Below are 130559 nucleotides of genomic sequence, written 5' to 3'. Positions count from 1 at the left end.
TTTACAACTCCATTGTTTGACTTATTCAGCTTTTAATGGAGACATGCAGTAACAGTTACTGTGGCAACTGGAGGTATTTTAGACTAATTCTGAACAAATGGTAAACATTGGGCCATGTTTCAAGCTTATGCTGGAATCTAACAAAGAATTCACTGTTGATGCATCTTCAAATTCTCATCAGCTCAGCTATTCAGAGTTTTCAAGCTGACTTAGTTTTGTGATATCCTTGTCTCAAATGTCACAACAATGCATCAGTATTTGAACACTTAAGAGCAGATGAATCTGTCAACATATTGGCCCTTAACCCCATCTGAGTTTGAGCAAGCCTTTGTGGAAATTCCTGTATTTTTCACCACATTATTTTTATATATATATTTTTTTCCCCCAATGGCCTCATTGGTCTTGTAACACTTCTGGTATCCTGATTCTGACCTCTCAGATCTGCTTGGCCTCTTGGGAGACACACCCCTCCCCTTTACTCAGACTGCTTTGATGGGGGAGAAGGGTTTCCCGTTGAAGTCTGACGATCTGAAACATGCTTAACAAGGAGTTTGTTCAGACAGTAGGAACCCACCTGGGGAAACCACTCCCACATAGCAGCCAGATCAAAGCCTGAGGGTAGTGATGAACACTGCTCTTTTGGTTCTGCAAGCCCAATAAAGCTTCATCTCTTGCTGATTCTTGTGGAAACTTTGACTTGAATGTTTGGGTGAGCTAAGTTGCTTGGACTTTGTTTTGAACTGGTTATTTTGAACAAGTCAAACAGTTGCCTCATGCCATCAGAGGGAAGCTGAAGTGCGCTGTACACTGTATACAGACATGCTGACGACCAAAGAGTCTGCTTGCGAGCGGGTTTGTGGCTCTGCAGGAACACAAGTGGCCAAGCACTTTTCCCAGAGAAGCCGCTTTTGTTTGGGTATGGAGGAAATGAGATGGGGGGTGGGGTGGAGGGGGCGCACTTAAGGAAATGGCCTTGCACTGTGATGTCCAGGCCACGGTCTGTGACATGTAGGGACTTGATGGTGTACACATTTCACACAAAGTCACTGTGTGTTTGTTTGTGTTGAGTCAGGTTCAGCTTCATAATCACCTGCCTCTGCAGCCAGGATGTTTTCAGATCAGTTCTTTCACTTGCTGCCAGAAACAGAAGAAATTCAGTCAGTTAACCAATTACAAAATGAAGAAATCTAATTTCTGTTGTTTAATATTGTGCGAAGGCTTGAGGCTTCTGGGCCTAAACACTCTCTTCCCACATTGCAGATGACAGCGTGGTTAAAAAATGTCCTGAGAGTTAAGTGTTTGAAATGTGTGAATCATTATGCGCTAATTTGCTTCAACCTTATAATTAAAATCCACCCAGATCTACACAGCAACAACATCAAATCCTACTATCGTCCGTTTGAACTTTCTTTTTTCTATGTGCATCATTGTCCCAGACTGAAAACCATAGTGTTTGGGTTAGCATTGCTGGGTTTGGGGGCATTGACTGTTTATGTATCACAGTCTCTGATCTGGTGTCCATCCTGCTCCCCCATTGTCCATCCCAGTTCAGCTGCAGGGAAGGCCATTTTTGGCCACTTCAATGGGAGGAAGTGGGCACCATCTTATACCAGGCACGGAACAAGAGTCTCCGGAAAAGCAGTCCTGCTTTTCTGAAAGCTCAAATACACACAACAGCAATAAACAAAAAGCACTAAAATGTTCAGACGTCTGAAGGTTGAGTGGATAACCAACCTTTTCACCAAACACACTGTGCATGAGGAGATTTAACATTGAGCTAGGATTGTGTTAAAGAAATAGTTTGGCAGGAAATGTATTTATTCATTTTCTTGCTGAGAGTTGAGGTGATTTCAGACAGGAGGAGGTTTCTGCTACCACAACAATAATGTTCTGTATTCTTATGATATGAGGCAGCAGTGCACAACACTGCCACCACAGATCCTGCCTGCCACAGATCCGACCAATAACCTGTTCCATACAGGAACTGACTTGATTAATGTAGGTTTAGATAAAGTTTTTCTTTAACTAGCATCATAAAAATTGCTTGTTTACCTGGACCAAATAATCAAACTTTGAAGTTGAATTGTTCCAAGACTGAAGCTCCTCTCATGAGAAGACTGATACTATTCTTGATACTGCTCTAACAAAATCCATCTAACAGCTTCCCACTAATTTACATGTTATAAATTAACACCACTGTTCTGTAGAAAGTGTGAAAACGACATGTTGTGGGGTTTTTTCTGGAGGGGGTTATGTGCTGCACCATCCTTTCTCCAAGCAAAATAACTGCCTGGAGTCTCTGGTGGTTGTCCGGCAACTGCTCCCAAGGATTAAAACAACGAGATATACCATGTTCATTAGTGAGCTTTAGGGGTGCTGGTAGGCGGATTTTGTTGTTGGACAGAACTAAGGTAGCTGTTTCCCCTTGTTTCCAGTCTTTATCCAAAGATAAGCTATTACACTCACAGGCTGTTAGCAACATCTTAATATTTACAAGAATGGGACTGGCATTGATCTTCTCATGTAACTCTTGGCAAGAAAGCAAATCAGTGTATCTCCAAAAATCTCAAACTATTCCTTATAGGGACTGTAATAAAGTTAACAATGTAAACATAAAAAAAATATTTACATAAATACATGATTCCTTAAAACTGAGGTGAGTTTTGAGTGATAAACTTGAGCCAGATGTGATTGATTGTTCTTCGTTGACTTTCGGGTGTTTTGATTGGGCCTTAAATGGGTCCCTGTGTTTGCACCAGATGTCACAGGGTTAACAACAGGCCAGCCATTAAACACTATGACCCAAGACAGACAGGGAGAGAGAGAGAGAGAGAGAGAGAGAGAGAGAGAGAGAGAGAGAGAGAGAGAGAGAGAGAGAGAGATGGCAAAGTGCAGGAGAAAAAGAGGTCAGCTCAAAAATGAGGGAAATTATTTATATCAGCCATCCCCTCCCTCTTTCAGGGGCTACATTAAAATCCAATCAATTATACCTCAACAAAAACCACAGCTTGTTAAACTTTGCCTGTGTGTGTGTATGTGTGTGTGTGTGTGTGTGTGTGTGTGTGTGTCCATTTGTGCACACACATGAGGAAAGTGAGGCGCAGTCCAGGGCAGTTATATTAAGATTGGCAGCAGGAAAGGTTTTTTTTAATGAAGACCTACACTGGCATTTCCCGTTATGCTTTGACTGAAGTTCTAAGTGCCCCCTTTACCTTCTCATCACAGAGTGTCCATTGTACGTTCCCCATGATTATGAAAGTGAGGAATTCACTCTGACATCTGAGCACAATCATCCCCCAAACTGCACCAATCACAGTAGCCTCTTAAATCAAGCTTTTCTTGCAGCACACTGATAAGTTCCCACAGTCCTCGTTAAAAAAAAGACAAGTTATGAGATTGATAGTCTAAGAAAACACGTATTTATGTTTCCCTTTCTCGAATATTGAACATTGTTGAAATAGTGTTAGTTCGGGGAATAGCTTCCTGGTACCTGAAACAAAATATTTCAGATTAATCTGCTTTTGGCGTGACAGGAGACAATAAAGTATTTTAATGGTTTCATCTTTTCATAAATTCAGGGCATAAACTACTTATATATATATAAATATCTGAAAATGCAGGTGTGTGTGTGTGTGTGTGTGTGTGTGTGTGTGTGTGTGTGTGTGTGTGTGTGTTGTGTGCATCAAAAATAAATCTCTGTGTTTATGATCCCAGCCTGAACAGCTGGTTAGAAAAATGATAAAAAGGGTCGAGCACAACAGCTGTGGAGGAACAGGACCACAAATAGAGCCAGGGAGCTCTTCACAAGGTCCAAAAAAGGAGAGAGCAACGTGAGCGAAAAAATAATAACAATCACTGCCTCCATGAACTTCTGCAGGATGTGTCTTTCATGCCTTGCTCTTTTCATCCTCATCTCCATCCTTCTTTTGTGTCAGTCTTCTCCTCTCACCAGTGTGAAAATACACAGGAAACTTTTACCACAATGGGACTTTTCACACATCTTTTGCTCATTAGGGATTTGAATGTTCACTGGAGGCGTAGTCCTCGGGGGAACTGGCTGCGTTTTTACCACATATAAACAAGCACTTTCACAAATCAGGCTCCTGACATGCACTTCACTCAGCTGGCTGGCAGTGATAGGGCCCAGGCAGGCCTACGCTCTGCAACTTTGAAACTCTTACACGGAAGGCCTGCCATCGTGGTTTGATGAATGAACGGACATCAGGCTATTGGCCTCTGCTCAGGCTCTGATGTATGGAGTGCTTGGCTCTGGGAAGCTGACGAGAGGCAGCAAAGCTGTTTTGTGTTTACAGGCTGAGGTTTGAGTGTGGCTGTGAGGTTTGGGGAAGGCTTTTGGTGGTTTTGGGCATCGGAGTGACAGGGTTAAGACTGCTGTCAGCCATTATGCTTCTCTCTAATTCCTTTTCGATATTGAAATGAGAAGCAGATCTCTACTATGTCCACGGCAGCCTGCAGGGTGATGGGACAGACAGACACATGGTGAACACCTCACTCCTGTTTGAGCCCATTACTCTGATGCTGACTCCTCTTTCCTTTCTATCTCTGATTCAATCTTCTTTCTGGCTTTCGTTTTGAACGTCTAGCTTGGATATTTCTCCCACTGTCACACATTGGTATAAAGAATGAAAGACTATAATGGCCTTATATGTTTTTGTCTGTGCGTAATAGATTTAACTGAAGCTAAGGGTTACAGATGACACTATGAAGGAAGACTAGATGAATAGGAGTGCTCGTGTCCCTCACCAGGAGCTCCAGGCGCACAGGGCTCAACTCCAGATGCTGGCTGGGCCGCCACATCCTGGCCGTAATCCCCCTGCAGTGCAGCGTTCGCTTGTGTGCATGTGATCGGCGACGGGGGTGGACATGAATGGGAACCACCTGGGACAGCAAAAAAATGGCTTGAGGTAATGTTCCATCACATGTTGCTCTGGTGATTTTGATCAATGATTTTGTGCCGCAGGGTCATTTTTAAAGGACATGATATTTACAGTGTATCGCCATTCAGATCTCTTTCCATTAAAGCGAGTCTTCATTCCGCTTGCATGTTTATCTACATTATTTATTCGTCATCTTGTTTGAGTTCTGTGGAGTCGTGTTTGCATCCAATAAACTCTGCAGTGTTTGGTTATCCCTCAGTGGTCACGCTCTTGTAAAACTCCACATTTCTTGTTTGCAAATGGAACATCACTTTGTGAATGTTAAATCAGCCTGTTTGCCATCGATGCAACTTAAAAGTTTCTAAATCGTGTTAAACCGTGAACTTGAGTCCCAGTGACAGTATGTCAACACTGAGGGTTTCATGCACAGCCACAGGCTAGCAAGGCAACACCTACAAGTAATGTAGCCAGTGAGCCTATTGCTGCAGGCTTCTCCAAAACATTCCAGCAGTGCTGATGGTCTATTTTTCATTGAGTGTGACAGGACAATGGGGGTGAAAGTTAGCCACCTTATCTGTGAACTCTGCATCAGCAGCATGGAAAGGCAGCCTGTTGTGAAGCACACATTGGGATTGCTGAGATAGGATTACTAGATTAGAGCTGCAGCCCCTAGGGAACACAGTGAGACGGACACCGTCTCATGCAGCCTATGGACAGATGCTGTCATTCACTAATCCATGCTGGACACTTACTGTCCCCTAGGGCAAGACATTTCTTCAGCTTTTACCCATCTTCTGCATGATCCCGATGACCTGGCTCATATTAATGAACATGGCGTGTGTATGCAGGAGTGCTGAAAGGGAGGGGGTGAAAAGAAACCTGTAAGACTCGGGGAAAGCAGAACTCGCCCTTTGTTTGAGTTAGTGCAGCGTGCAGAGATGATAGACAAAGTCAATGGGCTGTATGAGCCACAGCCGGTCATGGTCAACAGCTAGGCATGAAGGCATTGACAGATTCGTTGAGGTCATAGAAAGAGACAGAGAGAGGAAGAAATTAAAGAGGGAGCTCTGAAAGGCAGCAAGAGAAAGACGGTGTTAAAAACAAGATTTTAAAGCGGCTGTAATTAACGCTTTTTCAGCGATGTTGATGTGTGACTGTTGATTGGTTCACCACTTGAGTCAAGACTAAATATCTCAACTATTGCATTGAGGTTGACTTTTGAGTTTTTAGTGCTGATTAGCAAATATTGGCATGCTAACAAGGTGAACCAACACACTGAACATGGTAAATGTATATACCTGCCTAACATCAACATGTTGACATTATCATTGTGGGCATGTTAGCATCCTGATGTTGGCATTTAAAGTACAGCCTCATAGAGCCGCCAGCATGGCTGCGGACTCTCGCTTCATAACGATGTTTCGGTTCACTCTCTCTGCTCTCGTCAGTGTTGTTTCCAGCCACAGTCGGCATCTGTTTTCAGTGAAAATACTCTAAAAAGCCCACTGTAGGCTACGCTACCTGCACAGCACCAAATGGCAGACTGACACAGGGAGCAACACGTTGATTGATATCATGCAGCATTTAGCAGCTGAGGAGTTGGATATTTCCCTCAGGAGTTGGTACTGAGTAAAGAATGCAGATCTAAAGGGAGAAGAAATAAGATTTATTTGCCAGGTGGCCAGAAACCCAACTCCATATCAATGCTAATGTATTTCTGTGGGGGCTGGATGTAGAAATAAGGAACTGTTTGTTAACAAGTTCACCGTATAAACAGCTTGTTTCTGCTATCCTTGAGTGACAAAAAAAAAAACAACAATAAAAAACAATCTGGTTAAATAAATATTTCTCATACCTGTTTAACACAAAGTCTCTCAGTATATTCTCTCTTTTTATTTTTTATTTTATTTTTTTTGCATGTTTGACATTCGTGCAGTTCTCAGGTTTCACTGATATTCATGGGCTGGTGTGAGAGATGCTTTGTCAACATGAAGAACGCCTTGACTGCTACATTTCCCGACAGGGACGCACTCTTTCTGCCAAACACACACCTGCATGAGCATATCCCTGAGAAATACAAAAGATCACCTCATCACAAGCTCGCAGAATATTAGCAATGACAAAACGCTGGCTCGAAAACCCGAGACAAAGGCCAATTGAACAAGCAGCTGCCAACCTCGTGTCCTTTGGATTTTTAACATGTCCACTGCTCCCTCGTGTTCACACACTCCTTCACAAGCTCCTTCCACTCCTCATGAACACTTCTCTCAGCTTCACCCACACAGACCCCAATCCTCCTGAAAGATAATTGTGCATGAATAAGCAATTAAGTGAAAGATGAGTGAGGTTAGGAGAGCAGGAATGCAAGGGAGTAGGAAATGCAAGAGGGAGCCTCAGAGCAGGCGGTCGACTGCCGAAGGTAAAGATGTGCTTGACAATGGGTTTGAGAGGGACCCTCTGAATGCAGATTTGCACGAAAATAGATTGTGCCTGTCAGACCCCCCGCTGTGAAGCAGGGCTCGACTACAAAAGAGACAGCAGTCATTAGCAATAACTCTCTCAATCTTTCTTTCGCTGTTTTCCTCAAACTTTTTTCTTCCACACCCCCATCCACCCTCCTCATTCTTCTTACGTCACCGCCACCCTGTTTCCCTCTCGCAGTCGCCTACCCTTTCCCATCACCTAATCTCTTCATCTGTTTATCCTGTTTGTGAAAATGTGTACGGAGAACTTGGCCTTGTCTAAAATGCTTTAGGAGAAGTTGAAAGAAGCCATACTGTGTGAATGCACTCTCCAAAAAAACAAATGCAGGAAACGCACTTGTAATGGAATAGTGAACAAATAAAAGTCTGGATGTTGTTTTGACCATGAACACACAAACAGTGCAAAACTCTACATCTGAGCAGTATAGGCTTTGTCAAAACTTCACGTCAAGTCATTTTTCAGCCTACAGCTTGTCTAACAGGGCTTTACAATCTACACAACCTCTTGAATCAGCAGTAGTTATGATAGAAGCAAGGGAGAAAGTGAGGTGATGTAGTATAAAAGCGCTACAGGATCACACACAGGACTTTCACCCTGGGGACTGATGTTTGTGTCCCCTGTGAACCCAAAAGTCAGCGTTGGCTTATTTTAACCAATGTCATGTATGAAATGTAAGTTGACTTATGGAAGTAACTGAGCTTAACTGTCATACTTATTTTAACCTGAACTATGATGTTTTTCCTAAACTTAACCAAGCAGTTTTGGTGCCTAAATTTCACTATTGTAACCAGGTATTTGTGATAGTGGATATTCGATCATTTAGGTATGAGGATGTTTCCAGCCACCTTACGAAAGTCCAATATTCCCTCTCTTTTAGCTCTGGTTTTGGTCTCTGTTAACCACTGAGGGAAATATCTAGCTCTTTAGATAGGCTAAATATAGTGTGTAACATAATATCAAGTGAAAATTAACAAAACCAATTCACACAAAGTATTAAAGATTATTAAAGTGAAGAAATTATTATTGCTTTTTTTTTCTATCAGAAGGTATAAGACGGCTGTTTCTCAGACACACACACACACACACACACACACACACACACACACACACACAAAAACATCTGTGGTTCCCAGTCTGGCTTCCCTGTGAATGAGGACTGCAGCACAGAGGTTGGCAGCAGTCTGCAGGGCTACGGATGCTTATCAAAAGGCTTACAAATCCCCCCTGATGCTCCTGATATGGAGGACAATGGGTATGCGTGCGTAGTGGGAGCTTTCTTTAAAGCCTCATTGAAACTGACTTCACTACTCTGCTCTTTAATGAGGTCAGAGTTGCTTGCAGGCCATATTTCATCACTGAATACAGACCATGCAGTCATAATAAAGCTCAGGAGGGGGACCTGTACCAGTCAACGATATCTTTTTCCTATAAGCAAACATGCCGGACATACTGTACCGGGTCGTGTCAATACTTCAAGCACTGGGCATGACATCAGAAAAATTACTTTCACTTATGAGCTCCATCAAAGAAAATCATCATGATGTGATAATCTAAACATCCCCCCTTTTATAAATTCCACCCTTTCTTCTCTCTGGTTCTGGCTTTGTATTGAACCTGGGGTCACTTGGCCTGGTGGGAGCAGCTGTGAGGCCACCAGAGTTGCAGGTGAGCCTCCCAGCAGCTTTGTGCTGCTTCCAAAGGATGTGATGAACTGAGACTGAATAAGGCTCAAACAACAATGAAACAGCAAGGCATCTGCAGCTGATGTTGTTGTTCAGAGTTTCAGGACAAACATTGTACTGATTATAAAAAAAATAAAAACAACCCCTTTGCATCTTTATTTGATCAGATAGTTCAAAACGATCTGAGTAAGAGAAACTGGCATCAGGTTGAGATCATGAACGTAGTCTCTGGTGTTGTTCGTTATTCAGAATGTGTTTTCAGTTACCTTTGGGGGACTGGATGTTGGGTTTAACCTGTTTGTTGGTTTTGGGTGGAAGCAGAAGACAACAGATGTGGTTTACTGACTGTCTGCAGATCTGGTTTCATATTTAGGTAACTGGGGCGGGGCACTGCAGGGAGCACAAGGAGGTGCCCTTGTAATGTGGTTTCATGTGGTTTTTGTGTATTGTGCATTATGTTTATTATACATTTACTCTACATAATGTGGTTTAAAGGTTGGTATCATTTTATAACCGCACTTTACAGGAATGATATGATTGAGGATCTTGCCATATAAAGACAGATAAAACATAAATTACAGTTTAATGCTGAACGTTGAACAGGATGTCTGTTACAGAAGAATCAGTGCAGGCAGTTTCAAAATGAACAGTTTCTTCAGTGTGTATGTACTCTACTGGACTCTATTGCATTTTTCTTACACGATAGCCATTTTCCTGAAGGGTTTGTCATGATAATAATAATAATAATACCATACATAGTGAACACAAAATGATAAGGTACAGACTTACATGCCAGATAGAAAAAAAACTGAGGCAACCTACTGTTTAATGCTGTTTTTATTCTGTAGGTCTGTTATTATGTATTGTGTGTGGCATCTTAACAGGTTGGATTGCCTTTTAAAAACCTTTGGGATTTTACGTGAATTGTACAATTTCTTAGGATTGCATACTATGTATGGAAGAGTTCACACATCAGACGCTTTGTATAATAAAATGATAATAATACCACAGAACTCTGTGTTTAAGTGTACATGCCATGTTATAGACATTCGCACACCATATGAAAACCTGCATGAAGTAACACGTTTATGTTCAACAATGTAAAAATGTTGTACTCTATATTATATGTTACGTGCCGTAAGAAGGAAATTCCGCGCGTTTCTTCCTCTTTGCCGAAACTCGCCGGGCTGCTACTGTTTGCCGAGCGCCTGAGGCAGCGCCATGTCAATACGCACAAGTGTTAGGACCAGCCTTGGAGGCGTAGCTCTTCCGAGTATCCGCAAGTGCAGAGCGAGGCACGGGCTCAGATTGATTTAGGGAGGGTAGCGCTCACAAGTTTCCCTGCTGAGGAGAAGAATTTATCCTTCAGCGCCAAAACTTAAACGAAATAAGTGTGCTCCTCAGAAGAAGAGGCTCCAGCGAGGGAGGAGGAATCGAAAACAGGTACGCTGCGTAAATGAGCTAATATGGGACAGGAGAGGGGAGTGAACAGGTAGTTTGTCGCCTTTACACTTAACACTTAAAGCCCCAAAGATGCCCAGTCAGCGGGGAGGTCTGTCTAGCACATGTGAAATCATTATTTAAAGGACATTTAGCAACTTTATTAACTGTTATTACCACAGATAGCAAACCGGGATAAAATCATACTCTCAGCATTGTTGATGACACACAGTCAAAACGTTTCTCTAGAAGTATTTCAGTTACATTTAAATGATTGTTTTAAACGTATCCATCTCTTCAGTGTCTATGCGCGGTTTATTTGCCTCCCCGTTTAAACACGGTCACACATAGTCACGCTACTGTATACCAAGCTGGCATCTGATAAGAGAAGTTTGTTTCCAGTCTGATAGAAATCAACAATGACAACAATGACTTTGTATGTGTTCGCCGTCAGCAGCAGCCTGAGCTCTTTCACCGGATTCGCTACTTTTGTGCGTAATGACGCACAAGGCGACACTTTTACCGGTAATCTACGCGAAAAGCCGTCTGAAAAAGTAAAGGTTTTTATCTCAAAGTAAAGCATGTGAATACAGGCTGACAGGAGAAACTTCTGACAGACAAGCTGCACCTGCGCTATTCTTCTTGGCAGCATTAGCACATGAAAATGGTCTTCAATCGCTTTTATATTGTGTGTATTGAGTAACAAAAGACGTTTTCAGCTAATTTGTAACTGGATGCTGGCGTGGTGAAAAGGGGCGAAAGGGACTGAGAGAGAGAGAGAGAGAGAGAGAGAGAGAGAGAGAGAGAGAGAGAGAGAGAGATGGGCTTCATGTGCTGTTATCTGATGATGTGGGTGTTAAAAGGTTAATTAGCTTGAAGCTTGTGGGGCTACCTGGCACCTCCAGGTATTTTCCATTGAATATAAAGGAATTAGACAGAGACCATTGTGAGGCTTATCTCACTTTAGAAAAGCCCTCCATTAGAGTGAACTGCACTCTGCACTGTCTCAAAATAACTGAAAGAAAAATGTCAGGTTTCTGACATTTCTTGAAGCTGCTTTTATCACATGGACAAAGTATTTAGATCCATTACTTAGCAGAGGTCACAGTACCAAAAGGCAAGATGTTCTGTTATTGTTAAAGAGACCAGGTGGGAATGTCTGTTTTTGGCTCAAACATTGAATTAAATAACTGCAAAAATCCAACTGAAGCAAACATCATATGTACAAGTCTTTATAATATTTCTAAAGTGCAGCTCAGCTGAATAATATGCAGCACCGTCTACAACAACATAGTACACCCACCTGCATTTTTTACATTTCATTATTATTTCTGGTTGCAGCTGGCCACGGTGGAGCTTCTTTTATCTACTTTGCATTGGCCGTTATTGAGTATCTTACTCTTAATTTATGGTACTTTACAAGCTGATCATATGTTTTTTATGTGTAAATGTGAAGCTGCAGAGTAACCAGTAACTGTAGCAGTCAGATAAATGTTGTGGATTAAATAGTACAGTATTTGCCCCTGAAATGTGCCGGAATAGAAGCATAACATTGAATGAAATGGAAATACAAAAGTAAACTGATGGCAGATAACAAAGCAGACCTAACACACACTTGACAGCTGCACATCTTAATAGGTTCCAGGTGTCCTTGTATATACTTATTTTCACTTTTCCCTTTCTTTCATCATCCTCTGTGACTTTGTGCCAATTATCCCGAGTGCGGCACAAGTCTCCCACACAGACAGATGTCTGACACGGTCACATTTCACTGCTCTTCGGCGTGCTGTGTCACCCAGTGGTCAGTGACCCTCGTCTTAACCTTGGTCGGACCATTTTGCAGGCGTCAAGCCTCCTGCTGATCTCTGCACACAATTCACTCTGTGGGCGTGCAAGTCGGTCCGGGGCAACAGCAGGGTTAAGCCACTCGTGTTCTGGTTTTGATCTGTTACCTTTCACCTCTGATCTTTCACACTGTGGCAGGCTGCCAGTTAGGGGAGCTGAGTTAGACATCACAGCAAATGTGCAGCGTGAAAATTTCACTTGCATTCAGGCTCAAAAGAATGAACGACTGCTCTACACTGCTGCCTCTGTGATTTTACACAGGGCTGCAGTCACCTTAGTCGTAGTGTTAATGTGCCCCGTATTTGAAATTGTGTGCATGTTTTCCTGTGTTATAAGATTCAGATGTTGTGAAATTATGTATTCGAGGTTATGAGCGGCCTGTTCTTTGATCATCTGGGTGGTGACAGCTCCTCTCTCACTCTCTCCTTCAGGAGCAGAGGAGAAACTTTTTTTTTTCTTTCTTTTTTTTTTTTTTAACTATAACAAGCATGTTGAGGGAACACATTCTCTAAAGTGGCATCAGGTTTCCCACCCTGACCAATGCTTTATCTTGGAATGCCCGGAACGCTCCGGAAATACACCCTGTTTGGATTTCTGGATCCCACTTCCTTATGTCTAATCTGCGCTCCATGCAAGTGGAGCTAATGTAAACATTTATTGTAGTGCTCCCTGACTGCACATCAATCACAGAGAAGTCTACGTTTGTGACAGAGCAACAAAGAGCTGCTATTAATTCATGAAAGCAGGGTTTTAACAAGTTAACCACATTAAGATTCTTCAGGATCTGGTGGCATACCACAAGTGGCTTTATGTTTTATTAGCTCATGCAGTTTGGGTCCACATGGGTAAAATAAGCCATGCTTTATTTAACATGAAATTGCTTCTTAAATATGATACCAGAAGGTTAAGTGAAAAAAACTGGCAGCATTTAGCTGTTGGATCTTTATTCAGATGCATGTATGCTGCAAAAAATGATGAACTGATGTCTTGTTTTTTACAGGATCTATTCCAGTCAGAGGTGGTGTGTGTTACTCCCAGCACTGGAAAATGAGTCTGAGCACTAGTGAGCTGGAGGACCTGTTCGAGTGGCTTGGGGACCCCAACGTCTCCGAAACCATCAGCAACATATCAAGTGTAGATACAATGTCGTGTGCCACGGCGTTCAACCGTAACGCACTGCTCTACTCCATGTGTGTCCTCTACACTTTCATCTTCATCGTCGGCCTGGCTGCTAACGCTCTGGTCCTCTGGGTAAACGTCCGTGCTCAAAGAGACTCTGCCCCTCGCCATGAGACACACATGTACATCGCCCACCTGGCGGTCGCAGACCTGTGCGTGTGCGCCACCCTGCCTGTGTGGGTGAGCTCGCTGGCCCAGCATGGCCACTGGCCCTTCGGTGAGGTGGCGTGCAAACTCACCCACCTTCTGTTCTCCGTCAACTTGTTCAGCAGCATCTTCTTTCTGGCCTGCATGAGCGTGGACCGCTACCTAAGCGTGACGAAGCACGGAGACAATGGGGGAGGGATGCGCAGAAAATTAATCCGCCGTGGAGCTTGTGTAGGGGTGTGGCTTCTGGCTCTGGTTGCCTCCCTGCCAGACACCTACTTCCTGCATACTGTGAAGGCAACACATGGGGACACAATGCTGTGCAGGCCTGTGTACCCAGAGGAAAACCCCAGGGAGTGGATGGTGGGCGTGCAGCTGAGCTTCATCCTACTGGGCTTTGTTCTCCCTTTCCCAGTCATTGCAGTATTCTACGCCCTGCTGGCCAGCGCTTTCACCCGCTCCTCTTCTTCTTCTTCATCGTCTTCCACAGTGGAGCAGGAGCGCCGTGTGAGCCGCAGGGTAATCCTGGCCTACATCGTGGTGTTTCTGGGCTGCTGGGGGCCCTACCACGGCGTCCTCCTGGTTGATGCTCTGTCTCAGCTGGGCCTGGTGCCTCTGACCTGTGGCCTGGAGAACGTGATCTACGTGGCCTTACACCTCACCCAGTGTCTGTCCTTGCTCCACTGCTGTTTCAACCCCATCCTCTACAACTTCATCAACAGAAACTACCGCTATGACCTCATGAAGGCCTTCATCTTTAAATACTCCACGAGGACGGGCTTGGCACGCCTCATTGAGGCATCCAACATGTCCGAGGCCGAGTACTCTGCTGTAGCTGTGGACAACCCACCACAGATCTGAAACTTACAAAACTCAATTAGCATTTCTTGAACACTGTTTCTAAATATAAATGGCTATAATGCAACATAAACGTATGTTACAGCTGATTTGTCCTTATCAGAATGTGCCCGCTATCAGATATAAAAAAACAATCCAGCGTTCTTTTTTCAGAAAACTGCTTGAGTCGTGTAGAGAAGCTTGAAGACAGGCTAATATCAACTTCGATGGACTGATTTAAAAGCACTTAGAAAGCAGTTTTATTGTAACAGCTGGTACTGAAACCATATCAAAATTGTCACTCATTTGAAAAGCAAAAAAAGTGACCATAAATGTGTAAAACCATCGCCTGTGCTGTGTATATAGCAGTGTGTGTGTGTGTGTGTGTGTGTGTGTGTGTGTGTGTGTGTGTGTAGTGTGCATAATCTGACGGGCATTGATAGTATCAGCAGAGTAATGTTAATCTTTTTGTATCAAGTTGTATTTATACTATCCTGTACATTTGAACTGTCTCGCCTCTTTCATGTTGTGATTCAAAGTCTTCACACACTGATGTCCGCTCAGTGCTCCACGTCATGCAACGCTGCCTCGTGGTGTTAGTCGAGCCACTGACTGGCTCAGTGTTTTAGTCCTGCTGCCTCATTGTTAATCATAACCTCATGTCACACCAGCTGAATCCTGCAGACAAATAATGTGAGTCATTTTTGAGTTCTTCCATGCCGCTAAGGTTTGTAAATTATCTAAAAAGTTTGTATTCTGGGTTTTATAGTTTTGGTAGTACACTTTTTTTGGTGAGACTGATACTCTCATGTCTGTCCACTAAATATGAAGCCACAGCCAGCTTCTGATAAGCTTTAACTCAACTTAGTATAAAGACTGGAAACAGTGAGCCTGGCTCTGTCTGAAGGCAAAACCAAATCCACCTATCAGCACCTCCAAAGCTCACTAATTAACACCACATACCTTGTTTGTTTAATCTGTACATAACCCAAAGAGTAAAAAATGAATTGTTGTGGTTTTATGGGTGATTATGTGCTAATCTATTTCTTGGCTGGGTGCAGTGATTTGCCATCCTCTTCCAGTATTTGTGCTAATCTAAGCTAAGTTAAGATAGGATAATCACATGCTGGCTTTAGCTTCATATTTAGCATACAGAGATGAGACCTTCCCTCTGCAAGAAAGCGAATAAGCTTACTTCCCAATATGTCAAACCGTTCCTGTAAAGACAGCTGAAATGTTGATCTTACAAATGATTTACATCATCCACATTTGAAATGATAAACTTCTCAGTTTTCTTTTGGTTCAGACTCTTTCTAAATATTGTCTGGAGGCTTCAGCTGGGACTACTGAGCTTGAAGAGCAGACAGATGTCGCTCCTGTCTCTTCTACAAAGTACAGTATTATGTAATACACTGTACTGTCACTATATTTTGTCACTATATCAGTGCTCATGGTGGAAAGGATGCACATGTGTTGTTGATCCTGCTGTGTCAGCACACAGGCCGCAGACAGCTCAAACTTCAATGACCAAACTACATGAATGAAGTTTTACTACTTTCATGTATGCAGCAGCTGTGGTGTGCAACAACCAAGTGTTTATTAGAGACCGAATAACAAGAGCTGTGTGTGGGTGTGTGTGTCTGTGCCACAGCTTTACACCAAAAGATGACGTTTTAAGTGTCACAAACGTTGAGTTATACAGTTTACTCACTGTCTGTCGTAGGAAACAACGTGTTCTTCTGATATGTTGACACAGAGCACATTGTGTCATGTGATTGGTTACACATGTATGCTTTTACACTGAAAGAATTTCATGTTGTGATTAGAAAAGAGTGGAGACACGAACATGTGTCCACAAGAACAGAGGCATTCCTTTGGTATTGTAATGTGTAACACGTGTTCTGTTATATATTAAATGCAGAGAAAATGTTTTGCCTCAGTGATTTCTTTGGTTCTTGTCAAAATAATCTCGCAACTTAATATCCCCCATGCCTCGAGATGACTCGAATAATGGGTTTTAACCCAAGTTCTGATGGAACACGTTTCAGAAATGCTTTCAGTGCTCCATTTGAAGCATTGAATTCATCAGTTTGTGTGGTTTATGCCAGCTGCCATGCGTTGTACTCGAGGCAAACCATGGCTCTGTTGTGAAACACGGTCTAGGCCTGACAGAGAATACACATTCTTCAATTAAAACTGTCTTTCAGACAGCAGAAGGAGAAAAGGATGTTATTCCTGCAGACTAAAAGACACAGTGTGACTTTTTCTTTTTTCTTAATTTTACAAATTTCAATAAGCCCCCAACAACTCAGGAGACTATGCAGGTGCAGGGTAATACTAGTGTGCCTTTGCCGTCTCTTGCAGCTCCAACTGTGCTCTCGTCGACAGCAGCTCATCAGCGTTTTGCTCCTTTAACCCCGGTGCTTGATCTGCACTCCTCTGGGAGGGACAACACCCTCCCACTGTTGTCCTCAGGACACATGACAACCCTCCAGCCTGCCTCCTTGCAATCAGCTGCCATTTGCGAGTGCTTCAGCCTCCTCAGGCAGCCTCTCCTGCCTCCTCTCATGGGATGATGAGCTCAGTGTGGAAGACCATCTTGGTGGCCAAAGACCACACCACTTTCTGGGCGGAGGGATGTGGTGATCTCCTTGGGGGATCTTGCTGCCAAGGTTAACCATCATTTTTTGCCTGAGGAGAGGAGCGTTTTTCCAGCTCCCTCCAGTGCTCCCTCCTGGAGTCACTGTCTTTTGTCTCCTCACAGTGAAAGAAATACCAACAATAACACTGAGTTCCTTTTCCGGTTTTCCTTGTTTGTATTCCTCATCTGAAAATAATTTTGCCAACGGATTTCCAGTATCTTGGCCTCCTTTTTCAGTATCAGGTCACGTCACCAGCTGTAGTGCCTTTGAGACAGTGCAGTCTAGCTGGCAGGATGTGTTGTGTGAAGGTTTGTATTAGACAGGGAGGGGCAGCTATGGTGCAGGCAGGCTGGGGTGTTGTAAGTCAGTCTGATGAGGAAGCTGTGAAGGGATTTCCAAAGGTCAAACCAAATGAGTGATCTGCTGCTGATAACCCCCTCCCAGCTTCCTTCTTCTGTGTGATAGTGCCTTGATGTTCCAGTGGCTCTGGTGTGTGGTGGTCACCTCTGCCACAACCATGACCTCCCTCTGCTTTCTTGTGTGAATGATTTGCCCCTCAGAAGACTCGTTCGACTGACCTCAACCCTGTCGATGTCTTCCTGATGTTGCAGCCTGCTGATGGCTTGCTCCAGGTCAGTGAACTTGCACTGACTAAGTCACTAAACAAAGTGCAGTGTGACAAGTTTGTAGCAACTGGAATGCAGAATGTGTTTTTTTGTTTGTTTTTTTTTTGACAAAGTGAGAGCCGGATTAACCCCCAAGCAGGCCCAGGGGCAAAAAGCTGTGAGCCCCCAATGAGCCCCACATGTTACCAAACTTATTTTCTCCATCATGCATTTGGTTGTGTGTGCGTGTCAATGTCTGACTGCAGCTAATCTCGCATACTACTGGGCCCATCAGCCTTAGATTTTTGTGCACATTTATGACTGTTTGCTCAAGGACCCCTTGTGGCTGCAGTGATTTACAGTTTTTGAGTGCTCTGTTTTATACCACCATTGACTGCTGACTCCTCACTCTTAACCGCTCGGTAGCAGCCACAAGTAATCAACAACTTCTTCAGTTTGGAATCCTGTTTCCACTGGAGACTGCATACGTGCCGGTCATGTTTGTGTTGGCAGATTCTTATGTTGGGATTTTCTCTTTGGAATTGACATTTACACTGCTGGTGTTTTTTTATCTGCATATTGTCTTTCCTTCATTCCGTTCCTCTCCTGCACATATGTTGGACACAGCCTTCCCTGCACTCACTGTTCTCCACCCATATGTCCCCAGACACACCTGGTGGAGGTCTTCTGCTTATGATTATCAGCTGATAAAATGAAAATGTAAGAATATGTATATGTGCAATATGTCAGCATAATACCAATTGAAATATTAAAGTTATCAAAAGTAGATTTGGAGAGTGAAGCCAAAAGTTACAGTCTTAAGAGAGTACTCCACTGATTTAGCGTTGCACTCCTAGATAAGATGAATGATACCATCTTTCTTAAACACATTCCTCTTCCTCTTGTCAAAACCTGCTGCCTATGTTACCCACAATTCAACTTGACCACCAAATGTTTGGTCAGAAGTGTTTCATGCTAGTCACTGCTAATGTAGCCTTGAGCTGCTATTCTCATCTAATGATGAAGAGTGGACTCCAGAGGTCTGCTGAGCTCACCTCTTTAAAACTGACACTGCTTTAAGTGACATCACTTGAGGCAGTTTATCAGCTTTTATGCAGCTCCCTCTGGACAACCCCTTTTTCATATATATAGGAGTTCTCCCCAAGACCTCTAAACAGACTGTGAAATGTAAATTCAGAGGGGGCCCCTCTCATTCCAGTTTATATATGAATCAATACAACAGATTATCACAAAATAATTGCCTCACAATGAACGTTGCTTGCTTTGCCCAGTTACTAATTCTCCACTGGACAGAAATGCTGTAATTCAGTTTTTCATCATGCTGTTGTCTGAAAACATCCCCTGTGCTGTACGCACAAACACAAAATGATATTGATCTACTTCGCTGACTCTGGGTTCGATGGCCAGCGAGGGTATTTCCCAAAATACCACACACACGCAGAGATGCATGTTTACATTGAAGTAAGTTTATAAGTTTATTACAAATCCAGATGATGTGCTGTATTCCAGACCAAATCCCATTATTCCAAACTCTCCCACTCATACAGTGGATGTTTAGGTGCTGCAGTCATGTCTGAATACACTCAGGGTGAACAGAGTGTAACACACACTTCTGTTCTTCCACCAATGAATGGCCTGTGTTTTACTTGGCATGCACATATGCTGTGAAGTGTTTTGCTTCCTTTTACAGTTTGCCAGTTATGATTCTCCTCTGTTCCCATGATAAGCTGCTTATACAGGACGCGTCAAACACACTGGTGAGCCAGTCTTCTGCACAAACCCAAACACCATACTGAGTGTAAAATGTGAATCTGGTTACACAGGAGTAAACCCTGAAAGGCTCCTCTCATAACACTTTACTACTAAAGTATAGTCTTGCTGTTCACAGGTTTCTGTTGTCACTGTCTGGAACAGATTCAGCAATGTAAATCTGTCCTCTCCAAACCAAAGATTTACAGCAAAAAGCTGAAAAAACCTCAAAACTGGATAATGAAATCATCCCAAGTCCAGCTCAGTCCTGGCTGCTTTTCTTATGGTGGGTTCACGTATGAGTTACAGTACAGTCTTAATGGGGCTATCTGTTTTAATTTGATATAAAAGAAGAGGAAGTGGGCCAGAGATGAAGTCGATTAAGGGAGTGTTGCTTTACAGCACAATGGTATCTGTACCTTATGCTGAGGAAAGATTAATGAATGATGAAACATGGAGGAGGTGCAGAGGTGCAGAGTACTTTGGAACAACTGGGTTGTTTTATGTCCGTCGTGGAGCAGCGCATTTTGAAAATGCACACTGCACACGTGTGGAGCTGTAAATGTAAGTTACCTTATTTCTGGCCCATTTCCAAGTATTTAGAAAAAGTTCAACTCCCAATCAAGTCCATGCTTGCTGCGTTCAGCCTGGCAGGAATTCCACATGAGGACTTATGAAGAATAAAGGTTCTTGAATCATTAATGAAGTAGAAGGGGAAGCAGCAGCTGCTCGTGCTCACACAGAGATTTTGGTGTGGATATAAAAAAAGTCACAGGATAGGGTAAGTTTGGCACTCCATGACTCCACTGCTGTCAGGAGAGGAGGACAAGTGCTATGGCCAGATGTTGGCCAGATGTTCAGTCTGAGGGGAAAGGAAAAATTAGAGTTAAAAGACCAACCTGAAGTTGGATCAAACAACACCAATGGCACACGTCAACTTACAAAGTCACGGCTTATTTAACCTTCTGAGCAGAGGCCTGATAACGTTGAGTTGAGGGCAGATTCTTTGTGTGCACTGGAATATATCAGCAGAAACTGAGGGCTAACCAAAACTGGAATTTATGTTGCTGTGTTCAGGACTAATGATGATACTGTAAGGGTCTTTGAGAGCCAATGGCCCATACACACTATATTTTCTCTTTCAGACAAGGCGAAACAGACCGAAAAGTCCTGCAGCTGAGAGACCCAGAGAAGGATTTTAAGGGTCGGGTCGACCAAACTGCACAAAAACGTATTTTCTCACTTACCTTTATTGGTATCTTGGCATGCAGACTTGTGGTTTTATTTGACCTGGTTTTGAGAAATCTGATTTCCGCCTCCACCCTGATACAATAGGAGTGCATCACAGTGTGGATACAGTGGGTTCTGTGGATTATCCAGAGTAAACGAGGACACTGTTTCTGGAATAAAGTGTTTAATTTTTAACTGTCATTTTTCATTGCTGCCAGCATCACAATCAAAATTCCTCATGCGTCTTGGGTGTGGAGGCAGAAACCTCACAGACAGCCAAAACCAGGCCAAAGAAAATCCAAACTCGTTGCATGGCTAAACACCTCTTGAGGGAAGTGAGAAAATATGATTAAAAAAAAAAAACAAAAAAACTTTGATTGTATGACCCTGACTCATTGTTTTATACAAATAGGAAGGTGACGGTGAAAACACCACACTAGTGCACAGTCTGTATTTGGAGGTTTTTTTTTACTGAAAAACAAAGCAACATGACCCCTTTCATATACATACACATAAAAATATTGATTAATGCAGCTTTAAAGATAGCAAGGCAATGATTCCTAAAGTAAAGAGGAGGAATTTCTCTTATAAATAGTAATGCGAGGCTAAAAAACATGAAATGTCTATGGTTCTTAAACTCCCAGTCAGATTGCTTGGCTAAAATATCCATTGCAGCCTCTTACTGTTATTTATGGTCCAAACACAGATTAGACACAGGGTGCTCCAAAATAAACTTCACATGTGCCATGAATAATTGGTTGTGATGTTCTCTCCAGTTACCTACCACACCATGCCTGATAATGCTCCACCCCTCATAAACCATCCTGTAGCTTATTGTTAGTGTGAAGGCTCTAATCTCTTCCAGATCCCCAAATGTAACTGTATAGGCCGGTCACACATGGTTGTGAAGGCTTGATGTTTGGGGAGCTGATTTATACCACACTGCGTGCCCGAGCTATGGATCTGGTGTTTAGACAGCACCTAATTCATCCACCATCCCGTCGGCTTTAGGAGCTCAGCTCTAAGTTCACCCACCGCTCCATCAGCTCAGCAGCACGCTCGTGTCAGAGCCGAAGATGAAACTTCAGAGACGTGTCAGAGAAGAGGAGGCAGCTGCTTTATGGCTTATGGAGGCACACACATCCATACAAATCATTTGCCTGTCTTATACCAATATCTGTCGTACATTTTCTAAGCACCTGGTAATGTGTTTGAAGTTAGGAGGCGGATGATTACAACATGAAAGTATCATATTCAGCCATTGTTTATTTAACTCATCTGTCTGCTTATCTTTCCAGTATTAAGTATTTTATGTCTCTGGTGTGTAGATAATGAGACTGGATTATGAGACATCACATCACAACACAAAGAACTTTTGTTACACCCAAAGAGCAACAATATTCTGAGTTGGTGCACAGTTTGGTTAATGTTTGTCATAGTTTTCCAGCCTGTCACCTCATCCCTTTTTTTCCAGATGGATAATGAATGAGTTAACTATGGCAGTTTGAGACTGCCTGCAGGTAATGGAAGCGTATTTTGACTCCTGGGAGAACATGGAGGTGCAGACACACTTTTTTTTCTCAACTGACAGTGTGTGTTGACAGTGACAGCTAAAATCAAAAAGTAGAATTTATGTGCTTCTCTGAAGAGACAAGAGAGAGAGAGAGAGAGAAAGAGAAAAACAACCTTTGGCTGTATGTGATGTTTTTGTCTGTGATGGTGTTTGAGCACCATCACAGACATCACAATGTCCTCCTTCGGTTCCTGTCTGGGGTCAGACTCTGGCATTCCACTGAAAAAACACAGTTGTTTATTCAGAGGAAAACAGGGCGTCCCAGTCAAGTCAGCATGACATCACTGCAGCAGAACCCATTTTATAAGCTTCATAAACTTGCAGTTGCCTCCTCTGTCTTTCTTCTTTGCAAGACATGCCACATTCATGAGATTCTTTATGAAAAATAAGTTTTATGAGACTTATAACACCATTAAAAACTTACTTTTCAGGAGTCTAATATTCAGTAGATTATATTGGCTTTGAAAAGTATATAAAACTAAGGCCTATGTCATTTTTTTCCACAACGCTGGAGCGTGAAATTCTACAACTAAGGTGGAAAAATGGAAACCCCCAGAACTAGACACAGCAGCCTTTGCTTTCACAAATTAATGCAACGCACACACAATAGCAATTCTGTTTTTCTGCATTCTGATATTCTCACTACAGTCACGTTGCGTTTCTCACCCAAGTTGAAATATACTACTTGAACACATGCCAATACTTACTTATTCACCGCAGAATACAAAAGTAACACAGGGTATACGCTATGTTGCCAAAGATGTAATTAATCTTATTTCAGTTTTGCCTGGAAATTATTAAATGTCAGTAGAAAACCTGAATTCTACACAATACTCCATGTAAAGCTATATCCCCAAGCCTGTCTTCTCCCAGCAAAACCGTGAGGGAAACAAAGAAAATGAGATGGCATGAATTAATAATTGTAATTTGGCTGTATATGCGCTCAGATTCTTGGCCTGCTGATTCCATTACAGGGTCATGGAGGTGAGCGTACACTATTCTTGTATAATGCTTTGTGAAAGCCATTGACAGCTTGTCAGTTCACACAAAAAGAATAAAGATCCAGAATCAAACCCTGGTCTCTCCTGCCAACGGTCACGGTACATTTATACACTATTAAATTGGTCTCACAATTAAGTTCTGAAAGGAAACATAATTGCTGCCTGGATTGTGTTCCCTGGCAATATTTCTTTCTAGCGCAAGAAGCACTTATGTCAGGTAACAGAAGCACTTTCATCAAGGTTAGGGAAAGATTTTGGTAAGTAAAGATGGCCAAACACATCATGTCTCATCCTTCAAGTCACATTTTAATTTTTCTGCATGTAATGAGACCATGATCTTTCCCTAACCTCAATCAAGAACAGCGAGTGGCTAAAGAACAATTAAAAAGCTGAGTCATGCTTAGGTTGCTATGAACAGATATTGCATCATTATTACTTGTCAAATAGGTTAATTAACAATCTTTCCTTATTATGTCAATAGAAAACGTAATCTGGGTATTAAATTGACTTCACACCTTATTTACTGTTCCAAAATTAGCTCTAAACCACCACACATTTCTTTATCTTTACCATCAGCAATTCACATCGCTCATCACAGATACCCTATTGTACATAGAGAGTGTTAGGTCAACAATTATTGTCACTCATGATGAGTCAGTATTTATGTCTGTCTGTCATTAAAAGAAAAGAAAAACATATCTGTCTCTTTCCCTTTCTGCTGCTGTCTTTTTGGAGAACAGGGCAGATCTGCACGGTATCAGTTTACAGGGAGTTTCTGTCACCGTGACACACACACACACGCACACACACACACACACACACACACACACACACACACACACACACACAGCTCACACCCAGAGGTGAAAACGAACGTCTGTATGTCATTCAACAGTCACCTCGGAGTGTCTTGGCTTTAACAAGAGGTACTCGTCATCCTTCATAACACCCCGGTTACTCCCCCCGCAGGACTGAAACTTCCACTGCTTCCCTGGAACTCACTCAACTCTTCTTCTATTATGCTGTTTTGGTTGCAGGCTCAGTCTAGCTCAAGCCAACTCCGTTGCGCGTCACAGACCCAGCTATGATAAGAAGGAATTCATTATGAGCATGCACACACGCACTCATACAAACAAGATGAACCACGTTTGACTGTTTCCAGTGTAAACCAACAGTGATTTTCATACTGAGAGTTCTGTATCTCGTTGTGACTGAGGTTTGCTGAAGTTGGCCTCCATGGAATAACCTCAATACCTAACTGATTGCCTTCTCCGTGATCCCTCTGTGTGTATAAAAAAAGAAAGTTTCCCCACCACTGTTTTCCTTAGCTTGGTTTCACAGGGCTCAATAAACTTTTGTGTGGCTTGACAAATGAGTTTGTAAAACAGCTCCTGAGAAATAAAACAAAATTGCAGGGAGATGAATGGGGGAGGAAGTTGTAGTTTCCGGGTGTGGATGAGGGTGGCTTGGGTGGGGAAGCTTAGAGCTGACACGCCCAGTGTCTGTGTATATGTGTGACACCAAATCTCAGCATTCACTCGCACAATTGACCGAATGAAAACATGCCAACGATTGTATTTCCCCTCTGGCCTTTGGTTATGAATAGATGATTTTCAGAAGCTGAACTCAGGGTTTGTCCTCGTTCTGTCCCCTTTTCACCCCTGCAGAGGTTTTGAGTCACCCCCATGTATCTGTGACCTGTATTAGCTTCATGTCTTCATTGTTGTCACAGCTGCAGCTTTTGCATAGTTGTAAAACAAGGATTTGGAAAGAGAGAGCTGTAGGAGAAACCCTGAAATAGCTAATGTTGCAATTAGCACCAGTCTAGACCATTTATCTGAAGAACAAGTTCTTTATTTGTCTTATGCACAATTACAGCGAATCAGCTGTAATGAAGGTGCAGTGGATCAACAGAACTCAAGTTTTATTGTGGCTGCCGATATAGTAAGAAAAAATCACTGGCGTCAGCAGCTGAGTACAGGAATGGAGATTTGCTTGACATGGAAAAAACAACCCTGCAGCAGTGTTTCATTTTCTGAATGTCATGTCAGTGAACAAAATGTATAATCTTGATAATTTGCAGTATTGTCCAATTAAGTTACCCTAGTAACAGGGAAGATCAAAGGACCGTAATTTGGGGCTTGGCGCCAAAAAATGCCAGAAAGATGACAGGAAAGACGGAGTGAGCAATGGATGGAATGTAAGTGTTTTGTGACTGATTTTCTAATTTGTGGAAACCCCCTTAATGAAAATGAAGACCCTTTGAAAAAGACAAAAAAAAACATGAAAGGAGGAAAAATTACTGAGGAGCATAATTTACTGTGGCGCACATTAATTTTAAGGGTTTTTTGATTGCTTGTCACGACAACTTTCGCTGGAGTTTGTGTGAAATGCAAACAGCCAAATACAGAGTTAATCTAATCTGATTTTGAGTGAAATGTCTCAGCAAATATATAATATATTTCCATTAAATTTGGTATATGCATTCATCTCCACCTCAGGATGAATTCACTTTGGTCATCTCTCTGCTTTTCATCCAGTGCCATTATCCATTTCTGATCAAAAACCTGCAAAACTGCTGTCATTCCCACCAGCTCCAGCTGCAACCCACATTGTGTTAAACGCTAATTAGCCAGTGTTAGCATGCTAACACACTAAATTGTTATGTTATGCATGTTAGCTTGCTGATGTTAGCATTCAGCTCAAAGCACTGCTGTGCCTATGTATCCTCACAGCATTGCAAGCACGGCTGTAGACTCCTCTTGTTTTAACACTAATCTTGAGGGGTTTACAGGAAAATATGTACAAGTTACCAAATATTCAGGGCAGGGCTGCACACAAGAAGACGAGGGATATCAGTAATACAATGAAATCAAGACGTATGTTACAGCACTACGGCCAACCTGTATAAAACAAAGGCTCATTGTTAAGCTTTAGGACAGACTGGTTTTGTCAGGAATCGCATTTTTGCCCTCGACCCATCGTACATTTCACCATTTGAAAAGGTTTTTAGTCTGGTCTGTAAACTCATACCTGTCTGTGTTGTAGATTGATGGATGAACATTTTCATTGAGGTCGATATGTCACAAGTAAAGGCTGCAACCCGAACTGGGCTTTCCATCCTGGCCTTACACTTGGTATATGGTTGGTAATTCTATAGGGGAAGTGGGGGGTTTGAACAAACATGCGTAGGTGTGTGTTTCACCACTCTCTGCTACAGTATTAAATAGCTTTCCTTCACATACCTGTCACCTTGTAATCAATAATGCTTGAATAACACCCGAAACACAACAGCCATCAGTAAGCTGTCACTCAAGCACAACCAAACTTATCCACACATGCAAACTCACTCAAAAGCACCAATGACTGTCAAGTAGCTCAGAGTCAGACAGCAATCACGTGAACAGCTCTAGAGCTTCCAGGCATCATCCATCACCTCGGCCCACCAGCGGGGGTCCGTGGCTGGGACACACACAGGCAGCGAACCTGATCCACACCAGGCCACAGACTGGACACACACACACAGAGCTACCTCTGAGGCTGGACGAATACAAACACACATAAAACACAGGTCATGTACAGGCACACACAGGTGCCCTTTCACATCGCTCCAAGCTTTGTAAACATTTCACCTCCCTCTCTGTCATTAAACTGAGGAATTATTTTCAGTCCTTAATCCACATTCTTAATTAAATCCTCGAACATTTTTCCACTACTTTCCACCCCTTCTCACCAGATTCTTCCCCTCCTCCTGCTTCTCCCGCTATGTGGATTATGTTTGCAATACTGTGTATAAATAGCGCTGAGTAGGTGGCCTTGTAATGGAAACACAGATATACAGATATCAAAGGCTCAGCCCCCTTCTTTCAAATTCTGCACACATTAATCAAGACTTGTGTTCCACAGATGTGTCTGAGAAAATGTGCACGCTGCTGTAAATGTGCAGTACGCGTCCTGTCTGGAAATGCGTGCATGCATGTCATGCCAGCAGGTGAGAACATATGGCAGCACAGTTTACACATTCTCACAAGGGCAGTCTCAGTAAAAGCTTCAGGTGGGCTTAAAAGCGTTTAAATGAATAGCTCAATCAGCTCGCGGATTTATGCAGCATCCAACTCAGTACAGAGGTAAAGATATTGGTGACATACAGTCCTAAGTAACATTATCAGCTTTGCTCTTCCATTAGCATCAGTCAAGAGACGCTTAGTGTACATTTAGCCGTTCTTCCGTGATCCTATTCCCATGACCTGCTTCTTCTCAAATGGCAGAGAACATGGCCTTATCTTGTGGAGAGGACAACCTTATTTACTCCCAACATCACCATAAAAAGTTTCAGTGACAGTATTAGTCACAAGGAAAAACAATTCAACACAAGAGCTAGGAACAAAATGTCAGGAGATCCAAATGACCAAGCCATGTGACCAGACTGGTAAGTACAACAATCTGGCAAAGAGAACCTGATATTTATACTGTGGCTGGTGATTAGTGGATTGGCTGCAGCTGTGATGGCTGATGGGTACAAGGATCAGGTGTAAGTGAATCATGGTTGAGGAGGAACCACCCAGTCCACACACACACATACACACACACACACACACATACACACAGGGCTAACCACAAGGAGAGGACTCACAAGGCACAAAGGAAAAGAGAAAAACACAGAGAGACACAAGAAGGAAGGGGGAGGCAGAGGCATCCTAAGACTAACATTTGGTGTAAAATGATGGATGGGGGTATGATCTTGTATCTAAGTGTGTGCCTGTTGTGGTGTCAGCATGATGAAGGTGAGATAAAGGGCTTGACGGTTCGGGTTCAGGAATGAGGCGCCGCTGTTGCCTTAAGCATTACCTCATTTCTTTCACCGGCAGGGAGTCAGCAAGGCCCTGACATAGCCGCCATGTGCCGCCTGAAGAAAAGGCACTCCTCTCTGCACACTGAGTATCATTTACAAATGAGAAACAATCACATAAATGTCACCATTGGTGCTGTGTACACTTTTGCCTGATTACATCATGTTTTATGATTTAGTTACTGTGTAGTCTTCCAGCATGAGTCAGTCGAGCCAGGGAGTGACACTTGCAGCTATAAATGTCTTAACTTGAATGCTGTGGTGATGAAAGTGGTGTCATAGAGCTGTGGTGTGGACACAATACTGACTTGTAAAGCAGAAGCAGAAGTGTGCACATAAGTCGAAGTGGCCTCTGGAGTGGGATAAAGTCCAAACTTCAGAGGTAAAAGGACACCGGTACAGTCCATTGAGAGTCACAGCATTGCTCACACACACGTAGGTCTCACAGAGGATTTCATGTGTCAGAGGTATATTTGTTGATTTGTGACGTGATAGTAGCTTGACATTTTAAAATCTGCATTAACTGACTTTCTGGCAACTTTAGGGCATTGGAAACAGCTGTGATATGGCACACTTGTTAGCAAACATAATGAGCAGACAGAGAGCTCATGTGAAGTTCATGCTCCGTTTAGCTCTGTTTTGGTCTTCACCAACTCCTGAGGGAAATATATTTAGCTTAGGCTCTTAGCAGCCAGTCACTAACCTCTCTCTTGTGCAGGTATAGTAAACAGCCACCTGCTGCATCCGAAAACGACATTTTTAGGGCCCTGAGAGTAATCTGAAAGAGTAAGGTTATGGCGAAAAGGTGATAAAACAATAGGTGACAATTTGTCACTGTGTTATTATTTAAAAATATTAATTATAGCTGCTTTAAAGAGTACACGAAAGCCTTTACAAAGTAAAGAATCGTTGAGTTATCAAATCATTTTATTCATCCCCTCCACATGTTGCAGTGTGCAGCTAGCAGGAGAGCTGTGGGTCAGAGAGGGGGGATGTCCCTGTGTCCACCCTAACCTGCAAAAACATCTGGACATGATATCAAAAGACGCAGAAGGAAAACCACGAGTCCCACCCTTACAGCTCATGTCTCCATTGTCCTGATCTTTGCCATCACAAAATATGTCAAACCCTCGTCAAAGATTTCACACAACCTTGTTCGACTTAAGGTGATATCGATTATAGTCTACGTTTACCCATAAATCACTCAGGGAGCTTGGAGACAGCTTGGAGACAGCTCTAGACAGAATGATGAAAATTGGCCCCTGATGGCAACGAGTTGCTCTTTCCTATAAAAAAAAACAAAAAAAAAAACATTTCCAGCACAAAACATTGAGATGTTGCCAAGGCAATGACAGGAATCACTTCTTGTTTTTCTGGTGTTATTTGAAGATGCTGTGCACAAGTTCTTCTCATCCTTTGTCTGCAAGTAAAGCGATACTCCCACCGGTCACTACCATAATCACAGCTACAGTTTTCCTACTCCTTTATGCATTCATGGCTTTGTTGAACATTATATTCTGCCTTTGTATCACATAAAGGTTTCAACACAGATCTGAGCACACTGTAGAGACAAACCCACACACACACACACTCATTATTTTTACTTTCATTAAAAATTCAGGAAGCTGCCAAAAGTATGCAAAATTCTTATGAGTGAAAAGCTTTGAATGTCATAGTTACATAATTTTTGCCTGCCACAAGTGTCAGGAACAGTGCAGAGGAGCATTTTGCATGTTGAAAGAGAGAGATGCTCTTTCAGATTCCAGATTTAGTGTGGCTGAACTCTCCCTCACCTCAGAGGCAGGGCAGGGACACAGCAGAAAAAACAGAGAGCGGGCCAGGGGAAATTCCTGCCAGGGATCCATGAGTGTCTTAATACCACAGGAATGCACAAGTGGAATTGACGTGACTGTCATGACAACTAGAGATAAACGCAGGTCGTCCTAAACAGCATTATGGTTGTTCCTGGTGCAGTTACTGTTTGGTCTTATTTCTTCGTGAGTATCTGCGGACACATAGGCGCAATGTGTTTGTTTTCAGTTTTAGCACAATGTTACATGCAAATTGTAAACATATTTGTTTGTTTACAGCAATCATGTCTTCACCTCAGTCATCACGGCATGTGTGTGGTCTCTTAACGAGACTTGCATTATGTTGACATACGAAGAAACATCAAAACAAAATGAAAGTAATATCAATCTTATCATCCGATTTCTCGTAAAACAGCAAACAAGCATTTTTCTCAAAATAAAGGATTATTTCTTTAAAAACAAAATGCATTCCACGAGGAATACTCCAGTAATTTAAGCTCAAACACAATGAAATATTAGTACCTCTGTAATGGTTCTGCTCACAGAGACGTGGACTCAAAAGCAGGATTCAGAGCAGTCGAAAGCAATCAATTGTTTACTTGGTAAGAAATTCGAGGCAGAGTTTGGCGGCAGTCAGCGAGGACAAACAAAGCAGGCGATGGGCAGGCTGGTGCAACGGGAAACAGGCTGTGGTTAGGAACAAAGGCTCGACCACTAATGCTTAGTCCACACGTATACCGGGATTTGTCAAAACGTAGCTTTTTCTGTGCGCTTTGACTTTTTGTCCACACGCAAACACGGTTTTGGGTTACTGAAAACGGAGCTTTTGGAAAACTTCTTCCAGTGTTAAGATATTCAGAAACTCTGTTTGCAGAGTTGACATGCAGACAGGAAAAACAGAGTGTTTAACGCAGTTCTCTCCTTTGTTTACGATGGCCAAGGCCTCTACCTGAAGGTAACCTCTCGATAATGTCTTTTTTTCACGCTTCTGATTGGCTTTGGGGTTAGGGTTATGTCACCACCTGATGTTTTGGCATGCACTTGACAGCATTTCAGTTGTGTTGTCATATGAACAGCAGCTTGCTTTTTAAAAACAGTGCTTGCACAAACAGGATTTTTGTTTTGGATGAAGGAGGGAAAAAAAAAACCTGTTTTTAAAAAATACCCACATACATATCGACCAGGCACAAGGACTGGGCAGCACATTAGACAGCCTGAGAAAAGACTGGGGAAAGAAGGCTGGTATATTGTGCAGGAGAGCTAATGGGGGAATTGGGAACAGGTGTGCTGGGTGATGGGATCAGGTGACTGGGAATGCTGGAACACACTGAGGCCATCTACAGGGCAGGTGGGGAATAGTAGATATCTGAAATGACAGGGGAGGCTAAAAACAGGAAAAACAGAGGTAGACAACTGAGACTAGTAGCTGAGACAACTGCATTTTCTATTGCATTTACAATTTTACCACATGTCTGCTTTTATCTTTTTATTAAATCAAAGGAATATTTTTGGAAACATACTCATTTGCTTCCATGCAGAGAGCTAGAAAGTTAGTCAGAAACAAGCAACCAGCTTTCGAAGTGCTGGTTGACAGATTCTGAAAAGCAGCAGCTAACTGGTTTCCCCTGTTCCCTGTCTTTATGCTTAGCTAAGCCAACTAAGCTAATTAAATTAAACACATTGTTTTGCAGTTTTCTTTGCAGCTCACAATTTGAAATTTTAGTCAGATGAGCAACTGTAATAACACAAGCTGTCATAGCAACAGTAACACTTTATCTTAGTGTAATATGGTTACTTTAATGAGTTACTGACAGGACTGGTTATTTTACTCAAGGGAAATCCACCCTGATGAACCACAACCAGCTTTCGTTCTCCTGTGTTAGACCTTACATAACCCAGCGAGGGAACACCCTGTCACAGCCTGAAAAACAACATTGATTTGTTACATTGCTGAACTTCATCCCTGGGTGGATCTCCTCCAAACCTGCCAGTGTCTCTATTTTTCTCTCAGATTGTTTCTGCATTAGTGAGAAAAAAGATTTGTCAAGGCTCGTGTGGATTTGTGGTTCCCTTTGTGCGGCACAACTCCCTATCGTGCCTCCATTCCCGCAGATGGAGTGGCTCATGAAGTCTGCTGGCAGAGGGCCCATTGATCCTTGCTCCTCATCTGTGATCCATATTTTTTGCATTCTGTTCTTATCTCTGAGTGCCATCGGATGTTTCCTGGCAATGAAGATAAAACACAAGCACCTTCCTCTGTGGAGCTGTTCTCAAGCATTCTTTGCTCAGGCTTCAGGAAACCAGCAGGGGCCAGGTTAAACACTCTATTAATCTCTGAAATCTATTCAACTTTTTCACTTGCCTTTCATGACGGGGACCACGGATAACATCATAACTCCAGCAACATTTTTAATGCAATGCTGTGCATGCACACTAACAGAAATTAAAGCAGCTCGTGAATCTGTTTCTTTCCCCTCCCTCCTCTCTCATCCGAGGAGCAGAGCTGTACAGTATAGCAGGGTCCATTATTAGCTGCTATACATGCTGGCTATCTGCCAGGCCCCTCTGGTAAGCCACTCAAAGAGGCCAGTACTAGCCAAAGGCCTGAAGCGTTCCCATGCCAAACAAAAACACATCAGCAAAGTCAATATTAGCCTTTTATGCTGCCAACCAGCAGCAGGAAAAGAAGAGTAAAAGGAACGAAAATACCTCAGAGGATATCTAAGGGCTGAATGAAAACACTTAGATGGTAGGAATGTTGCCACAATGAAACCTGGAGTTTGGTGAAGTGCTCCCATAGGTCTGTGTGTCTCCGGGGGGCTGTAACCCATCACACTTCCGTCCATTCTCTGTGTGAGGTTAATTGGACAACACTTTATCAGGATGTGTGTGTAAGTCTTTAGAGTCACTCGCACTGGCCTTTTTTTTCTGTCTTAATGGAACGACCACTTTCCTCTGATAACAGCACTCACATGTTTCACTGCCAGGCCTGAAGACTCAGAAGGACAATAAAGTCAACAGCAGTCCAAGCTATGATGCTCTTACAGAGACAGGCATCATAAATTTGATGCTTAGTGCATTTTGAGAGTTGTTTCCTGACGTCTCAAAGAGTAACTCTGGTCTGCCTCTCTGCCTGCTGAATGCACAGAGAGAGCAATAGTGGTATGGATAAGTCTTTTTTGCTTGATAAACAGCAGGCAGAGCACAATAGCTCGGTGCGTCATGTCACATGCAAGCTGTGGCTTTGTTGCATTATGAAACACTGAGCCTCGAGGATTTTTGGATGTGCCTCACTGAATTTCGCCCTGTGTGGCTGTTAAACCACGGCCTCTCTTGCAAAAAGAGGTCTTGATCTCAGTGAGATTACCTGATCAAATAAAGGTTACAATAAACAAAGGTGAATGTGGGGAGAAAGCCGGCAGCATTGCATTTTGAAAATCTGGCATTTAGTGGTGATGACTGAAGTGCCTGAGCCTAAGATGCAGCAGAAATAACCTGACATTAAGTGACATTATCTGCCTGTCAAAGGAAAATACACCACCAAAAAACAACTGATTTTGGGGGGTTTGTTGGATATCTGCTGCAGTTTTACTCATAGTTTTGCAGTTCGGCTGCACTGCCAATACACCTGCACTCGCTCATCCAATCCACACTGGTATTTGGTTTGAATTAATAACTCCTCAAAGCCTAAACGTTAATCTTGTTTCCAGTCAGTCGGTTTGGGTCACTGACTGCTCTCCTCTCTGGAGAGTCATTCTGGTCAAATCCTGTCAGGAAACTATTTGACCTCAGAGACAGGAAGAGAGAATGCCATGTAGAGCTTGTGTGTATGTGTTGGTTCAACTTGGTCAACACATGCATATGTTTCAACTTATGTATCTGTATCTGTGTCATCCCGTTAACCTATGTTGCTGGAGTTGAAATCTCTAAATGAGTGTTCACTGAGGAAAAGGATTCTGCAGAATTTGTTGACACTCCTGGACTCTTTAGCACTCTCCACAGTGGGTCCAGCAGCTGTTGGAAACACCAGATGGGGTCAGGATTCACACTCCCATTTGGATCATGTGATAGTGACAGGCATATTTCTCTCTTTTTTTTGCATAACAGTTATTTTCTCCAAAGGCCATGAACACTCAGTGCCAAAGAGTTTCCTAAATGTTCTTTCTACAGCTGAGTCATACTCTGCAGCAGATGTTCATGTCGTATTCTTAGCACCACCAGCACATTAACCTCTGCAGAGAAGAGAATCCTTATGATTCACAGTACAGCCTGCATATATGGATACAGACCAGGGGGCTCTCTGAAGAGCGAGGACAAACGCTTTCTTGCTCTCAGATTTGTTGCCAGATTCCCTTTAACTTTGTAAGACTTTAGGACTGTGTCTGTATGTGTGAATTTCTCAATGCAAAAAAGCCTCAGAGAAATGAAATAAGATTTAGGCTGGTTGATACTAGTTAAAAGCACAAGATGGCACCGGATTACACCAGTTTGAAAAAAAAAAAAAAAAAAAAAAAACTTAATATATAAAATGTAAGACATAGAAAGAGAATCTCTGTTTGATCTCAGATTTTATTAGAACTGGATTTCCTGTCTTCATAAAGCAAACCCCTGCACTCTACGAGCTCATGTTGTGAGAACATATTGAACCCTGTGTTTTTTCAACAGTCTTCTTGCATCCAAAATCTTCAGATATTAAAGATTAAACCAGGTGGATTAGATTTTTTATGAAGTCGGGAGGTAAGCTTTGCTCCCATAAACCCTCTCAGTGGGCTGCCGGTATTAAATCTCCCCCAAAATATTCTAAATAAATCTGTTTTTTCATGACCACATGCTGTCATTTTGACATGTCAGTGGTGCTCCGATGGTCTGATTTCTGACCGTTTGAAGTGACACTTCATCCTCCATAAAGTGCTAAATTATGACTGGTGGAAGGGTCCACTTCTCCCCAGAGGGGTTTTCACAGGCAATTACTGTTATATGCAGGCCACTAGTGCTCTGAAGTGTGCTGTGGTCAGGGGACATAAAGTTGAGGTCAAGTTAAAGAATACACAATGTGAAATAAACAGATTTAATGCTGTTTGAATATTTGGAATGCAACTAATTATTCTGATGACACATGCAGCAAGACAGGGACCACTTCATTGATTTCAGGTTTTATTTTTATGTACTTGTAATGGCATGACATAATATACATGCAGAACCCCCAAAATCATTCAATGACAGGCCAAGCAGTACAAATAAAGACTTAAACTTTCGCTTTCCTTTTTCCAAAGTCTCAGTTTAATGTGGTTAATGATCACAAGCTTCAGGGCTATAATGAGCAGTAACAGGTACAATGGGTGACATTGAACATCTTCAACATAGGCCTTGAAATTAAATCTTTTATGGATATCCTGCAATCAAGCACTCACCCAATGAAAGTTTGCATGTCGAGCATCCAAACTGAAGGCACACAGGCGAACATGCTCCCTGTGGCCCCCCGCGGCAGGAAAACAAACTTGATTGGGAGCATTAACCTAGCAGGGAGAGGCAGCACCCTCCCCACCCTTCCCTTTCCACTCACAGACTCCGACCACGGTGACATAAAGTCCAGGAAGGGAGAGGCTGCAAGGACACATGTTCAACACTCTCCTTCCGACCATCACAAGAAAGAGGTTTATCGCTATCTGTTTGCTCAGGAGGCTAGAGTCAACTGCTGGAGGGAAGCAGGAGGAAGGTTTCAATCAAGATAATACATGAAAAGTCTGGATGCGTACCAAGTCTTTAATAGGCTAATCGACTGCAGCACTGGAAAAAGTTAAAAACAAAGCAGTGCTGCCTCCATTCCTGTTCCTGCCCTCTACTGCAGGTTGAAGGTCACATAGACCCAACTTACCCGAGGTTACAGCTCACATACTGCTGAATGCAAAATGTATACATCTTGAAGAACGCTTAGAGCGCACAGACATTCTTTCTTATATCTAATCAACACACCACTTCCCCTGCAGATTAGCAATTGTAATATAGGAGGTTGTTTTCCAGTATGTTGTTTTCAGTAGGTTCTTCATTGCAACTGCACTCACCATGGATTTAGTGGATAATTAATTCATGCCCTGTAAATGATGTACTTCAAAACACTGTTAAACAAGTTCAAGCATGTTTAATACACGCTGCTGTGTAGTTGGTAATTAGCCAACTGTAAAGGCTAAATCTAAACCTCCAGGGACACAATTGAAAGTGATGATGAAGCCACACACCAGCTCAGTGAAAAAGTGCAGATATCTTGTCAGAGCACGCTGAGATGAAAAAAAAAAGGGAGGAAATTTAAAGAAAATTTTAAATAAACAAACATTAATTAGCAGTTCAACCGCAGGGAAGGAATAAAAGTGGCAGCAGCTAACACATATGAAAATGAACACACACTCATTTAGCAGACCATGAATGGACCTGATTAGTCTTTTCAACAAAAGACATTTTTTTTAATTGTTTCACGGATGACTGAGATGCAGAAACGCATGTAACGAGAAATCTTTCAGCCTCAGGCCTGTTAGGACCACACCAAACAGGCCATGAAGCAGCATATACACTACATACACACACTTAAGGATTTGACCATCGAAATGAATTCTGATTGTCTTGCCATTAAATCTGGACGGACCCACTCTATAACTGTAAGACTTAAAACTCCAGTAATTGCTCTATTTATGTCATTTACACATAATGTGCAGTATATATATGAAAAAAGGATGACCACATGAGCCCTGCATGCGTTTTGAGAATATTCAAGGTTTCGTTTACCATTTATATTGTTTCTCATCGTACTTTTTCAAAATTTTTCCCCTACTGGACATATCAATGTCATCAGGAGACAATGTGAACATATGGGGCAGTACAGTACTGCTTATTCTGCAGAGCTGAAAAGAAGAACATGTCTACAATGAGCGATAGAGAACAGCTTGACAACATCCTGAAAATGACTGCAAGTCACATTCCTGAGTCTCCTGCACTAAGACAAGAAAAGGTGTCTTTAATGGGGACCTCCAGTGAACAGAAGCCTCAGGTTGACTGAAATGATGTGCTTGGAGTTGGAGCTGTTTACAGCAACAGTGAAGAATGTGTCTCAGAGGCAGCTGCAGGAAAAAGAATCAGTGCTCTTAAAGACAAAACACTAATGCATCCATCAGCCTGGTGCTGGAGTTTGACCTCTGTGGTAATAGATTATTTAACCTCTCCAAAATTTTCATTTTGCTCAGAATAATGTTTCAGTTATCTTAGTTAAGGAGCTAACTGGCATTTAATGAGTTGCAGTGAATCTTCCTTGGAGATTTCCATCAACCCTGCTCTCAGGAATCAGAGAGACACCATGAAGGACTCTTGTACAGACAGACTTATAAAATTCAGCCCCTTGCAGCTACAAAATGACTGTCAAAGCTCAAGGCTTTTTTACTACCTTCCTCAGAGACTCTTGAGGCCCCAGTTCTTTGTGACTCCAACTTACTCTGCCTCAACCCTGTTTAAAAATCGCATATATCATCTTCTTGTTGGCCAGAGCACACAGTGCCACCAGTGCTTCCATCACTGCCGCAGTAATGGGAAACGTGGGTAAAACTCATAAATGTCAGATTCTCTTTAGCCAATCTGGGTGTACTTTATGTATGACTGTGGGTCTTTGTGGGCTGAGCTTCGGCAGACTGCTGCAGAGGCAGCCATCTGCTTCTTATAAATCACAACAACTTACACCAGTCATCTGAAAAACATTCATAGCATTTCAGTGGACTGTCTCCAGGATGATGGAGGTGAAAAACAAATCAAGGAAGAATAACGAGCTCGTGTGCAGTAAAGATACTGCAAACTTTATCTCTGAAGAGCTATAATGACACCCAACTGTAGGAGATAAAATAGGATTATGCAGGTATTACGGGACATCTGGCACTCATTCAAACTCGCGTATTCCTTATCATCTAACCTTACACATCAAATGATTGAATTGGTATGACATCACAGTTGTGATTCAGGACTAAAGTGTTTCACACAGCTGGACTGAAGTTGATTCTTTACTGGAAACCTATTGGCTTGTTTTGTCTGTTTCACTTTTTCATTTTTCAGTTGATGTCAGGCAATGTGGGCCATTCAAGGCTCTTCTGATGGTAAGAGTCCTTCTGGTCATTTTCATTTCTCTAAGAGGTTTTCTTTCTTTTGAGGCATAGATTCATCACAGGTCTTTGGCAGACAATAGCAACCCTGCAGGCTAACCTGTTCTCCATCCAGCCAAGTGCTTGAATCAATAAAACCTATTTTTTCTACAGCCCAGACAACTTAATATCATTAAATGCCTGTGTCCTTACAGCACCAAGTGTGAAAAATAGTTTCCTCTGTGTGGCCGTTAAACTATCTATCTGTGTCATACTGACATACAACTTACATTTAAGTGATGGCAAAGCAGAATGACAGAGGCAGATGGAGGGTGGTGGCTGACAAAAAATAAGTCTGTGAAATCTCTGACAGACATTTAGACATGAAATCAGCGGCCAAATACAGACAGAAAACAGAAGCACGGATCATTATGTATAATTTGAATAGCAAAGGGATCCAAAAGGTTTGGCAATTTTATGCCATTTACACCATTTAGTGAACTGTGCCCCACATTACTTAACTACATGTGCTATTAAACACAAAACACTGATTACAAAATTGTTTCCCATATTACCCAACAGAGAATCACATCAGTGGCCAAAAATCTGTTTTTTTTAGGTTGTGTTCACGGAATACTGTTCTGGCTTCCCAGAAAATGCCTTTGCCATTCTTATTTTTCATAGTAGAGAAACATTACCAGAACTGCACAAATATATTGCAGCTAATTATTGTTTGCAGAGGACAAAAAGGCTATGGTGTGTGTGTGTGTGTGTGTGTGTGTGTGTGTGTGTGTGTGTGTGTGTGTGTGAGAGAGAGAGAGAGAGAGAGAGACACACACACACACACACACACACACACACACACACACACACACATAGATAGATAGATAGATAGATAGATAGATAGATAGATACTTTATTCATCCCCAAGGGAAATTCACAGAGCAACCTTTATTAGTATTATTATTACTTACTTTATCTTATTGCTTTAAGTGTAATGTACTTTAATTTATGTTTTATTTTTTATATTCTTATATTTTGAAAAGAAAGCTTACTGTCAATAAACTTCCTTGTTAAAATAAGTAAGAGTAAGTAAAATAAAAATAACTAAAATAAAACAAAAGAGGTGAAACACAATAAAATAAAGTATATAAGTGCAATGTTGTCATCAACACCCAGAGGTCAGATTAAACCCTCTGTGTAGAACTAAGACGAGAGTTAATTATCCATATGAGATTTGCGCCATCTGGTGTCATAAAATTGGCACTGTTTTATTTTGAAGGCGGAAGACCGAGGACAGAACACGAACGTGTAGTCGAATCAAATTACCCACTGACATATCGGGTGAGACCTGAAGTGAGGGCATTACGCTTTCAAAATAAAACTAAATTCGAACCTTTTTTTATGATAATTTTGGGATTGTATACTAGCAAAAAGGTAATATTCCCATGTCAGAATTTGTGCTATATTTAACTGACGTTACATTCTGGTCATTAGATATTAGGGGACGGTTTGTGGCTACGTATGCTTCTTATTTTGAAGAGTGCTAACGGAAGTTATATTTTTTGTTGAAGTAAACTTGGCGTTGTCATCCCGGCTGCATGCAGACAGTGATAGCAGTAACAGCATGGCTTACAGTGCGAAGATCGGCCCGTCCATCCTAAGCAGCGACCTGTCCTGTCTGGGCAGCGAGTGTGTGCGCATGATGGAGTGTGGGGCAGATTATCTGCACCTCGACGTTATGGACGGGTCAGTTTATTAGCTACGGAGATAAGCTAGCATGCTAACGGCTAGCAAGCCGATTGGAAGTTCAGTGCGTGAGAGCTAAAGTTGGCTAATATCAACAAGCTAAGCTAGCTTGCAGAAGTTAAGCCGGTGCAGAAACTGTTAATGTTACTAAATTTATTTGGTTTAAGAGTGTCAGAGAGTGGGCGTTCAAAACCTCAGAGTGTTAGACGTTATACTTTCTTCCAAGTCCAAACAACTTCCTCCTGATAGTTTAATTTTGTTTATCATTCTCTACACTTACAGCAAGACGTTGCTTAATAGCTGTTAATGCAAGAGGAAAGAGTGTCATCACAGCCTGAAGTTAACTGTCTGTTTGCGTTTCCCCCTGAAGGCACTTTGTCCCTAACATCACATTCGGCCATCCCATGGTAGAGTGCCTAAGGAAGTCACTAGGCCAAGACCCATTCTTTGGTGAGAGAAAACCCCACACATATGCTAGACTTATAAACCATCTCAATTACCCCATTGAATGGAGTCATAGAGGCCTGTGCTGCATGCTGGATTGCAGCATTGTGACACTGTTAATGTTGCAGACATGCACATGATGGTGTCTCGGCCGGAGCAGTGGGTGAAGCCCATGGCTGCAGCAGGAGCCAACCAGTACACATTCCACTTAGAGGCCACCACCAACCCCGGAAACCTCATCAAGGAGATCAGGGAGAGTGGCATGAAGGTGAGAAATCAAAGCAAGAGTCAGAAAAGCATTAGGATTTTAGTGTGAACACAGCAGAGTGGCACTGATGAATAGAATGAGTCTTTAAATTTATTAAAGAAAACACATGCAGGTTAGACTTGTCTAAAGAGTAGTATTTGTACCAATTAATTGCAAAATATAAAATATTGACTGCAGCAACAAACACCAGTGCTGCGGTGTCTATTTTATCATCTTCATACTAACACTGTGAGTTTTGCAGGTGGGTTTGGCCATAAAGCCTGGCACTACTGTTGAAGAGCTGGCACCCTGGGCTAACCAGATCGACATGGCTCTGGTCATGACTGTTGAACCAGGCTTTGGAGGACAGAAATTCATGGAGGACATGATGCCCAAGGTAGGGACAAACCAGAGGTAGAGGAAAATGTAACAGGAGCCTCACACATAACTATGACAACACAAATTAGTCTTCAAAGCCTACTGTACAGTAAGGTGCATGCTCCATTCATTGCATCTTCAACAGTTGTTGTCAGGGGAGGCCGTAGACAAAATAACTATAGTTTCTTGCATGCTTCTGCTGAATGGTAAGAATACAGGCCAAGATTAGACAAGTGCAAGGTAAAGTTTCACTGTCATGTGAAGTTCCATGCGAGTCTCTGCTAAAGCACAGAATTGCACAAACTTATATAACATAAGTACGAAATAAAGATGAGTTTCAGTTTCAGTGTTCTCCTCTCTTAAATGTTCACAGCTGAGATAAAAGCTCTTGCTCGCCAAAGCACAGTGGTTTTGGTGAGCATTCAGATTTGGTTCAGAGGAAGTTTTCTGATTGACTCTGCAGTGCTGTGTCTCTGTGCGCAGTCCTAATACCTTCTGAAAATTGTGTTGCAGCAATGGAGTTGTGCTGGTTTCGAGCTCTTTCTTTCATTTCTGTGCGTGTGACCCAGGTGAGCTCGTTGAGGAATCAGTTCCCTTCATTAGACATTGAAGTAGACGGAGGGGTCGGCCCGGACACCATTCACAAGTGTGCAGAGGTGAGGAAAACAAACACACATGTCAGTCTTAACAGAATAAGCACATAAAATTCAAATCAGATTTTGGGAGTGTTTATGCTTGTGTTTGCTTCAGGCAGGAGCCAACATGATCGTGTCAGGCAGCGCTGTGATTGGCAGCGACGACCCTCGTTCCGTCATTGCTCTCCTGCGCACCGCGGTGGCCGAAGCAATCCAGAAACGTTCGCTGGACCGCTGATACGTCCGCTTTGTTGATGCTCTACCTTCTCGTCCCAGCAACGCAACAGCAGCCAGTGGAACAGACTTTTCTGTTGTAGAGGTCGGGGTCACGGTCGGAGCAGAGGGCTTCTGTGGAGGCGTGAACAGACGGCCAAATCCAAATCACTTTTGATGTGAGTGACGCTGCACAGTGCCTCCGCAAAACTTTTCCGGACTTCATCCTGTCCTGCCACAATCTCCTCTCTGAACAGATAACGCAAAGACAGTCTCGTCTCAGCACGGGGACAACCATTTCACGACTGGAGCTGGCGTGTAACTGATTTCACATCTCTAAACATTCCTGACTATTCTTTGATTTACACTGTAAGCTTGAAGTATGAATTCATTCTGGAAATAAAATGGCCCAAGGAGCACTGTGTTTAGTATATCTTCACTTTGCAAGTCATTTTTCGGCTTCTACCCAAAATCATGTTTCATAGCTCATAAAATAGTTTGGGCTCTTCATGCTGCTGAGAACAAATAATGTAGAATTTCATGAGATTTGACCTTGAGTGAGGTCCATGTTGTCAAATAGGACATGGGTGTTGACAGGCCTATTAAATGTATTCATACGGCCATGATTCTCACGCCGGCATCATGTCCAAAAAAAAAAACAAAACATAATGGGTTGGAACAGGAGCAACTAAAGACTGAGAAAGTTATGGAATGCTCCAAAAACACCTGTTTGGATCATTCCACAGGTAAACAGGTTCATTGGTAACAGGTGATAGCATCATGATTGGGTATGAAAGGAGCATCCTGGAAAGGCTCAGGCCCTCACAAGGAAGGATGGGGGACAGCTGATGTTGTGGTACATGTACTTTCCAGTCAGATCTCTTGTAATGATGTCTTCTTTTTTTCTTTTTGTGTAATCAGCACTTTTAATCTTAAGTATATTTTGCTCTTTCTTCTTCAGTGCTTTTATTTAAGCTTTTGAATAGTGAACTCCAATAACTTAAAATACCTCAGCGGTCTTACTGGCTTTTACTACTTTTTGGTTTTTCGTACACTAGATGGCGAGATTGGACAAAAATGCCTTCTAGTTAAGGGGATTTCTAGTCGAATCCCAATTAAATTGGAAGCATATATTATTAATTTGTAAGCATGGCCACATATTTTACACAGCTCTGTATTAGAAACACAGTGCTGTAATCTCTGATGCATTCAACATCAATACTGTGAGCAGTGCTAACTGTAGCATGGCCCTCTGCTGGGAAAATGGTTTTGTCTTAAAACTTAAACATACAGACCAAGCTGTTTCAAGAAACTCTTACCTTCCAGTCAGTGTAAATCAGCACAGGCTGTGTTGTTGTTAGTCAGATGAATCATGTGCAGAGGTGGTGCCACTGACCATTTAGTCGGAAAAAGGAGAGAGTTTGTGAGTGCGATTCATTTTCAGGAATCAATACATAACATTGGATTTGTTGAGCCAGACTGAAGTGGAGAACCTTATTCCTGAGGACACCCAGCAAGACTAAAGACATGTCGAGAGTATCTCTTATCTTTTTGTCTGCTGAAAGAATTCCTCCTGTCAATGAGAATCACCCATGACATACTTCAAACTGCAAGCAGCTCGCTCTCAATAATGCAGCACATGTCTTGGAGGCAATTCACAGACCCGTTAAAATATTGATGCCTAAAATCTGTATTTTCATTTCAACATCACATGTAAAGGCAGATAACGTCATCGCTTCTGCTCATCAGGTCATAGTGCGTGTGCGCGTAGAGGTTCGTGCGGAGCGTGTGCGTGTGACCAGAGTTTGTGTGTAATACATGTGTTTGCACATCACGAGGTAATCTCCTGTGACAGATTTGTGTTCTAATGGATGATGACAGGCATTTTGTGTGACTGTGTCACTGCTGCCTCGCAAAGACAGGGACACAATTCAGTGTGAGGGAGTAGTCAGCACCTACACACGCTCCACACTCCTTAAGCCACGTCGCAGTCTCATAACCAGTTAATTGACAGTTCCTCTCCCCAGATTATTTTGCTCTGTTTACGCACCGTTTGTGGATGGAATCATAAATTTGGTGAGAAATATGAGACAGCAGCAGTGGTGGAGTTAGTGTATAGAGAGGCGTGTATCTCATGCTGGGCCTTGACTTATACATCAAAGTCACCCATGAGAGACTTCCCACATTGGTACCATGACAACCACATCCACAGGTACTGTCATTTGCAGGTTGAAAGCGGTAATAGGTGGAGGGGATGGCGGGGACAGAGTAGGGCGATCAAATGTATGTCAGTGCCCAGCGTTTCCTCCTGGTCATATGTGCGAATCACCTCTTTCACAGCACCACATGAATGGTGTCTACACAAGAACACGCGCACACACAGGGAAGAGGTATAAAGGTGGAGAGAGAGCGAGCAGATATTTAAATTCCCAAAAAGATTTTACACTAAAAATGAGTCAGACAGCCATCATGTATAGCTTTTGATCTTCATAGCACTGCCGTGAGGGAATGTGTGCAGACTTCAACAGAGTACCACAGGCTGCGCACCCAGACAGTGAAGGCGGTCAGATCACCAAAAAGCAGCCCCCCCCCCCCCTTCCTTTCGCAAAGGCCTTGATGGACCGCAGGGGCTAATACTCGCCCACAGGAGCACACATCACCACTACAGGGAGCGGCTACACCAAGTATGAGTAGGTTTAAAATCCACATGTAGACATTTCACACCAGGGTCTCGAGCATTCTGATAGCAGTGTCTTTACTGTATTCACCATGGTGAGAGATGATTCACTGAATGTGGAACCCTTGTATATTATATGCTGTCAAATATTCAAAGGGCTCATCCAAAGATACTGTTTGAAGTAGCTGTTCGTCCCAGGGGAACAGGGTTTTTACATCCCCCCCATCACCACCACCACTACCAGCGCCACCACCAGCCCCTTCTTTTTTCTTCTCTTGCACTTTGAGCTGCCATTTATTTTGTTCCATCTTTTCCCTGTTGCATTCTCTTTGCTTCCATGACTCACCCTTCCCCCCTTTCTGGGATCATTATATAGTGGAATTTTTACTGTATCTTTCTGCTTCCCTCCTTGTCTTCAGCACTAAAGGCACATTAGTGAACTCGCTTTGCCTGCTCCTTCTCATTCATAATTACTTGGCATCCCACAGGAGAACAAGATGCGCATCGCTGATTAGCTCACTGTTGTTACCACCTTTACTTATGCAGAAAGGCTTCATCTGATTAAGTGTGTATGGTCTTATTAACAATTAAAAAACAACTTGGTTGGAATAATAGTACAAAAGATCTCTTTGCCCTGCAGCAACATGGGCTACTGTACAGTATGTATCATACCTATGATACAGGGGGCTGCAGGTCGTGGGGCAGCCCTTTGCTGCTTGCAGCCCCCATTTATACTGTTGTGTAAAATGCCCGTAGGAAAATCAGGAATATACTCTTATTTGCCTGTATGGATCTATTTTTATGTAGCCACAACTCTGCTTAGCTGGTCTGCGATGAATTCCAAGAAATGAAAGTCAGTACTTCATCTTGTTTGCTGTACAATACATCAAAGCCAGATTTTTTCACCATGCTAACGACGTGGCTCTGGGGATGGCAGGTCGTTTGATCGGTCCACCACTTTGGTCCACACTGAAATATGTCCAGAACTCTTGGATTGTAATTAATATGTCGCACAGACATTAATGTTTCCCAGACCATGAATGTTACTCTGATGACTTCAACGCTCAAGTCTTTTCCTCTGGCACCAGGAAGCTGACATTTGTGGTTTTGACTGAAATGTCTCAACAGCTATTCGATGGATTGTCGTAAGATTTGGGGCAGACATTCATGTCGCCATAATGGCGGACTCTAATCACAGAGGTGAGCCCTAAATTTTTCAGCTATCAGGTCAAAATGGTTAATGGCCAAAACAAATGCCATTCCCATCAGCATCAGCTGCACTTTTGTGTTAATATGCAGATGTTGGCATGCAAACACATTAATCTGCTGAACTCAGTAAACATAGCTACTAAACATTATGCCTGCACTGTCACTGTGAGCATCTTAGCATATGGATTTTAGCTGCGATGATGACGCCGTGCCTAAGAACAACCTCACAAAGCGGCTAGCACGGTCATTAACTCTAAGGCTTGTTTAAAAATGTCTCAGGACTGGTATTTTCCCTGCATCCGCTCCTGTTCACTGAAGCTACATACACTAACATCCTCTGAAAAGTCCTACATGGGCTGACCAAACTCGAGATAGAAGTAGAAAAGGTCAAGAGAAAATGGCCTTGGCAATATTTTCCTACTAAATTATAAAATATCCCACCTATCAGGTATTTACATGTTCATTTAAATTCAGGATAAAACAAATAAAACAAGGAATGCCTGGAACAGTTAATTAGCTCAACATCTGAATCTCCAGGCTTTCACAGGGCCTCAGAGAATAGAGACTAAATGCAGCAGTCCCAGGGGAGCGCTGCCTAGTAGCAACCTTAGCATCAGTTTACTCCGTCTTAGGCAGAGCCAGTGGAAGTACACACAAGATTTTAGTGCTAATCAATTATGGATGAGATGAGAATATTCCAGTGTGCGTGTCATTTTGTGTGTTTGTAAATTTGTGCATGTTTTTAATCCATAATGAATGATGTGGGACCCTCAGTGTTTTTGTTGTTTGGATGTCAGTAGGTGTCTTGTGTGTTCTGTGCTGCCTGTGAATCATGTGATTCGCCTCTGGTTTCCACGACGATCGTGAGCAAACTCTTACCACGTTTCCAGTGAACAGTCTTAACTAACAGGCTCCTAATACATGTATTGATTCACTTTTTTTCCAAGCAGAATTTACACAGATGCCCAAGAGATTACTGACTGCTGCTGATACATCAATAACAAATTGCAGTGCTATTTTCAGCATTACAGGTGGTACATCTGTTCTCCCCCTCTTATAACTCACTTACATTTCCCTTTACTTAAACCACAGAGGCAAACCATTGCACGGCTCGAGACATGAACATTAGAGTCCCTGTATTAACAAGATTTCTTGCTGTTCTTATTGACTCACACTTAGATCACAGTGAGTCATACCACACAAAGCAATGTGGTATACAAAGGTGAGTGCAACAAGCTGTGCACATGCCTCAAAAGACCAGTCACACTCTGCAAGCTGTTAATTCTGTAGCCCCTTATGTCTTCCCCTCTAAAACAGAATCATGTCTGTCCTGCTTATACATAGTGGATGCTGAGCGCTGTGTGTTGGTAAGTCAGCATGTTGCACACAAGCAATATTCCCTTCTGATATTTGTTGTTTTCACCTTGTGAGTCTCTCTGTGTGTGTGTTTGTATCATCATGGCAAAATGTTCTCCTGGAGATACTTACTGAACTGGGAACTACTGCAGTAGTATAAAGAATAAAGTAGTAATGAATACTGAGTGCTCATATGTTGGAACATCAACATGTTGCCGGGTGTCACGGCTGGTGTGATCCAATCACATGATGGTTTCTAGTCACACCTGTTTGCTTTTCTCTATGGATTCTCCTCTGTCCTGTTATGCTGCATGCAAGCTCACCGCAATGAGAGCAGGAGAAGAAATGTCCCATCTTTGCATTCTCTTCAGCACTTCGTCTCTCACTGGTGATAAATCATAATCTATTTGCCTGAATGCTGCCCTGCTGCTCTGGATCGTTAAGTACTGTCTGTCCATGTGTGCCCTCTGGTGTCTGCATCCGCAGTGAGGACTATGGATTTCTGAACGTTGCTTACTTTTATGCAAAACAGATCTTTCCTCATAGGGTGTGTGCGAAAGTGGAAGAACAAAAATCAGGGGAAAAGTGGGGCAGGCAGATAGTGCTCAAAGGGGAGGATTCAGTGTTTTTGCATCCTCTGAAGTTGCGACAGAGCTGGCTGACAATAACATCAGCAATATCAGTGTGCCTGCTATCAGCGCCAGCAGCATCAATAGATCTTTGAGTGCGGGGGCTCTTTCACTCAAGACAGATTGTTTTGTCAAGAGTCGACCAAAAGCTCTTGCAGGGGAACCTGAATGCATCGCAGCACCCAGAACACGATCCAGTGACTCCAAAAGCACACACCAAACTTTGATTTTTCTTGCCGCGAATGCTCTTTTCCCTTTATGTCACCATGATTTATGGAATGGGTGGCAGCATTTGTTTTTGGCTTCATTGGGTATGTGTGCATTATTCTGAATTCATGCGAGGAGTCGGAGAGAAGTTTACAAATGGCAAGGACTGGTTTGCCGCTTGGGAGTTTGTGTGTATGTGTGTTTGTGTGTGTGTGTGTAAGAGAGGAAGGAAGTGTCAGCAAGTCCATCTGCATTGGATGAGTTATGAATGGTAAGATGTGATTTGCTGAGGCTGTCAAAAAGTGGCTGGTTAACTTGCAAGATTCCCTCTAAGCAGCATTTATCCTCTGACATGCTGACCCACTACTTCTCTCTCCCCAACTCACTCACACACACACACACACACACACACACACACACACACACACACACACACACACACACACAAACACACACACACACACACACACACACACAGACCCAACTGAACATGCAGAGTAAAGAAACCCTCACACTGTTGAGGGGCTCATAGGTCAAAAACCCACACCAACTCAACAAGGCCCTGCTGCCTGTAGGGCATTAACATTGCGTTTATGGTTAAAGCAGAACTCGATAGCTGGGAAGGGTGCTGGTAGTAGATGTGAGAAAACTGGATCGATAAGTTGTTTTAATAACCAACAGTGCCCCCAAGAATTATTGGCACCCTTAGTGAATATGAACAAAACAGGCTGTAACAAAATGTCTTTGCTGTTTATCCTCTTTGTGGTTCACCCAAAATGTTCACAAAAATCTTCTTAACTTCAATTGGAGCAAAATCATTGAAATAAAGACATGTTGTCATTGAATAAATATTTTTCTCCAGAACATGTGTGCAAAAATTATCGGCACCCCTTGAAAATCCTGATTAAAATCTACCTGAAGTGTATTTCCAGTCAGATTTTACATTTTTAAGTTCACTTGATAAGGAACTCTTGATTAGTTCCCTTAGACCTCAGAACGTAGTGGCAATGTGCAACAAAAAGGTGTTGAAGTGCACAAATCAGGAAAGGATGGATGTAAGAAAATCTCTGACCAGTTGAAAATTTAATTACTTCCACTATCAAGGTGATTTCACATAGTCAACACGTAGTTTTACTGCTGTGCCGGTGCTAAAAACTACGGTTTGAACCCATTATCATTCTGGTGTAGGGGCAAAAAACGCCTGCAAGAGGATGTGTGTTTACACTGACCCATGCACTGAGGAGGATGGTTCAACTGGCAGAGGAATCTCCAAGGATCACAGCTGGAGAATTGCAGAGTTTAGTGAGCGTTGGGGTCAGAGAGTCTCTAAAACTCAGACGCCAACTACGTCAGCCACAACTTGCTTGGGAGGGCTGCCGGAAAAAAACAGGCTCTGCTGTCAATCAACAACAAACTAAAGCCTGACAGTTTGCCAAACGTTACTGGGACTTTCAGTGCCACTGCGTTATGTGGTCAAGTAGAGCTTTTTGGCAACAAACATCAAAAGTGGGTTTGGTGCAGACAGAAAGACAGCCACACAGAAAAGCACCTTATATCCACCACGACGTCTTTGATGTTTGACGGTCTCTGCGGACACAGACACTGCCACACACTTCCAATGGGTCATAAATGATGATTGAGAAAATCCACACAGAAATGGTTCACTGACCACAGAATAAAGGTTTTGCCATGGCCATCACAGCCCTGAACCCCATCCAAGGTCTGTGGGATGAGCTGAAGAGGAGAGTCCACAGGCGTCGACCTCAGAATCTGAAGAGAATCTGTACGGAGGAATGGTCTCAGATTCTGTGCCATGTGTTCATCATCACGCATGAAAGGAGAAGACTCAGAGCTGTTAACTTGGCAAAGAGAGGCTGCACAAAATATTAAATGAAAGGGTGCCAATAATTGTGGCAAACATATTTTGAGAGAATATTTGCTGCAAGCTAAGAAATTGTTTCTTTCAATTATGTTACTTCAATTAAATCTGTGGATATTTTTGAGTGAAAGATCAGAAAGAGAAAGAATAAAAACATTTTTCACATGTCATTTTGTTCATTTTTACTAAAGGATGCCAAATAATGGTGCGCTGTATCTCCAAATACTACAAACTGCATATTGTTGAAAGGAAAACAGGAAGATGCACTGAATGTATTTTATTGCAATAAACCGACAATAGCAAAGTGCCTTTTTAATGGTCACGATGGCAACTATTTGATAGAATAACAAAGGAAAAAAAAAAAGAAAAGAAACAAACCATGGTCATAGAAAAATACATCACTGAAAATAAAGCATCACCACAAACTATTTTACACCTAAATTCTGGAGCCAGCACACAGCCAATACATGCAGCCCTCAAAAGGCAGCTGTAACACTATCAGAACATCTGGAGGAATCCTGGGAGGCAGCTATGGATGGTATTAATATTATTACTACAAAAAAACATTCAGAATTCAACTGTACAGCTCCAAAGATGGCAGCAGCCCTGTGACATCACAGGCCGCGGCCACACCCTGCACTCCCTGGCTCAAGTCTAGAAAGATGAAATCAATTATGCATGAATTAAGTCGAGGGTTATGATTTCCACACTGAAGCTGCAGCAGCTGTTCAGTGGCACCATTTACACAACCTGCGTCTCTGGGAATGTTCAAGATTTATAAAAGGCAATCAGTCAACCAACAAACAAGCTCCTGTAGTTTCGTTCATGAAAAACTGAAATCAGCTCCCCATTAGAGTTTACTGCCAATGGAAATGCAAGTCAATAAGATATGCAACCATTACTGTCAAATCGCATCAGACATTCCCAACAGCTCCATCAATTATTCCTGGTGATACTGGGGCCTGAAAACGCACAGAGGGGCTTTCCTGCAGTTTTGATGTATATACTTCTCACTCGCACTAGCAAGTCACATCAAATAGCAACAGGAGGCTGAAGACGGTTTATAATGGAGAAAGAGAGGTAGTCCACGTACTGTATATTGCAGTTTAATGAGGTAACATTTCAACCACCAGGGTCTTTGTTAGGAAGATATTGATGTGTGAGGAAAACAGGCCATATATACAGAGAACAAGACAACTCCACCATTTACAAACTCATCTTTCTCATGCACAATCACACTATTGCACATATTTCTATCAAAAATGGACATTATATACTCTGCATAAACTATTAGCCAGTGTTAGCATAGTTGCCAGATGAGTTTAAGTATATAATGGATAATCTTTTGGTTTATGGGAATTTCTGTATGTGCCATGGGCTGTAATTCTTCCAGTTGGAGATAACGTTTTCTGTTTTTCTCTGTTTGCCTGACAAAGATTTTGATGGCCAGAATGTTGCCTCGTTAACTACTTGGGAGCTTGCAATATTCAGTGTGTGTACTGCCTATCTATTCTACCGTGTGCTGCTTTTGCCTGGGACCTTGTATTCAGCTGAGGTTGGATGTGCACACTCTCCCAATTCTCTGCTCAAGATTCTTTATCCACATCAATATCACTTCGGTGAAAACACTTGTAAACAGAAGGCTGATAATGAGAGGATGGGCAGATAATCAATGGGCCTTTTTTTTTTGAAGATATCCAAGCTGGGTTTCCTCCGCAGGAACTTTCCCCTGGGACCAGGAACCTTTGGAGGAGCTCGATACACTTTTACCACATGGACTAGGGTCTAAATTAAGTTCTGGGGACATTATTTTACCCCCCCAAAAGTCTCTGCTCAGGGTGTAGTGCTTTCCAAAAGTACAGGAACTTTGGGGGTGCAGCTTACAGCGCTGATCATTTCTGACTGGCTGACGACTCGCAGCATTTTATTTCAGCCACCATTTTTAAAAATCTGCAGCCGCAAACCAGTTTGTTTTTGTTCATTGTGCTTTGACGTATCAACGTGGAGTTACCAATGGACGCATATGACGGATGCACTGACGGTCAACGTTGTCATACAGTCACATGCAAAACTGAGGTGTGACCATTGATTTTTCATGCATCAGTGGACCAATTTAAATAATCTTCACAGAACTTTAGATGGTGGTGGAAACGCATACAACCAAGGGCTGGAGGAACCTTTTAGTTCCCTGAAAAGCAGTAAAAGTTGTGGGCTTTAGTTGAAGCTGAATTTGTAACTCCCCTGAAGAAACAGCACCGGCCTTCAACCACCTGGAAAAGTGTGGTTTACTTGAAATGAAGTGGTTACCTTGAAAAACAACGAAGGAGGTGGAAATCTCAGAACTCGGTGGCTTGTGTCAGTATCAGCTACGTGCTTCTCTTTGACATAAATCTGTTTAATGAAGTGCTGCATAAAAGCAAAGCATTAAAAAGACAAATATGAGCAATAATATCAAACACAATCTCCACAACACCCATTCTTGAAACAGATTACTTCACAGGTTCAAAGGGCATCTGGAATTGGCAGTCAAATATTGGAAATGAAGAGGGACCGGGCTTTGTGTTGACTCCTGGCTCAGGAAGTTGGGGTTGGGGGGTTGGGATTGGGCACTGCTCTGTCACACAAACACAATGCTCAAAGAGTTCAACGTTTACAAAACATCAAAATTCCTCCTGCAGTATTGTCATGCAATATACATGTTGACACGATTGAGACAACAATGTCAAGTTTTTCAAGAGTTTTCATGTCCAGTCTGGCAGTGAAAGGGTTGGGACCAGGTCGGGTAGAGGATTTCACACCTCTCCTGGCAGTTGCATTCCAGGGAAGGTGACACAGATTTGCAACCCTTCTGCCTTGCGTCAGGGGAGCCGAGGATGACGCCTTCAGCTAGAATCCATGATTAAAAGACGTTTCAACAGTTCAGCTTCAGCTGTCTTTGATCAAACATCCTACCTAGGTGTTACATCACATTTCACTAAATAAACGCGACTCAAGCAAAAGCAGTAAGTGAATTCATTTTTGTGACTTGTCTGTTCAACTACTGTACATGTAAAGCCACAGTAATCTTCATTATAGGTATAGATATACAGTGTTTTGACACTGACCAAACTTGACAATCTGGTATGAAATGCTACAGACTGCAATGCGCAGGACAAATCTAGCATTTCTACATCTACCACATTGCCAACACACAGGCTATTGACATAATCTGCTTGGTGCAGTTGCCTGGCAACAGAAGCAGCACAGTTCTTAGAGAATTTCAAAGCAAAAAGAAAAATCTTACAAAGCTATGCAAAGTAGTATAAAACAATAAATAGAAAAATCTTTAAAATAAACACAAAAGTCAAACATTTGCCAAAACCCATCAATTTGTTTGCTTATAATGTGCAGATAACATGTTTAGAGTGTCTCACTACACATCTACACATAATCCTCAGTGTGGTTCAAATCAAAAGTCTCTTTTTTTTTTTTAAACTAATATGCCTCTTTTGAGCTTCTGATATCTTTTAAAGACAGGACGGGGTGGTCATACTGGGCCACATGAAGAAATGTGCAAGAATTTCATGTCAGTCAATAACCTCCACTGTGTAGCCTAATTTAAGCAGGACAATTCAACTGATTTAACATGAGTGTAAAAAGCGCCCACAAGGCCCATAAACCCACAGGAGAAGGTGAGCAGACATATTTACAATCTGCCTCAAAACTAATCAGCTGCCCCCCCCTCCCGCTTTTTAAACTTCAAACATAAGCCGCAGAGGACAGAGTGGACATAAGGAGGTCTTGGCACTGGAAAGAAAAAAAAAAAGTCAAAGTACATATATCTTCAGCAGGTGAGGACTGTTCATTTATTCTCCATTATTTCTGACGTTCCTCCCTCTTGTTCTCTTTGCCGCTGTCTCTTTTCAGAGAGGAGGATGAAGAGAAGAGCGGAGCAGTCTCTCACTAAGGCCAGAGTGTCTGGCAGTGTTTAAGTGGCGCACGAGGACCTGTTTCTATCTGCCAAGGCAAATTCATTGTGGAGGCAGGTGGGCCAACACACATACACACATCCTCACTTAGGACACAGACTTGTGTGTCCTTGCCTTTGTCTCTATGCAGGCTGGCAACCAAGTCATCAGCTACGGAGTCAGTGGGCGCAGAGAATCACTATGGCAACCAACATAGTGGGCCAGGCTGTGGCTGCTCTTGGATCAGTGCGTAGACTTTTTTGGCATCCACTCAGAGCCGGATTCGATCATAGAGTTCCTTCTCTTAAAGGTTCTTCCCGGATTGGCCGGTGATCTCTGTGTGCGCAGTTTTTTTTTTTCTCTTTTGAAAAATAGACAAATATTCAGATAATAAAAATCAAAATGCAGCTATGAGATTAAGTTTCACAGAAAACAGAAACGAGAGAGGCTCATGATACTCTCTTGCCCTTCATTTCGCATTCGTACGATTAATCGTGCTAACACGGCACATCCATTCTAGTCCACACACGCGCGCGCGCGCACACACACACACACACACACACACACACACACACACACACACACAGACCGAAAAAAAACACACTGTTGTTAACATAAAACAGGCAGCCACCAGGGTAGGAATTTTAAAACTGATCAACTGATTGACTAATTCAACACAGCAGTGAACGACAGTAAGGTCTGAAGGTGGAGTCCAGATCTGCTCCCTGGCATTGTGTTGGCTGGATCCACGATTCACGCGAGGCAGGCTGGGGGGGACCCTTGCTTAATCGACGGAGCCGGGGTGTAGGCTGAGCGCGGGTGGGTCCAGACAGGTGGGAGAGTAACTGAGGTGAGGCTCTTTAATCCACAGCAGGGGGGCGCCGTTCTTGCCTTCTTGGCTCTTGCTGTTGTTGCGGCTCTTGTAGCGCACTAGCAGCACGGCGATGAGGAGGATGCCGAAGATGGGGAAGGGGTAAAAGAAGACGAAGTAGAAGAGGGAGTCGTTGGAGCACACCACGGACTGGAGGGTGGACACTGTTGATGGAGGAGAGACAAATCAAAGAGTTTCACGGATGTAAAAAGGTCCAGGGGAAAACAACAGACTGAAATGGCCTTTTTAAGAAACTGGGTTTTCATGACTCTTGTAGCATCACTTCATTTATTTGCTGACACTGGTAAACGACTCTATTCCACACCTTGAGATCCGTTAATCACTCAGCTTTAATGCTGAACAGTGGGCAGCCATCTCTTGCTCTACTTTTAACTGGACTTGAAAGTAACTTTTGCAGGTTGAAAAGCCAGATGATCCAGGGGAGGGATGGCATGCACAGTATGTTCAGAGAGCTCCCTAATTGGCCTATGATATCCTCTTGTTACATGCACTGTAACACAGATGACATATTAGGAGTGGGCCAAATGACAATACATATGCAAAACATCCGAAGAAGCAGCAGTTAATTACATCCTGTGCTATCTTCAGTTGCCAGTATAATGTCAGAAGACAGCCTTTGTTACAAGTATAGTTCTGTCAAAGTGTTCATTGTTACCGACACTCAGAGACGCTCAGAGGATTTAGTTAATGGAGGACTCACCTTGCTGTAACACATTGACGATAGTGAACCCCGAGTTGTTGGTAGTCAGGCGGTACCAGGCGTTGCGGGGGTTGAGTAGCCACTCCTCGACGTGGCAGTAGTATCGGCCTGCGTCTGTTGGCCGTGCCCCTTGAATGGTCAGGCTGTACTGGTCCGAGGTCATCCTCTCGAACTGCAGGCGGGAATTTGGCCCCGCCTCCTCTCTGGGGCTGCAGTTTCCGTTTCCGAAAACGGCGTCGTGGCCGATGGAGAACACGCACTCGCGCTCTGTCTCCTCCTCGCCCGGCTGGTCGTCACTGTCCTCGTCTTCGGAGCGCTCCACATACCAGGACACGGAGAAGCGGGAGTCTCGGGACGACTGGGAAGGAATGCTACAGCCCAGTCGGATAGAGTCGGACTCTTCTACTGTCACGTTTGACTCCATTTCCTCCACCTGCAGTCGCACCTCTGTGGAGGTCCAAGAGGATAAGACAGAGAAACAGATGGGGGCAGAAAAAGCAGATATGTATCGAAATGAACAGTGTTTCTTTGACCACAGACCACATTTACTCAAATTTACATGAAGTGCAGCTATTCCAGAATCTATGCGAACTAGAGCCAAAACTGTGCTGGTTCAGGCTTCTGAAATGATTATTTGACAGTATTCTGAGTATCTCTGTGTTTCGGACTGTAAATAGTCAACTTGTCTTGACATTGGGGTCGGCATTCTTCAGTAGCGTAGCCTTAATTCAGACTTCAATGAACAAACCAGCGCATGATTCTGGAAACAGGGACACCAAACTTTCAAAATGTGCAAACATAAGACAAAAATAAATAAATCCCACTGTGCTGCCCACAGCTATCACCATTCTTTTAGCTTTCCAGCAAGGTTAGATCCTATCCCAAGGCAAGTGTGTCTGTCTGTCTGTCTGTCTGTATGGGTATGCTACAACCCTTCAGGGATGGTACAATGACCCAGTTCCACTGCAGTTAAAAAAAAAAATGGCAGTAAAGACCTGGCTTGCCTGCCTCCTCTCACACACAGTTTGGAACGGCCTTCTTGTTAAAGCAAAATGAGAAGCAGAAAGGACAGCAGGAGAGCAAGAAAAAAAAAAAAAAACGGCGAGTGCTGGCACACATCTCCCCTCATGTTTCCTCCCGACAAGCTGATTTCTGGATGACTGCCTAGGTGAATGCATTTTTTAGCACCTTAATGAATATCCATGATGTTTAGACAGCATATTCTATTCCTATTATGTAGATGTTTATGTAGCATTAAAAGTAAAAACCTATATAGTTATGAATAATATACTTTATACTTTTCCTGATTAAATGTTTAATAATAACCCAGGCCCCGGGTGAGCTTCCACACACAACCATATGTTAACTTTTTTAGACTCTAAGGTTAAACTAAGGCATGAAAGGGAGTCAATGCTGCACACAAAGAAAAGCCTATAGTGCGCAAACTCTGCATTTGTGTATGTGTTGTAGCTCCCCTAATTGTTTGAGCAGTGTCAGCTTCACTGTCTGCATAAAATACATGCGTTTTCCTCGCCCTCTTGGCTCACGACCAGAAGTTCTGTTCCTCGCGTTCTAGTTGCCATATGAGGGATTTCACTCTGCATTATAAACAGGACACCTGGCAGAAGAACACTGCTCTCACAGACGTCTGACAAAAAGTCACCTTCAGCTGGTGTGTCGAATCTGTTCATACAAAAAAAGGGTATGCCAAGGATGGGTGGGTTGTTTTCATTATTTATTTGAATTTGAGGGGCACTGAGTTTGATTGCAGATGAGGGGAAGCAAGTTTGTGGTAAGAGAATGTGGGCGAAGGTGAAAGTCAGTCAAGGGGAGGAAAAAAATACAAGGGGGAGTGTGCTTAAGATAACTGGGAGGTGAGATGTCATTGTTTGGGTGGCAGTAGGTACATTATGTCTCTGAGTGCTTTGGGCGTTTTTGAGTACAGGACAAGAGGTTTGGGTTCTTGGTCTGAGCCAGGCTCTGCCCTCCGGCACGGCACATGACAGCTGGCATGACTTCAACCCATTTTTTGCCTCCTGAGCTCTGCCCGGGGCAGGTGTAAGGTCATGAGAGTGAGACATCCTTGATGCCTTGGGCAGAGCATGTGGGAGTGAGGTGAGGGGGATTTGGAGGAGGGACTGGGTCAATATTGTTCAACTGGTCTAAAGCAGGACAGCATGTGGGCCCAAAGAGGCAGCTGCTGCTTCCCTGCAGTGGGAATAAATAGCATTTTGTTAAAGACAGCAGCACTTCTGACTGTTTGCTCACCTGGCTGTCTGACCAGAACCTGCGTGAACCCTGATGACTCCCGGGAGAGTCGATACCAGGCTCCATCTGGGTCGCTCAGCCACTCTTCCACCAGGCAGTAGTACGTCCCAGAATCACTGTTCTCTGCTCTGTTTAGCGTCAGCACATAGAGACGGGGTGACAGCCTCTCGGCCTGCACTCGCCGCCGCAGTCTCTCTTCGTCTGCGTAGGCGCCGTACTCAAAGGCCCCCGAGCGCTCAATTCTCAGCAGGAGCTCATCAGCCTCTGACCCGGTTGCGCGCCTCACGTACCACATCACGGCGTGCTGGGAGTCCTGGCTGGTCTGGGAGGAGATGGAGCAGTTGATCCTGACACGACTGTCCTCCACGTACACCTGAGACTGGTTGGTCTTTTGCACTCGCAACTTGCTCTCTGCAAAGAATTAGGCAAGAGGAGGGAAGGAGAAAAAGAAGACAGTCATTCCTTTGGGTGCAAGAAAACGCGAGCACTGGTGACAGGTACACAATGCAATTTCTGTTTCATGACAGACGACCAGTAGCTGAGTTTATTTCTGGTGGCAGCAGGGCAGGAAAAGATAGTGGTGTGTGGGTGGGTGGGTAAGGCAGGTGACAAAGAGGAAGAAGGAGGAAATGTCAGGCAAATCAAAGCTTAGGGGATGGGAGGTCTGCTGGTATCACGGGAGAAACGTAAGATAAGATGCAGAACAGTTGAAGAGACAAGGGTGAAGGAGAGGGGGGTGGATTGTGAAGCAGGGCCATGGATATAATTAGGTAAGACACAAGACAAAAGCAGAGCAGGGGGTCTGTCACTCTGCCAAAAAGGAAAGCAAAGAGAAAGAAGAAGGAATGCATTTATAAAGTCAAGCAAGGACGGGAAGAGAGCAGATAGGAGAGGGAGGAGATGATATAGAGGTGTGACTGAGATGTCAGGAAGGAGCTGAGGCTGCCCTGAGTGCTCTGACAGGATTGGTTACAGTGACATCGGTTGTGGGATAGGATTAGCTGCAGGTACATCAGGTGTGACCGCGACCAGGGCCCCGCTGTCAAATGCTTGGGGGGAGGATTAGCTCATTTTCCCAGCCATAAGACCTGCTGTATTTTACATTCAACATTATATGACAGGAATGAGACTGCTCTGCTACTTCAGGAGATCTTGAAACAGCTAAGATTAGTGTTAGATAACGAAGATTTGTCTCAAACAATCATAATCCTGGAGGTGTTTATCTGCACTCAGATAAATACCACCCAGTTTGAATGAAAGTCAAACGAATTCTCCATATATGTGAATTTATAAAGTGCAGTTTCAAGCCTCATTGACCAGAAATGGGAGACCCGGCGCAGACCATCTCTATCAGACACTTTACAATCTTTAACTTACACAATTACAATTTGATTGGTAGCACTTTCTAGTGTTGCTACACTGACAGCAAGCCAACACTTGTTTCTTGGCTGAGCTCAATTTGGGGAAACAAATTCCCTTAATTGATCTCTGCGGCAGACATGCACGTCATTTTGCCACCCCTTCCCATCAAAAGACAGTGGAAAATCTATTTTTGGATCAGAGGATCGATGTCTACCAGAACTGTCCAAATAACACAAACATCAGATGATTTGTGAATGCACACAGCAACAAACACATACAGTTTTTGGACGTACATTTGCAGAAGAAGCCTGTCAAATGCAGTTTTTAATGCAATTAACTGAGTTTTTGTAGTGCTTGGGTTTAGGCAGCCTTTAACATTTCGTCAAATGAAAAAAATTCAAACGGTATCCAGCCTTGCTGAGGTACAAACACTGCATTAACCAGGTTTTGATAACAAGTTGTCATCTGCCTTTCTTTTCCCTCTCTATGCCTCTCCTGCATTCTTAAACAACCCTCTGCATCTCCAATTCACGTACCCTCCTAGCTCACACTGAGTTTTACAATGACTGACTGACTGCCTAGGGTCACAGCCATCTGCCTAGACAACCTCAGCCTTATCCACAGATTGCTGTGCGTGCTCAAATGATCACTGTTTGTGATCATGCATATTTGCACTGCGTATACAGCATGCACACGTTCGGTTGCAAACGTCAAAAGATGCATGACTGCGAGGCAACGCCAGACCACCCTGTTGTGCAACAGCATTTTGAGCTAGCATCTCAAATTAGTCATCATCATTGCCTCGGTGCCCACTAGAGACTTGGTAGGAAGCCTGACAATTTCTCCATCCGGAGTTACTGCCGAGCCCTGCAGAATCCTGGCAATCATTTTTTTCTTTTTTTGTAGGAGAATTACCTCCGAACCTCCTGAAGTGGAACCATGCAGGATTGGATTGGCACAGGACAAAGCAATTCTCTGCCGTTCCCATTTGAAGTTTGATTCCGCAGCCAGGAGAAAAACTGGGGGCTGAAAGCCTGTTGCTGTACATCAGTGTTTACAGAAATGCCTTTTCAAAGCTAAAATAGGCTAATTATTCAGGCCCTATTAGGTAGCATCATGAGCTATTACAAGTTATTATAACTAAGCACTCACTCAAGCAGGGACAGAGGGCCTAATAAAATTAAAGCGCAATGGGCAAAAAGGCGGAAGAGAAATAAATGGACGGGAAATGCTATCTTTTTATGTCCCAAAACAACCTTAAAGTCTCCATTCCCTCCAGAATCCCATTGCTGTGAAATGTCTCAGCAAGAGAACAGCAACTTCACAGACCAGCCTGTCACATCCTTGGACACGTGTCCATTCCCACTGAGAGTGAGGTTTCTTCCTTCAGCTACAGTACAGCCATCCCACCACAGCTACATCAATGCATCTGCTGATGCAAGCAGCAGAAAATCAGCTAGAAAATTCTATATGATGTGTACACAGTCTGCACTGTTTATGCATTATGCTATTGATGAGGGTAGATCCAGTATGTTGTGGGAGGAGACCCAATTTAATCACACATCGTTAACAAGGCTGCTCATCATGTATGTGCATCCTGTCAACAGCCAGAGTAGTAGAGTGTTCCTGCGTGTCAGCATGGCTGTCAATACCTATTTTAGGTGTGATCGCATGTTTTTTGCTACTGTGTTTCTTTAATGAGCCTCAAGGGTGCATCTACAAAGTAAGACAAATCCATAATTGGAAACACTTGTTCTCACTGCTCTGCATTAGTTCATGTGCCAGTCAAACCTGGCGTCAGTGAGAAGGAAAGTGCAGGCTCATTTTATATGCACCAGCCTTTAACTGTTTTAGTTTATTTTCTGCACTGGAAAAAACAGGGGCATAAACTGCCTGTATAATCAGGCAGAAGATTAAAAACTCATAATTTTCAAGTTAACCTTAAGCATGAATGTTGACAGCCTCTCCTACATATCACCTGCCTCTGTGGTTTCCAGGGCAACCCTGTCTCCAGTAACAACGTGGTATGGCTGAGATACCTTTAAGGACCTCAATGATCTTATCTTCCAGGAAAAGAGTAGACTCAATTAAACAAGGCCAGAGCCTTTTGTTTATATCACCAGGCATGATTAAATTACATTTAATTAAAAGTCTGATTCTTGGCCTGGAAAGTGCGTGAGAATTTTTTTTATTGGGCAGAATAGAGATGTAATGAAATGAGCTGCATCCAGACAGAATGCCTCGCACCAAACAACTATCTCAGCTCCACTGGAGATACTTGTGTTTCCGCAGTTTGCTGGGCATGTAGCGTCATTACAGTGCACACAGACCCACAAAGAGCAGTCACTAATTGGCTCATTGAACCCTCGTCTCACCCCTTCCCATGTGTGCCCAATTTGTCTTGTTTAATAGCTACAAGAACTGCAGAGTTAAGACAAAGCTGTCTTTATTCCTGTTATTTATCAGTGGAGGTAAGTACACAAAGGCTACAAACAGCAGGCCAGGTTTGATAAGGAAGAAAGACAGCAGAGTGCACCCCAAACCCCAAAAGCCGCACTACACGACTGTGAAGCAGAGCAGATGAAAACAAGTTTGAGTCCTAGGGGAGGAGTAGTGCGCAGCTAAGGATGCCACTGTGGCATGTCAGCACACACCAACCACAGCGCACACACATGCTTGCAACTAACTTTTAGGATGACTTCAAAGGAGCTTGGAAACTGCTTGGCCGAGCGTTCAGAGGAAGAGAATGCAGGCCGAGATTGGTAAATCAAAGAGTGTTATCCTTTCTTCTTTGGCTAGAGAGGAAATTAAATTCATTTTCCATCTCTGTCTTATTCCGCTGCTCCAGGTGAAGTCTTTTAATGCAAGAGTGGCTCTAAACGTCAGGGTGGAAATGCCGGTTTCACCCCTCTCGTTTCCCCTTCATCGCAGACTTTGTTTTGACCAGTCATCACCTCTTCCCTCCCTTCTGCGTTTCTGTGATCTATGTCTCTCCTGATCACACTCTGCCTAATCACCTGACACTAACATGAATATTCAGCCGCCTCACCTGTGGGTTCATGAATATTAATGAGGCCTAAATGAAGTGCAAACAGCAGAGGTGCTGGTGGGGTCTCTGACTAACATTTTGGCTCTTTTTAAATATAGTCTAATATGTACTTAATGACCACTGAGCTGACAACCTATCCGCTGGGCCACAGATGTAATGTTTCCACTTAGCTGAAGGAGGCCAAGAGACAGGGAGAAAGAGACATAAAGAGATGAGAGCGATGAATCAAAGTAGAAAGGCAGATGCAGAAAGAGAGGGATGGGATTTATTTATTTTTTTTAAAGAAGACAGGATGAGAGAAAAGTAGGCGAGTTTAGGGATATATCACCAAACCAAAAAGATATTCTCGAGCACCTACCAAGAGAGAGCGGGGGAATGAGAGTGAGTGTGCAGAGGGAGGGGGAGAGCCTGGAAAAGATGAGAGAGATGTAAAAGACAGAAAGTGTGAACATGCTCCTGGGGGGATTTCAGAAAGCAGCAGGCAGTCTCTCAAGCTCCACTCCAGAGGACTTATAGTCTTAATGGCTGCCTGCTCCGCCTTTAGCGTTAGCGTTAGCACAGCCATGGGCTAATCCACGGCCAGGACCCCAAGCATGTCAGGACTGAGGGCTTCAGACACGCCCCGATCCCCTGCAGAGCAGCTCACTTTGGCTTTGCTGCTCCTTGCCAACCTCTGCCACTACACATAACACATACGAACACAAAAACATGCACGCATGCAATGCTGCGCACTCCAGCCCGTCTTTACTTCTGTCACAGGGGGCACAGATCAGAGCGGGCTGCTAGTCAGAGGCAATGAGGGATGGAGTTCCCCTGACTGAAAAGTGGCTCCTCTGCTGAACTGGGAGCCTAATTTCGATGCTAATGACTGCCATGTGTCTATGAACCCATTGTGTCAGAGGGATATTACCACTCCTCATTCCTCCCCTTTCCAATTCCCCCTACAATATCATTAAGACTGCGCTAATTATGGGGATCTGTGCAAGTAGTCTTAGCCTTGAACACACCCAGACAGAGACACACATAAATACACACACACACACACACACACACACACACACACACACACACACACACACACAGGAAACTTCCCCTCATACATATTCCTAGTCTCCACCATCAGTATGAACACAATGATGCACCGACTGCACTTTCCCTCTTCCTGCCTGCCTGTCTGAGAGAGTGACTGCTGGATGCTGGCTGGCCCAACGGGGAAATGGATGGAAGGGGTGGGGTGGGTGGGTGGGGGGGGTGAGACAGAGGTCAGGGTAAGGGAACTCTGGGAGATTAATGGCCTAAAAGAAGCTGGCACAGAGTGGAGAGCATAAAGACATATCAGATTGAAATGTGTGCCAGTGTGTGTGTGTGTGTGTGTGTGTGTGTGTGTGTGTGTGTGTGTGTGTGTGTGTGTTTGAAACGGGTCTGCCAATAAGCATAAAACACATTATGCTCATTAAACCACAGAGAACAGTGGTCATTCAGTTAGTGCAGGCTAGAGGCTGGTGTGTGTGAGCGAGCCTGTGCGTGCACGTGTGCGTGCGTGTGTATGTATATATTCAGGAGGCAGCACTGAGCTGAGCCTCTCCTGCTCTGCTCCCACTATTAGCCACTGATTTACATGGGGAGCAGCAGCACTGTAGCTAGCTCTGAGTTATGACTTCAATTACAGCAGCAGCAGAACACACAAGCGTGCGCACGCGCGCACACACACACACACACACACACACACACACACACACACACACACACACACACACACACACACACACACACACACACACACAGGTGCTTAAGAGAGATGGAAGGACACAACACAGAGAATCTCATTGTGTCTGCAGATTTGGCTGAAGAAGGAAATGAGGCCTAGATTGGATTTGACAGAAAAATGTGCACGTGCTCTTGCATGAGAGAGAGTATAAGGGTTCGCTCTTGTGAGGAAGAAGACACAGCGAAGGAGCCTGACCTTGAATGTCTGAAACAGGCGTGATTAATCAAAAGTCTTTTATGAAATTATTTTCTGTTTCAGTGCACCCCTCAAAGGCTCTTCATTTATCACCCATTATGACCCTGTGCGCTTGTGTGTGTGTGCAGCAAATGAAAAGGCAGAGAGTGCACTCTGATTATTTGTATATGCGCTGTATAAGATGTAGGAGAGGCAGGCTGTGTGTTGCAGACATACTTGCAGCCTGTACACAGAGTGCTGCCTCAGGTGAGCTAGTGGGCAAACTCAAACTATATCCACTGCAGCCGAATCCAGGGCACCGAAAAGATTTACAACCTTGACACCAACAATAATGCTGTGATAAAGCCGCCATTGTGTGCAAACAAGCACAGCTGCCACATTCTTATAATTTATGAAATACTGACAATGGCAAAGTAGCTATCTGAAAAAAATGTAAACATAATGGATAGAAATATGAGGTGGAGGAGAGGAGCAAGGAATTATAAAATATTGAAAAATCACAAGAGTGAGAAAGAAACTGGGGGCGTATGTGGAGGGAAACATGCAGCTAAGTGTGAGTGAAGGGGAAAGAAGACATTAAAAGAGACTTATGGGGAGAGAGAGTACAAAATGTAGAAAGACAGAGATGGAGTAGGAGTGAGAAAAGAGGGCATGAGTGTGATAGGCCGGGTCCTAATGAAGACAGACAGCTCCTATCCGTGCCCTGATAAGCAGGAATCTCCAATCACTGCAGCAACACCAGTGCTATCAATAACAGCTGGGTGGCAAGTACTCCACTGGCATAAAAGGAGAGCACATGCGGCATCTGCTAGTGCCAGCCCATATTAAATGGGAATATACCCTCAAGAACTATCAGATAGAGAGACGGAGAGAGTGTATGAGGCAGGACAAGATAAAGTAGGAGAAAGTAGGAGGCATACATCTTCTAACTCAAAGCGCAACCACGAGAGAGCGAAATAAGAGGATAAGAATAAGCAAAAAAGGCAGCCATTCCTTCGTCGTGACGCTTGATCATGTGAGTGAAAGGTAGCCAGGCGAGCGTAGGTGTGCGAAGGGAGATGAGGAGAAACTCTAAGTGGGACACCCCCCCCCCTCCCTCTCCTCCATCATTACCTTCATCATTGCAGCTCAGCCAATAACCAGACGGTCTTAATATCCCACTCCTCATGCCAGACACTCGCGCACACCAATGCGCACATGCACACACTCAAATGATGAGAAAAACGTATTGAACTCCCAAAACCATCATTAATCTAAACTCCGGTTCCATTAGGGAAAATTCTGCATAATTAGTTTTGCGTGTTTTCTCTGGGTGTGTGTTGGAGAGATGACGAGTGCGTGTGTGTGTAGTTTGAGTTATGAGTAGATGATATTAGATTGTGTCGTAGAGACTGAGGCTTCCCTGGTGTTCTGCCATGCTGAACATGTGTTTGCCATTATTGCATTTCAGAAAGAGACAAAGAGAAAACTCAATCAGGTGGAATCCGATATTACTGTATGTGCAACTGTATACTGTGTGTTTATGTTTTTGTGTGTGTTCGTGGAGATCCTCTCCTATGAGGGCTAATATCGAATCGTGTTCCACCATAAGATAATTACACTTTTGCTATGGGAGGTAACCCCCCCCAACCTCAAGTGTGTATCCATGTACCGCACGATTGTGTGTACATGAGTACGATGGGGTGTGTACTCCTGTGTGTGCAGTGCTTCTCTCCATGAAGCCTGTTGTGGATAATTCAAGCCAAGCCACTGCACAAGGTTGCCCTCACAAGGAACATAAAAATATTGTGTGAGTGTGAGTGTGAGTATGTGTGTGTGTGTGTGTGTGCAGATATGGCAGTGAACTCCTCTGATATGACCCATGGGACTTGGACACAAGCAGTGTGTCGCTAATGCAATCTGGAACAGGAACTAGGCCTGGGCTGGGCCACAGGCACGTTGCTCATTTGACGAAACGCCACGTTGACCGGCTGACTGCTTCTGTGCGGATTCAGTCCAGCTTTTATCTACAGTACATGCAACTTTTCGCTTCTGCTGATCTAAGATTCATGGATGTTGGATCAAGATCTCCATTTCTGATGCTAGTTTTCCCTCTCTGCTTTTGAAGTTCTACAATGATTTAATGAGGAGTGTCATTCCGCATTTGCAAGCCTTCTTATGCACACACGCACGTCTTTCTTCCCAATGCGAGATGGTGGTGTAATGCACGGCCAGAAAGCTGAGGGAAAGAGTTCTGCTGTTGTGTCGCTGGGTATTGGGGGTGAGGTCGGCTTGTGTATATATGCATAGTAAGCATATGAAAGCTCTCAGAGGCACATCACAAGAACCATGGCTGCAGGGGCGTTCATGCAAAAACTCGGCATGCACACGAGGATGTATGTGCAAACACAACGCCGGTGAGGCAGCTCATACATATTGAGCAGGTACCTATGGAAGCATGAGTTAAAGTCTCTCAATTATGAATCTGGTCAGATTCACACCTCATTACACACACCCCCCCCTTTATCCCACTTCTTTGAGAGAGGAACTGAAAATGCCAGCCGCTCATTTAGCCAGGAGTGGTTAACATTTAGGAAACCAGAGAGGGAAAAGCAGATGGGGAGGAGAGGCGTGAGGCAGAGAGAGACGTCCTACATTCTGACAAATGAATCATCAGTCTAAATGAAGGTCTGACTGCACAACCCCCCCAAAAAACCAAAAAAAGACAGAAGGTGGAGGAGACGCACACAGCACGACCAGGGACTGAGCCGGGCCTCGGCAGCCAATGAGAAAAAGGAATTACTCACTTGCCTTCCCCTGTGAGATAGTGCCCTTACACACCAAATGATCGCAGCGTTATGGTTACTGATTGGCTTTCAGTCTGCAACTGATCACATCGTCACGGTTACTGATGGCATTACCAAGGTAACTGATCACTGTGTCATGGAGACGCTGCTAGAAAACGGAGTGGGAGGAGGACCCAGTATTTGTCCCCCTGCAAAATGTCTGCGCATACGGCAGTTCAGATCTGTCCGGTTGAGGATAAACAGTGTGGCTGCACATGGGGGAGGCGCGGGGAGGGGGTGGTGGGGGGTAAACGAGCATTCAGGATGATAAGTTGATTTCCAAATAACTCCTGAAGGGCCGGGAGATGCTGTGTGTTCTGCGTGAATGGTTAAGGTCAGAGCACATTCAGTCAAGCAAGTGAAGCACTGCCACTGAGCTGCACTGCTTCTGTATGTGTGTGTGTGTGTGTGAGAGTGTGTTTACATCAGTTTGCATTCTTTTGTGTATCTGAATCAATAGCAGCAGGGAATGAGAGACTGTCTATACTGTACATGCGACTACATTCCACTGGTCTGCTTTAAAAGTGCTATTGATCACCGCAGTCTGCCTCTGAACTCAATACAGCATCTTAACTTCTCCTCATCTGAATACGGACGAGACCTGCAGGCAAGCAGCAGCACCGGCTCCACGCGTCTCACGCATTGCTCATGATCCCAAGTCCAACGTTACACACAAGCATTCTGCATTTCAGAAGTTGAAAACCTGCTTTGCGTTGCACCCACGCACCCTCCTCATATGCAATCCCATCACATCAGCCAAATCTGGAGCCAATTGGTACTCCAGGATCCACAATGCTTTGCTGGGCTGCTTTGAAAGCCAGGCGAGGGGGGTTTGTTTATCAGCAGGATGAGTATTCGCTTCAGGCACCTTCACCTGAAGTATCATACTGTAGAGGCACAGCAGATTGGGCTAAATTGGGCCAATGTGGGTTTTGTGTGCCTGTGTGTGTTTGTTGTTTGTGCTCAGCCACTAATTGGGCTGTGTCTGACTGGGTTTTTCTGTGTGTGTGTGGAGCACAGAGGGCCAATGAAGGCGGTGTAGACAGTTTAATGCCTCCGTTGAGGAAAAGGTTCAAGGACAGATCGCTCACTCTCTTTCTCACTCTCTCTGTCTCCATCCTTTGCTTCCCTGTCTTCTACCACTTTCACTCCGTTCTCTCTTCCTGTGGGATATTTAGCAATCCATTCACTGTGCTCTATTAGGACACTCCACCCTGCCCTGCACACACAGACACACACACACTTCCACACACACTCCAATTAGTGGCTAAACCAGAGACTAAGAGCAATTAGAGCAGGCAGAAATCCTCTAAGCTCTGCTGAATTCACTTGATGTGTGTGTGTGTGTGTGTGTGTGTGTGTTTGTGAGTGTGTGTGACTGTGTGTGTGAATCTGTGTTTATCCCTGTTTGTGTGCTGGTCTGTGTCCGTTCCAATTAGGTGTGTGTCTGCCTGGCAAGCAGCCATGCAGATTTACCTGGCTGTAGGACACTGATGCCAAGCAGGTTGGAAGTGCGGTTGGCGACTCTGGTCCAGCTGTTGTCGTAGTTCTTCCTCCACAGGACGGCGGTGCACTGGTACTTGCCCGCCTCGCGACGCCCTGCCCGGGTCACTGACAAGCGAAAGTTGGTGTTGGAGTGCGACCGGTCCACCGTGGTGCGGGTACCAAGCCCCAGCAGCTGCTCCCCCCACTGCAGCGTGCCCTCACGGGTGAAAGTCACCAGGTCTTTGAACTCTCCCTGATCCTCGTTGTCAGCTTCGGTGCCAGCCGGCATGAAGCTCCAGGTGACGGAGGTGGGCACGCGTGGGTTGTGACGAGGCTTGACCAGGCACAGGAGGTCAAAGGAGTCTCCAAATGTGATGGATGGCGTCCGCGATGAAGCTGACACCATGAAGGAGGACTCTAGATGGTGGAAGAAAAGGAGGAGAGGATGTTACTGACGTCAGATTGTCAGAGGGCCTTTAGAGTAGAGCTGATTGCATGTAATAGCACGCAGCATGGGTGTGTGATCAGGTCTGTTCTCTAAAAGCTTGAAGCTCAGCAAATGATGTGGGGGTTCATAATTGTTTTCCAGGAAGGAACTGTTCTTTTAAGCACGGCTACCGAGAGATGCAAAGCCCCCCGCTAGAACAAAATACAGCATTTACTTTAAGTGCACAGACTTCTTGGTAGAGCTGTTCTCCATCTCCACAAGCATTTTACTCCATCATTATGACCAAAAGCCTGTCATTTAGCTTCCGCATGTGAGCGTATATACTGTATGTACTACTCTGTGCTTGTGTCTAAGTACGAGTTGCTGTGTGCTTTACTGTGAGAGCGTGCTTTAAAATGAATGGGTGATGCAACAATGAAAACCCAGGGGGGAGATTTCCTCTAAGCGCCGATGTTCGATCTACGCCCAACTCCTTGCCAAGTCTAAAGTATCCTCATTAAGATAAAAACGTTCACATAACTCCATACATTATCGCCAAGATACATCTGCAATGGAAAGCTGGGGAGTCGGGAAAGAGTGAGAGAGAGAAAAATCCCTTTTTTTCCTCTGTGGCCCTTTAATAACCTGGCCCTGCTGTGCCTATTTCAGGGCAACGTGAATGATTGAGCTGGAATATGAGAAACACGGTCACGCACAGATAAAAAAAGAAAGAGGGAGGTGCAACGGAGAGATGTTCATGAAGTCTGATTTTTGCCAGATCACATAATTCATTTCCTTGAGACTTTGCAGATTTCTCCATTATGTTCTTGTCAACAGCCACATCACTTTCGACCGTCCCTCACCCTCTCTCTCCCTCCGACAGCCATCAACCCCGATGTCCTTCAGGGTGTGTAATCGATGGCTCTCTGTCCAGACTTGGATACTGCTGGGACAGCCGCCTGGGGCCATAATTCTCTAATAGACAATAACTCTTCCTTCTCACTCTATCTCTCATCTCCCTGCACCCCTCCTCCATCCAGCCATGTCCCTCACTGTCTGCCGGCCTCTGTGACAGAAAAGAGGATTTCACGGCGATCCATTTTTCCCATACAACTCCTGTCTCTTTGTCCGTGTGAATAAACATGAATGAGTATGTTTCGGTCACTGTACAGTGTGTGTGTTTGAGGGGGACACTGTGTCTATAGGATACTCGTACACACTTGCCACCACAGACACCCTGAGGGCCCCTTAAGCCAATCTGCTGGAGAGAAGAATCTCCACCAAGCACCTTTGTCCTCACTGTGGCAACAAAAACACAAGGCTGCCAGGGGACATCCCCCGCCCATCCCCTCCAGGTCTCATCAGCAAAGCACAGAGAGTCCATAAAGGAGGAGGCCACGGACTAAATTAAGGTACAGTGGCCATATATAATATCTTGAGCTTCACCCCGAAGACTGGTTCACTCAGAGAACATGCCAGCGTGAAGCCCAAGCTCAGAAGGAAACTGAAGCACAACTTTTCTTTTTTTATTCATGAGGTGCAAGAACCAAACAAGCAAGGCAAGAGAAGTAAACTAGAAGAAAGATGAAACACAGAAAAAAAAGTGCTCTATCCGCATGGTGGGTTTAGGTCCAATAAAACTGCAGTTGGAAGCTAAAGTGAGAAAAACGAGCTCCAAAACAAATCTGAGACGAGGTAAAACACACACATTGACCGTCACACAAGAGCGCACATTTAGAAAATCCTTTGATCAACAAGCATGGAGGAGAGGCAGAGGAGATGTCGAGGAGTGCAGCTGCAAGGAGACAAGCGGCTTCGGACTTCTTTTCCCTGATTTGCATAATGCGTCCCTTGTTCCTCAAACTAATGTTTCTGTTGTTGCCCGAACTTAACAAATGGCCACTTAAAAACTGACATCTCTTCTCTGCAGCACCACTGTGTGCTGCTGCAGGGAGCTAATCCGTTGGCTGTGTGTGTATGTGTGTGTGTATTGAGCACCGTACTCCTGGCCTGCCAGCTCCTCACTGCTCCGCTCCAGTGGCTTCCTCAGCCTGTACCGAGGATGTTCAGCTTAACTCAGCACTGACAGAGGAGACCCACAGACTGTGAAACACATTGCCACTGCATTTCCATTCTAATAATTCTGGCTAATCCATATGGCTGTGTGTGCGAGTGTGTGTGTGTGTGTGCGTCTATGATGGGTGTCACGGTAGCACCGCTCATGATGTGTGGCAGGTGGTGTCAGAGTGTGTGTGTGTGTGTCTTAATAGCTCATTTCCCTGAGCGGTGCATGAATAAACCATGGTCTACTATGTGGACTGCATGTTCTGCCCTCGCCATTCACGAGTCTTTAGCAAATCACAAACCGTACGGCGTGCTTAGATTTGGTGTGCATGTGAGCAGACACGCTGTCTTTTAAGAAGGTTTACATGCACGCAGGGACGGATTTTCAATGGGGGGGGGTAAATCTGATGTAGTTGAATCCGAACCTTGCATGGAAATAATATTACAGCAGGATAAACAATATCATCCATATGATCGAGGATATTTACACCTGCAACAAGCTCAGCTGCTGCTTGTCAAAACAAAACTAAAATGAAACAAATAACTGCGCAGAGCATTTGTTTTAATCTGTTTATCTCCATAGGTTGATCGAGGGTTAGCGGCTGCTCTGCGCGCACAAGAACACACTGAGATTCAGCTTCAGCAAAACAAGAAAACACAGGATTTACGGGATAAAAGCAGTCAGGCAGCGTAAGAACAAGAGCATGCTGCGTCCCTTTTTCTGTACAGCCAAGTTGGATTTGGACTATTTAAAATGAGGAAATGTGCAATTTTATTTCCTGCATCATTCAGTTATGTTCAGTAGCCTCTCTAAACTTTTAGCTGTCGCTTCATATACTGTATATATTTCACCTTCAAATTCACCATTCTTTCATACTTATGGCTAATGGTGTCAAGATACCTGAATTATAAACTTTTTTAGCATAACAAAAATAACTTTATTCATTAAATAATTAACATTATTATTACTATTCTTAAAACTTTCCCTACATTTTTTTTAAAGCTTCAGAAATTTCAATACAATATAATGTAGAATTAACAGAGATTGGATTGTTTTAAACATGAAAAAGTTTTGAATTTTCATAGTATTGATTATTCAAAAAGGTATAACATTTTAACTGTGTTTCACTCCAACCAGCAGGGGGCGCTGCAGCCGCCACAGCACCCACTCTTCCTGTGTCTTAACGACTTGACAGAATCAGAATATACACCATATTGGCGTTAGATGAGGCTGTAATAACTTACCAACAGTCTTGACGGTGAGTGTCTTGGTGGCTGACTTCTCTCCAATCTTCTCCCAGTTTAGCTCTGGTTCCGTCCCAGTCTGAAGCCACTCGGTGGCTGTGCAGCGGTACTGGCCCTCGTCCCCAGGTAAGGAATTATAGAGGGACAGGGAGAACGTGTCGCCCCGCACCTTCTCCACACGTACCTCCCCATAGCTAGAGCGCTCTCTGTAGGCCGGACTGTGCCATACAGCGCCGTCCCGATCCACGGAGGCCACCTCCTGAGCCGGTGCAGTCCCCTGCTTGTCTGTCCACTGCCAGACGACAGACAGGGGGCCCGTGGTGGAGTAAACCGAGCAGGTCAACTGGATCACGTCACCCTCTAGGACCTCGGAAGAGTTACTGGACAAGGCCACTGTGATGTTGCTCTCTGAGGTGAAGAGAAAACAGAGAGAGAGAGAGACCTGGAGGTGAGCACGAGTTGAGAAAAAGTTCCTCAAAAACTCCTCACACTGAATCCCAGAGACAACAGGAATCACATTTTCTGTGTTAACACATTCACAGAGTACAGGAGGCCAGGGGCATTAAAACAAATCGTTGAGCCTGTTCCCGGGAGTTTCACGCAGTCTTGTGCGAGTACTGCGCACGTGTGTTCGAATGCTTCTGTGTGTGTGTGTGAGAGGACGATAGCGCGGTTTGGTAACCGGCCTCGGGCACACTGGAATGACAGCCAGAAGAAGAGACCCTGGTGAGTTTGTGTGAGCGGGCTGTGATTCTCCCTCTGAACCCTGTGTGGCTTGTTGACCAAGTCCACACGGGAGCAGGAGAGAAGGCTCAGATCACAGGACTCAGCGGCACTTCAGAAGAAGAGGAGGATGAAAGTCTTTACTGGCTCTTCTTCTCTGTTTTTCTGCTTTATCTCGACTCTCATCACCTCAGCGTCCATCAAACATGGAGCTCTGGTTGACCCAAAAGCTCTCTCAGCTCTGCGGGGGCCGCGGCTGCTGTCTCATGGGGGTGTGACTTAAGGTTTTTTTTTCTCCCCTCAGGCCAAGCTCGGCTGCTTCCCTCTCAGCTCGCCAGCACTCCTAATAAGCGTGAGCTCTCTCTGAATATGGAATATCACACTCAAATGAACAAAGGGAAAACCCTTCATCCTTTTCCTCTTCCTTTCTGTCTTTCATTGTAACAGCTGCATATTTTTTTTTTCTCTCAGCCAAGAACATATTGTATTCTATCACTTTTTCACACTGAGACGTGAAGAGAGGATTGTTAGACAGTTATGCGAGTAGACACACACACACACACACACACACACACACACACACACACACACACACACACACACACACTCTGCTTCCGATGAAACTGTCTTGTTTCTGGACAACTTTGCCTTTCTCTAACTTTCCCTTTTCCTTCCTCTTTGAGTTTTACTTTTTATGTGTTTGCATTTTCCCCACCTGCTCCTTCTTTGTTTTTTAACTATGGAAAGCTCTTTATCTCTATTACAGTATATCACAGGGCAGGAATTATACCACAGCCAAAGTGCCACGGATGCCCTGAAGTGATGCGCCAGTGTGTCAAAGTTAGTTTGAGAGGCCGAGCTTGCAGTGATGAAAAAGGCTAATCAAGAATCATTACAGCTCAAAACATGCTAAACTGGATGAGCTACAAGGACAAATGCGCTTTGAAAAGGATGATGCTCTTGATGCCCAACAAGCAGCTTTCACAGACCACATTCTGACAGAGGCAGTGTTCTGCAGGAAAGTTTCGTGGTGAGCGAACTAAGAGCTAAGAAGCTGAAACCTCATTCAGAAGGAGAATTTGTGAAGGACAGCTTTGTTGCTGCTGTGGAGCTGCCAGGACCAGACAGAGTAAAACTGTTCCAATGTCAGTTCTTCTGGAATAATTCCAGAGAGATGAAGGAAATCCTGATGTGGAAACACAGCGATAGCCAGTGTCTGTGTGATCTGGCCTTCATGGTGGACATTACCAAATACCTCTCAGAGCTGAACCTCGAGCCAGCTTCTCAGCTCTCTGCTTTCAAGTATGAAAACATTTGCAACTGGACAGAGGAGACACTGAGCATTTTCCCGCTCTGCAAGAACAAAATCCTGCTATGACATCTGAATATGCTGCTGAGTGTGAAAACTCCTTCGGGCATTTTTGTGAGAGGTTTCAGGACATAAAAAGTAAACAAAAGGAACTGAACATATTTGCTGTTTGACGTGGAACCAGCTGATGTGCCTGACAACCTGCAACACGAAATCACTGAGCTGCACAGCAATGACCTACTGCTGTGAGCAGCTCTTTTCAAAACTGACAAAGACTCAGTTCCGCTCAAGACTGACTGACCCAAACCTGAAAAACCAGCCGTGAGTATCATCATCATCATCATCACCACTACTAGTTGACATCAGACGCCTCACTCAAGAGAAGCAGTTCAAGCCATCACAAACGTTAGTGTGATACACGTGTTCAATAATTTAGCACGGCCAGGGGCGCTGCCAGAGGCGGGGCCAGGGGGGGCCGCCGTGATACAATTGCTGACCGCTCCAAGTGAGCGGCAGCATGCAGTAAATGGCTGCTCTTTGTGTGCAAACATGATGTGCTTGATGGTGTTCTTAATGACTCCTGATAAAAATTGAAAGCTCAACGTTCTCATCACATGTTTTTTTTTTATCCAGAAACAGCTAATATTTCTCTGTCTAATATGATCTCCTCTTTCTGTCAGCCGCCGTGTGTCTGCAGCGTCAGTGACAAGAAGAAAGTAGCAGTCTGCCTTGAGAAGTTTCTCATCAGCGTGTTTGACGTTTAACACGTAAAAAAGTGTTTTCAGTCATTTTTCTGACTGCTCTTATGATCTCACGCTCAAATGCGAATAGTTGCAAGGGTGTTGGTTATAACAAGTCAAACATCAGGTTCCAATTTTAATGATTTCGACTTTAATTCAGTGACTCCTGATTGCTGATTGGAGACTGTTTTGTCTTCATAATAAGTAATGATCACTTATTGCTATTGTAACATTGGTTTTGGCTGCAACACCCCAATGAATGTTATCAGTTTGTATTTATCAAAAGCCAAAGTTGCCTTGCCCTAAAAAAGATCTTACTCCAGGCCTGATACCCCCTCTCTTCATTCCCTCTAACCTTGCATTTGTCCTTTACATCTGTATGATAGAGATTCAGTGTGGCATGTAAGCTCTCTCTCCCTTTCTCATTGCAAAGGTAAACTCATCCATCAACACTGATTTGTCAGAAGTGTTTACGTCTGTTTTTCCTTTGCTGTCACCTCTGCCTGCCTCTGACTCATCAACTTTAACCCCTGCCACACTCTATTACTGACTCGCACCCAATTCCCCCAATTAGAGTGATGAAGCACAACTTGAAATCGTGTGTGTGCGTGTGTGTGTGTGTGAGAGAGAGAGAGTAGGCATACGAGGACAGTTTGCGCATGAAATACATGTCCACCTGACCACGACTGCTGTGTTTCATGGAAGTTCTCCTTCAATAACCATGGCCATTATCCTGTGTAAACACTATAAACCTCCTTTATGGGGCATTAAGGTCCTTTGTTGGAAAAACAAAACCTCCCATACAGAGAGGTTCCCTGGAGACTGCTGCAGGCTTGAGGCCATTGTTTTTGGGCTGATTTAGCAGGGGGGTGCAGAGCGGTCAGAATAAGGGAGTATTGGCTGCGTGAGAGGAGATACTACTCTGTGGTTATTATGTTTTATTATGCTGGTAGCAGCTGTCGCCACACACTGCTCCGGCCCTAAGAGACATGGAGATACAGAGAGAAAAAGGGATGAAGCAAGTGACCCAAACCGGCGGAGGGGCGTTTTCCTGCTGCCACCGAGATGAAGAGAAATCTCGGTGACTGATGAGAGGATTGCGAGCGGGGTTTAAAACTGTAAATTTGCATCGCTGAGCTGCAAGCTTGACACAACCCCACCGGCCTGCCCTGCTTAACCCAGCTGAAGAGGTCTAGCCCCAGCAGAACACATTAATTCAGCCTGGGGAACCACTTAGAGGGCCCTGGAGAGCTGCACGCCTTTCTCTGCTTCTTTTCTTTCTTCACGCTTTAATTTCATGGCTGTTAGCTCAGCCTCCTTGACTCTGGACTCTTCTGCTCTCCATTATCCTACTATAGTGTTACCCCCCCCCCCGACCAGCTAAGCCAAGGAAATGGTAAGGACCATAATGCTGCATTACCAATCCTTAGCAATCCACTCAAACAGAAAATACATCAGGAATAAGAGTAGCATTGTCCTTTCCTCTCTTACTCACAGTTAACAATAGAGGCTGTGCAGCTATCTTTTATAGGCCACCTTGGACAGAGAGAGAGAGAGAGAGAGAGAGAGAGAGAGAGGGAGAGAGAGAGAGAGAGAGAGAGCGAGGGAGACAGGGAGGCTGGAGAGGAGCACAGCATGACATCCCATACTGCCTACATGAAGATAAAACTGTTATTATGAAAAGCTCATCATTCTTAGTGTAATTGACAACTAAGGACAACTAAGCCAGTGGCCTCATGAACAGATTATTACTCACTGAGCGGCTGGACTGTGATCTGGACATTGCGTGACCTCTTGCTGCGGTCGATGAAGTCTCCCGTGGGCGTCTTCTCCCGTTCCGTCACACGGCAGATGTATTTCCCAGCGTCTTCGGGGCGGAGGTGCTGCAGTTTGAGCAGGTGCACGTTGGCGCTCTCTTTTCGTACGGTCATGTGACCGGCTGCCTCGCGGGCGATATAATCGGGGCCCAGGACAGGCACGGCACTGGGGCCCACCACGGCCACCGGTGAGCTGCTGAAGACCCACGACACCGAGAAGAAACGCTCCGGCACATTCTGGGCCTCGATGGTGCAGCGAAGCTCCAGCGGCTCACCGGCCGTGAAGGACCGTCGCTCCGTGCTCACCTGGATGCTGAAGTCCCGATCTGAGTGAAAAAGATGGAGGGGAAACAGAGTGAAAAATACAGATTAATGGAAATTTTAGTAAGTGGCTCCAAAAATGTATGTATTGCAAGGGAAACACTCAGCGATAGAAATCCACATATAAGTATGATGCATGTACATATATGACACAAACAATAAAATCTCCCTGTTGTATGTTGCACATTTTTGTGACTTAGTAAGATGAGGATTTTATCCAATACTGGTAAAAGTACAAAACCCTTGAATATAGCACTAGATTTAAAAATAAAGCAGCAGAATGGAAAGAGCGTAGGAGTGGGGGAGCTCTCTTCAAGAAGGTGACATTTGTTAGGTTTCCAAACAACTTGTTTCTGATGTCTAAAACAAGACTGATGTCTAAATATGGGCTACAATTGAAATGCATGACACTGCTACGTTTTCTCAACATCCACAGTCTGGGATGCTGAACCTGCATGCTAAAAGACAGAGAGTGAGAGGATTGAGGGAGAGGGCGGCTGGAGGTGGGGTCTGCGGTGGTCAAGGATGGGTGGGGGCAATAAAAAAGCATCAGCTAGTGCCGAAGAGATAGAAAGAGAGAACAAATGCAAAGTCGAGAAGCTTGAGGTCACACAGTGCATCACTCCGGCAAAATGCTGATCTTTCAGAGAGCTCTGCTCTCTCTCCCCCCTTGGTTTCACCTCTGCAATAAAAAACACATCTAATTAAAATTCTCTTCAGCAGCCTGAAACACAGTCAGGCGCTCTCCTCCTCCTCCTCCTCCTCCTGCACGGTCTAAGACAGAACAGACAAAGTAAACACTGCTAGCGTTAGCCACATCATGCCACACATGCACATGTGCGGCTGTGTTTGAATGTGTGTGTACGGCTGAGTGTTCAGTTTTATTTGCTGTATTAATTTCCAGATGATGAGCACGGTATGTATCAGAGACGGCTGCTTTGCCTCTCAGTGAGGTGGCGGCCCCGAGCTGTAATTACAAAGACTTTAAACAGACTTCCTAAAAAAACACACTCGTGTGGAAAAGTTCAAAGCCTGCCATTGGTATAGAGCTCGTTATGCAGGGGAACATTATAGTGGGAGGGAAAAGGATACTGTTCACACATACAGTACAGTTTCTCACTCTGTATCTTTGCATTGTGGACTGTTTCCTTTGGATTGCATTTTTTATTATTTGACATTTTGCAGACTAAATGATAAATAATCACTAGAATATTCAGTGCTGAAAATAATCATTATTACAGCAGAAGGGCACACACACATACATACATACATACATACATACATACATACATACATGCATGCATGCAATGACATCGGGGTAAAGTGGAAGGCCCAAATATTCTAAAGGAGCAGCAAGACATTGCATTATGACATTTGACTGTGATTAACTGTGATGAAAGGGGAGCAATTCGAAAAGGGCATTGACCTGCTTTGGCAAGTATTTGTCACCACTCGGCACGGAGCTCTAGGACCGTGTTTCACAGGAAGAGCTCGGATGAGAGGATGCAGAGACACGGGATAGAAAACAGCCTCAGTCCAGCATATGTTAGTTGTTAGAGCTAATCAGAAAAAAAAATTAAAGAAGTATGAAGTAGCACAAGGAGGAAGGAGGAAGTGGGTGATGGAGAAAAACTGAGGAAGAGGAAAAAAAATGCAGTGATGAGACAGGACTGAAATGAGAGGTGACGTGAGAGGAAAGGAGGAGGTGGGAGAAAAGGGAAAGAGAGATGGTAAAAATCGAGAGTGGAAGGTGCATTAGGATTCTGTCCGTCGCTCTTCTCTCTGATGCTGAGGCTGTGGGTGATTAGCTAGTGATGGGGTTGTCTTGAGATCCACTCCATCTTTTATAATATGAGCCTAATGGAGGAACGGCACCCTCTCCTTTCCAAATTTCTCCCTCTCTCTCTCCCTCTCCCTGTTCCAAATATGCACATGGACAGGTGCAACATCAAATACACAAGTTTAGCCTGAAGGTATGCGAGATGCGCCCTCACCGCGCATTACCTAAGCACACAAGAGGAAATCAAAATGAATCCACACATATACACAAATTCGAGCACTCACAGACAGCGACACACACAACTCTGCTGTATTCTCTTTGTCACGCAACAACACCTCCATCCATTATAGATTACAGAGAAGACAGAGAGTGACGAAGGCTGCTGAGGGGGGAGCTCTTTGTGCCTTTTGTCTCCTCCCTGAAGTAGCAGGAACTCATCTGACAAACCTGCTTTACATCTGAGTTCTCACTCTCCTTCTCATCCACACAGCACTATCTAGGGCACCATCAACTTGTATTGGTCCAGAGTGGATCTGATGCTTAATGGAGGAACGGCAGAATGACTCCACTTTGAAATGATTTACTGGCGTGAGACACTCGCCACTGCGTGCTTCCTTGGTAATTGAGCTAATGTCAAAGCAGTTCATCACCCATCTCCGTGGCTCTTTCTTGGAAGCATACAAAGACGTTCTTTGTGGGTGCGGAATAAAGCACAGTGGGTGTGAAGGGGTCGAGTCGGGTGGGAGGTTATAAGTACATGTGAGGAGTTGTGAAGCCATCTTTGTTTCTGGTCCGTCCACTCCAGAGGTTGACAGCTTATTAGATCATTATCATACGAGGCCTACTCCTCCACCCACCCCCCCAAATGCACTCTTTGTTTCTCCCACATACTTCCATCATGCACCCCTTGTTACTTTCTCAACCCCCGTGTCTCCCTGCCACCCCCCCACCATTTCCTCTTCCTCCTCCGGCTGGTAACTCCCTTCCATTAGACAATCTCCTCCTTCAGAGCCACATTAAACCAGCATGGTTTCTCCCACTAATGCACACAAGAATAAACTGGTCCAACTGTTGACGAGAAGTGATTGAAAAAAAATATTTTTGGCCTCTGATCTCCGGGCCACCTGTTGCCTGGGAGATTGTGTAAGTGGAATCCATAGGCCTCCCATGTCAAACACCCACACTGTTTGGAGCTGGTTAAATTATTCTTGGACATGCTTGTAATGTTGCCCATCAAACAGACACAAATACAAAAGTGGGGAGTCTGTGGAGGTTTAGTTAAGCCCTTTTTAGCAAGCTAATGAGCTTAGTGGGAGATACCGATCAGTGATCAGAGGAAGCCGGCCCACATGCCCATGTGTGTGTCTGTCAAAAGGACAGGGGAGACCTAAGAGCAGGGCTCGACAGCTCAAGAATTTCACTCGCATCATCAAGTAAAAATAAGAGTGTGCGAATGTGAAAGATTATTCAAGTGCACCAGTGGGAATGACCACTTCCAGATGATTCAAAGGCAGAATATTCTGAAGATTGGTTCTTGTATTGGTACTTGAAGGAAACCACGGAGACAGAGACAGAGACGCACACACACAGCTGAACAGAGAGGTGAACCCAGGTGCAGCGCATGATACTCAAGCTGACGACAGCTATGCTCATGTAGAATAAAACCTTCACAGCTAAAAAGCCAATAAGAGTAATTTATCAAAACGCCTGTTCAACAAGCACAAACCAGCATGTTTTCTTTCACCTGTTGTGTTGGCAGATTATCCACCACCAGTATGTTTTAGCCATAGCACACTAATTGTTATGAACAAAATGAACCTATTTGGCCTAACTGGCCTTGTATATTAAAAATCTGGCACAGTCTTGTTGACTTTCTGGCTGGTGTGGCAGCCCCCAAACCAGCCCCACCTCCCTGTACCAGCAGTACTTTCCATGTTCAGACTGCATGGCATGGCTCAGTTTGGCTTGCCTTGCTATTTTTTTTAGTTTTCCATTGCCAAAAGTGGTGGACAATCCCTGGTATATTCTTTGGTATCGCCTCAGTCGAAGTTCCAAGCGGACTGAGAGTCATCACTTTGACAGAGCAACCAGAGAGGTCCCATCTGGGCTCTGATGTTGGATTTCCCAAACTCTCCTGTTTTGTTCACCACTCTTTTGTCTCGCTGCATTCAGCCTGTTCTGAACCAAAGTTTGTCTACTTCCTTTGACAAGCAAACGTTTGAAAAGGCTCGTACAATATTTTATTCAGAAAGCCGTGTTTCAACATTTCATTGTTTTAAAAAGCAGTGTCAATCTTTTAAAAACTGTTTTCAACGTGTCATATTTTCAAAAAAAAAATCAGTTTCAGTGTTTCAATGTTTCAAAAAGCCTAGTCAATATTTTAAAGCCTATGGCTTGTGTATAGATACTAAAGTCCTCCTCCTCCATAGTCCTTCAGTGGTTTTCACATCATAATTTCACATCACAAGGAGAACGAGCACACATACACACACCTGCACAGTAGAAATATGTATGGAATAAATTGTTTGGTAATACATGAACATTTTTCACTGTGCTGCTAAATTTCTTTGCATGCTCCTAATTTTTTCATTTAGGAGCACATGTGCCCTGAAGAGTAGACCAGCATCTTTAGCCTCTTCCCCCGCTCCCTCCTCTTTTCCACAGAATCTCTTCCCTTTACTCACCAGTGGGCTGAATGCGGAGCTGAGTCTTGTCGCTCTGCTTGCGCGTCATGGCAAACCAGCTGTCATCTGTGTCCTGAATCCACTCGGCAGCCTGGCAGTAGAGCAGGCCCTGGTCCACCGGCTGCAGCTTGTGAATGGTCAGCCTGTAGGCCGTGGCGCTGGTTTTATCCAGCCTGAGGTCCCCTGCGGCCATCCTCTGCCGGTACGGTCCCCCGGAGCGCAGAACAAAGTCCCTTGACAAAGTGACGAGCTCCTGAGGCGGAGCGGCCGCGTCCTCTGGAGACCGCAGGTACCAACCCACGGATAAGTGGGTGTGCTGCATTGTGGTCCGAGACACCTCGCAGGTGAGCTGTAGCGTGTCGCCTTCCACCTTGGACAGAGTCTGGGCTGGAGCTGTGACTGTCAATGAGTCAGCGATGACTGCAAAAACAAAGAAAAGAAGAGCAAATCAGCACTCAGAGTAAGGTCTTTCTATAAATGTGTTAGCTGGTCCCTTAAACACCACATGAACGCCCTACCTGTCTATAAGAAATACCATGTAGTGCTGTTATTGTCAAATCTGGACGACTTTCCGCGATATAACAGACTGCTTTTACTTCCGCCCACTATAATGGAAGCGAAAATAAACAGGCATTCTGCTGTAAGCGGATGAAAATGTGATTGACTCCCCAGCGTGAGGAAAAAGTGTTAATGTAACCAAGCTTTTGTTCTGAGGTGACTGCCCTCTATTTCCTCTTCCATACGTGACTTTGACATGTCATCGTGCGCTGATGGCATTTTCTCAATCTCATCCAGCCAGACACCTCCAGGGCCCCCTCCGGCACTCCTCTCAGATTGATATTATCCTATATGGTCTGCTATTGCAAACAAACAGCTCCCTACTGGGCATCTTACAGCCACACTCCCTCTCGCTCAATGTTTTTTGATCACACATACAAAATACACAAACAGCTTAAAGCTTAAAATTGCCATAATATATTCATCCCAGCCCTTCTACCTATAATCCAACTGAGAACAGAAGACGGACTTCAAGCCAGATGGTTGATAACAGCGGAGATGAGAGAAGGGGGCCAGTCAAGTGCTGGGAAGCAACAGAGACATCAAGATGTGATAATTTAAGAAAGCAGGCTGGAAAAACTCCACACATCGACAGAAATAAACACGTATAGCTTTTAAAAGGAGCTAAGGAGTATTTTTGGATATGTACCAGGGTGCCGCTGTATATGGGTATGTGAAGAGAGGAAATAAAAAAAAGAGGCTGACAGGAAGTACTAGACCTAAGATTCCAAAAACATCATGTATTGATCACAACCAAAAGGAGGAAAGGTCATGATTAAAAAGCAACTAGCTCCACTGTCCACAGGGATAGCTTTCAGCTGTGTTTGGATGTGCGTGGATGCTATCCTTTTGTCTGAGACTGTGAGCGTACGGATGGTGTAAAAACACACACAAACACGTGTACGCACACATATGCATACATACACCACGCCTGAGAAACAGAGCATATACAAAGATGTCACAATGCTCAATGTTCACAATGGACAGCAGTCAACCACTTAAGCTAGGCTGGGATGAAATGAATTGAGCGAATAAATGCCGAGAGAAGCTTTCTTGCACTGCCACGCGGTGACTGTGAGCCCCTCTTAGAAGCCTGAAAATGGAAGTGCTTTGTGAGGGTTTATGCTAGTGGAGTGCTTTGTCAAGATGTTTGGCTATTCAGGCTCTTAAGGGATTGTCATTGTGAAGACTACAAATCAGCATGTTTGAGGGTCTGCTCTTCTCCTCAAGTCACCTGCTATGATGAAACAAAGGTGCAGGAGAAAAGCTTCATTCCAGCAATCATCTGATGTATACAAGTACTACATGTGTGCACACACAGACACGCAGCGGTGGACGTAGGACTCAGATGGTTTACTTAAGTAAAAGTAGCAATATCACAGTGTAGAAATACTCTGTTACAAGCAAAAGAATTAGCATCAAAATATACTTAAAGCAGTACTTATTATGCAGAATGGCCCATTTCAGAATAATATATATTATATTAAATAATAATGTTGAGTATATTATATAATATAATTGGATTCTAATTATTGATGCATTAATGTGTGCATCACTTAATGCTGCAGCTGCTAAAGGTGGAGCTAAGTTTAAATGAGTTTATATACCCCCACACTGCTTCTCCTATAATCATACCTCATAATTAATGTTTTTTATATTTTGTATTACTCATCTGACTCTGCTTCGAGTTAATGTAGTGGACTAAAATGTATAATATTTACCTCTGAAATGTAGTGGAGTAGGTGTGCACAGTAGCATGGAATAGAAATATTCAAGAGTCCTTCACAATTGTACTGAAGTACTTGAGTAAAGTTACTTTCCCCCACTGCAGTCATGTGGCTCGGTGTGTGCGCTAATGTGTCTGTGTGTGAAAAGATGAGTAAAATTGAGAGATGGGGATTGCGAGAACAGAGAAACAGACACCACTAATGAAACAAACGGGGGGAACAAAGGCAGAGAGATCAGAGAAAAAAGATAGAGGAGGCGGAGAGAAGAGGCTTGACATGTGGTTACTGGAGTTTAACAAGACACTCAAAGAAAGAAACAACGATAAAACAGAAGTGGCAGGATAAGAAAGGGAGTAATCAGGTGGGTCAGACGCAGTGGCACTCTAATGAGATGAAGCATGCTGGAGATATATACAGCCAGTCCAGAGAAAAACAAACCGTTTCCTGCGATAGTTTAAAACAATATTGAAAATACTGACAAGGTCGGACTGAAATATGCCCTCTAATGCACTCCTCCATTACCTTGAGCGCTTGATAAACAGCCAAGCAGCAAGGGAGGCAAATGGTAGTCATGGGCAGCACTAAAACTATTCTGCTGATATATTTGTTTGCTGGTTGTATGATAAAATGGCTAACATGGGAATCTTAGCAGGCCTGTATTCGTGTTTATATTCAGATGCTTTATCTATTCCAGGTTTAGGATGAGCACTCTGCTCCTGCTAATGGCTGTATCAGTTCAACATGATCATTTACTAACTTTCAGTGGAATAATATTGTGTTATGAGTAATTAAAAATAAGCAGAATTGGTAAGTAAAGTGAAGTTCTGCAGTTTCTTTTCCTGATGTAGCATCAGTGGAATCAACCTCATGAGTCAGTTTGATCCGTTTTATATGTGATGTTGCACACAACTGCCATGCTGTGATATAAATCTATATCATAAGGTAACGCGAAGTGTTCCGTCTGAAAAAGACAAAGATCAAATCAAAGATCGTTTCATCACACAAGCAGCAGAAAAGTCTGACTCTGCTCCCTGAATCCCCCGGTGTTTCCAAGTCCTCTCCCTGAATGGAATGGAAACCTCACATAGACACACTGTTACCACAACAACACACCTACGCTACAACCTGCCATTGCCATAGCAACCCTCCTACATGATGCTGAAGGCCTCTGAGAACAGCCAGTAGTTACTATAACAACCGCAACCCAGTTCTGACGACGACTCCCGTCCCCTCTGTGGACCCACCCGGGGAACAATGTGACAACAGCAAGCTGATTCTCATCCCTCCGCCCGCTTCTCACAAAGGTATTTAAAACTTTGATTCATCTCAAGTCCTCTGGGCCAATCAGATCCCTACAAACTGGCAAGTCTGGGCACCAGAACCAATCAGACAGCACCAGCCAATCTCAGCAATTCCAAGGGTCGGGCTGAGGTTGTAAACACACCGAGATCCTCCAACAGCCCCACTGACCTCAATCTGGGAAGGATTAGGAACAGCAGGAGAAGGCGTTCTCTGGCACACACACGAACACGCACACACTTGTGTCACTTGTGAGGACATTGTATTGACTTACTCTGCTTTGACCCTAACTGCTGTGCGCCTAGTTTAAAAGAGCAAATCTGGGAAAATTCTGGCATTTTCTTGTAGTCAACAAATCGCACAAAAAGACCACAACAATGAATTTATTGAACTATTTAGTGGAGCCACAGCGCAGCGTAGCCACACACAGCAGTTAAAGATCTGCCGTCCTCAAACTGGTAAACACATCGATAAGCTGCAGCGTTACACTGGCTAACATGTTTTTTCATTTCAGTAACGATGGACACTGTAGTTTATTTCAAATCAACCTCACATACACGGTCCTGCTGCGGGAACGCCACAGAGCAATCCACGCTGAAAGTAGTCCCTACAAAAGCATTTGCTCCTGATTGAGTCGCTTTACAAAAAACAACTGTGCCCGGCTGTTTTTATGTCTTCCGCAAGAATGAACGGACTAATAGTTTTGTTCTTTTCACAGGATTTATTGAAAATAACATTTTTAATATTGTTAACATCCTTTAACCTGCACCCAATCCTAACCTCAACCAAAACAACAAGGTTTGGCTGCAAAAACAAACACTGGTGGGACCATCTTTACATGCTGACATCGAGGGTCGGTCACCACAGAGTTAACAGATCCCCCCCCACACACACACACTGAACTTGTGATGCTGTGTTAAAAGAAAGTGCAGCCACTTTGCCGAGCCAAAAGCTGTGCTGTTGCAACCTCCTCCTGGCCCATCCGTGTGTTACCATCGCATTACCAAAGAGTACACACAGATATTAAAATTTGTTCCTTGTGGCAAATGCTAGGTATTGTTCATATCTTTGGAAGTTCTACTGAACGCATTTCATTTCCCTCACAAACCCCCAAAAACTGCTGGAGAAAGTGTGTTGAATTCGATGGGAATGCCTCCTTTCAGTGTAATTTTAAAATATTCAAACATTAGGCACTGCCATTTCACCACTGCAAAAAAAAACTGTGCATGCACTGCACTGCCACTCAATGAGCCAGTCTTTATTACCATGAAATAAATAAACAATTTAAGGACTTCGTGAAGGATTTAAAGCAATTTTCCTCATTTGTATCTCCTTCGTAGAGACTGGAATCTAAAAGCACGCGTGATTAAGACGTTTTTCACTGATGAATCAGGTAATCTTCCACAGTTTGAGATGGAGGTTCTCGTGTGTGGATGTGAACATGCATGTGTTATTCCGCCTTTCTGACTGACACAGAAGCTGTCAATCCTTTATAAATCTTTAAAGCGACTCTCTTCCTGCTCTACCTCATCTGCAATTTTTGCTTTCATCTCGCGCCATTCCAGACCTTCCCTTACTCGCTCAGCCTTCTCAAGTGAACGACGGTTGTCATCCCTCAAGCTGGCCTTTTAAGTCCAGTCACACAGGGATAGAGGAGTGGGGGACGCGAGGACAGAAAAAGGAGGAAAACAGATTTCACAAAGACGGCACGAGGAGAAAAAGATAATTTCTGAAGTCTGATCTGCACATTTTGCATGCACCCAAACTTTTAACATCTCTCCGTGATGTGTGCGACAGCTACTGAAGCTGAAGAAGCAGAAAACAGAAAAAAAAGACACAAGAAATCAAATAGCTGTGTTTGCTTGTGCTCTCTGCTGTGGTCTTGTCATGGACTATGATGATGACAGGAAGAGCTGGAGAGGTTCACACTGCCCTCTGGATGTTACCACTGCTATAAATGTTCTGGCTCACATGACACAAATAAACACATGTATGCACCCACAGAGCTGTCATTTCGTTGTGTTTCTCTCTGCATTTACTTGTGCATGTGTGTGTTTATGTGCCTGTTTAAAGAGCAAATGTAAAGGCTCAGGCTTTTTCCATTGGTGGTAGTTTAACCTCAGTTAGGAAATGTCAAACTGTTGCCACTGGCTGCTGGTCAGTCAGATTTGAGTTAGATGTCAAGGGCAGGCAACGATGGCAGTCTCCATGATGGAGCTTTTCTCTGACATATATTGACATATGTTCTGCCCGCTGGCAAATACAACTACAAACGATACTGTGAGGCAGTCAATACAACTCACCCTACTAACTACACTACATGGCCAGAAGTTTGTGGACAACTGAGTAAAGCTTGTGTACATCCATACTGTGATTGTTATACAGCTTATTCCACAACTATGGGCGTTACTATGCAGCCATAACACCTTCTGCTCTGCTGGGAAGGCGTTCCACAAGATTTTGGAAACTGGCCGCAGGGATTTGCTCCACTTCAGCTACAAAGGCATTAGTGAGGTCAGGCAGCGGTGTTGGGTGATAAGGCCCGGCTTACAGTCGGCGTTACAATTCATTCAAAATGTCTTTGATGGGGTTGAGGTCAGGGCTCCGTGCAGGCCAGTCAGGTTCCACCACACCAAACTCGGAAACTCTGAGGCTTTGCTCAGACTGACTTGAGCCCTGCGTTAGAAAAAAAAAAAAAAGCGGCCCTCTCATTCACTCAAATGGAATTAGGGGTCTGGCCAAACACTGCAGGGTTGCACAGCAAAAAAAGGTAAACCAGGTTCAAGACAATGTCATCTGGGAAGGTAATGCATTGGCCAATCACATTCCCAGTGCATGAACGTGAACAGCGTATTTCTACTGTTTCTATCTGCTAAACAGATAAAATAGTTACCTTCTATGGTTGTTAAGTCACGTTAGTATTACAAATCCAAATCTGCATTTTGCTCTCTGATAAACCTCTAGGTGAATTAATTACTCTGGAATCTGTTAACTGGACTTCACCTTAAAAAACATGTCCCACTGACAAGGTGTATGGACAGGGTGTCCACATACTTTTGGCCACTTAATGATATTCACAACGCTACTGCGTAACGCTGCAATTGCTCGGCCACAGCTGAAGTGGTTACAGCTTTTCGGTGTGCAATAGCCTTAAGTGTCTGTGTTTGTGTGTGTCTTGCAAAGCAAATGGCCATTTGGCAAAGCCAGTAGGGTAATTATTGTTAATTACTCTGTGAAACTGAGAGCACTGCTGAGAGGGAAACAGAGCGAGTGGGCGATCTTCAGCTCCACTTCATGTGACTCCAGCCTCACCACTAAGCGGACGTCACTTGCTGACCCAGGATGCTGGCTGCAACACATGCAGGCGTATTGGGTCAGGAAGCAATAGAAAGAGAGATAAATACAGAAACTGTGCCTACACCTGTCTTTCTCATACTTATTATCCATTATCCTGCCCATTCACATCCTCCATTCCTTTGTTCTTCGCTGTGAGAGCTGTTGATGAGTCAGAATGCGGGATGAAGTGGTTCAACTGGGAAATTGAGTGAGAGGAGAGAGGAAGGTAAAGTAGGAGGAAGCAGAAAAAGTGAGGATGGAGACAAAGAGGAAAAGGAAGAAAAGAGCAAAGATGAAGAACAAAGAGACAGTGCTCTCATCCCAGGACCCACACATACACCAACACCACATGACTCTTGTGCAGGAAGTGCAAAAAACGACTGGAGATAGATGATTATTATTCTGTTTGTAGCCTATATATAGATAGTGTACTTGTCACTCTTACTTCAATACCCTAAATGAACGTGCACACACACAGTAACAAAAATCTCGCTGAACAACACAAAGCTATCACTTCCTCAGGAGACTTGAAAATCAAGCAGGTCTTCAAACAAAAAACTCTGAGCAACCACTAAAGCAAACTGTGACGAACTGAGGTCTACACATCATCCCCAGGAGCGTGTAGTGATAATAAGGACAGGATACAGAGTAAAAGAAGAAGAAAAGGGCAGAGTAAGGATCACGCCTTGCAGCCAGAAAAGAGACATGTGGGAGCCCTCTTTAACAGAGAAGAAAGGGGTGAGAGTGAAGTTGAAGGCTGCGTTGTGGGATCTGAGTCCACAGCAGGGGGCACATCTATTATACAACACATACACGATCACATGAGCTCAACACCTTATTGAGTGTAAGATGCAGAGCACCGCTCCTTCATCTGTCTACCTCTGTGTCTTTGCTTTATTGATGTGTTATGTAATACAGGCATAAACGATGTTAGGCATTGTATGGACCCAGGGTAACAATTATATATTCATTAAGACCTAATGACAAAATATTGGGTTTGTTAATGAGATCTTCTTTAATCCACATTGTACAATACCCAGAGATTTTACACTTGCATTTACGCAAATTTTGGGCTCCCTGCTGAGAAGCTGTGGCCTCTGCAGTTCACTACGAACCAGGTCCTGTGATGACGACGGCTTAGAAATCTACCAGTAATTTGTGCAGAGAAGAATTGGGGGAAAACAGCGAAAGCATTAAGGAACAAGGGCTAAGCACAAAAATACCATTACCACCACTGCACCTGCACTTTTAGGATCCTCATCCTCATAGCCATGGCATATAATATGGCATCCTCTCAAAAGTCTTAAAATAATGCGTTCTTGATGTCAGACAGAGGAACAAAAAGGCATTTTTCCAATTCTTGCAGGCACTTGTCTGCTAAAAGGTAACAAAACTTTTAAAAGTGGCGTCAGATGTGCACCAGATGGCTGCATATACGACATCTGCATGTCCCACACAGAAGGTCTGGCGGGGAAACTTCAGATTCAATTGCCAAATTCAATAAAAAGGTGGTGCACACTTCTGCATGAGGAGGACATCCAAAGCTCGACAGGTCTGCTGTGCCTGGTGACACTTGCTGAGCTGATGATTGTACGAATGCTTTTCAGAGGATGGCTTTAGCAAACAGTCAAAAAATGTATTATTGATGTACTATTTTATTCATTTATGAGATTCCAAATGAAAAAAGAAAGTTTTTGTAGAAAATGAAAGTGAAATTATCACAACAAAATCCAAATGTAATTGCTACACTTTTTAATTGTAGTCCATACGGCTCGACGTGATGCCGTGGGGTACGCCTATTTAATGAGGAAAACAATGAGAAACAAAGGCACATTCGTGTGTGGATGTCTGCGTGTGGATGGTATTGTGGACTCACATGCAATTATTTGTAACTAGCTGACAGCTGTCAGTCTGCAAAGCTGTCAAATAATTGACGTTGACACAGCTAAGGTCTTGGTCAGAGGCATAAATGATTTTCACAATGCAGAATACATTTTGGCACGACGAGTAAATGTTTCATTAACACATCGCATTCATCCATGTAACAAAAGCAACAGGATCCAAGACTTTTTCACGACCGCGTAATTACTGTGTCTGCAGAATGTAGGAACTTGATTACACAAATTCTTAGCTCATCAGCAATCAGAATAATCAATTAGTTTTGTTAAATATCGCTCAGATATTTCTCAAATGTTATTTTCTCTCTGCAGATGAATGCAGCCATGCAGGAGTCAAAATCATGAGTGTATTAGAGGGCTGAAGGAGATTGAATTTGGGCCCATACAGCATTTCAACCGTCTTTCTCCTCACATTTCCTGTTTGTGTTCGCTGTCATATGAAGGCAAAAAATAAAAGGTCAAAGATCATCTGTGAATATTACAGTCGTGCCAGAGATGTCACCCTTTGTACAGTAATAACAACTGGCTCAATCTCAGTAAAGGGAACGGCATCACGCTGCCAACAGGGAAAACCAGAGTTTTCTACATTTGCTGTAATCTGTATGCTAATTTGATGGAGCCAAAAAGAGGCCAGATGCAAAGTTTTCCTTCCTGAGCTCGTATGTGTAGAATAAATGGGCTCCTTATACATTATGAATGCATTAGCAACTGTTTATTACAAGGATCACAGACCACTGATGGAAAATAAACCCCAATATATCTCAAACTGCTTCATTTCCAGAAATTAAAACAAATTTGTCTATAATTAGCTATGCTTAAATGAGGCACCGTGCGTTGATCGTCTATCATGCTATCCTGTATGATCAAAGAGGCTTCCACACAGTCCTATCATAACACACCACATCCAATCTGCTGAAAATGTGAGGAGAGATGAAATAGAAATAGGGGAGGATAGAGGAAAGGGGTGACAGGATATGAGAGATCTTACAGATGCTGTTATGAGATTTTCGGTTAGAAGCTGTGAGGTCTCCTGCTAATGGAACATCAGTCTGAGTGGGTGTGGGTGTGTGAGCGTAAGTGTGTGTCCTGTGCTATAACATGAGGTCACAATGACTGAGAGAAAAAGGCCTCTTTATTTAATAAAGGGGTGTCTGAAGCATTCCTCCCTGTCTCCTTACACTGTCATTCTTCTTCAGGCCCTGTCCCATTTTTCTGCTCACAATTTCCTCCTCACTCGAGCTTCCATCCCCCCCATCGACGCCCCCTCTCTCCACCACATTATCTGGTGAGTTTCCTTTTCGTTTGACTAGTTGCTTGTCAGCACCCAATTATCACTTTTTCTGTGTTTCTTGGCCTGCTTCCTCCTCCAGCTCGCTGTCTTCCTGACTGTCTTAAGCACAGGCAGGCATGCTTTATCGAGCGCTGATCACTAACCAGCTTGTACTCTACATGTCAGTCAGACAATGACCCGATTGCACTTTTTTTTTTTCTGTAATCCTAAGGGGTCATAAAACCAATGAACGGAGTAACATCTGCTCTGCGTGAAAGGGAGAGAGAAACAGAGCTCAGCCCCTGTGGCTATTACAGCTCATTATACCTAAAGCTAGTATGGGAGGCACATCAAAACCTCTCTCAGTCTGTGTGTGTCTCTCACCCACCCAAACACACACAGATAGTCAAGCCTACGGGGACAGCTGCTCTCTGACACACTAAGAGCAGTATAAGTGACTGAGGTGCTCCCCTCTGCTTGCCCCGGACATTTCCTCCAGAGAGTACTCATATATATTAATATCACTGCACAAATTTACATCGGTAATTCCATCATAGCATTTTGATTATATCACTGCAGCATGTTTTGAAAGTGTTTTATGCAATCTTTTTTTAATATATATATATATATATATTTTTTTTTTTCATTCTGCTCTATTTCACGGGTGCCTTATTTTGCTAATCATTTCCTGGCAATATTCTGAATAAAACAAGCTGAACTTTCTCTGAGGATGCAGACAGAGACACGAGGAGAACGACTGGATCTCCCAGCCAATCTTATCTGTCATTTCAGCAATGAATGAACTGCATCGAACGACCATCTGGTTCATACAACATAGGCAGAAACTTGATAGGTTAAACACACCGACACATGAAATTAACAGGTTATTATGCTAAAAATTAGCATACAACATCTGGCACATGCACAATAACATGCCAACGTGCTACAGTTTAGCATATTAGGTTATTTCTTATGTCTGCTCAGGGCAATACTGTTATGTTGTGAGTAAGTTGACGTATAATGCGAAAGGTGTTGCTTATAGTGAGAAAATTTCAACCAATTCTGCACAACCCCTCAGCTCTATGAAGCATTTTAGCATCTTTCAGCTCACAGCTAATACAGAGATAAAAGAGAGTGAATATTGGAGGTAAATTAGACAACTGTGCGGCCAAAAAAACTAAGGGACATACAAAGTAAAGCACTGCTGATATAATATATGATATCAAAAGGAAATAAGAATACAAAAATTTATATGAATACGTCTAAGGACCTTTCAATCATCCAGGTTTTACCAGGTTGTGTTACTGGACTCATATCCATGTGGTTTTCTCACCGGACGTTTCAAACGGAGAGCGAGAGGAACAACAAAAGGAGAAAGATGGAGAAGAAATGAAAAAAAAGATGGCCAGCGAGTGAAGGAGTGGGCTTTGTTATTGTAGCAGGAGAATGGTGACGTGGCGTTTAAAGGCTGAATGTTGCGATAAGAGAGCGATCCGTAGTGAGAGGAAGCTTTCAAATATGAGACGCTGTTTACACAAAGGCAGAAGAGGAGGATTTAACACTAACTAAAATGCGCACAAACACACATGGGCGCACACACATATACACAACATGACACAACCTCTCACTGAGGCCCAGCCAGGAAATGAGCCTGAGTGAGTGTGTTGGGAAGATGGAGCGTAAGCGGGAGATTAGAAGGCAAGGCGTGAGAGGAGGGGTAGTCTGAAGAGAGGTGGGAGTATGAAAGACAAATCTTCCTAAGAGCATTTGAGAAGAGCTGTGTGCAAAGCTATCGTTGACTGAAATCCTTTACAGCATCAAAGATTTACTCATCGTGCCTAAACACATGAAATCACAGCAACCCCCCCCCCCCCCCCCGCACCGCCAAAATTCAGTATCACCCTCACTCTTTCTTTCCCTTCACTTCTCTTCTCATCTTCATCAGCTTCAGACACACTTTCTCCATCTTCTCATCTGTCATATACTTTCCTTGGCATTTTCCATCTGCTCTTGTATCTAAATAACATGAATTACAGCAAAACACCCTCAGCCCAAGAAGAGAGAAATACACACAGACGCCACCCCTGTGTGCGTCTGTTTGTCTTCTCCATCGCTGCCGTCCTGGAGGTTGTTAGCACATGTGCAGGGTTCTGCTCTGTCTGCCAACATCAGCACAAACACACACCCAGGAGTCATTACCACGTCTACACACACACACACACACACACACACACACACACACACGCAACTCTACAGATGCTGCCATGCAATAACTCGTCTACCTACAGGCACACATGAACGCACACAGGCGCATGAACACGCGATGTGCAATCACTCGCGTTCACACTCAAACTCACCTTCCCACTTGTACACTAAACAGCATTTATCAAGTATATTATGATTCTAATATTACTGGAGGTGCAAGTATTAAAACTCAAAAAGCTCCATCCCTGTGCTGCACTTACTGTCTCTCCCCCATCTTTTTTTTCGTCTTTTTTTCTCTCTTTCTCTCTCTCCCCTTACAGGAGCTCCCACCATCTCCCTTCATCCCTCCCTCCATCCGTCGCTCCAGCCCCAGATGGTAAAGCACTGTGACCAATTAAAGGCTTCCCTGAGGATAGAACCAGTTATAGCCCCAGCCATCTGACCATTTCTCTCTGTGTGTGTCTGTGTGCGTGTGTGTGCGTGCGGGCACGTAAACCTTACGAAACATATCACTGTGTTTTCATCAGTGAACAAAGCCTTGTGTTTGGGCCTGTTTCACACGCCTTCTCCCCTAAAAAGGTACATTGGCATATGCGTCCAGGAACACAGTCTTATCTAAAGCCTTTTGTATTGTGCATAAACACACAATGACAAGATCTAGCATATCACTTCGTTAGAGCACAGCACAAGGCAGGGATTGAGTGGAGCGGCGAGTGGAAGCTGGCCAGAGGTGCAGAGTATGAGCAGGTGTGCGTGTGTTGTGTTGGTGTATGAGAAACAGTCTCTTTGAGGGAGAGAGAGAGAGAGAAAAAAACAAGCGAGGCTGAGGGAGGTGGGCAGCACTCAATCACCAGGCACCCATCCAGCAGGGCAGCAGATGAGGGAGCAACTGTCTGTCTAAGCTGCCAGCACTGAGGGGAATTAGGCATATGCCAACCCCACCCCACCCCTCTCATTCTGTAACACACACACAGACATGCACACACACATCTCTCTACCCACATCCCAAGGTGGCCGCCCTGGCATGGCGGCACAGGTGGCAACATATGTCTGCTGTCTACCCCCCAGTGAACGGACAGGGAGGGACCGGTCAGGCCTCTGTCTGTTTGCATGTTGTCTTCACACTATGTCAGACATCCTTCTCAAAGCTTATACATATCTGCGCATGTGCATTATTCGATTACAGGTTTTAGATAGCTGCATGTCCCTGAGATGGAGCTTTAGGGTCATCAGTTTGCTTGCCTTGGTGCTGCTTGACCAAAATGAGTTCAGCCTCTGAGGCCTCTCCGCTTTCACTTTTCACTTGTACTCCAAAGAAGCCGGCGGGTGACTCTGCAGCCCACACGAGATTCATTACATGAGACGTTTTAACTAAACCTCGGTTTCCCATTGCAAATAACGAGGCAGTGATTAGCATGCTAATGAGTTGGGTGCGATGCTAATCTTTAAACTAGTACCAGCAGTCCCTACTCACAGGTCTATGCCACGACGGGACGAGGAGGTGGTGAAAAGCGCTGCTGCGCTCAACGACTGGCCTCTGTGGGATAAAAGGTATATCTGTTGAACCTCTGACCACACCCACGATTGTAGCTGGATGTGGTCTATCAGTGTGCTCCAAAACCCACCATGCACAGTGCTGGTTTGAGATGAAGTGGGTTTTAACTCCATTTCAATTTGGCACACAAAACTTGCGCAGCAGGTAAAAAAAAAAAAAAAAAAAAAAATCCAGTGTGTATAAATAGTGTGACGATGTGGCTAAATCCACACAAAAAAAAGGTACCTCAATGTTCCTGCCAACTCAAACAAGCTGTAAAGAGATGATATTCAAGTTTACAATAGGATTTTCATGATGTGCTGCTGATTATCAGTTGACAGATACTTAGCATCGCACTTGCTGCCTCATATGTCGCCTGCTCTTCACTTAATAGGGTTTCCCCGCCCTTGCAGCGATGTAACAATCAGCATGCTGGCACGGCCAAATGGAGTGCAGCCTATGTGCTTGTGACCATGGCCAGCTGCGTTGCACAAACAGCTACATCCCTGCCAACCACTAGTTGCCTGGGTGCAGTTGCTCCTTAACAATGCCAGTTGTCTACCTCTTCACACACGGGATACATCACTGAAGTGTGTGTGTCTTGAACAATTTGCCTCAAGTGAGGGCATGAGTTCCAATGTCTGTGCATGTACATACAGTATAATTGTGCGTGAATGGAATCTGATGCCTGTGTGTGTGTGTGTGTTTGTGTCCGTGTCAAAAGGCATTATCAGATGTATGGCTTGAACCAGGAAAAACCTCCTGCCCTCCCCACTCGCTCAGATAAGGCTTCAAAGCAGCCGCCAACATCAAACAATGCGGCAGCAGCCTGACTGTCCTGGACAACACTCACATGAGTCCTGGAGGCTATTATAGTGCAAGTTCCACTCTTTATGACACACATTTTAACGACATGAACACAAACACTCGTTAGCATATCCATTCACATCCATATTCATGCTGAATTCATATTCAAACTGTGGCTGTGTTCTGTTAATCTCACGGAGAAGAGGCAGCAGGCCCCTGAGGGTTAGCGCTTAGCTAAGCTAATCAAATCAACTAGAGGAACAGTGGCACATCTTTAGCCTATTATATAAACATTAATAAACATATATACACACACCAACACACATGCGCACAGGCACACACGTATTTGTTAACATATTAAAAACCTTTCTCATTAGCCTAGCTCAGTAGCGTGGGTGATGAGCTAAATGCAGAGCATCTCTGACATAATTTATATTTCCAGAACGGTAACAACTAAAATTTCCAAGGCAGTGTATGCTTGAAAGTGTGTCTTTAGGATACAAGAGCGTTTAGATTCATGTTTAATGGCTACAGCTTCTTAATTGGCAACATATTTGACTCAGAAAGCAATATTTTGAGTAAAAGCCAAGGCTAAAGCGCTACATAGCCTCATCCAGAGGTGAGAAGGGCCCACTTGGTTCCTAACGCGCAAGGCCAGATGTAAATGTGTAGTTGCATCATTAAAAAATGCGTCCCTTCTAAATTGAGTTTCTTATCGGATTTAATGCCCCAACTTTGAGTACAGCTTTTATGAGGATGACATAGATTTAATTTTTCCCACCTACATTTAAGTCAAAACACTCTACGATCGTCCCCAGTCTGCACATGTACAGCACATACAGTGCGCTACAGCTACAGCTGCTGGACCACAAAGCATCAAGGTGTCTGGTTTTCCCCTGCCATTCCATTCAGCAGTTGCATTGTCTACCATTGTGATCCGCTGGGTTGTTAAAGCCCTCTTCAGTGATGTTCAGTAGAAAGCATGTCTTCCGATGGGAGCACTACAGCAACGTCTCTCTCAGACTCAATTATGGGTGCGACATCTGTCCTGACTGACAGCTCGCCACAGTGTGCGACTGCAACAGTGTTTGTGTTTCTATGTGTGTGTATGCATGTGTCTATGCGTGGTGGGTCCGAGTGGCAGTAATGTTATTGTGCAAGAAGGCCTGTCCGCTAAAGTAGATGAGATGTGCAAGGAAATGGCAAGCCAGACATAGTGATAAAATCTCTTTCCATTTGGAGTCCTGCCTGGTCGGCAGCTTAGAGCCAGTGTGTGTTTGCACACACACACAAAATGCAGAGAGGGGAATGTATCTGTAAATGAAACCGAGAGGTGTTGGTAAGGCCAGAGAAAGGGGGTGCACAAGTGTCACTGCAAGTAGAGATGACGAAGATGAAATGCTCCAGTCACACACAGGCCGCTGCTCCTAATCAATACCAGCAGACATAGAGATGCAGCTTCTCTTGTCTATTTATCTACACTTTTTCTCCTCTACTTACCTTTTCCACTAGTACATCTCACTGCATCGTTCTTTGTCAACACAAGGCTTCACCCATATATTTGCCTTCTCTCAAAAAAATCCTCCTCTGTCTTTATTTAATCACTGGCTCCCACCGCAGTCTTATGCTATGTTCTTCAATCACCCCCATGCCTTTCTCCTGTGATGCAGCTCAACCCGGGGTGGGGCGGGGGGGGGATCTCCGTGTCATCCAGTGTAAATGATAGAATGTGAGATGACATCTCCACATTCGGTCTATCTCATTAAGTGAAGTGGAGGAGCGCAACTTGGCAGCATCGACTCCCTCATGAAAAGAAAGGCAAGGGGAGGGACGCAAATCAGACACACACACACACACACACACACACACACACACACACACACACACACACACACACACACACACACTCTTTTGCTGCTGAGCTCAGCAGAAGCATGATTCAGCCAGCTTACTCTGTATGTATGTTTAGCAGTGCACAGGCTCAGCTATGCTAAGAAAAAATCAACACTCCTGTTCTTTGCCCTCTTTAGGAACATTCATGCACACAAACACACACACGCGCGCACACACACACACACATACACAGACACAAACACACACAGGTTTGTGTATGCATTTTGACCTTGGGTTGGCATCGCTTCACTGATTCCTATCTTACAGCTGGGCCACCGTTTGATCACGTGAAAGGATTCCTTTTCTCCACTAAAATGGAAGATCATAAAATAGAAGCCATAAATGTGGTGAAAATGAAAAGTATGAGTGGAGGAATGGGGTATTTTACCATCGCTTGTTCTGAAAATGAATCGCCCAACAGTTTGCTTCATCCTTAATTGAAATTCCTAGGTCTCATCTCTAGCCTTTTCCCTTCTTTCTCTTTCTTTCTCAGTCTCCTCAATTTGTGCAGGCTAATTGCATTTAGAGCTTGTATGGTGGTTAGTAACTGTATTAACCTTAGGAATCACATCAGGCAGAGACTATTTAAAACGCACCCTTATAGAGCCAGCTGTATTGTGGGTAATGCCTCGGGGAGGTGTAACCAATCACATTGGAGTCGAGAGGAAGAGCTCATCATTTATTGGTCATACGTTCTATTCAGCATTGCCCAACTACCCATTTCCAATACTGATGCTTCTGTCCCCATTCCTCTCTTTTTCAATTTCCTCATCTCTGCCTCTTCGCACCATCCATCTCACCTCCTTTTCTTCAAAACCACTCACTGCCAAACTTCGTTTTTTTCCTAGTGTCACACATCTGAAGATGAACCTTTTCTTCCTTTCTCTTGTGTGGTGGCAGTGAATAATAGAAAGAAGCAAGACCGCTTCTGTTTGAAAATTCACCAAGGATTTCGTTCTTTGGCTCTATTACTATATTACTACAGTACTGGGGATGGGTGACTACTGCCAAATGCGGAGGCTAGAATCTGTATAACTGCCAGCATGGTGACTCCTATGTGCTTTCTAGGACAGTGAGGGTACATGGGAGCTTCATAAGTAAGAGCAGTGTGATACTTGTCTGAGCGAGGGCTTGTTGTTCTGCTAGCTATTGGACTCACTCACACACAGGCTGGTGCGTAGGATAAGGACAACCATGATGGCCATGTCAGGCTGTTGTCCTTTTCTTCTGCAATCTGATGTGTAGGAGGAAGTCAAACACACGCGCACACACACACACACACACACATATATATACTCGCGAACAAGCAGTTAGAAGCACACACTCAAATGCAGCACACTGAGCTTAGTCAATCTCTAACATCAGAGTATGGAGGAGTGCACAGAGAAACCACATGTGACCTTTGACCTCAAAGAACTGCATGACACCCAGATTTAACGCATGTCTTGTGTAACATTTAATCACCAACGGAGGAGCACAAACAACAACACCTACTCCTGGAAAAGACACACAATCGATGGGAAATAATAGCTTTAGAAAAAAAGAAATAAAGCTGTTTCAGTTGAACCATATTCATTAACCAAGAGGGACGCACACTCATGGATCACACACTCAGACAGACTGTGGTGCCACAGCAGCAGGTGAACGAATAACACTGCCATTATGCTATCTTACTTTTGTCAAAGGACAACAGCAAAACAGAATTCCTCCAAATGTTTTCTGTTGCCACAGTGCAGCTTGTGCCTTGGTGCTCTGGAACTCCGCTGTCATTCAAAAACACATGAAATAGAGGAAGCAAAGCCTCACTGGTGCATTTATGTGGCATTTGAGAGACATACTCGCTCATTATGATGAGCGCGTTGACTTTGGTTTACTCCTCTCGGCTCGTTAAAGCTTGTTAGTAAAGAAGTGTCAGTGACTACACAGACAACATGTGTTAGCAGTATTAATTTACTGGGAGTTTGTGGTGAGAGAATAAAACAAAAACAATGTTTTAAAATCTGTGTTAATGGATTTTTTGGCCACTTGGGGGCAACAGAAACAAACTGTAAACACACTGACATATCATCACTGTATGAAGTTGAAACGGTGAAAGTGTTAGCGAACAGCTCATTATTTCTAAATCCAGAATGATACAAAGATTAGCATTTATATGAAGTTGCGTTTCTGGCCACTTATTTTAAGCTCAGTTTTTGGTCTCCACAAACTCCTTTGGGAAATATCTTGCTCATTAACCGCTAAATGCTATGTTCACCAGCTAGTCACTAACTGTCTGCTGTTCGGTCCTGAGCAGGTAGCATACAGTCAGATTTTAGAGTTTTTTAACTGCCTGCAGCTGTTGGAAACAAGGTTGATGAGACCAGTGAGAACAATCGAAAACAGTTCAGTTGCGGGCTGTAAAGCCATGAACTGAAAACACCCTAAGCTCTGTAGAGCTGAGGGGAAATGCAGAGTTGGGTGATGATTCTCTGTGGGTTTTGTCACCAGCAGATTTTACATTCATTCTTAACATAAACATTAGTTATAGGCGCTTTAAGAACATAAGCCAACATGTCATTTATAGGTACGTCCATAGTTGAGATCTCTGATTGGAACAACCTCGCTAGCTGGTCTGGCACTCCGTCTTTCCTTTCAAAGTCTTGTAGGAAAATATCAACGGAAATGTCAAATCTAACATTTCTCTATATCAAAGAATCATGACTTTCCTGCATCTCTGTGCCACTCTATGATTTAGAGGACATAATCCCGTATTTGTGCCACGGTGGCCAATTATTCTTTTCACATGTGTAATATTACTACAATGCCTAAGGCAGTATTGGCACTTAGGGGCTGAGCAGAGCTATATTTTTATTAATCTAAGTTTAGTATCACAGAGGGTAAAGATGAAGAATTCCTTTATTAATCCCCATTGGGGGAAATTCATCTTTACACTCTGATTTGTACTTTATTACACACACACACAGGTACACAGCGAAACCCATGCATGCAATTGATATGGAGAGGTGTCAGAGTGATGGGTAGCCACAGGGCAACACCACAAGTAGGATTTGGATGCCTTGTTCAAGGGCAACTCTCCAGCTACCAGTCCTTCTCCGTATAGACTACCATGCTGGACTCGAACTGGGCACCGCTTTTCCTTTATCTACTTATTCCAATAAAAAAAAAAATGTCTTGGTCATACGAAGAGAAGGAAGGCAGGCAATGGAGCACGCGTAAGGCCGAGGTGTCTGATTCTAGATGACAGACGAAACACACGAAAACACTACGTCATAGTATCAGAGACAATGGTGTCCGGTTGCACTGCAGAAACTGTTCTCCTCCTCAGGCATCAAGTATTAAGTTCCATGTTAAAACCCTCCTCTGCTCTTTGTACTGCAAGGGGACAGTGGATGAAACACATCCCTGTGAGTAAGCCTTAATGCAGCACTCAGGGCACAAATTACTGTGTGGCCTTCTACCCCTACAATTAACCCAAACGCCCCACAGACACACAAACTCACACAGACACATACCTCCTGTCTGCCCTTCTATCTCATGTCCTTCCTCCCCATATTTCCTCCATATTACTCCCCTGGTTGTGGTTGTCCTTTGACATCACCCTTGAAAGACATATTCTCAAAGGCAGCATCAGCAAAGTTTTTTTTTTGTTTTTTTTTTCCCTTTTGCAGCAGGGCAAAAGCAAATTAGAGAAAGAGGCCAGGGCTGATGAATGGAGACAGACAGATGACAGGATGAAAGACAGGAGAACGAGGCAGAGAAGAGGGACAGGAGGGGGAGGGGAGGGAGGACAAGGTATTGTTTGTCTGCAGCAGTCTAAGGAGGCGTGCAGCTGCTGGGGGACCACAGAGGGACTGAAGGATGGGAGAGACCCTGCTGCATACCCCTGACCTCTGAAAGTAGGCTAAGAGGTTAAAGACACAGAAAGGCTCAGATAACAAAGTCCCACAACACCTCTGCTCACACACTCTTGCTCTCTAACACGCATTTCTATAAATACTGTGTGCTATCAGCAGCGCTGTTTTAAAGTGCCCTGCACCTGAGCCTTGACCCACATTCAGATCAGACTGCTCATACTAGAAAATACAACTGCTGAGGCCCTGATAGTATTCAACACAAGAACCAAGCCTATTGATCTGTTAAGCACACATTGACTTTTGTTTCTGCAGCCTGACCTGACGCAGACCCAAAAAGTTCTCAGTTCACAGTGACACAGTGGGATACAAATAAAGTGCAACTCCAGTTTTCTGCCAATAAGCATTTGGTTTGCACTTTGACCCTGAGAGGAAGGTCAGCCACGTCAGGGATAAAGGCGCAGAGTTATGGAGGGAATGGAATCCTCAACTATGACAGCTGTGTATTCAGTGCTGCAGGCCTGTTGAGTAGATCTGTGCATGTTACTAGAGGGAGAGAGAGAGAGAGAGAGAGAGACAGAGAGAGACAGACAGAGAGAGACAGAGTCAGAGTCACAGTCAGAGACAGAGCCAGAGACAGAGAGAGACAGAGCCAGAGACAGAGAGAGACAGAGCCAGAGACAGACAGAGAGAGACAGAGTCAGAGTCAGAGCCAGAGACAGAGACAGAGACAGAGAGAGACAGAGCCAGAGACAGAGAGAGACAGAGCCAGAGACAGAGAGATCACGAAGGAGCAGAGGATGGAAGCTAGTGCTGTTGCTGGAAACAGTCACACATCACTCCAACACACTGGGTACATTATTGAAACAGCTCAGGACAAGGAAATAATACAGTAGATGTGGGAAGGAGGAAGATGAGTTTGTGTGGGTGTGTGAGTGAGGTCGAGAGAGAACACTGGTCAGAACAGATGGGGCTTTGTGTGACGCTGGAGTGCAACACTTCCTCTCACACCCCATCCAAAAGGTGCACAGATCACAGCTAGTTTTTGGACAGGCACTGGTTATTGTTTTGTTTTGTTTTTTTAATTTGAGATAAGCCTGGTCTGGCTGTGACACAAATTAAGCCTTGTTTTTTTTTTTTCTTCAAGTTCATAGCACATATAGGCAGGACAGCTGCTTGAGCCCCCGGTCCTGCACGAGCCCCAAAGGCCCCAGGTTGAAAAATGTTGATGTAAATTTGTTTCATAGATTTAAACAGCAACCTTTCCTTAGGGGCAGCTTTGTGTTTTAACACTTTGATCCAATATAACTCTGGTGCATTTACAGCTATATGTTAAATGTCACTGCTGTGAGCGTGTGTGTGCTTAAAGACTCACCGGTGAGGTTAGTGCGTGCGCTGTAGGATCCCAGGTACCGCCCGTCTGTGTTGGGTGTGTAACACTCAAACAGACCCTGGTCCTTGGCCTGCACTTTGGTGATGTGGAGCACAGCGGAGTCGCGGGTCAGCCTCTCCACATAGATCTCTTTGCTATTCACCCTCTGGGCATAAACGGCGTAGGCATAGTTTGGCTGAGCCGTGCTGACGATGCGGATCTCCCTGTCCGGTGCCGATGGTAGGTACATGGACCACTCAAAGTCCTGCTCCACCCCGTCTTTGTAGCCTGTCACGTTGCACCAGATGGTCACGTGAGAGCCCTCGGTCCGTATCAGCGGTCCACCTTGCACCGTTACCACTCTCTGAGCCACGGCAACACCGGCTACAGACAGAAGTGGGGTGTGAGTAATCGGGAGAGAAAAGAGAAAGAGAGAGAAAGAGTGGATGGGGGTGAAGGCAGGGAGAGACGAAAGAGAGAACATGGGTTACAAAACTGCGTTTTAAATATTTAGCATTTGGCAGAGTTTATGCACCCCACATCTCCCAGGAAATACAGAAACAACGTGACATGTGCAGCTAAGCATTCTGGAGAGTGCTTACAGAGGTTGAGGTGTGCGCACACACACACACACACACTCATCCACACACACACACAGAGTTTTTGAACAACCGCTAACCACTTGAAACATTCACAGCAACTCTTTTTAACAGCTGAGATCCAATCACGCCCACTGCCATCACACGCACTCACACGTTAACCCTGAGCCACTCGTGACAGCACTGCAGCTGCACTACAGTGAGGTGAGAGGCAGCCATATGGGAGCTGAGGTGAGAGGTCAGCGCGAGCTGGTAAAACACGAGTCAGCAGGGCATGTTAAGCGTGTCAAGCTGTACAGGTATTTCTGAAATGGAGAGTAAATACTGTTTTGTCTGGCGCATCCGTTGTGCTTATTGACAATGAGCAACTGGGGAGCAATGATGCACACAGGCTATAGATTAGAGCTACATCAATAAATCAATAGAAAATATCAATTGTCATTATCAATTGAATCTTAGCAATTACATGTCCAAATAGCTATGACTTGCCGATACAGGTGTGAAACTGGTCTTCTTTGCCTCACACTGATGCGCTGATGCCTCTATTGTTACCTATACTCTTTCACACTATGGCTTTATTTTTCATCTCATGTTATGCATTGGCTTTATTATTACTCTGATCCTTATTCCATCATACTTTTACTATCATTATCAAGTGGGTGTTGTTCTCCATCTTATTTCACATTCATTTTTATCCCTGTTTTTATATCCTTTCTGTCTTTTCTATGTGAAGCACTCGCTCGGTGCATGTGATTTCTTTGTTGTAAAGCACTTTGAGCTGCGATTCCTGCATGTAAGGTGCTGTATAGATAACGTTTATCACTATTATCATTATCATTAAATTGATGCATTGCTTTAATTCTCATGAATGAAACGCTAGAAGATGCCTTTTAATTACATACATTACAGCACTGAGGTCAAAACTGCTACCTGAAAAAACATACTGATTTATCAAATGCCTCCCCTGTCCCAGGCAAGAAACCCAAATTCAGTTTACACATTTGCTCCTTGTGAACATTTTTGCTTTTTATTCATTATTTATCAGGAATCTAACACAAACAAACAATGCTTTTTGCAGCTTTTAGGTTTAAGATGAATGAACCAAACTCTTCTATTGTCAAGCATTGTTCTCATTAAAACAAAACATGCAATTGGTGGACTGAACCATGAACCACGTACTCTGTAATGTAGCAAAGTGAGAGGTGATTTAGCATTAAGCCCCGAGTAAAGACCAATTGTTACTATTTTCCTGTATGTTGCTTTGTAGCCTATATTTAGGCAGACAACATATGTGAATCTTGCCGGAAACCCCTTGCACGCTCACACACACACACCAAACACATACACACACAGCATTCACCATTCAGGGAACAACTACAAACATCCCTCTCATTGGGGCCGGAGACAACAGAGCACTTACACATACCCCCCAAATCCAGACAGAGCGACAAGTACGCCGTTTCCTGTCTGCACAAGCAACTGGGGATTGCAGCTGTGTTTGTGAGTGTGCGAGTGTGTGTGTGTGTGTGTGTGTGTGTGTGTGTGTGTGTGTGTGTGTGTGTGAGAGAGAGAGAAAGTCTGTAAGATGCTGTGTCTGTGGGCACAATGCTTGGCATTAATAATTCACCAGAACAGCTTTTTAACTTCAACATCCTCTCTTCTCTCATAGTAACTTTCTCCCACACTTCCACTGCACCCCCACCTTTCATTCACTGTTATTAGTGCGAGTGCATTTACGCCCATGTATGTGTATGCCCATGCATTACTCTGCGTTTGTGTGCGTATCGTATGTCTTATTTCCTTCCTGCACTTGAAGCTTCAGGTCTTTTGTTACTGTTTGAGACTCATTTCACTCATGAGCCAATGAAATCTTTACAAATCTAGAATTTCTTTTAGAGCCCTTCACTTGAATGGAAATTGAATTCAGTCACAGTGGCATGCCAAAGGGAAAACTGATTAAATCAATCCTTCCTCGTGGGCTGATTTCTGCTACAGGACACCCACAACACACGTCGGGATATAAATTGAATGGCACAACTTTAAAATTTAAGCTCGTTCTTAAAGAAAAGGAAAATGTGGCACAATTATCTGCATATCAGCTGCTGTAGAAAATCATAAAATATCACAGTGACAGCAGAAATAACACAAATGAATGTAATGTTAAGCTCACTGTAATCTTGCTGTCCCTATAGGAATATTACAGGAATGCTACTGCATACAAGGTTTAATGTGATAAAATAAATCCACTAGTACTGCAACTGTACTTTTTAATAATTCTGTACTTGTTAATATTCCCCACACGCACATTGCTTACATTTTTCATGCTGTCCTGCTGAATAATACAGCGCATTTCCTGATGCTCTCTTTACAAAAATACAATAAACATAATCAATACCAAACTAATCATTTAGGCTGGTGGGTTTTTTCTCTTTTTTTTTGGCAGCACATAGAAATGGAACTGAATAACAAGCCACCCAAGAAACAAAATACAACTTTCTTCAAAGAAATGAAGATGACAGACGGCGTATTCCTCCACAGATGTCTGTCGGTAGCTGTAGATGAATACGGCCTGTTTGTAACAGTACATTTTCTCGATGTCTGATAAAAGCTCTGTGAAGATATTTATGGTATCAGTAGCTAATATGGCTGGCACACTTTCAGACCCTCTGCACATCTCTTTCCACCTGCACATCCTGCTGTAAAAACTAGAGGTTGTGACCTGCTCAGCATTTGACCGCTGGCATTTCTAAAAGTCAGTTAAAGGAAATCTTTCCGCGGCGCGCAAACACCAAACACTCTCGACTTAAAAACTGTGACTGACAGAAAGTCCATCATGAAGCGTGCTGCCTGAGTCTGGCTGAGCATGAGATGGGGTGCATTAGGTAAGAGGCAGCCATCTATTCTGGCTCAGGCCTTGTTCCCGGTATTTCGTCAGTGTGCTAATCTGGCGGCACCCAGTCTCCCCACATTCAAGCTGAGATCAGGTCAGAGCTGTACCGCTGCATCACTGCTTCTCATGTTGCAGCTACTCATCTAGAACTGCTGGATATATTACTCACACATCCCGAAAGAAACATACTACTCATACTGTGTTGGTGCACTAAGAGCTTTCCTCCGCTCGCCTGTCTCCTGTCAGCCCCCAGAAACAAGCTGCCTCCTTACTTCTGATTACTCTCACTCCCTTCCTCCTATCATCAATCCTTTCCTTCGTCCTGCCCCTCCGCTCTCTCTCTCTCTCTGTATACTCCTGTCTCTTCTCGGTGCCTCGCGGTTCTCTGCGTCTTTTCAGGCAGGATTTAAGCAGCTCTGTGAAACTTCAAAGTGCCCATCGCTCTGCAGGCTGTTTAGAAAGGCTGACAATGACATACCAAACCCTGCAGACCTTCAACTGATCGCTCTATTCCACCAACCTTCCACAATAATCCTGTGCCCGCAACCTCCCCCACTTCTTCACCTCTGGCTGCGCTGCCTCAATCGCAGAGTGGCCATATTTTCTCAACAAGGCCTCAGATTTTCTATTATTAACGCTCATCTCCATCTCTGCATACCGCGGATGTCTTGCTGCCCCTCTCCTCCTCCCGCCGACGCTCTCTCTCAGGCGTCCCCCTCCTGTGTCTCATCTCTCATCTTTGCTGCCGGTGGCTTCCCACACAGGACGCAGGAAACATGCGTCCCGTGTCAGATAATGGTGGATGACCATGGACAAGCTCTCTAAGTGACCTTGCTGTTGGTCTACTGGAGCATCCGGAGCAGATGACTCCCAACACATACACACACACGCACGCATGCACACACACACGCGCACACACACACCCAGGGAAAGCTGCAAAGAGGATTATGCTAAGGGGAAAGGGGGTTAAACACTAATCCAATCATTTGTGGCCAGTGTCTTATTCTCAGTGGAAACAGCAGCAAGGCCACTAGCATTCATGCCTAGTAGTCACATCATCACTCTTCTGCGATGCAGGATAATTATACACCTCGACAGGTGTATAATAAAAACACCACAGGGTGTAAATAATATAGAGGACATTCACAGCGGTGCAGAGATGTGCTAATGTGGAGATTTGGGTTGTCCATCACCTCTTCTCACTTTGCTTTCACTCATAATTAAACACGCACACGCAAAGGGTGAGCAAGTTCCTCACCTCAATATGACAACAACCCAAGTATCAAGTATAGTAAGCAAGTATCGTATCAAGTATCATGTACACACTGCTTCGCATAAGCACTCTCTGCTTTACTGCTGCTGTTCTGCGCACGCATGCGGGGGTCACCTCGTAAATTCAGAGAAGACACACATACACACACAGAATGAAGAGGAGCGTCATCGTCATCTGGAGTTATTTCACATGCATGTGATTGAGCAATTAAAATAGCAAAAAGAAATTCTGAATGTTTGGCAAATGAATTGGCTGGAATGAACGTGTACAGAAGAGGCCAATTAATGATGCATTCACCTCATAAATCATGACACGCTTCTCTGCCTTATGTGGTCGTAGATAAGCTGCTTTTAAAGAGCCTGAAAGCTCGCGTCTTACTATGAGCGACGGGGGCCAATATAAAGCACTGTTTTCTGCTAAAGTTAGAACAGCTTTGGTTGTTTCACATCAGAGATTTCTGGATTTGTGTTTTTCTCTGCGTGATTAGAACAACAATCAGAATTGTATTAATAAGGTTCTGACAGCAGTTGTGGGATGTTTGTCAATGTTGCCAGGCCGCTGTCAATCAAATCTGAGTAAACCACACCCACGGTCCTGATGAAGCAGACTTAGTTGTGGAGTATTAAACTCTTAATACTAACTAATAATGTTTTTTTTCCTGAACTTTAACTGTGCTGCTTATTATGAATATTTGATGATTTAGAGAAATGCTTAAGATCTGAAACCAAGTTTTAGGGACTTTAATGAAAAAAACATATCGGTAACTATATCAATAGTGTTGATTTTAGCCCGGGTATCCCTTGGTTTCAGATCAAAACTGAATGTTGTGGCACTGCCCACTCATGATGGTGTGTGCAAACAGCAAGTCCTTCTCCTCAAACTTTTCTCCAAAAACTTTCAGGGAAAGTTGAAGAGCGAGAGAACTCAAGTTAACTCCAGCCAGTGAAATATGAATTAATTATGAACATGCTTGCTAGACGTAAAACAAAATGAACCTTGTCAATGTCCTATCTTCCCCAGGGAGGTTCAGACTCATCGCACAGATGTAACATCTTGTGAAGATCCTCAGACAGCGAGGTAGTGAGAAGAAAAGGGGAAAAGAAAAGGATGCCATGGTGAGAGGAGAGGAAAAAGAGGAAGCTAAAGAGAAAACGACAGCTGCCTCCAGGGTGCTGAACACCACAAAACGCCCTGCACTCAGTGAATATACAAGCTGACTTATGTGCTGCACATATATGTGTGACAGAAAGAAATAAACGGCGGAGAAGAGATGAAGAACTCCTCTCCACAGTTCTCAGCGCCGGTTTGCCATTCCCCAAAATCACTCTGAGTCTTCCTCCCTCTAGGCCCCTGAAAGCATTTGACCCTGTTAACATCATTACCAAAGAGAGCATGAGTGCGAGGGAGACAGAGAGATTCCAAGATGAGGGAAAACTGGAGGGAGAAAGATGAAAGGCGTAGAAAGGGGAGACGTTTTCGTGCGAGGGAAATGTTAACATTTAGAGAGGATGCGGCACGGTTCCAAACGTATCGAGCGAGTTTCCTGAAATCGTGCAACAAAATAAATTTATATGTGTTCTGCTATACTGCAGCTCACACAATGACAATTTTTCTTTGATGTCCATCTCCATCTAAATTTGACAGAAGTGAGTCTGTGCCTCTGCTGATGCTGGTGATGCTGTGAAAACTCACATTGTCCTTGGCTGCTCACTCATGGTACATGGCACTGGGTAAGCATGTCATCCTAATGTAAACCATGTAATGGAGTGATGACAACCCCCCCCCCCCCCGCCCCCCCACTCTTGCTTCCCCATAGCTTTCTCAGATTCACGGATCCGTAATTGATGGGCCCCAGGCAGCATCGAATATTACAATTCAGGCCTCATTCTCTTGCTCTTTTTCTGCTCTTGTCCTTCCCGTGGTGATAATAATCATCTGAGTCAGAATGTAGAAATCAGTGTAGCAGGGCCATCATTAACAACCTCTGACCCTTTCGCCAGCTTCAAAACCTTCGACAAATCCCATATTCACTGCCTCATTTATTAACCGGGATGTTTGAGGGAGGCTGCATGTTTTTGCACTGAAGAGGAAAGCTAAAGGATTCGCGGTGTTCAAGGCAAGCTGCTGGAAGCCTGTCAGCTGGGAAACAGGTGTGACACTCAGCGTGTGAGTGTTCGACATCGAGAAATACAGCGAGGAGGGGAGACTAAGTGTTCTAACTTCCATTAGAGGGCCAGTAAGACAGGCCAGCAGGCCGCTCTAACAGCTGAGAAACGGTAACAGCAACTGCCCATTACATCCACGCAGCTCTAATCAGAACAAGAACAAGAGAGTACAGGAGCGTTCAGAGAGTGGGAGGACGGAGAGGATATACAGTACATCACTATTTCATCTCTGTATGGCTCAAGTAAGGAAAGACAGGTGGTGTCAGGGGTACATTTGCACGGATTACAAGATGAGGACAGTTGCACGGATGGAGTTTTTGGAAGCTGGCAGTGTCGAGAAAGACTCCCCATCATACTGTTCACAGGCTTGGAAAGCAGGCAAAACAGCCAGGGTGCAAATAGAGTACCAAACTTAAAGGAGACATATTTAGGCTACTTCAGAGACTCCCACTATCTCTAGCTGATGTAGAAAGAGTTTACTTGCAAATCATATACCTTGCATAGCTTCTCTTATTCCACTTATTCACTTTCCGGCCCAGAATTAGATGAGAAGATTGATACCACTCTCATAAGCGTGCCCCTAATATGAAGTAGCAGTCTGCAACGGGCTAGCTTAGATCAGCATAAAGGCTGGAGAGAGGGGAAAAGAGCTGGCTTGGCTGTGTCCAAAGGTAACAAAATCTACCTACCAGCACCTCTAAACCTCATTACCATAAATCTTACAGAGGGTTATTTGCTGGGCTTTTCCTTGGCTGCCAGCAGTAACTCTCTGGAGTCTCCACCTTTTGCCTGCCAACCTCACAGCAACAACAAGACCTCAGGAAGTTGGCGCTGGAGGCCAAGAAATGGCTGCGTTAGCTTTGGACAGAACCAGACTACCAGTTCTACTCTGGTTTCACTCATGTATGCTAAGCAAAGCGGCAGCGCAGTGTTCAGACAATGTTAAAACACGATACGTTAATGTTTCTGCTTTCAAGTTTCATGTCTTTAGGGAGTCAGGTCCATGTCAGACCTTAAGTCTACAGCTCTGAACTGGGATTCCTGCGTTGTGTCACACCTGGGTCATGCTGTCCTCTGCTCTCACTATGCTAACTAGTCCTAATTTATGGGCCCCCTGGGCTACAACAGTCATGACCCCACCTGCGCTGTTGCTCATTACAGCTGGCGAGACCAGGATGGACGCAATGGGGGGTTTTAAAGTCAATTCATACTTCTGCGTCAATGTGGTACTGTACACTGTGGGTGTCCGTGGCCACTACACTGTAAATGTAAATAAGCAGAGAGGCTATTGCTTGCTTAGCAGAAATGATTTTTCTATGTGGGCTGATTCAGACTTTCTCCTATTCGTTTGCAATGCTGGTAGTATTTGTGGATAGTGTCAACAACATGGAGCAGATGATAATCTATCCTTCTCTGTTGAACAGCTGCCTCTTCATCCTCCCTCCTACACCCTCAGCTGCTTCTCCTTCCTGTTTGACCACGATGGAAAACAGCATTTGAGTTTTATTGTTTCAGTGATCATTTGAAACACATAATCAGCATGCAGTGATTCCTCTGTGAACCTTTTAAACAGTGTTTTCATCAAATACCTTCAATCAAAATTCTCATCGGCGACGCCAGACAAGCCGCATTCCCTCTCGCTATACGCTGTTTTTTTCTCCCTGTCCCTCAACATGAAGGCGAGGGAATGCCCACATGATTACTACGGGACTTTATTAGAGAATGATTATATGGCCCTGCTGCTCAGCTCTGCAGAAGCGCAGCCAAATGGCAGAGCCTGTGCAGAGCTATAACTCAGTTTGTACACCAGCGTCACACACAGTATGGCACAGCTACAGTAACATCTCCACATATAAATACAATTAAAGCCTAAAAAAACGTGCGCGCATTTGAGGACGTTTCCTTACCAACCCTATCATGAATAAATAATTCAAAGCCAGAGAGATGGCAAGAAAGACAGCGAGAAACTGCAGCTGGGTAGCAATGTCTCTCTTGCCACGGTTTTGCCTCAGTCCAAAAAGACAACAGTAAAAAATTCAGCGTTTGAGATGAACTCATTGGACTGTCGAAAGCTGTGAGGTGCCAGGCTCCGCCAGGACACACACGCACACTCACGCTGCATCACTTATTCACACATCAAAATAAAGTTTGAACGTTATGCTATACTCCACTCTACTCTACTATACGTGAATACAAGAACAAATCAGCGAATATATGCACTAAACTGAAGGCACTTGACAAAGGAGGGACTTTCAAACCTCACCTTTCTCACTGTGTCTTAGTGTAATAGTTTGCATGTTGTGTAGAGTCCATGCAGGCTTGTCAAAGCTACAATTCTGTGGGTGACTGAGAGCCTGGTAAACATTTTCAACATGACAGGTGGTTACAGTTTGTCTGTATGCGATGAATAGATGATGTGCCTGTGAACCACGAGGAAGTGTTTAGGTTAGTAGTTAGAGGTGCCAATCATCCTTTCACAGAGACGAAGACCATTATCTTATCTACTGTTTATTTCTGTTTTTAACTGCGTGGGAGACAAAAGGGTCAAGATATGGGACGGAGGCAAGTTGTCAAACAGGTTGATTCATAACAGCCCTGCTCGCACACACACACACACACACACACATACACACACACTGCCGGTGCATTAAGTGCCTCAATCTACTCCCATCCCCAAATCCATTAACTCTATGAGGACACCTGCTACCCCACTAACCTCATCTCCCCAACCCCCATTCCTCACCAACCTCAACCCTCACACAGACACACATCCCCCACCCTGTCTGAATGACAAAGCACTGTGGTCGCAAACAAAACTTTCACACAGACATAGATTATGCAAAAAAAAAAAAAGCGAAACTTCACAACATCTTGTCATTAGCAACTGTTCTAGCAGTGTCGACCGAATGTTTGCATTAATTGTTGCAAAAGAATGTGGGGCTATAAAAACACTCAGCTATCTTCGGTCATTATCCATCTTGTGCTTGTGCACAATTAAGCCTGACAGCTGTATCTACTTTATGTACAGTGGTTAGTTTTTGTATGACTGGCAGCTCGCTATCAGTTCCCACGTTTGCGCATTAAGCTGTAGATTGGAAAGGAAACTAATTAACTATTAATTAGTCTACTTCAAACAGACTTTTTCTGCCATTGTCAGTCATTTTGCCTTTCAGGCAGTAAAAGACACGCGCTTGTATATTCATGCATTTATGCATAAGCAATTAGACACAAACACACACATGCATCTCTTTGGTTTTAGGTGTAAAGCAGAAAAGAAGCACATTAACAGAACATAATGGCAAAGTGAGTGAAGTGCTCTTCATCATTGTGAAAGAGATTTTTAAAAAGGGGAAAAAAAAAAAAAAAAAAATCGATCATGCATGATGACATTTATTAATGCGTGCGCACAGACACACACAGACACACAGACACACACACACACACACACACCTATGGACGTGCACACCAAGCGAAGCATGTGCCACTGAATGTGGATCAATGGTGCGCAGGTGGGGAGCGGTCGCCATAGTTACGCCGCCTGGTGTATATCCCACCAGCGTGGGATCTGCTCGGGTGGAGGATCAAGCAGGGAGCACGGGAGTGTGGCTGCACCAAAGGACAGCAGCTCTGAGCATGGTGGGTGCGTGTGTGCGTGTGTGTGTGTGTGTGGGAGTGAAGTGGAATTCTCTGGCCGGCCAGTCATCATCACTCCCGACACAGAACAGCAGAGAGGGGAGGAGCAGACCACATCTCAAGGGGAAGAGGGGCTGGGTTGGTCTTTTAACTGGCCAAAGAAGGTGTTCGTAAACGGCCCAAGGTAGATGAGGCTGTTAAACACTGACTCTACCTCTGATGCTGTGAGGGAGATGGAGCGATCCGGTTTGGATCACACTTGGGGGCAGTTTCTAATTAGTGCTCTTTGAAGAGAAGGTGGGCTGGGCGTAGCATTGTTTAGAAAAAACAGTGGGGGAGGGAGGTCAGGGGCTATTCACTGGAGGAGGAGGAGGAGGAGGAGGAGGAGGAGGAGGAGGAGGAGGAGGAGGCAGCTGGAGTACCGTTTGAGTGAGCAGAGGCAGAGATACATGCAAATCGACCCAAAAGAACACTTAAAAGGTTTACAGACTGGATGGCTAACGGGTTGTTGTGGGTTGTTATCACAGAACATGAGATACGATCTCAGGCGTGACGAGGTCCTGCACCGCTTTTCTTTTAAATGTTCCTTATGTCCCATAACAGTACCAGTGAGAGCGCTTTCTGCTTTTATGCCTCTAAAATGTGAACCTCACTGCCTCTGGATATTAGAACGGCAACCTCTCTCATCATTTTCAAAACTCTTTTTCATCTGCATTTTAATTTGGAGTCGCGTTATGGCCTTAGTTTTAAAGTCTGAGTCACTGGTTTTTACATTATTTTTTCATTTCTGGTCTTTATCTTATTCTGTTGACTTAATTTTTTATTTTTAAGACTTTATTGCTTTATTTTTCAAATTTTTTTGTCTTTTTATGTTTCTGCGTGTTGTTGTTTGTTTCTGCCCCGTTTCAATTTTGCTGTGTGAGTCACATTGGGCTTCATGTTTGTATGAGAGGTGCCAGATATAAATAAAGCTGACTTAAGTTGAGTTGAATTGAGACGTGCAGGCGCAGACGTGCAATCCTGGCAGGGAGTTGTGATGTGTCAACCAGAGGTGCTGCCGCTGCTGCTGCGTCAAAATCAGACACAAAGCAGACGCTGCCTCTGCTCCAGCTCCAGCTCCAGCCACTTCCCTGATTCACTGTGGCAGGCAGGAAGTCTCCCTCAAGAACTTTGCTTCACTTCACACAGTCACTCATCTCCCCATGTGAACTGGAGAGAGATATGGCTCAGATCTGGGTCATGGGGGAGGATCATCGTTCACCCAAAAAAAAAAAAAAAACAGACACTGCATGAGAAGTCTTGCTTTGATTATCTACAACTAACTTGGACTTTTCATTTATTGCTTTGCCTGCAATTCAGTTCTGTCAGTTCAATCTCAAATTGTCCTTGATCTCCTCTGAGAGCTCCATATGAGGAAAAAGTTGCTTTATGCCTTCACACCAAAGCTTCTTTCACACAGTCTGTTCAAGGCGGGAATGTTGCGGCATTATTCCACCTCGCCGCTCTGTATAAATGTACGAATGCGGCGTGGGGGGGGGGGCATTGTTGTTCTGCATTTAAGCCAGCAGCGGAGGTAGTAACAGAGCTGAATCGGTGTCTGTTAAAAATGGGGAAGCTGGAGCTACCAGACGCTGCTGTGCTACACGTCACCCCGGCATGCTGTCTAAAAATCACACGCCGGGGCGGCGTTATGCCGGCGCTGTTTGGTTCAGTGTAGAGAAGCAAAGCCGGCATAATGACGGGTCTTCTTTACGGCAGTACTGCAGGATCACTGTGTATAAAGGAGCTCAACTTTTTACCTTTGAGAGGACAGAAAAACCTGATAACAGGGCAGAGTGGGGTTGTTGTAGCAGGCTGTGAAATCTGTATTACAGGGAAATTTTTTGCCCTGTGGGTAGTAGACACCAGTAACCAGCAGTTGACTTGCCTTTAGGTGCACCTCATGCAACAAAGTCCAGAAAAACAAGCCCATGCTAGCACCATCACACAACCCTCCACCCCCAACTTCTATCGATCCACGACAGAACTGACACTGACCTACAAATCGCCTGCGTTTTCGTCGTGCACCTCGAGGTTAATGAATATTTACTGATACCTACCGCACAGCCGGTGGATGATAGCCAAGCTGCCAATCTCGTTTCTGCATTTTCATTGTTTGCTTCTTTTGTCAGTTGAGTCAACAATGTTATGATATGAAAAAACAATGGCACAAAAGGCGTCTTGTCATGGGTTTACACAGAGGCGTGGGCCTGGTGCTTATGATGCAAACAAGCGTGCACAGAAAATAACAAGGGGAGCAAACAGCACCGCAAAGAGACAGCTGCACGAGCCCGTATTTCCCCTAACAGAGACAAGTAGCTCCTCTGTTTCTGGTGGCGGGTAACAGGCAAATATAATGAGTAACAAAACTCACGACAGTCACATGCACACACGCCAAACTTTTCCATACATAGCACTGAATCAGCTATACAAACAGTGAGACAGTGACTTATTGCATTTGGCTTCACTGTCTAGACAGCACTCTCCTCTATGGTGTCAGCTGAGGCTTACAAACACATGGAAAGCATTCCCGGTGTGGTAACAGCTGACTCAAGATGCACAGCAAAAAGACCCATTGGCTTGACCACACACAAGCTAAAAATCCCTGTCATTTTGGGGGTGGGGGCTTCCAGCTGTCACTCTTATTTGGAACAGGGAGGCTGGCTGGGGTGGGCAGGGTGTGGCCTGGGAGCTTTGAATCCCGACAAAGCTTGAAATGCCCGTGCGTTGACCTCAGCAATCCTGTGACTATAAATATTAAAGAAGTCAATGAAAATAATTATGACACTAATTATTTTTAACGCCGCCCCTTTTTCCTCTTCAGTCTAGCTAAAATGATGAAGCTTTATCTTTATGCAAACAAGGCCGCAATTTTCCTTAATCTCGCATCATAATATCGAAAAACTAGACGGCAATGAGTGCATAGTGGTCTAAATGAGCAATTTCCACATGCTAGTTTCTTTGGCTGCTAATTATGAACTCGTTTTACATTCACAAATGCACACATTTTAATGAGGATGTCTGACACGGAAAATGAGATTCTTCAGCTCTTAACTACTTTGAAGTATTTGTGACAATCGTCACGGCAGCAAACAGACGATCAAATCTATACTTAAGTGGCTGTAAGTGCTGCCCTTCTGCAACTGTACAAAAGTTAGAAAAAAAACAACAACACAATAGTTATGTCTAAAATGGAAATGAGCTCTTAAGTACCTTCATGTTGTTTGATTGGGCCAATTATGGAGGGCCAGCTTTACACTCTGGCTGATGATAAGCACGAAGTTTGATGGCGTTCCTTCAACTACTTAAAACTTTCCACTTTTCAATCAATAGCGCTATAATGAGCCAGGATAACAGGCAATTGTTTCAGCGTCTCTTCTGACTTTAAGCCACTGATCAAAAATAGCATCAAAAATCGGACTGAAAGATAAAGACGACTGAGAGGAAACGTGGACACATCAACACAAACACGGGGGGGAAACGGAGGAAACTACTGTTCCTGCAGGTTTTACTTCCACCACTAAAAAGCATGTATACGTTATATTACTGCCGACCCTTTTCCAAAATCATATCTACTTTTTGAATTCATTACTCCTCTCTAGGTTGTCGCTGGTTTTCACCTATTTCTGTATAGAAATAGGAGTCCTGAGATGTGTATTCCATCACAGCGAACATCAAGGCAGCAGTGCATTTTTTCACTCCAGTTTCACTGCAGCTCCATTATTGCTGAGCGGTAATGCAGTTGACACATGTTTAAAGGGTGCCATTACATTTTCATACCCTACAGAAATAAATGGAAGCCAACAGATGTAAGGGAAAATAAATATATATATGTATGTAGAAACTGTACAGCAGGATTTAGAAAATCAGAAGCAGCGTTTTATAGTAATTGTGGTTTGTAGCAAATGAGATAAAACATGCAAAATCACTGGGATTGTTCCTGCCAGTGTCTTTTGAATAAGAGGACACGCCCACCACCACACCACACCCCACTTTGAGCCAACCCTCATGAAAAATTTATCACATTTTCCTATCCAACCATCTGATGTAGGATTGTGCAAATTCATTCATAACACGTTCAGATGCTGTGTGAACAGGGCGGGGGGGGGAAGCACCTGTCCCACTGAGCTGGCAGAGATAATCAAGATATATATATTTATAAATGTGTGAATAACTGTATGTGGCAGAATGTGCATCTTGTCAGACATAAGCTTGAAGATTCTTTTCTCAACAATGTGAAGCTGCTCTGAGACCAGCTGATAAACAGGACCGGTGGCAGCTCGTCTGAACCTGGGCGAGTGCGGGCTGCTCTCCTGTCAGCCCAGTAAATGGAAACCACTCAGGCATTTCACAGCTAAACCAGGCAGCTTCGCACATATTACATTTCAATTTAGTTATATAAACTGGGATGTCTTGAGTACTTTAGCTTGGCTCTAGGTTTCAAACACACTCTTACACAAACAGAAGCCCCCCCCCCCCCCCCCCCAAAAAAAAAAAATTAATTAATTTAAGAAAATCACACTGTTACAACACACAGAAAAAGCATGCCATCGTTTGCACTCTCTGTGGGGAAGAAGGAAGACATCCTGTTTGTAAAGCTAATAAACATTCATTCCTTCAGGCAACTCTTTTATTATGCTTTATATCATGAACCCCCGTGCCACACATAAGCACACGCACGCGCGCTCACTCACACCTGGTTGCAAACTCAGCAACATAAATAACCCTGGTATAAAATCTGCCTGCCAAAACACTGCATGAGGCAACAGTGACTGATACAGTCTCCATCTTACACAGCTGTCATCCACCTTGATTCCCTTTTCTTTTTTACAACCAAATGCAAGTGCAAACACGTACAGCATGGCGCCTCACGCATGTGGCAACATCAGACAGCTGATCACACAGGCAAAAGACAGACACAAGCACGTCTCACTTAACACAGATACACGCACAGTTGGAGAGAGATAAACAACTGATATGGCAATATATTACCACAGAGTCTGTTGTGATGTGTCATTAGTACACGAGCACCAATAATGCCTCACTGAAGCAAATAATTAATATTCACATTTGAGAAGGTAGAGCTACAGAGTTTGACTTTTTTTGCATACAAAACAATGAATTACTGCCAGTTCATTTTCTGTCAATCAGCTGATTTTTCAGCTCTGGAGGATTTATTTGCAACACGTCACACGTAATACTGCCAGCCTGATACCACCAGTGATGCTGGCAACATGTCATCACAGCAATAGACGATATCATGAGTCCCCTTGTGATTTGTGCCAATGATCACAGGCGCAACTCATGAAACAAAACCTACTCTTTCCCAGCACCTGAAATGTTCTTCACCAGCCCAAACTGCTTCCCATTTACCCATATGATTCATGATTATTATGCAATATGAAAACCCTGCCTCGTCCAGCCCACACAGTGGATCAGATCTGTATTCTGACCGTGTGCAGTCTTCTCTACTGTACTCAGAACAGCACATCTCACATTTCCATTGAGAGAAAAGTCATTTAAAGGCCCCATCCCACTGCAAGTCTGATGCGCTGAAAGGGGACACGAAGCAAGGATGGTAATCCTCTTGGCCAAGTGGGGGCCTCCAGCGGGCCGACTTCCACTCCCACTCCCACTCCCGCACCCCCCTCCTCTGTCCCCCCGGCAGCGCTGACAGGCCTCCCCATCCAGGAACAGAAAAGCCATCTGGTGTTTGTTTGGGACAGTTCACAGGCAGGATGTACTGTGTTGTGTTCTATGTGTGTGTGTCAGCAATCATGCCTGTATTGAATGTGTGCGTGTGTCACCGGGTGCCACCGGGTGTGCGTGCTTCAACTCGCATTTGTCTGTGAAATCCAGTCAATTGCAGGTGAGTGTGAAGTGTGTGAGAAGTGAACACACAGTGGCAAAGTTAACCTGGAGGCTTGACTTACTGTACAACCACTGAGCTTGTACTGAGTGCCTTCACACCCACTGCATGACTTCATACCCTGGAGGTGCTGGTGATCCAGGTGTGTCTATGATGTGTGTGTGTGTACAAATATACTGTAAGTGTGTATTTATATACAAATATGGGTGAGTTAATTACAGACAATAGCAGGTTGTGATATGATCACAAGAGGTCAGACTGTAAAGGGTTAATCTGTGACTAAAGTCCAAATATCACATTAACCTACTTCAGCACACAAACACACAAACACACACACACACACACACACACACACACACACACACACACACACACACAGCTGTTCACAGGCATCTGTCATTATCACTGTGATTATCGATGTAGCCTACTTCCACCTGACTCATGATGACTAGTAGTTGCTCTCCTAACAAACCCGCACAAATTCACGTCATACAGGTGAGCCGTGACTGACGCACGAGCACATTCACCTCGTGGATCTAAAAAGAGCGGGGGGGGGGCACAAATGAAGGCTGAAAGCGTCCTCTGATGACTTACCGAGCAGCGCGCAGGCAAGAAGGAGCGCACCGGTTGCCATTGTGTGTGAGAGAGTGTGTGTGTGCTGTCCCGCAGATTCACTTCCAATATTCCCTTCAGACGAGGTGGCGATGTGTGGTCGGGTTTTTCACGTCGTGGTTTAACCGCTGCTCCTGAAAGAAGGAGGAGGAGGAAGAGGAGGAGGAGGAGGTCTACGAGCGACAAAAAGCTGCCGGGGCTTGTCTTGAGAGTCAAATCCACAGCTGGTGAGCTCGGCGGTCTGCCAGTATCCGACTCACCTCTCCGGTGTCCTCCTCCTGCTGACCAAAAAAGAAATGAAAAGAAAAAAAAAAAAGAAAAAGCCTCTTGCTTCCACCCTCACCTATCTGCTTTTAAGGCTGACGACGAGTGCGTAATGCCAGGCGCCTGGGCGACCCAACCCACTCCCCGTTCACTCTACACATCCGAGACTGCGGAGGCGATCCACACCGGCAGCCCCCCTCGGTGAGACACTAAAAGTCCAGCGTGACTTGCGCGTATTTGGAAACCCGCTTCCAGACAGGGGACAAAATGAGTAGCGGGGGTCTGAGGGTGCTGGTGCGCGGAGCCAGACTGAGATAAGTCCCTTCTAGAATATGTTTTCCCCTCCCCGTCACTGATGTGGGAGAGCAAATCGCGGTCCAAGCAGGCTCTGGCTTTCTCCGCGGAAATCCCGGAGACTATAATCAATCTCCCACTATCGCTCCGCAGAAAGCCCAATGGGCGGGCGCTCTAGATGAGGCAGACAGGGCTTTGTGCTCTGACACAATACATCAGATTAATCAATGAACACTTTCACTCCAAAACCCCCGCTTCTCGACTGGAGCACCAATACACCTGATCTAGCAAATTTCGACAAGACGGCCCACTGAAAAAAAAAAAACCCAATAAACAAAAACGCTCCTTTACTAAAAGACGTCTGCTGAATTACAACCTGTGTGAGAAATGCTGTAATGTGGCTCCAGACTGAACCAGTCCGCCGCGCGTCTTCCAAGGTTATTTCCCTGTTTCCTGCTTTCCTGCAAGCGCCACTTTTGTTTGCCTGGCAGTTTTGAAAACTTACCAGCGTGCTTGTGTGCCCCCACCCCCTGACGGAGACCACGCCCCGGCCGTGCGGGACACCGCCGGCCGCGGAGGGCGAGGTCTCATTTGCATTTGTGATTAGAAATTCTAGGCCAGGGCGATGATGGCTTGAATGGGTTAAGCCAAGTGGAGGGTAATTAAGCCTCTAAAGCTAGCAATTTTCTCCGCTTTTTATTTTGCAGGGTAGAGTTTAACCACTTCTTGAGGCTGATATGAATTGCTTTATACTGCAGATTAAGTGTATAATGATAGGGCCTTTCAAAAGAAATAGAAACACACTGCGGCTTTAAAACTAGATTATTCATTTATGGTGTTTGCTTGTCTTTTCCTGATCACAAAAGTCACCTTCTCATGAATATTTTACCCAGCAGTCTCTGTGTTATAGACACAATATTGCTCCCACCCCCCTCATACAAACAACTGGCAATCAACATAATGAGGTGCCACTCTGCTTGGGAGCTGTAGGAAATATCAGAACAAACAGCACTTTCCCTCCAACACGTTACCGTTCATCTTTCACAGACTGCATGTTGCAGAATTCCACCCCTGCTTGATTCAGATCATAGGCAGCTAAACCAAACATTGCTTTGACATACACTCAGTTTTATTTATTTGCACGACTCTGCTGCTGCAATATTAGCAGGATCTCAAAATAGACAGGGTGAATGGGGGTTTGCAGGGAAACAGAAAATAGCACAATGAGATAATACTGCTTTGGTGTGAGGCTGAGAAAGAGCGTTGCTGTCTGGAGAAGATAGAAATATAGAACCCAAAAAACTCTAACTTAGTGCAACCCAAAGCTCCCTCCTGTGTAATACATAAATAAATGAGCAGGCCTTTGCGTGTGCATACAAAAAGTAATTGCAATGGACCCATCTGTTATTCTCTTTATCAACTGGGAATTGCAAGTTTCCGAACACCGCCTGAATGCAACATGAATGCCATTTTTTTTTTTTTTTTTTTTGGAAGCAGTAAAAATGATTCTTCTCTGTTTGCTGGGCTCATGGATTTCAGCTCAGATAAAACTTCTTGAACAAATGAAATGGGTCTGAGCCCCGAGGCACAAAAAGAGATATTTACAGAATATAATGCATTAATAAACCGTAACCCCACCTCTGAATAACAGTTTAAGCAAACAGTTTAATGGGGGGAAAAGGGATCTTTTTGTCCCTCCTTCTGTCTAAAACTGTGTCATGGTATTAACAGAAAAGAGAGACAGCTTTTAGCATGTTTATATAGAGAAAACAAAGGCTTTAGCAGGCATTGCTGCCAACAAAAAGTAAGCCAGAATGGGATTAGACACTGGTATGAAGCACGTGGGCTATTGGTTCAGCTTCTCCAAAGGTCTATCCAGGTCCAGCGCAGCTGAATTAATACACAGCCAAACAGAGCTGGCTAGGTAGGCCATGTGCATTACACCTGGTCTACATATTGCAGCGCCTAAATTTAGCTCAGTTCTCCACAGACTCCTTATTGCATGGACGAGTGATGGCACAATTTGCACAGGCAGGCAGCTAAAAGGCAGCTGTGATGTCGTTTGAGCCAGGCATCATGTTCACACTGAAGATGAAGTCACCTTTGACCCCTTCACACCGGTTTTGGCAACTACCCACAAGTATGTTTGCTTAGAGAGAGAAAGGCTGCAGGGATTGTTTGCAAGTATGGTGGGTGCTGGGGATCACAATAGGTCTCCATGGAAACAGAGGAGTCTGCATTGTGTGCACTTCATAACAGGGTCCATCACAAAGTCGAAAGTCTTGATAGCCACAGCCTTTTTTGTCTGTAACTTGCGTAATTGTTCAGCACTGTTTGAGACTTGTGCAGGCTCAGTTTATTTTCCCTTCTTCTTTTTTAATCTTAATATTTCAGTACCCTCACAGCACTGTCTGCTCAGCTGGTGTCAGCAAGGTTACACAGGATCGCTGCGAGAGGCTCGATGTGGAGAAAGAGAGAGATTTGTTCACTTATTTCATCATACACACATTTTCATAGTACATCCCAAAAGTGTATGAATGATTTATTGGATTTCTCTGTGCATTTTTCTCCAGTCTCACATGAATATGTCGGTTTTACACAGAGGAGCACGTAGAGGCAATTCACACACGAGCACATGGACGTGTGCGTTAATACAAACGAGCAAATACTAATGTAAGTGTCACTTCAAATTACAGAGGGATGTTCCTCATTGAGACGATAAAGGCACATGTGATTAAATACCACACAAACATGGACTCACATGTGAACTTGCTTTGTTGAGGAATTCCAACTGTAAGCTGGGGAGCACAAAGGATACAATGAGCCCTGTTACATAAATGATGTCTGAAACCAAGAGAAATTATGAATAAGTAAACAAAAGCTCTCTGTTCTGATGGAGTCAAAAAGCAATAAGAAAAAAAAAATTGAAACTACTTCTGGCCATATTTATTCTGAAAGACTTCCTTAAGAAGAGCAAGAGGGGAAATACGTAATCCAGACGGAGGAAAGATGGAAGGAAGATAAGCAGAGAACAGAGAAAGTTTAATGTCTCATTGTCAGACAAAAGTTCTGTTCTGCACTCTGTGGTTCATCTGAATTAAACATAAGTGCAAGTGGACTAGAGTATCAGTTGTGAGGCAAAAAGGACCGGACGTTGCTTATGGAGAGAACAACTACTGTGCAAAACCGCTTTGTGATCCATGAACAAATAAGAACATCCACAATCAAACACCTCTCCTAATCCATGCACATGTGGTCGGCTCTGATCTTATACAGGTTCTGTTAGAGGGCCATGAGTGCATGTAGAGTGTATAGTCGCAGGTACCAGTCTGACATATTGTATATACTGTGTACTGCGGGCTTCGCAGTAAGCAGACTGACAGACAGCAGGCACAAGGCAACACTCCAGCTGGGACCAACCGGTTTCAAGCGTGCCACTCTTCTATCTAGGATTTAATGTGAGCTGAGTCACTACACAGTCGAAGTAATACAGTCCAATTTCTCACGCCGCGCTTCACATCAGCACGGAAGACCACACTCTGCATTATCAGATAACCTTTGATTATCTGCAGCTGAGGCTGGCGCAGTCACATATGTAATTTTGTGTCATCCACAAGCAGTTTTTTTAAAAGCTAAAAATCAAGCTCAGCCATCTAAACTTCAGTCCTGCACATCAAACTTATGCCGCATACACTCATAGCTACAGTCACAGGGGTTTATTTTGCATTGCATTAGCCGGCTCGGAGCTCAAATCACTACATTTTCCTGCAGGTTAATTATTCATTATTGGGGCTCTTAATGTAGAGTATTAATATGAAATGACTGTCAAGTTCCCAATTTTTTCCCTTTCTATCTGTCTCCTCCTCCATCCCTCACCTCTGATACCCTTTTTCTCTCTATTTCTTTGTCATTTCTCTGCTGCATTCTGCTAAGACTTGTCTTTTTTTTTTTTCTTTCCACTTGAAGGCTCTCATTACCATGATTGCTTCATAATTATATGTACTGGTACTTATGGAAGAGTCTGAGCGCATATTCGTCTTTGTTAGTGCATGCACGTGCTTGCACTGTAATTTTTTATTAAAGTTACTTCGCAGAAGATGTGTGTTTACATGCATGTAAGCATGTAAGCAGGATTTCAGCGAGCACACAGTACACACAGGTTTAGCAGTAATTACTACACTTGAGTGAAAGCATCCACTCTTTTCTTTCTACCTTTGCAGGTGGTTGTGAGGACATCAGTGTATGTTTATTTACATCTCCCTTGTTTTGAAATTACAGCGAGGCTGGAACAAGAACCGAACATCACATGTAATTATAATAATCATTAGCTCATAGGCGGTTGTAAGAAATCTCCTACACTTATTTAATTGCAGATGATCACTGTCACTGAGTGTGACAAAAGCTTTTCAATGAAGGGAACAAACAATTCAGCATCTGAGTAACAATGGATCTTTTCACACAGCCTGATCAGACTCACTATAGGTATTATTAAGGAGGTTATATTATCTGTTCAGTTTGTCTGTTTGTCAGCAGGATTATGGAAAAGCTGCTGGCCTGATTTTCAGGACACTTGGAGCCCTTTTCCATACACATGTACTGGCTTGGCTTGACTCAGTTTGACTTGGTGTGTCAACTCAGCAGATAACAGACACTCGAATGTCGAATTGAAGGTATGTCTTTAACTTGTGATGCGCTTGTCTTGACTCGATGACGTTTAAAAGCAGCACCCTCTTTAGTCCTGTTTATTATTGCTCTGGGCAACGGTTGTTGTTCACTAGCTACTTATTATCATGGTTTGTCGGGCTGTTGTTAAGAGCTTACTGGGCATCTGCCACTTATTGCTTGAAAAATGGAGACAGGATGATTGAAACCTATGAAGTATGTCATATCTGCAATGTCTGGCAATAGCAGTGGAAGCTATTTAAACTGCTGAATTGTCCCCGCTTGGAGGCGGTCAGGTGCCCTTTGCCCTTAGTCTGGACATCATCCATCTCGGGTGCGACTTGGCACAATTTGCCGAGTTTAAGCTGGTGATAGAAATGCAAATAAATGCTACATGGTTTGACTTAGCAAGACCAAAAAAGGAAGGCCAAGGAAGAACCCATCAAGTTTTGGGGTGGATCCAAATCACGGGGCAGATACACAAATTATTTTTCCCTTTTGTTTACTTTGTGAGATGGCACATTTGGCCTTGGTGGAATAAATGCCATAAATCTTAAAATCCAGTCAATGATAGTAAAGTTCAATAGTGAGAAAACATAGCCAACTGTCGAAAAACAATGGCTCCACGTCACAATCCACATTCACATGCACCAGTAATCCACAGGGGTAGCAGACACATTGTACTGTAGTTGCTCGCACTCGTTATGGAGCCCTGGGGGACAGTGGTTTCATGGGAGAACTGGTACAATTGTAGCATCACCACAACTTTAACAGCATTTTTTTCTCAAACCACCAGCCAAAGTGTGGCTGGAAACATAGATACACACATAATGCAACTAATTATATTCCTTCACACATCCACATGTGAAATCCTAATAGTTTTGGATATATACTGTATCCAGACATTTAAAGTGGTCGAGCTTTCAGATTCGCATATCATAGAAGTGTGAACTATTGGCCTTGGCAGGGGTCTGCAGTTCTGAGTGCCCCTTTAGTTACACTGTGCTACAGCAGGTGTTAATGGACACACATTGTCAGCACCAGCCACCAGGACATACTGTATAACAGAGCAAGTCAAGATACAATTATAAAATTTTCTGGCAGCAGTGTGGATAAAGTCCTCCTGCTTCATGTCATGAAGTAGGACATCTGTGTATGCTTGTTCTTTACTTGCATGCAGCAGAGCTAATTTTGCTGTGATCTTGATTAAAATTTATTTTAGGAAGTTTTCATGCATTTGTAGTTGCTTTCATCTCTCTTCTCTGCCCGTCTGTCTTTTGTCTCTCTTTCTCATCTTGATTATGTGGGTGTTGCCCAGCGTGCAGACACAGCTGAATGTCATACATTATTCATTTGTAGCCTACTGGACAAAGTGGCACACGGGCGCACACACGCACACACGGGCGCTGCACTCTCAGGGAAGAGCTCATGACGGCAAGGGCACCAAGGTGAGCTGTTCACACTGTGACGACTGTTCGACTATACGCCCCAAAACACCGACCACATTACACAACATGCGCACATTTCATCATCATCCTTCGCAGGTACAGGCTTGTCCTTTTTGCTGTTGGGTAACAACAACAAAGCAGATGCTATCTATCAAATCCAGGCTGAAAAACACAATTTGCTTTTTCATGGTCACACTTACAGGAGGTTCTGCTTTGTGTATGCAGAGCAAGGTAACTCATTCTCACCACACACTCCTGTAAAACTGACATGACTCATGGCTGCAAGAGGAAGTATGTGGGCAAAAAAAAGGCTTTTGGAGGCACAGTTAATACACCACCAGATTACTGAATCACAGCATTATTCAAGCTGGTTACAAAAGAGGGGCACTACGTGTTAAAATTGAGTAATTCTAATAGATGCATGATATGACATGAATCACACCGAGTGCTGATATTTAATTGTATTCACCCATATCCTTTACTTTTATATTGTATCACTACATAATTTCATCAATGCAAGTAATAAACTGAGGAATTTCACATCACTGTGACTGGCAGTATAAATTATTTTTATTATTAAGGTGGCAGTGAAGTCTGGAGAAATTACAGGGTAGTTGTCACTGTAATTTTAGCATTTAAAGAGATTTTAGCCCCCAGAAGATCTCAGGTTCTTCCTCTGGAACACATATTACTCCCCCATCAGTTCAATACAACACAACCACACAGCATGTATTATCTGACCTGAGTTCACAACTTGCTCCTGAACAATGCTGAAAACAGGTCTGACACTGTTGACTTTTATGAAAACCATTACACAATAATTACATGATTACTATACGCTTTAATTATTGCATTACTTTAACCTCAAGGGTATATTTTGGTGTCAACTTCAAGTTCTGTAACTGTTATTTTTGCTGCTGTCTTTGACATTATTACAGGTTGTTGCATGAGTATAAGATGTTCAAAAGAAAAGAATTGACCACAAAATTGACATTAATTGGTAATTAAAAACACAAATCATATCAGACCAAATGTATCTGTGGGCACTGCAGATGTTTTCCTCTGCTTCCAGTCTTAATGCTAAGATAACTATCTGCTGCAAGAAAGCAAATAATCTAAAAAAAATCAGATCCATGTTTATTTTCTCTACAGGCATTGACACACATCAATAAAATAAAATAATCTTAAGTTGAAAGATCTCACACCTGGTTATGCAAGGTAAACAGGATAGGACTCAAACAGACAGAGGAGGCAGTGGGAGGATTTCGGAATAGCTTACTGGCAAGTACAGGTAGGTAGGCAGGTTGGTACAGGTGCAGGTAAACATACAGATAACAGACACTTGAATACAAAAAACACTCAAAATTCAAAACTCAAGCAGCCGTCAAAGTAACAAGGATGAACAGATAAGGGGTGAACAAAAATGGGCTGGTTACTTATCTGTATGACTGATGAGAGAACAGGAAACAGGTGAGTAGATGGGTGGGGCAGTCGGGTGATGGGGAAAGGAGGGGAAGTCTGAGGGCATCTGGTGGACAGGAAGTGAATGGCAGTTTGAGTAAATGTGTATATGGGGTATCATCGTTATATTATTATTATGGCTTCAACAGTCCTTTGCTTGTTTGCTTCAAATATACTTGTGTTTACCTTCATTTTTAGTGTAAAGGTAAACGCAGTACTTTGACATCATGTTATATTGTGTGGCAGTGTTAATTTCATTAATTTCCACTCTCCACATTATGTGCGCTATTGCTGATGTTACCATGTTGGTTATTTGAAAATGAGATGGTGCAGCTCGTGGGGTTTATCCTGAAAATAAAGTTTGAAATGACTGCTGTCCCAGTGTCCTTGAGCAAGTTCCTAGACCTCTGAAAATTGTAGAAATTACTAATATTGCGGGGCCACGAACTTGTGTGGTTGTATCTCAGCAACAGCACTGAGAAAACTACGTGACATCATCACTGACGGTGAAATCTGAGACGAGACAACTGAGAATGCCACAGACTCCAGGATCCAGGTATTAAATCCTGTTAAAGGTCACATTGAGGTATTGATGGCAATGGCACACAATAAGTCACACAATAAATTTGGTGTAAAGAAAGAGACTCAGATAAGGGCCCATGATTGTAAAAGCATATCTATCTATCTATCTATCTATCTATCTATCTATCTATCTATCTATCTATCTATCTATCTATCTAACTTCTGCTAACTTCTAACACATAAAATGATACTGACAATGCAAGATGATGTTCTGTTGTTTTGATTTAGATCAAGGCAATCTGTACACTGATGCTTAATCAAACCAATCAGATGGGAATTAACAGATAAGGATTTCTGAGCCAGCTCTCCCTCTCTCTCTCTCTCTCTCTCTCTGTGTATGTGTGTGTGTTGTTGTGCAGAGGTAAAGCCCAGGGCTCCTTAAATGATCAGGCCAGTCCGATCTTATCTCTCCTGCCTGACGAACAGAAGAAACAGCTGCCTGCCTACCTCAGGCTGAGTCATGCACTTCACTCTCTTAAACAAACACGCTTGCATATTCATCTGCACAGACGCACACAAAGAGACACACACATGCACAAACAGTTTCGGACACGCATGCACCTGCTATGAAAAACGCCGCCTCTGATGCAAAGGCTATCTCGTGCCGGCACTCCCATGCAAAACACTTTCCCTAACATGTGTTTGAGCCGGCTCTCCTTTCTCATCTCACCAGCATTCATCAGTCACGTTTATCCGGGTCTTTCATGTCCTTTAACATTCATGAGCAGAGGAACACAGCGCTATGTCTTTGTCCTGGTGACTGGCTGTCTTGCTGGAAAAACACTGTTCTTTGGAGCAAAATTTCAGCATGTAGCCAATCTGTGCAGACCTGAAGAATGTCATGCATGCACATGTGCAGGCTCATACAGGCATGTGTTGCCTGTGTGCAAAGTCCAATCGTGCCCCAACAAACAAACAGCCTTTTTCACTGTGAGCACTTGTGCAACAGAGCACCCTCAATCCAGTGAATCACAACATACGACATTTTGCAAGTCCTGACATTCTCATCTTACATCACGAAGCCAGAAATAATTCTTGTGGGTCCGCATTGATTTTTGGGTTTGACCTTTAGCACTGAAGGCTGCTGAAGAAAAATAGTAACAGTTTGTGCTGTTGTTTTACGGTAATGAGACTTTCAGTAGTGAAAAAGATATTATCATTTTAAATCAATAGGATATTTGGATTCAGCTGCATCATATTATGTGATATCGGTTCAAGCATATTAAAAGATCCAGGGGACACTATCCAAGGGCTTGTAAATGCTACAGGAAGTCCAAGGAATTTATTATCAGATAGCCGTTGACAGATTTGGCTTGGATTGCATGTCTGATGAGCATTAGCTGCACCACAATTCAAAACAATTGAAAGCGGATGAAGCCTTTATATTTAAAAAATCTCTTTTCCCGTTTAGTTTTTGTCAGAGCAAAGTGTTGTAGATTTACCCCTGGGGCAGCCACAAACTCGCTGTACATGCAACCATTTCTCAACATTGCAAATACACTCATGAATTAGTTAAACGCAAACATCTGCAAAGGGGAAAAAAAAGAGGCTCTGTATTGGCCCAGATGGCCCGTGTCCCGTACTTTAAACATTTTGTGAGCAGCACACATGCAATAATAAAGATAATATTTCAGTCAAGCTGTCTGAATCCAGGACTTGCTCTCACTCCCTCAGGACTCCGTATCTTCAC

At 43.9% G+C, this 130559-nt stretch overlaps 3 protein-coding genes across 4 annotated transcripts; 2 read left to right on the top strand and 1 right to left on the bottom strand.

The window, feature by feature from the left end:
• Positions 1-10369: 10369 nt before the first annotated feature.
• LOC143330884 (atypical chemokine receptor 3-like) lies at positions 10370-16441 on the top strand. Its single transcript, XM_076747644.1, has 2 exons — positions 10370-10507; positions 13350-16441. The coding sequence occupies exon 2, from the start codon at positions 13397-13399 to the stop codon at positions 14534-14536; it is 1140 nt and encodes a 379-aa protein (XP_076603759.1). The 5' UTR covers positions 10370-10507; positions 13350-13396; the 3' UTR covers positions 14537-16441.
• A 23247-nt stretch (positions 16442-39688) lies between these two features.
• Positions 39689-42203, top strand: rpe (ribulose-5-phosphate-3-epimerase). Its single transcript, XM_076746188.1, has 6 exons — positions 39689-39853; positions 40224-40303; positions 40426-40565; positions 40807-40941; positions 41492-41578; positions 41673-42203. Exons 1-6 carry the CDS (start codon positions 39732-39734, stop codon positions 41793-41795), a joined length of 687 nt encoding a protein of 228 aa, XP_076602303.1. The 5' UTR covers positions 39689-39731; the 3' UTR covers positions 41796-42203.
• Positions 42204-49989: 7786 nt separating this feature from the next.
• On the bottom strand, positions 49990-121217 carry igsf3 (immunoglobulin superfamily, member 3). 2 transcript variants are annotated; one of them, XM_076747404.1, is made up of 9 exons: positions 120141-121217; positions 103082-103462; positions 81329-81748; positions 76483-76869; positions 71955-72362; positions 68210-68635; positions 57535-57945; positions 55267-55713; positions 49990-54709 (listed from the first exon to the last, which is right to left on the bottom strand). In XM_076747404.1, the coding sequence occupies exons 1-9, from the start codon at positions 120178-120180 to the stop codon at positions 54459-54461; spliced, it is 3171 nt and encodes a 1056-aa protein (XP_076603519.1). In that variant the 5' UTR covers positions 120181-121217; the 3' UTR covers positions 49990-54458. The 2 variants fall into 2 exon arrangements, with proteins under 2 accessions (XP_076603519.1, XP_076603520.1); XM_076747405.1 differs by lacking the exon at positions 120141-121217 and adding an exon at positions 108836-109540.
• Positions 121218-130559: the final 9342 nt, after the last annotated feature.

The sequence above is a fragment of the Chaetodon auriga genome, chromosome 13 (assembly GCF_051107435.1).
Source record: "Chaetodon auriga isolate fChaAug3 chromosome 13, fChaAug3.hap1, whole genome shotgun sequence".
NCBI classification, from domain to species: domain Eukaryota; kingdom Metazoa; phylum Chordata; class Actinopteri; order Chaetodontiformes; family Chaetodontidae; genus Chaetodon; species Chaetodon auriga.
Note: the sequence above shows the minus strand (reverse complement) of the source record. Positions and strands in the feature narration are given on the sequence as shown.

Coding starts and splice junctions, on each gene's coding strand:
- LOC143330884 (XM_076747644.1), top strand. CDS start 13,397: ATGAGTCTGAGCACTAGTGAGCTGGAGGACCTGTTCGAGTGGCTTGGG.
- rpe (XM_076746188.1), top strand. CDS start 39,732: ATGGCTTACAGTGCGAAGATCGGCCCGTCCATCCTAAGCAGCGACCTG. Junction 40,942..41,491: donor TGGAGGACATGATGCCCAAG/GTAGGGACAAAC, acceptor CGTGTGACCCAG/GTGAGCTCGTTGAGGAATCA. Junction 41,579..41,672: donor CCATTCACAAGTGTGCAGAG/GTGAGGAAAACA, acceptor TGTTTGCTTCAG/GCAGGAGCCAACATGATCGT.
- igsf3 (XM_076747404.1), bottom strand. CDS start 120,180: ATGGCAACCGGTGCGCTCCTTCTTGCCTGCGCGCTGCTCG. Junction 103,463..120,140: donor TCTTGCCTGCGCGCTGCTCG/GTAAGTCATCAG, acceptor TTCTGTCTGTAG/CCGGTGTTGCCGTGGCTCAG. Junction 72,363..76,482: donor GATCACAGTCCAGCCGCTCA/GTGAGTAATAAT, acceptor TCTTCACCTCAG/AGAGCAACATCACAGTGGCC.